The 144,179-nt window shown below is 39.9% G+C and overlaps 4 protein-coding genes and 2 long non-coding RNA genes across 11 annotated transcripts; 1 reads left to right on the forward strand and 5 right to left on the reverse strand.

Annotated features, from left to right (window-relative positions):
- Positions 1-6,617: 6,617 nt before the first annotated feature.
- On the reverse strand, positions 6,618-23,480 carry bloc1s3 (biogenesis of lysosomal organelles complex-1, subunit 3). 2 transcript variants are annotated; one of them, XM_086261426.1, is made up of 5 exons: positions 23,460-23,480; positions 10,348-10,451; positions 10,036-10,210; positions 9,665-9,765; positions 6,618-8,675 (listed from the first exon to the last, which is right to left on the reverse strand). In XM_086261426.1, the coding sequence occupies exons 2-5, from the start codon at positions 10,447-10,449 to the stop codon at positions 8,490-8,492; spliced, it is 564 nt and encodes a 187-aa protein (XP_086117552.1). In that variant the 5' UTR covers positions 10,450-10,451; positions 23,460-23,480; the 3' UTR covers positions 6,618-8,489. The 2 variants fall into 2 exon arrangements, with proteins under 2 accessions (XP_086117552.1, XP_086117551.1); XM_086261425.1 differs by lacking the exon at positions 23,460-23,480 and adding an exon at positions 10,567-10,640 and having other exon boundaries at positions 6,622-8,675.
- Positions 10,724-44,036, forward strand: trappc6bl (trafficking protein particle complex subunit 6B, like). 3 transcript variants are annotated; one of them, XR_015124668.1, is made up of 8 exons: positions 10,724-10,987; positions 11,268-11,365; positions 11,520-11,587; positions 11,668-11,785; positions 12,336-12,419; positions 12,578-12,671; positions 13,546-15,343; positions 42,269-44,036. XR_015124668.1 is itself a non-coding variant. In XM_086261428.1 (7 exons), exons 2-7 carry the CDS (start codon positions 11,270-11,272, stop codon positions 13,578-13,580), a joined length of 495 nt encoding a protein of 164 aa, XP_086117554.1. In that variant the 5' UTR covers positions 10,724-10,987; positions 11,268-11,269; the 3' UTR covers positions 13,581-16,233. The 3 variants fall into 3 exon arrangements, 1 of the variants encoding a protein (XP_086117554.1); XR_015124669.1 differs by lacking the exon at positions 42,269-44,036 and having other exon boundaries at positions 13,546-13,710; positions 15,257-16,233; XM_086261428.1 differs by lacking the exon at positions 42,269-44,036 and having other exon boundaries at positions 13,546-16,233.
- LOC147314474 (mRNA decay activator protein ZFP36L1) lies at positions 19,113-23,661 on the reverse strand. The gene is made up of 2 exons (XM_086261424.1): positions 23,460-23,661; positions 19,113-22,298 (listed from the first exon to the last, which is right to left on the reverse strand). The coding sequence occupies exons 1-2, from the start codon at positions 23,511-23,513 to the stop codon at positions 21,069-21,071; spliced, it is 1,284 nt and encodes a 427-aa protein (XP_086117550.1). The 5' UTR covers positions 23,514-23,661; the 3' UTR covers positions 19,113-21,068.
- A 3,392-nt stretch (positions 44,037-47,428) lies between the features above and the next one.
- On the reverse strand, positions 47,429-50,241 carry LOC147314475 (mRNA decay activator protein ZFP36L1). Its single transcript, XM_086261429.1, has 2 exons — positions 50,138-50,241; positions 47,429-49,674 (listed from the first exon to the last, which is right to left on the reverse strand). Exons 1-2 carry the CDS (start codon positions 50,168-50,170, stop codon positions 48,487-48,489), a joined length of 1,221 nt encoding a protein of 406 aa, XP_086117555.1. The 5' UTR covers positions 50,171-50,241; the 3' UTR covers positions 47,429-48,486.
- A 36,435-nt stretch (positions 50,242-86,676) lies between these two features.
- On the reverse strand, positions 86,677-98,001 carry LOC147314476 (uncharacterized). 3 transcript variants are annotated; one of them, XR_015124854.1, is made up of 7 exons: positions 97,881-98,001; positions 95,242-95,297; positions 95,049-95,165; positions 94,439-94,519; positions 87,292-87,444; positions 86,954-87,059; positions 86,677-86,863 (listed from the first exon to the last, which is right to left on the reverse strand). It is a non-coding gene; the product is annotated as an uncharacterized LOC147314476 (long non-coding RNA). The 3 variants fall into 3 exon arrangements; XR_015124855.1 differs by lacking the exon at positions 86,954-87,059; XR_015124853.1 differs by having other exon boundaries at positions 86,954-87,444.
- Positions 98,002-98,380: 379 nt separating this feature from the next.
- LOC147314477 (uncharacterized) lies at positions 98,381-99,433 on the reverse strand. Its single transcript, XR_015124627.1, has 3 exons — positions 99,391-99,433; positions 99,198-99,314; positions 98,381-98,668 (listed from the first exon to the last, which is right to left on the reverse strand). It is a non-coding gene; the product is annotated as an uncharacterized LOC147314477 (long non-coding RNA).
- Positions 99,434-144,179: the final 44,746 nt, after the last annotated feature.

The raw sequence follows: 144,179 nt of genomic DNA on the forward strand, positions 1-144,179 counted from the left end.
CCCGAAACTCTGGCTGATGGGACCCACACCCAGTTTCACACCTTGGCTCAGGCGATTAGAGGATCATCAGGGGGTCCTTTTGTCCCTCCGTGGGGGGAAACTCCCACTAGGTTTATATCTGGGACTCTCCACCATTTGACCTTAGAACTGAAGAAGCTTCTCGGATGAGAGGTGAAACGTCTTCAAGCAACTTAAAGAATTCCAGACGCTTTTCTTTGCAAGCTCCTTTGAGAACTGTAGGTTGCTGTGCTGGCAACAATCTCATGGACTTCTCTATCATAGTAGGGTTTCAACATGTTAATGTGGCACAGGCGAGTTTTCCTCCTGCGTTCTGGGGTACTGAGGACATAATTTGTTTCAGACACCTTCCTTACTATAACATATAGTCCCGCAAAACGGGCTGAAAGGGCAGAACCGAGAACCGGTAGAAACACTAAAACTTTGTCTCCAGTTTGAAAATGTCTTTTCACAGCCTTTCTGTCATACCATTTCTTCATGCTTGCCTGGGATGCACACAGGGCCTCTTTTGCTAATGAGGTAGCACGTTACCTGCGATCCCTACACGTCTTCACAAAATCTGCCACGTTAGTTTTTGGGACACCCCCGCTAAGGAACCTCTCTTTCAACACCTTTAGTGGGCACCGCACATCACGGCCAAACACAAGGGTAGCTGGGCTGAACCCCACGGACTCCTGCTTAGCATCGCATATCGCAAACACCACAAAGGGGACACCCTGATCCCAACTTCTGCCCGAGTCGTGGCAGTACTTTTTCAGCATGGCCTTAAGTGTTTGGTGCCAACGCTCACGTGCACCCTACAACTTTCAATTCAATTCAATTCAATTTTATTTATATAGCGCCAAATCACAACATAAGTCGCCTCAAGGCGCTTCATAGATACAGAGAAAAAAACCCCAACAATCATATGACCCCCTATGAGCAAGCACTTTGGCAACAGTGGGAAGGAAAAACTCCCTTTTAACAGGAAGAAACCTCCGGCAGAACCAGGCTCAGGGAGGGGCGGCAATCTGCTGCGACCGGTTGGGGTGAGAGAAGGAAGACAGGATAAAAGACATGCTGTGGAAGAGAGACAGAGGTTAATAACAGATATGATTCAATGCAGAGAGGTCTGTTAATACATAGTGAGTGAGAAAGGTGACTGGAAAGGAAAAACTCAATGCATCATGGGAATCCCCGGCAGCCTATGTCTATTGCAGCATAACTAAGGGAGGATTCAGGTCACCTGGTCCAGCCCTAACTATGCTTTAGCAAAAAGGAAAGTTTTAAGCCTAATCTTAAAAGTAGAGATAGTGTCTGTCTCCCGAATCCAAACTGGAAGCTGGTTCCACAGAAGAGGGGCCTGAAAACTGAAGGCTCTCCCTCCCATTCTACTTTTAAATACTCTAGGAACAACAAGTAGGCCTGCAGAGCGAGAGTGAAGTGCTCTAATAGGGCGATATGGTACTACAAGGTCGTCAAAGGAGCTTGCAAAGAAAAGCGTCTGGACTTCTTTAAGTTGCTTGAAGACGTTTCACCTCTCATCCGAGAAGCTTCTTCAGTTCTAAGGTCAAATGGTGGAGAGTCCCAGATATAAACCTAGTGGGAGTGACCCCCCACAGAGGGACAAAAGGACCCCCTGATGATCCTGGGAAGGGATCTCAAAACTGGATTATAGATGGCAGAGAGTTGGTGTCGTAAACCCCCGCCTCTGTTCAAAGATGGTCGCTCTCTGCCTCTATAGATGGTCAACTCTCTGCCATCTATAATCCAGTTTTGGATTATAATCTATAATCCAGTTTTGAGATCCCTTCCCAGACGCCTTAACGCCCACTCACATCCTGGGCCATCTGACCTCAGGAATTCGCATGATAAGGTGGGGCCAGGTTTCACAATGAACACACCCGAAACTCTGGCTGATTGGGACCCACGCCCAGTTTCCCACCTTGGCTCAGGCGATTAGAGGATCATCAGGGGGTCCTTTTGTCCCTCTGTGGGGGGTCACTCCCACTAGGTTTATATCTGGGACTCTCCACCATTTGACCTTAGAACTGAAGAAGCTTCTCGGATGAGAGGTGAAACGTCTTCAAGCAACTTAAAGAAGTCCAGACGCTTTTCTTTGCAAGCTCCTTTGACTACGATGACCTGGATGACTGAGAACCTTCACAGACGTACTACAAGGTCATTAAGATAAGATGGGGCCTGATTATTTAAGACCTTGTATGTGAGGAGCAGGATTTTGAATTCAATTCTGGATTTAACAGGAAGCCAATGAAGGGAAGCCAAAACAGGAGAAATGTGCTCTCTCTTTCTAGTCCCTGTCAGGACTCTTGCTGCAGCATTTTGGATTAGCTGAAGGCTTTTCAGTGAGTTTTTTGGACATCCTGATAATAATGAATTACAGTAGTCTAGCCTGGAAGTAATAAATGCATGAACTAGTTTTTCAGCGTCACTCTGAGACAGGATATTTCTAATTTTAGAGATGTTGCGCAAATGGAAGAAAGCAGTCTTACATATTTGTTTAATATGTGCATTGAAGGACATGTCCTGGTCAAAAATGACTCCAAGGTTCCTCACAGCGTTACTGGAGGCCAAGGTAATGCCATCCAGAGTAAGAATCTGATTAGATACCATATTTCTAAGCTTTTCAGGCCCGAGTACAATAACCTCAGTTTTATCTGAATTAAGAAGCAGAAAGTTAGCGGCCATCCAGGTCTTTATGTCTTTAAGACATTCCTGCAGTTTAACTAATTGGTGTGTGTTATCTGGCTTCATGGACAGATAGAGCTGGGTGTCATCTGCATAGCAGTGAAAATGTATGCTATGTCTTCTAATGATACTGCCTAAGGGAAGCATGTATAATGTAAACAGAATTGGTCCTAGCACTGAACCCTGTGGAACTCCATAATTAACCTCAGTGTGTGAAGAGGACTCTCCATTTACATGAACAAATTGGAGTCTATTAGATAGATATGATACAAACCACTGCAGTGCAGTACCTGTAATACCTACAGCATGTTCTAATCGCTCTAATAGGATATTATGGTCGACAGTATCGAATGCTGCACTAAGGTCTAGCAGGACAAGCACAGAGATGAGTCCACTGTCAGAGGCCATAAGAAGATAATTTGTAACCTTCACTAAAGCTGTTTCTGTGCTGTGATGAGCTCTGAAACCTGACTGAAACTCTTCAAATAAACCATTCCTCTGCAGATGATCTGTTAGCTGTTTGACAACTACTCTTTCAAGGATTTTTGATATGAAAGGAAGGTTGGAGATTGGCCTATAATTAGCTAAGACTGCTGGGTCTAGAGATGGCTTTTTGAGTAAAGGTTTAACTACAGCTAGCTTGAAGGCCTGTGGTACATAGTTGATTATTAGAGATAGGTTGATCATATTTAAGATCGAAGAATTAATTAATGGCAGGACTTCTTTGAGCAGTTTTGTAGGAATGGGGTCTAAAAGACACGTTGATGGCTTGGAGGAAGTAATTATTGAAGTTAACTCAGAAAGATCAATTAGAGAAAAAGAGTCTAACTTAACATCAATGGTACTAAGAGTAGCTGTAGATAATATTACATCTGTGGGATGATTACTGGTAATTTTTTCTCTAATGATAAACATTTTTTTTTTTTTACAACTCTGGGTGATAAGCACTGGACACAGAATGAGAAATGCCAAGGGAGATTAAAGTCAGTTTAAATGCTCGGGATAGAAGTTAGTTCCCTGGTCTGTTTGTACTGTTTTTGGGAGACCAAAGGTAGTAAAAAATTTGATTAGTGCCTTAGTAATGTTTGCAGTGGTGATCCTCCGCAGAGGAATTGCTTCAGGGAACCACGTGGATAAGCACATTATGGTCAATAAAAACTGATTACCTGCCCGTGTTCTTGGCAACGAACCAACACAATCGACCAAAACGTGTTCAAATGGCTCACCAACAGCAGGTATTGGACATAGTGGGGCGGGGGCACAGTTTGGTTTGCCCACTAGTTGACACGTGTGACAGGTATTACAATACCTTGCAACATCTGCCGGCCAGAAGAAGTGCTGCAGAATATGGTCATATGCTTTAGTTATCCCCAAATGTCCTGACCATGAATGATCATGGGCTAATTGTAGCACATGCTGACGCAAACTAGCCGGGACCACTATCTGTTGGACCACACTACAGTCCTCCCCTGGCTTTGAGGTCCACCTGCGCATTAACAATCCATCACAAACAAAAAATGTCTGCTTCCTGTCTCCTGTCGGACCATCACTCTCATCTACGGCAGCAAAACATTTGGCTAATGACAGGTCCTCTTTCTGAGCAATCATAAGGGCCTCCCGCGTGAGGAGCGGGGGGGCTGCGGGTTCAGGAGCAGGCTCAGCTACCTCTTGAGCCAGTTCCTTGGCATCAGGACCTGCCTCCTCCTCGGAGGGCATCACATCCTTTTCCAAAATAGAGCCAACCACCGACTCTGACAAGTCAACCACTTCTCCCTGCCGATGGGCGTGTGACCAGGTAAGAACACCTACAGGAAATACATCCGGGTGGTGCCGGCTTAAAGCATCTGACAAAGGCCTGAGGTCAGGAGTCTTCGTGACCTCTGGGGTAGGATAAACCTTCCCACCTGCAATGTCATTGCCCATTATAAAATCCATGCCATCAATCGGGAAGCAAGGACACACGGCCACAGGAAAAATATAAATGTGAAAGATGTAACAACTCTCAACATTTTTAGTCAAGTATTGTAAATTTGTTAAAGATTGATACGATAAAATAGAAGAAAAGTGCACATTGTCTACACAAAATAGCATGTTTATTAGGCATATTCAGTTTCTTTGTTGCCATACATTTATGGTTGGACTGCATTACTGTTAACCAGATCCAGATGATTAATTATTAATGCAAGTGTTCTCATGTCAGCACTCATCTGATTTCTATATACTTGCACATTTAAAGCATATGAATTTATTTAGGATTGATTTAAGTAAGAGCAGAATCAGTGACCAAACGTGCGACTGGTTAGATACTGTCTCTTGTGGTTGCATTTGGTTTAAGTAACAAGGCCTGAAGGAGTTAGACCACGACCCTAATTGACACCTCACCTCGGGTTGAAATACACCCCCAGTGGATCTTTATTTCAGAGGTTCATCAGCGGCAAAAACTGCTCGTGATGGCAATCTGCACTAGGCTGTGTATATCTGCTCCTTTCACCTTCATAGTTTAAGGTGCAAAATGAAGACCAGTGTACTAAGGAAGCAACGGCACTTAAAGAAGGGGATGTTTTCAAGCAACAGCAGCTGGTAGATTGAAACATCCCCAAAATATTGCATTTCTAAAGTGTTCTTAAACATTATTCATTCACGAATCCTCAGATAAAAAAAGCAGACTTATCTATCATACTCATACATGAATGCAAGTGAAATCTGTGATGTCACCATGAAATATTTGAGGCCCTTCACTCCCATGGTAACATTACCCAGTGGACACACACATCCACACACATCCACACACTCATGCAGCAGCAAGCCAACTTTACATGACCTGACACAGAAATAGTGGCAGAGCAGCTGAGCAGCTTCTTGGCCTTGTGTAGCAGTCTGTGATGCACGACGCACAAAACAAAACCAGAAAAACCAGCATCTCTTTATTCGCTCACATTACAAGACCTGTGGGTCCTCGGAGCCCTGGGAGAGGAGGATACAAGTGGCTTTAAATCTGAGAGCAACCGGTCGCGCACGCAGTCCTGCCAGTCGTCATCTCTGTGAACATTTGGATCTATTTGCTTTGGGAGTGGATTGTCATTGACGTCGAAGTAATTTTTATTGCTCTCTGAGGGATTCTGAAGCGTGAAAAATGGAGCCCGGTTTGGAGCCAAGGGGCGACAGAGGAAAGAGAACACCAGAAAGAAACACCAGAGAGGTAAAGTGCACAAAATTATGAGTATTTTATTTTCCCCAAAGGAAAGGTGACTTATGTTTATAAACTTTAAGAACAAAATATATTAAATAAATAAAAATTTTAACTCCTCAAGACTGTTTTTTTTTTTTAAGATATCACTTTTAAAAGACAGAGAAAGAAACTAAAGTGTGTGCTAATAGGCACCTGAGTGCAAATGACAGAATGTAATTGAATAGCTCATATGGGTCAAATAACTTACATGAGACATATTTATTATATTCAATACAAGTGGGACATAAAATGTGTACAGATACAAACCTACATGTGAACAAATCATAGATACAAAAAAAGAATATAATACTTCTTACTGCATGTCTAATAAAACAAACAAAAAAACTTAGATACAACTTTATCAAATGTAAAACTTTTCGGGACATGAAATGTGTCCAGATGTGGAGCTAATTACAAGGAACGGAATAGAACCGAATAGAAATGTTTTATTTGATCAGAGGTCTGGTTTGTGGCTGGTGTAATGCATGTGATAATGACGCCATCTGGTGGCTGATATATGTCACATCCAATAGAAATCTTGACTTTTCGTTGTGGGAGAAGAAGGTAAAATAAATACAGCTCAGCTCTATCAAAAATTTAACATCTTCCAAAATTAGTGCAGGAATTTAAAGTGTTACATTTTGGGTATAATTAAATCTAAGTCCAGACTTCTGAGGCAGAAGAGCTCCTACTCCTCCTTCAGGCTGATTCAACCTCGCTGCCATAATGAATGCTTCAGGAAATCATTCCTGCTGTTCTCTATAAATCTGTATAATAACTCTTTATTCTGATTGGTGAACAGCTGTCAAGCATCGGATCCCAAACATAATTTTGTATTATACCTTCATGGAGCTGTTTGTCATAGATTTATAGTGTACAAATTATTTATTATTCAATTTGCACTTCTCTCTTACACAGTGCTAGCTGTTTTTACTGTTTTTAAGTAACTTTATTTTTTCATTCTGCGTTTTTTACAACTGTTGTAAATATGTAAATTCCTGCGCTATCTCATAGTATAAGACCCTTACTGGTAGATTCTATTCTATAGATAGATGGCCTACAATCTGTCAAAAATAAGTCCAACATATCTCTTATTAATGATGATTGAGCCAGAGAGAACATCCCAAACACAAAGTAGAAGCTGCAATCGGTTTTTGGCAAAGTGACTTTTATATCTTTTATTTATCTGGGTAAAAAGTCTCTTTAAGATTAAAAGTGTTTTTTAAGAGAGATCTGGCCAAGAGGGCGGCTAAAGTTGTAACAAATATAACAAATATATCACAATTTTATAAGCATTTAAAAAAAAGGACTATATTAATGATAATGTGGGTACAATAATGCAGAGATAAAAAAAATACTTCCAAAACAGATCATTTGTTTATTATATATATATATAACCCCATTCATAAATCCTCTTCAATACAGTCAACTGACTAATAGCAGTAAATATATTAAACATAAAAACCCCACACATACCTGTGCTTTCCCTACTCTGTTTCCATTCTGCACAGCGGCGACTCACTTTACTGTACATCTCTGTCTTTCAGGTGTCGGACGATCTTGTATGTGCAAATCATCAGTCAGTAATGTGCAAGGTTGACCCTGATCACCTGCTCGGCCTTGTGGGCATTGTGGGCACAGTGCTCAACCTGCTGGTTGTGGTGTTAGTGTACATCTACACCCCTGTCTGATGCAACTACAAACACACCAAACAGAAGGATTTATAGCTCTTGCAAGAGTCCTGTCTTTTGATAATGTTTGTGTTACATTATTGATATTAAGGAGAATAATTTACTGGTAATCACTTATATAAAGCCGCAGCTGTAATTACAGAAGTTCAATTGCACAAAGTGACAGATGTTCCGCATATGATCTTTCTTTGCAAATTGCGTCTGCAATGTTACCACTTTATTTCCAGATTCATTAAGAATTGTAGAGAATTACACTGCAATTATTAGAAAATCAACAGGATCAAAGAACATTGCTTTTATACTGTATGGATGTTTCCTGCTTGTTTGATGTGGTTTTGTAAACTGAATTTTGCAAATAAATTTGTCTTTGCACACCAACAGAGCAGTATTCTGGTGTATATTTGCATGTATTTTTTGAAGCAAACATTCATTTTTTATATACACAGGAAGAAATAACCCAATTTTTTATTTATAGCTGCAAGCCTACTTCTTTGACCCATCACAGAGGACTGGCAAACAGCAGGGAAAGAACAGGATGTGCCTCATAAAAAAATCATCAAATAGTGACATAAAAACAGTGTTGGAGGGAACAAGTGGATCCTCTCCAGTTCTATGTAAAATATAAATCCAAGTGTAACTCTGCAAATCAAGAAATGACAGAACTATCGTAACTCCATTAACGAGGACGGCTAGCATTAGAACAGGTGTAGTGTGTGATTGTTAAATCCATGTATGTACACGTACTGCATTTTTTAGATAAAGAAGCCAGCGTGTTATTTTGTCCAGCTCACTCTGGTATTCGGAGAAAATATACCCATAACAATGATCAAACATCACAATATGTTTGTTTTGAAAGAAACAATTTAAGGTGCAGGAGCAGTAGAATTATTTAAATGATTAATGTTTATATCAGGCAATATCTGATAGCTGGTGATGATGTCAATCTTTTCAGAAACAGCCTTCAGGTCGTCCAGGATTAATCTGATGCTGTGGGACGCGTTGATGATGGCGCTCTGCGATGCATTCAGCTGTGATGTTGCACTGCGCACCTTTCACATAAAAAAAAGAAAAAGCCAGATAACTTAATATTCTGAATTTGCAGAATCTATGTAATCAGCGAGTTAACTACTAGTCAGACAAAATATTTACATCTGTTCTACTTTTTATCATTTGAAGTATCACTGTATTATCCACGGGAGACCGTCCTCTCTCCCTTTCTCTTCGCCCTACTTCACAGACATCTACTACCTTCAGAAATTTTCTGATAACTCTACAGTAGTAGGATGTATGGGTAATAGACGGCAATGAGGAAGAGTACAGAACTGAAGAACCTTGTGACGTCGTGTAAGCAAAACCATCTGCAACTTACCTTTGCAAACAACCCTATTCCCCTTCATAGGGTCTGTGCCGAAACAGTAGAGGATGACCAACACCACGGTGCTCACATTGTCAATTAATCGGACAGAAGCCATTTCTATTTTCTCAGACGATTGAGGCCCTTTAACATCTACTGGACAAAGCTCAGGATATTTTATAAGTCTGTGGTGGCCAGTGACATCCTCTATTCTGTGGTGTGATGCAGAGTTGGTTTGAGGGTAGCGGATAATGACGGACTCAGTAAATGGATCCACCAAGACAGTAATGTTCTGAGTGTGGAGACTCTCTGATACAGGTTTTAGAAAAAAACCAGGAGGGCAGGCCAAGTTAAAGTCAATAATGGACAGTCTTTTAGCACCCTCTACATATCGCGCTTGAAGAGTCACAGGAGCATGTTCAGTAAAATACACTTTTAAGCATTATGCACCACAGAACTCCATAGGAAGTCCTTTCAACTTGTGACCATCATCCTTCATAACTTTTCCTTATGAGATTTGGACTAGTTTCACTTCTAATGTCTTCTGTAAACTGTATATAGCATTATTTGATATTTGGAATATTTGAAAAATGAAGTTTTACTTGTTTTACTTGTCTAAATACATATCCCCGCGACCCTGAAAAGGATAAGCGGAAGCGAATGGATGGATAAATATCAACCTACCTCCCTGCTGGCACTGCCATAGACTTGTTGTAGTGTCTGTCCCACATCAGCATACAGTCGGCTGTTAGACTCCTGCAGCTTTTGTTGTAACAGGGTCTCACCTGAAAACAGAATTATGTGCTGAAGTTACTCAGAGCAAAACTAGATTGGTCTTTAAGTTCACTTTTAAATTTGTGACGAGACACTGTAAAGGCCCACTTCCAAATCCTCTCAAAACTGTCAAACACATCTCAGTGTTGTTAAAACAAAGCCGATACATATGAGACAACCTTGAAATTGTTAACTAGTAAGAAAAGACTAGTATGCATAGTCTTGGATTGGGTTGGCCGTACTTTCACACAATAAGCACTGGAGTTTTTATTCATCTTTACCGTGTGGCCTGTGTGAGGGGCTCGGTCTGTCTTCCACTATGGAGTGCATGTCAGGGTGGTCTCTAACTACAATTAGAGGAGGGAGGTCTCTCTTTAATATCTGAGCGCTGTCATGGGTCCCAGGAGCCTGCTCCGGGTCACCCTCGCTGTCCGTTTCAGACGCCTCCCCTGGAACCTGAAAGCATCCATAAAAAAGATACAAAAAATAAATTAAAATGTAGATTCATGGCTGAATCTAAATTTTAAGTCACTGGCTGAAGTGCATAAATCAATCTCAAAACCACGCATACAGGATAACGCATGCAGGACAACCTTGGCTCCGACCGAGGGAGTCAGAGAGGTGATGTAGACTTCATCATCGGAGTCTGTTTCAGACGCTTCGCCCTGGACCACTATCGGGTACCTGCCGGCCATGACTGCGAAAACATAAACAACATCTTACTTCAGGTTTATTCAGCTAGAAATAGCAATGCCATTAAATGTGTCTTATATAATGCAGACTTCATTGAAATGAAAATAAAAGTCACAAACCTTCCCTGAAAGACCAAAACACAAATCACATGAGCAACAAGGAAGTAGCAACGGACGTTTCATGCCTATTGGACATTCAAGACATGACGTTTCAGCCCAGAATAGGATGATAGCGCTCACGAGTCTGTTTGTACATCACACCGGCGTACGTCGAAAGTTAGCGCCGGCTGGTAATAGCTTTCGGAGAAGCTGGACGTTTGTTATTACATATTACACGAAAACAACTGTTTTGTTTTATTAATAACAATTTTATCACACAATTTTGGTTGTTGTGGCACATGAAATACATATGTTTTCTCCATGTTACCAGTTTTAGGTTAGAAACTCCTAACTCCGCGTGTGTACAACTTAAGGAATGAGCTGGCCGTTATATCGAGCGCCAACCAGGAAGCAGACTTCGTGCGCTACAGTCACTTTACAGGTACTGTCAATTTACAATTTCAGCTGGTTTAATTTAGATTAAAGAAATGTATGACATACGTTAATATGATACCTCCTTCTCCAGAACTTTCCATATACGGGAGTAATAAAAAATAGTTATTTTTAGCGTGGGGGGCAGTGTTAGTGAACCGTACTAGCTGTTTGGCGCTAACCATCTTAGCTTCCGTTAAGCTGCTGCTCGGTATTTTCATATTTATTGCTGGTTTTGTCTGTTGGAGCACATTTAAGCCATCGGACTGTCACTATTGTGTGTTCACCAGGGATGGCGGACGAGACTCTGTTTGAATTTCTCCACATGGAGATCGTGTCACATGTTTACAAGGAGCAGCAATCCAGCAAAGGAACCATGGACAACAAGGTGTGTTAAGGAGTTGCCTATAATGTCATGTAGTAAAACAATTTTTTCCGGTTTTAGAACACAGCTCCCCCTTATATTATAATATTGTGACGTCATGTTCACAGTTTTACATGATATACTGTTCAAATTAATCGCTTGCATTTTATCTTTTTAGGACAGAGCAGTCTGTGTTTCTGTCCTGGAAGGTATGGGCTTCAGAGTGGGACAAGGACTTATTGAGAGGTAAGTCACACATGTAAATGCTGAGTTAAGTGGAGTCTTCCTTTATAGTGAGTGTCTCATCACTTGTTTGCTCTTTCTAGGTTGACCAGGGACTCTCCCAGCTTTAAGGATGAATTGGATATAATGAAATTTATCTGTAAAGACTTCTGGACTAAGGTGTTTAGGAGACAGGTGGACAACCTCAGAACAAATCATCAGGTAAAATGTTACACCATGCAGTATGTTACTACCAAATTAGTAAGTAGGTTTTGTGTAGTGTTTGTTCAAGCTTCAGTTATATATCCTGTAACAGACGTTTTTGGCCTTCACAACAGGAAATTTGATCTCTTGTGAAACAGAGACTTTGCAATGCATCACTGTTTGTAGTGGATGATTACTGTGATGAAGAACATAAACGTCTCTAAAAGGTTTAGTGTCAAAGTTGACTTAAACGTGTCCTGTTGATTTTTCTTGTAAATAAACAAAAGCGCTTGAGAGTTAACAAAGGCCTTAGATGGATTTCTTTCTCTGAAAAATTCTGTATCTTTTACTTTCATGTCTATCCGCTATTGTTGCAACTTTAAAACCCTAAACATTGAACATTTTGTTACAGTGCAGTTTTCTGTTGGGTCCTTGTATTCATATGGATGTTAAATTGAACTCTTAAATCTTAGGAACCTTTCCCAGCAATCAGGAAATACAATCACATGTATTGCTGGTTAAAATGAGTTATCTTTTAATATAATGTCTTGTTTATTTTCCACACCAGGGGACCTATGTTCTGCAGGATAACAAGTTTAATTTGCTGACCCAGCTGTCCAATGGAAAGCAGTACCTTGATCAGGCTCCTAAGGTTAGAATAGTCACAGACACACTCATGTTCCTGCATTCCTAAAGACTACATATAGAACAAGTATCACTAGGTGCTTAAGGGTTTGTATTTTGGCATACAGCCAACAAAACCTGAATGTCATAATGCAATAGAGACTAATTTGTGCGTGTGTGTCTCAGTACCTTGCTTTTTCATGTGGTGTGGTGAGAGGAGCCCTATCTAATCTGGGTTTGGAGAGTGTGGTAACAGCTGAGGTCTCCGTCATGCCATCCTGTAAGTGCTTTGTGAAAACATAATTATTTTACTGTAAGGAAAAGTTAGTCAGACTAACATGCTTATTACCTTTCAGTCAACCATTGTTACTGTACTTGTGAGCTTCTGTTAGGTCTGGTTTAATTAGATTTATAATGTACACATAACTAGCAGTTCTAGTCTTGAGCTACCCCTCATTTCTTCATATTTTGCTTGGAAAATGGGAAATAGCTGCAGCAAAACCTGTGCAAACATACATGGAAATAAAGCGAAAACACAGTTTGTGCAGTAGCAAAGTCAAAGTTTGGTATGACCAACTCTTTTAGGCAAGCTTGCTTGTAACTTCTTTATGTAAGTAGTCTCCAGGAATAGTTCTCCAGGCTTCTTGAAAGACATTCAAAACTCAAGGGGGAGATACTACCAGCTGGTGATGTGTGAATTAAAAATGTTTATTTTTTATTTTTATTTTTTTATGTCAAACTGTGTTATTTTGAACACTTTTTTGTAGATTAAGCCAAAGAAACTGGATTAAATTGAGTTTTTACGACAGCCTGCTAGTAACAGAGTGTCGAATAATACAATTTCAAGTCTTTCCCAAGCTGTTATGTGTAGACACAACACAGATTCATCTGTTGAGTTAGGTGCTATTTTTATGCTTGAATGAGTCACAGGTCACTTTTAAGTAGCTTAACAAACAAAAAACATTCCTTTGTAAGATCTTGAGAAAACCCGGGGCAACTATATTGTGCAAGACAACTTCAAAAGATTACAAGAAAGTCTGTCTAATTGGAAGGAAAATATAAAGAAATGAGGAGTGGCTCAAGACTTTTGCATAGTCCTGTACCTTAAAGGACAGTACAGATGGATAATATTTTATGCATTTTTATCTTCTCAGGTAAGTTTCAGGTGGTCATCCAGAAGTTGCCCTAATCTTCTGCCCACATGGTGCCAAAAGAGAAAATAATGGTTCCTGTTTTCCCACTGATGAGTGAAGCCATAAAGCGAATCAAACATCCACAAAAGGGTCCAGCAGGACTGCTGACGTTCTGCTGACCACCAGGTACAACTGATTGGTAAAAACAGGTAGCCAGGGCTCAAATATAAATCCTTTTGGATACTGATTCTGGTTTTGAAGGTTTTTGCTTATTTTACATTCTCAACTCAAGTTATTTTTTTATCTGCTAAGCACTGGCTTCCAACTGAATACTATGAAGTTAAAGTGAATGTGTAGTTATTAACAGGATATGTATTCTTTGTAATGTGTTGCAGTGCTTAGTCTGAAAATTGGAAAAAGTTTAAAAAACAAAAATACTACAGGAGGACAATCCGCATAAGTCAAGAGAAAACATCTTTGTGGATGGCATTTAATGCAATCTTTTTCAGCATCCATTCCATTGGTGGCTAATGAACCTTTGCAAATCATTACATCTGGCTGATTGCATTCATTATTCAGTGCTTACTGTTCTTTACAGAAAAAGCTGTATCCAATTCCTGGTGCTTCGCTCTGGTTTTTAGTTTTGACTTCAGGAGAGAAGTCTTTCATGTAGTAGTGGGAATCACTTAGACTTTTTCTAAGGCAAAATGCAAATCTAGAATAATACACTGGTAGAAATATTTGAGTTTCTTCAAGTTATGTGAATGTAATACGTTTCTAGAACAATAATTTGTACAATTTTTCCAAGTGGAATGATACGAGCTTATTTGTTGTTCTATGTAGTGGTCTCACATTTAAGAGTGGAGTAGACTTGAATGTATTTCTATGTTATTTTTCATCATGATGGATGTGTTTTCTCTTGTTAGAGCATTGATATTTAAATGTGACATTTTTCCTGGAATTTAGTAAGTAAGCTGTAAAACATGTTGGGGTTTACAATGAAAGTTAATCATACAGTTGTCAGGCAGTTGGATAATATTTATTATTTATTCTTTTCCCCCCCCCCCCCGACTAAACCACTTTGTTGAATGGATTTAAAATGCTGTGACAAGAAAACAACAAAACAAGGTTTGTTAAACATAAAATGTAAGACCATAAAATGATCACTTCTCTGGGAAAGGCTGTTACTGTTGCTGCCACTAGGGGGACACATACAGCTGTTATCTGGTTGTTCAGTCTGATGTCACTAGCCGTGTCTGGGCCTAAACTCCGCTGCAGGTCCATATATCAAACGATCACTATGGCATTACTGAGAGTTGAAAAACTGTCTAAAGTCTTTCATCTTTAATAAATTGATCAGCGTTCTGCTCTACCAGGTGTAACAATTGAGTTTAACATCTAGGCATCCATAAAAATGGAATTTATGACATTTAACAGAGTTAAAGTTAGCAGGAAGTTAGCTCGCTAGCTTCTATCTAAATACAATATAGCATGTCCTGACTGCGGGGTTTTGGAAACAAATGAAAACGTACAGCTCTGCTATCACTTCCAACATAAATGAAAACAGAAAGCTAAAACAGCTGTGACGTTTGTAGGGTTACTGAAGTTTGGCTAGCTGGTATATAATGCTTTGCTACGTGACCGCTAGCGACTCAGCTATGTTAGCATAATATAAACAAGCTAACTTTTTTTCCACTCGATAAAAGTTAACGTGAGTGTTCTCGGTGGTCAGGAACAAATGTAATCGCATGGCAGGATGCTGTAAAAGGACCAAACTTCAGCCAGGAGAACAACTGAGATAATCCATCCACAATACGAGGTTAGTCATTCATATACTGCTGCATGGGCTGGGCTGTAGTTACATCCTAAGGTTTTAAAAACTGAGCTTAAATAAATGATTAGCGGTAATAAAAGCCGAGGGAGGTCAACAGTGATCACTGACTGTTTTAGGAGCTTTTTGAGATTATATAGAAGAAAATACATAACATTAAACATGTTAACAACACAAAAGCCATATTAAACGCAGACTACTTTAGGCCCGGAAGTAGGATTCGTCACGTCATCACTTAACAATCGGATTACAATATGTCTGATACTTTGAGTTTAGATTCACCATGTTGTTGAGGTATGTCCAGAATCTTGTTGTCCATTCTGTCTTTTTCAAGTAATTTCTTCAGATTTGGCTATGCAGACCCCCCCAAGTGTTGAGGTCATCACAGTTACTTTCATCAGTTCTTCAAATAACATTGGTGTAATTATTCCATGATACCTGACCCATACATAAATTTAGTTTTTTTTTTTCTTTTTTAATTTATGATAGAAAACATTTGAACATTTCCATTTAAGAAAAAAAAAAAAGACTTGAAGTTGACAATTACAGCTTATATCAAGGCTTTTTCATGTGAAAGGTAAAAGAAAAAGATAGGAAGTGGTTTTACTCTGCTCTACTTCTTAAGCATTAAGATTAGTCTATACTTTTAATAACAAAAAGATCAACCTTAACTTGAAGCCTTGTTTGCCTATACCTCCAAGGTTGGTCAAAACACAAGTTGGTACAGTTTTTGATATGGCACAACACTGACATTATTGCACATGTTGTGGTTTTCATCTGGTTCTGTTTCTGTCTCCAATCTAAGGAAAATACCTCCTGTTGTGTTCCAGTATTTCACTGCCTTTGGTGGGAAAACTTTACTCAATAAAGGTCTTTACATACAACTTTGTTTCCCTTCGGTGTGTCTGGCTCAAGCTTGGGCTTTCAGAGGTTGTAGTGTTGATTCTAATTTCCACAACTGTTCATACTGCTGTGACAGCAGTTATTATTCTGGAAAAACATCTGGTCTGATGAGTCTCAGTTTCTGCTGTAACATTTAGATGGTAGTGCTGGAATTTGGCATGAAAGCATGGATCCATCCTGCCTTGTATTATTGGTTCAGTATGTTTGTAGCGTAGTAATGTTGTTAAGATCTTTAAATCATCTTAAACTCAAATTGTACTCAAATGGCCTCCACATTGCCCAGATTTCAAACCAATAGAGCACCTTTGGGATGTGTTAGGACAAGAGATTTATGTAATGAATGTGCACATCTGCAGCAGCAGTGTGATGCTATCATGTCAACATGCAGTGAACTCTCTGGAATGTTTTCACCACCTTCCTGAATCTATGCTATTAAGAATTAAGGCTAACGGGGGTCTAACCCAGTACTAATAAGGTGTAACTAATGAGTTGGCCAGTGAGCGTATGTTCTTGACTCTCTTGTCTTTGGCACTTGTAACTGGGTTATCTTCTTATTTTGGAGGCCCTAAAGATAAGGGTACTTGAATGAGCTTAAAATTCCAAAAAATAAAAAGCTAAATAAGGTCACTGCTTATAAGTATGCTGCCTTTCGACCCTTGCTGTGCATCTTAGGTAATAGCAACCTGAGTGAAGGGCTGGACGTGAAAGAAAAAAAACAGACATTGAGTTAGATGTCTGCATAAATGTGTAGCATCTGCCTACTGCCCACTCTTTTGCCTATTTGTTGCAACTCATTAAACACTTAGTCCAAATACCATTTGGAAAGAAGGGGGGAGCAGAAGGATGGATTAGAGAAAAAAAAAGACTAGGAGGGGGTCGAATTGTAGAAAGTTGAAGGAGACAGAGAGTGGGCTTTAGGAAAATTAGATGGAGAGAGAATGAAGAGCCTCAACAGGAGGCTGAAGGGTGAAAAGTGGAAAGGAGAAGTTTATTAGAGGCTGAGGGAGGCAGAAAAGAGAAAGATGGAGGGGGCGTGATGATGAGGAGAGGAAAGAGTGAGCGTGAGAGAAGTACCTTGCGTCTGTACATAAATGCCTGAAACAATAAGGAGTGAGGGAATCTGAGACTGGCTCTCAGGACGGTGAGCAACAGCCGTTTTGTGCCGCGCCACACGGCTTGGCCTCCCTTCCTCCTGCTCTACCTCGCATCACAATGTCACCAAATGCGGTCACAAAGAAGAACGGTGAATGCGAGCGGAAGAAAAGGAGGGGGTGTGTTCATGGCTGGAGAAAAGAAAGGTGTTGGGGGGGGTGTGCAAGTTAAACCAGCATTCGTATTCCTAAACTGATGACTTGCTACAATTCAGCTACACTGTCCACACAAACCGACTGAAGTCTTTTGTTGTGTGAGAAGCTGCGAGAGAACCTGTTTCAGTTTATTTGAAATAAGTACAAGAAAACTAAAACATCACCAGCTGCAATTTAAAATCTGTGTTTAACTCCCTAAAATGTGTACTATGTATTGATTCAAAGTCAAATATGGTTCAAAGCAATCTAAGTAAGCTGTGTCACTTCCATGCGTCCACAAAGAAGTGTGAAGGTATTTTTTTCTGTTTTTATTATTATTATCATTACATCTCACAAACGCAAAAGGCCGCGTTTTACTTCATCTGAGAAACCTAAAAACATATGTTGCTGCTTTTAATCTGTATGATCTCACATGATGACACCCGCTTTCATCCTCTCATACTGCCCTCCCTTTATTTTCTTCATCTTCACTTTTCTTCTTCCCCTTTTATCACTTTTCTGTCGTCACACCAGCGCATTCAACTTCCTCCACTCAAGCATGGTATGAGTAAGACTCTCACAGCCATATGTTGACCTGCGGTGGACCTGAATACAGCCATCTGCCTGTCTTTCCTATGTCCCACAGGGCAACCGGGAGAATATCTATAGAACACAATGCCTACACACACACACAGCAGATGCATGCCTCTAAACCCTTCACGGCCACTAATCACTACCAGACAGCCGGCCCATCTCATGTTAAGTGACAAAATAATAGCCCTTGTGTGTGTGCATGACAGAGAGATTCCTTGAGTATCAGGGGTGAGTAGGCATCTTAAGCCCTGAAATCATATTTTAATTTTTTTAATCAAGCCTGCCTTTTTGTAAAGTGTTTTTGTCAGATTGTCTCATATCAGGAACTGTTGCATTGCACTCCAATTATACTGGTATAGAGGGGGCAGGAGGTGAAAAGGAAGGGAGATGTAAGTAACCACAAAGTGAGGGATGTGGGATGGAATCAGGGAAGGCAGAAAGGAAATAAGCAGAAACTGAAGATTGGTAAGATTAAACCCCAAACAAAAGACATCTCATCTTTACATGAAATTTTAGTGACACTGCTCCACACTCCCACATTCACACCCCACTGTCGTATTACCCTCGACCACAGTGGCCGGGACAGCCATGACTGCACTGCCAAACTCGCTTAAATCCATTTTGATTTGCAAATTTGCTGCCAGAAACACACTGCTGCACCTGAACTTCGAGGATGCGAGAGACCACAGTGCTTTCCTCATTTTTAACCCCGAGACTTCGCTTCAGACTCCAGCAGCCACTGAGTTTTTAAAATCCACAAGTATCACTTTTCCCTTTAAGAAGCGAAGGCTAAGCTTTGTAGGGAAAATAAAAAGCCAAGACTTTTCCTGGATTTCAAAGGCTCTCATCAGTATTGCTTTCACACTCTTCACCTTGAGACTGCATCACAGAATACTTCTTAATCCTGGAAGTATAGGGAATACTTGTGTAGTGTAAACTACTGCATGAATACTTTAAAGGTTAGCCATCTAGAGGAAATAAACTTGAGATGAGCTTCATGAATGAGGTTTAGAGCTCAAATGGAATTATTTTATTGTATAGATACGGTTAACCTCAACGGCACAGGTCACTGGGGAAATGTGATAAACGAAAAGCAGAAATGACAGTTCACTGGTTTCCTGCACCTAAAACCTTACATCCTGTGAGCCTTTTTGCCAACGCTACATTAACGCCAGCATAGCATATATTAAACCCCCCCTCCCTTTTAAACATCTGCATTATTCAATAAAAGCAGTTTGCACATCAAATGTTAAAATCTTCACTTTTTACCTGCAGGTGGCAAACAGAAGTCAAAGAAAGACAGTTAAAAAAAAAAAAAAAAACTCCTTTATTTCCAGTACAAAAAAGCAAAATATATTAAACTTGATGCAAGCATTAACAACTCAAAAGTCCTCTATAAATATGTTAAAAATAAATTAAAGAAATTAATTTACTAAAGATCATCTTTACCACTAAACAGGCCTTAAACACGCTGATGAAAAAGGTTTTTTTGTTTTTAAATAGACCAACTACATCATTAACACAAGAAAAAACAATAAACAGCCAAGTAACATTTTCTAAAACACTATGCACACATACCTCTAACCCTACAGTAGGCTGACTCTAGCTTCGTAAGGCAAAAAAAAAAAAAAAAAAGACCTGGGAGCATATTACGCATGCATGTGACCAGGATACTTTTCAGTCTTAACAACAAAGGCATCAACAGAAAAGAGAAAAAAAAAAAGATTAATACTGAATAACAGAGAGATGGAGTGACAGAGTGAGAGTCTCACTTTACAAAAACTTACTGGGAATGTTTGTGTTTGAGATAAAAAAAACAAACAAACAAAAACAACAAAGAAAACCCCGAACACTTCAGCACCACAAACGACAACTTCTCAGAAAATAGTCACCTGGCTTCAAGCTCTGACCTCATCATTTCATATCGAACTAATTGGCTAGCTCCCGGCATGGATATTCAGCGCCTGGTACCTTGTGCTTTCCCAACCGTGCAATATGAACCCATATGCGCCCAAGCTCTCCTGACTGAGTCACTTTTCACTCTGCTGCAGAGTGGTTTAAATTTGGCAAATTGACACTTGACTGCTTGAGGTTTGTCAATAATGCACGAGAACCCAAAAAGCATCTGCAGTAGCCGCAGAAACGCAACGCCTCCGCTCACACTAGCTTACTCTCCTGATATAAAAGAAGACTCTCACCCCATGCTCGCATCTCTCCAAACACAGCAGCAAATCTTGGTTCAACAACGTAACAAGACCTGGTAAATAACACTACAGGTATACATTGTTTAAAAACGTAACATTCAGATTCGAGGCCAGCGATCTAAACACAGCCCCCAGATGGTACAACCACAAGAGGGAAGGGCGAAAAACAAAAACACTACTTCACGAGCTTATAAACATTACATAAACAATACAGTGTACATTAGATGGAAGAACTCCTAAACATACCGTCACATCGTGTTTGTCCTACTGAAACGAACGAGCAACAAACAGATGTCTTTGGCTTTCTCACATTCTTTAGATCTGTCGCAGTATGCTGACAGGAGGAAATTAAATTCACACTGTGATTACAAAATTCTTTGTTGGACTTTGCCATCCTAGCATATCATTTTGATAAAGCTTCAAAAGGTTTTTAAGGACACCATTAAAACATCTGTTTTGAGATATACCGTTTTGGTGAATCCGCCACATACAAACTGGAGTTTTAGCATCACTGTGCCTTGTGCAAATGACAGTGGCGTGCAGTGTGACAGCGTGTTAGGTCACCCAGTCGTTTTTTCACACAGAATGCTAAAAATGTCTTAGTTGTCAGTCAGTGTGTGAGCGGGGAGTGTGCGTTTAAGGGTCTGTGTTCTTAAGTATGGCTACGTGCGCAGTGGATATTCTGCGTATGGATACTCATGTACACATGTTCCAGCAATCTGCAGCTTAAAGGCAGAACCCAGTGGCATCCTCAGGAAGAGAGAGCTGACTGAAAACTAACAGACGTTTGCCGTTAGCTTCGTTAATGCCACCAGATGATTCGGAGCCGCTCAGTGAACCAGCAGAGCTGATCCCATCCTGGTCCTGGTCTGAGAGAGAAGTGTGGGACAGGGATCTAACACCAAGTGGCCCTGAAAGGACCCCCGCAGCACTGGGACTCTGCTGTAAGGAAGGGGAGCTCGTTGGAGATAACCCACTCGGAGAATAGCCGGAGTCAGGGGAGGGCATGAATGGAGACCTGGGATCCGGACCCACGGGAGGATGGTGCTGCTGAGCGGGGGAGGCCTCAAAGGCAGAGTTCATTTCTAGAAAGGCATGGGAGAGAAGATCAGTAATGTCTGCGCAGGAAGGAGAAGAGGCCGTTGGTGGGCATGTGAATGAGGTGGTGGCAAGAGAAACATGAGGAGTGAGGGCAGACTGAAAGGCCTGGTGGGGAGCTGAGGGAAACCCAGAGAAGCTGAAACTCTGCCGGATAAGACGTGGCCGATGGGAGCGGGAGGAGGAGGTGGAGGGCAGCTGCTGAGGAAGGCTTGAGGAGGAAGAACGAGAGAATGAAAGTTTATTTTCTTCCTCGCTGTTGTGAACAAAGTGACAGCGGATCCCATAGGGGCAGAAGCCGATGGTATGAAACGTACGGCACAGCTCAGTTTTATATTTTGGATGTCTGTTTAGATCACGTAGCTCTTCTGGCCCATGGGCAAACTGGCACTTCCCCCCATACTTGCACAAGCCGTTCTCGGTGAAAGACCGACACAGTTCGGTTTTATAGCGCGACGACGAAGAGGAGGCAGACACAGACGAGGAGGAACTGGTGTTCAGTGTGGCGGAGCTGATGTCACTTTGGGAGGATTTTGTGCCTGTCACAGGCCAGCCTAGACTTGCTCTTGTTGCACCACTGGTCTCTACCATGCTGAGAGAGCGCTGGGAAAAGAAGCCTGGCTTCTCCCACTGCGTGGAATTACCAAGCTGGGAAAGTAGATCACTCTCTGATTGCTGTCCCCGTTGGTTGGAGGTCAGAAGTGCACTGTCCGAAGCATTAGCGGGCAGGCAAGACAGGGAGGAGAGGGAAAATGAAGTGTTTCGACATGGCTCGCCGATGTAACCTGGTGTTCTCATGGCCAGACTTAGGGATGGCACTGTTCTGTTCGGCTCCCTCAGATTGAGATTCAGTAAATGCTGTATTTAAAAAAAACAAAAAGTCCACATCATTAGCCTGTACAAGCTACTATTAGTATTCAGCAATTTTAAAACTTATACATTTGCTAACTAGTTTATGCCAGTTTATGTTAGACATTAATATATGTTTTTGTTATTACCACTAAACACTAAAGGTTACATCTTCTGCTCTATTTGCACATTTCTGTTAAATGTTTTCATTGGAAATATTTTGAGTCAGGTGCCCTGATAGATTCAAGCATCAAGAACCAAGTTTCGGGGGTGGGGAGGTACTGGGCATTTGTATACAAGTACATAAAAAGCACACTTTTTCAACTTGTGTCGTCAAAATAAATTTTTGACACATCGATCCATCCATATGCTTATTTTGTGCTGCATTGTACTGGCACGACAAATTCAGATATTTTAGATTCAAATCTGTAATACGTAGCGTCACCCCTCTTTCCGTTTGATTTTTGGATTCGTCCATCTAAACCTAAGGAACAAAAAAAAAGAAAACCTTCAAGACACGTTTTTTGCTCTGATAACTAAGACGAGCTATACAATGTTTCCATTCAGTGCACGGAATAAAATACGCAATGTTAACTTTAACAACAAACAAACAAAAGTATTACAAAACTTTTTTTCCCCACTTCGAGCAAGTTTAGGACCTCTACACTTCAACACAGCTCTAACTGGGGACTTTAGTCTGTTAGCCATGACTTTTGTGACTTAACTTGTTGGGGTTATGTGTATAAATAAGATGCTTTACTGGCGAACTGTCTATCGAAGAAGCTATTAGCACGAAAACAGCGACCTTTAATAATTAATGACGTTAATTAACCGGCGTTGAGAGAAAATCACAAACTAGGCTCGATAATGAAATCGATAATTTCATGGGCCCAAGTTGCGATGGACTACAACAACTTGCTTTCTGGCAACTTAACGTCTGGTCAGAGTTAAACTTTCAGGTTACAGAACAGTCAAAAGACAGACGAAGAGTCTTAAAAGAGAAAGCCTGACACATTTTATCCACTAAAGCAGACTCGAAAAGATAACATGGAGACCGCAAACTCCGTAACAGCGCAGCTAGCAGGCTAACACCCTCCTCCTCTCCCCGACCTAGCCAACTTTCGCTCTCCGCTAAACTTTCTTTTGCGCTCTTATGGGGGTTTGGTTTACCTTGCACATCATTTCTTCCAGCTCAGCAAACTGGTTCAGGGGATAAGATGGCATTTTGCTGAGCTATCAAAACCTTCGTCCGATCCCGTCTGCCCCTGCCGCGATAGACGTGGGCAACTCGCTGGCATGAGATGGTCAGAAGTTTCTAGTTATGTATGGGTGCTAAACAAGCCCAAGACCCGGACCACGTGTGGATTTAAAACCTAGCACCACTGTTGGCCACTCCCACGCCTCTGTGGATTCTGCAAAAAGTTGTTTTTCCACATCCTGCGGTTCTAAAGAAGGATGAGAATGAGGGATTATATGCAATAAATAAATAAATAAATACATTTATTGACTATAAGTTGAAAATTGATTATAAGATTGTATAATATGCATTATCTATCGCCTAGCTTCACTGATTTGGGTATTACACAATATATAGGCTAGATTTCTTAGTTTTGCGTATTTCATAGCTTTTTTTAATAGTTCTTTTTTTTTTAACTGCTCTTTCTTCTCTTCTCTTCTCTTCTCTTCTCTTCTCTTCTCTTCTCTTCTCTTCTCCATGTACCTCTGTCTTTCACTATCCCTCTTGTTCATTTCAGCAGACAGTCTGGGGTTATCACCACAATGAATGGGCATTCTGAGGATATTTACAACTGGGGGTCCAACCAAAAAGAAAATAAAAAAAGAATTTAAGAAATAGTAGGAAAGCTGTAGCTTGATGATCCGGGCATGACCACAAGCTTAGAAAGCTGTAAATAGATAGGCTATCCTACAAAAAACAAATGTTAATATTTAATTGGTTTAATAATTAAATCTGTTAATTGTGGAAAGTCTTTTTTGTACATTTTTTTTTCAAATGTTAGTAATTTACTAATTTGCTAACACTGTATTTTCCTTATAGTGAATATGTGGTTTTATGACATCTCTAGTTCATTGGTACACAAGGGCTGGCCTTTTGAGTTTACTTTGATCAGACAACTGTTACACCGTTCTCTTGAAATACTTGTTTTCAGTTGATGCATAGTAGGAAATGAAAATGCAGGCAGATGGTTTCTTTTGCAGATGTGCTGCTTCTGACTCATAACTAGAAAAGGCCATTTCAAAGACAAAACAAAGAAACAGAAAACTGAGGCACTAAATGTGGATAAGGAGAAAAGTGGAGACAGCCTAACCCTATGACACAGACAAGAAGGAACGAAGGCGTTGATTTCAAAGGTGAAGACAGATGTGTGAAAAATTCCACTGCAGAGCAGAGCCTTGAGATGATTAGTCCCACTCTCTCGCACACACACACACACACACACACACACACACACACACACACACACACACACACACACACACACACACACACACACACACACAAAACAACAGGTTTAGTCCCTTTACCTTTACAAAGACAGGGAGTCTAAACCTTACCTTAGACACTACAATCATAAATTCAAGCCCTTCTGTCAACAGTAAGACAAGTCAGTCCTCACAAAGACAAAACATCAAGAACACGCAAGCACAAACACATCTGCCAGGACTTCGGCTGTCACACCTCGTACCAATTTTGACTGCATTCATAAGCAAGCAAACTGTTGGCTGCAACCTTAGTGAGCTGCTTTCAGTTTCTTCTGCAACTGATTCTGATTAGGACTTTTAAGTTTACCTTAGAATAGGTTCATTTGTGGCATCAGTGAAAATTCTTGAGTTCATTTGTAAGTTTAAACAAGTGGTATTAACAACCCAATGATATCCAGCCCACATGAAATCCCTGCAGGACCAGAGGAACATCCTAAAAGGTTGACAAAAATGACTCAGTCTGCCTCAGAAGTTCTTGAGTCCAAGTTGTAGCTCTGAGTCCCTTTTGAAAGATGAGTTCAGCTGAGAACAAAGCCTGCCGAAAAGCTTTGTTTTGCTCCAGCCAAGTGGTCACCATTAAGTGTGTGTTTTTTGTGTGCGAACGTGTTTGTGTGTGTTTGACAGAGGATTTCAATCTATTCCACCCCCAGTGAGCTGTAATGGTACAGGCCCACTCTACAGTCTGAAGGTTGGGGGTTTACTCAACATAAGTAATAAACTGCACATTATTTGTGACTTTTCCTTTCCCGTAGAAAGCAAATGAATTGGCTGCTTTTGCACATAATTGCTATTAAACAGTATGATAATAAACTGTGTGTGTGCCCACACAGATTCTTAAATCTCACGTACCACATTGTAAGTAATATGTATGTCTTTCACCCTTCAAAAGTTGTAGATCGCTTTGCAATTTTTGGCAAATTCATAGCGATTTCTAGTTTTGTGATTCGGTGTAATTCTGAGTTATGTCCCTGCTTTTGTTGTGATGCTTTATTAGCAGATATTTTAGAAGTAATGTCCAAACATACATGGACAAGAGTATTGGTCCATACCTCTTAATCTTTGCATTCAGGTGTTTTCAGTGCCATTGCCATAGGGAAAGAATTGGTTATTATACAGAGTTCAATAAATCTGAGTGTAATACTGTAACAGGGTGCCAGCACTGCAAGTAGTCAGTTAATGAAATTTCTTCACCCATAGATATTCGTCCATCATCTTTAACTGGTTATTCCAAAGTGTGTTTGAACCACAGCAGAGTGCAGACCATGTAAAGTTACAGAACATGGTGTAAAAGCCACCAATGCTTTGCTTATTCAGTAACTACAGAGTGCCAAACTTCCTCTGGAGTTAACGTCAGCATAAAAACTGAGCCGGGGAACTTCATGCCATGGGCTTTCATGGCCAAGCAGATCCTATAGGTCGATTTGGCAACACTGTCATAACCACCAGACTGCTACCATTGCCAAATATTGTCTCCTGCCGCTATTGTCTCGGTGCACTTTGTCATCGCATGAACTAAAATCCTTTAACACATTAACAATATTTTTTAATTTGGGCTACTAAATTTGGCAAATCAAATATATGAGTGGTGACTCCTTCTTAAGGAAGCACCACTCACACATTTGATTTGGCAATTGTTTACACTGGATGGCCTTGCTGATTCAACCTCCAAGCGGTCCAGGGATCTTTTGCTTCCTAGGCGAATGTGTAAACTGCTACACTATAAATTTACCGCAACTTGCTGTGATGCTTTAAATTTATAAGATGCACAGTAAGGGCATGAAAATGAACTTTTAGATGCACAATGATTATAATGTGTATTGTCCCGGGATAAAACAAAACCAGTGCTAATGCAGCTGTGTGTCTTCAACAGAAAGTGACATTAGAAGTTGCTCTAATTAGTTCTACATCTTAAGAGGTGGGCACTGTGTGTGTGTTTTTACCTCCTCTGACACTGTAAACAACAAACCATTAGCACGATGTCAGCAACACAAGTTCCTTGAGGTAATTTGTTAATTTGGCAAACAAATGCTATAAGCTGGCTATTTGGTTAGCAAGTTCAGTTTACTTCTGTGAAGAAACTAAATCTTTGGGCTGAGTTGGGGATTACTGGCAGTGGGGGTTAAAGGAGAGGGGGAGGGGAGGAGAAAGGAGGTGAGAGATTTGAAAGGGAGTTCTTGCTTCTTGTTGAGTCCAGCTGGGCTGGAGGGCCTTTGGAGCACAATGAGCTCAATGAGCTGCAGAACCAACTAACAAACTAATGGCCTGCCCTCTGTGACTACAGCCATGCACACACACACAGTGTGGAAATAACAGAGCAAGGTGAATGTGTGGGATAGAAGGGCTGGGTAGGGGGAAAGAGATGGATGCAAGAGGGGGGAGAGGAGACGATGAAGGGGCAGGATTGGGGTTATTTAGAAGAAACAGGGGAAATGAGAGAGAGAGAAGGCAATAAAGGATGGAAAGTGGAGATTGTTTTGTCGAGGCTGGATCTGCAGCGAGGTTCATCCAGAGATTTGGGATTATTCCACCAGGTGCATAAAAATGTGCCACAGGATGCATTCTGTTGCTTGGTCACGTAATCTTTCAGCACTGGAGTAATTAGTCATCATGAAAGCTTGTGATTATTCAACATCTACTAGATATTAGAACAGGTTTCCAGAGGTTGTATTGCCTGAGATATTTGACTTTAGGCTATACTGCACGCCAAGTCTAATAAGATGTTTCCAGGGAAATGATGTAAAAACAATTCATGTTTTCTGATATATTTAACAAACCCCTTGATGATCAAACAATATTGGTTTTCAGTGAGTGGGAAGGACGTCTAAGAGCTGTCTGCGGGTTATAAGAACTGAATGGAAGGTTGAGTAGGAGGTAGATAGTAGAGCTGACTAATCCATAATTACAACATCACCATTGGATGTGAGTGGATTTCCTGATTAAAACAACTGCATTACACTGACGTCTGTGCGCATGCACTTTTGTGCTTGTGTGTGCTCCTACAACCTCTACACACTCGCACACTCAGCCTATTGAAAAACTCATGATTAAGTGAAGTCATTCCTCCACAGCCCCACACAGCCTCCTTCAGATAAGAGGCTACAACTACTAGTGGAAAAAAATAAAGGGAAGGGAGGAGGGGTTTGTAGACCTGATGAACATCTGCTCCCATTTTTCTCCCCCTTTTTCACCCCCACCCCACCTCGCCACCCTCCCATTTTCACAATGTAACCCCCTGCATCACTTGCTTGTGTGCGCGTGTTTGTGTGTGTGCATTTGTGATTGTGATTAGAGAGAGCCTTTTGGTTTGCGCACACACACACACACACACACACACACACACACACACACACACACACACACACACACACACACAGAATTACCACACAGTTGGGTTCTACTAAGAGGTCAAAGGTCAGAATCTAAACTTTGACCTCTGACATCACACCCTCCCTCTCTACCTCTCCCATCCGCTGGAATTCACTCATGTGCATACAATTAGGAAGCAAGAGTTAGGAAGCAAGAGAAGAAGGATGGAGAAAGTTTAGTAACAAGATAACAGCACACATGTCTGCACAAACAATGAGTGAGGGTGGAGAGTTCAGATGCAAGTTCTTTGAACTTCTTTGTTTTCAGGGAAAGTAGGAAGGAAAATTAGTCAGCTGTGTTTGTATTTGTATGTACACAAGCAGTACCACTAGCATACAAACTGAGGCATATCATGTGACAGAGGTCTGCAAACAGTGATGTCACAATCTTTGCCCTTTAACTGGTGCACTTTTCAGTGCATTGGGATTTACTAGTTCCAGGCAAAGGAACTTTTATAACCACAATACAATATTACATGTCAGATCTGACTCATGTTAATGTTTTTAACCGCAGTACTGTAGCTGCACTATACCTCCTGTCTCATTATAGTTTTCATTTGTTCTTACAGTTTTATTGTTATTTATTATTATTCCTGTTTTTGCCTTTTGATCTGTGTTGGTTGTCTTTAGAATGAGATCTAAAATGCTGTGTTAATTAATAATATTCAAGTTGTATGAAATAGCAAGACAGAGGTATCTGTGGTGATCTGTTGCACACTTAGTCTCACTCATTCCAAAGTAACTTAACATGAATTGATTTTACTATCACCTTAGTAGCATTAGCTGTGCGCCCTATTACATGTAGAATCTGTAAACTTGTGTGATGATCCCATTGTTTGGAAAGTTGCAGAGACAGGAGGGCAATTTGATATTTACCTACCATAAGCTTGCTGGTGTTTGCTGACGGCTGCAGAAGTAAAGAATAACTGCATACCAGTTATACCAGACTGATAACTGATATTACCCTCAATACTCGCACATTAAATCAGACTGATTATATGGGATGATAATACAAAAGGTCTCAAAAAATCTTTTTAATTATTATAATCTCAAGATTACACCTGTACTCTAATGTGATCCGTAAAGACTCCATACAATAGTGTAGCTTTGTTTTATATGATTTATTTGCCAGAAAAGAAACAAATGATGAAAGTTCGTAGGTTAAGCTATGCCCTTGTGACAGATTGTTCCAGTAACATGAATGAAAAAGTTGTGGAATCTTATATTTCGCAACAGGGTTAGAATTTGTTTATGCAGCTTCTTCTGCTATTTCACCAGAAGGGGGAGATGTTGCACTATTTCCAAGTTGGTGTTGGTGGACTGCAAACTGAGTGCATTAGATTACTTTGGCTAAATCAGTTTCGATATAGAGTATAGAACATGACTCATGTACAATCCATAAGCTGGCAGATGTTATTCCTTATATAATACTTGTTTAAAAGTCTGCATATACTATTTCAATGACTCAAACACGCAGTTTTCTGATAAACACAATGAAAAGGCCATAGCAGGAAACTAAGGCTGCTGAGTTCACACAGAGACTGACAGAAAGGGGAACTTGTACCTGGAAACCCTCCAGACATCAATGTGTGTATGGGTGTGTGTGCATGTGTGTGTGCATGTTACACAGCCCCTATGAACCCAAAGCAAAACAAACAGCTAAATCTTTGTTTCGATAACAGAGGGGTGGTTTATCACTCTGTGTATTTGTCGGTCTAATGTGTAACCAGAAGGAACAGCAGTGAGTTAAAATATGGGTCCATTCAGGAAGCAGTCTTGAGCAGCTTCTCATTTCTTATAATATTTTGCCTCCAAGGAGCCAGGGTTTCTTGTTTAGTTTTTTTCCCCCACAATGGTCTTGAGCAATAGCCAAGCATGAAGAAGAGACTGGGGTATGTTAAATGACACAAGAACTGGATTGAAAGTCTTTGGCAACAGGTCTTACAGATTAATGATTCAGAATCAGAAATTTTTGGTTCAAATTGTTGTTAATACGCACAGAGTAATTTAGAAAAGGGTACATTGGGAAGTGTCTACAGTCATCTATAAAAAACAGTCAAGGCTTTGTCATTGTTTGGGACTGCATTGCAGCGACTGGTGTTGACGATCAAAATTGATGGAATTATAAATGCAGAAACGTACTGTCAGAGTTTGATTCAGAATGCAGTACTGAGTCAAAGAGTCTGAATGGCAACAGCTTAATTTTTCAGCTTGACAAAGATCCCAAGCACACTGCCAATGCAGGAAAAGCATACCTGGATAGAAAAACACACAGTATTGAACAGCATTGGTCATCGATTGGCCTCCCTAGAGTCTGGACCTCAACATTATTGAAGCAGTGTGTGTGACAGAGAACAGAAGATAAGGCCCTCAACATCCAAAGACGAGCTTTAAGTGTCCTTCAAGAAGCGTGGAGAACTATTCCTGAAGACTTAAAGAAATTACAAGAAAGCTGCCTAAGAGAGTTCAGGCTGTGTTGAAGAAAAAAGATAGTGAAAATATTGAATTTGTACAAACTGTATTCCTGCCGTATCTCTATCTACAGGGTGGGCCATTTATATGGATACACCGTAATAACATGGGAATGGTTGGGGATATTAAAGTCCTGTTTGTGCCACATTCGTATATGTGAGGGGGCAAACTCCTCAAGATGGGTGGTGACCATGGTGGCCATTTAGAAATCGGCCATCAACTTTTGTTTTTTCAATAGGAAGAGGGCCATGTGACACATCAAACTTATTGCTAATGTCACAAGAAAAACAATGGTGTGCTTGGTTTCAACGTAATTTGATTCTTTCATGAGTTATTTACAAGTTTCTGACCACTTATAAAATGTGTTCAATGTGCTGCCCATTGTGTTGGATTGTCAATGCAACCCTCTTCTCCCACTCTTCACACACTGATAGCAACACCGTAGGAGAAATGCCAGCACAGGCATCCAGTATCCGTAGTTTCAGGTGCTGCACATCTCGTATCTTCACACCATAGACAATTGCCTTCAGATGACCCCAAAGATAAAAGTCTAAGGGGGTCAGATCGGGAGACCTTGTGGGCCTCCTCGTTGAGATGCTGCAGTAGCTGGAGTTTGTAAGGGTGCCATTTGTGAGTAGCTAATATCCGCCGAAGGGATGTTCGACTAATGCCACTCTCCAGCGACATGCGGCGAGTGCTACGCTGTGGGCGCTTGCTGAATGAAGCTAGGACAGCCACTGATGTTTCTTAATCAGTGACAGTTTTCTTGCGTCCACATTTAGGCAAATCCAACACTGAACCAGTTTCACGAAACTTAGCAAGCAGTTTGCTAACTGTACCATGGGAGATGGGTTGTCTCATAGGGTGTCTTGCATTGAAATCTGCTGCAATGACCCAGTTACTGCATTTACCAGATATCAACATGATTTCGATCCGCTCCTCACGTGTTAACCTCTTCGACATGTCAATGGCTGTGAACAAAGAGAAACTTGTAAATAACTCATGAAAGAATCAAATTACGCTGAAACCAAGCACACCATTGTTTTTCTTGTGACATTACCAATAAGTTTGATGTGTCACATGGCCCTCTTCTTATTGAAAAAACAAAGTTGTATCCAAGATGGCCGATTTCTAAATGCCCACCATGGTCACCACCCATCATGAGGAGTTTGCCCCCTCACATATACTAATGTGGCACAAACAGGACTTTAATATCACCAACCATTCCCATTTTAATATGGTGTATCCATATAAATGGCCCACCCTTTATGTTTGAATGTGTTTCAATAAATCCATGCACCCATGCCAAAGAAAAGAATAAATTAAGGGTGGCTGAAGACTTTTGCACAGTACTGTACAAGCAATGTCATCAAAGATGCGTCCTGAGCCCCCTGAGCGCAGCATCTAAAGCTCCAAATCTACTGACTTTCATCAGATCTTAGTGTAAGAAAGCCATTTTGATGAGACAAAAAAAAGTCAAACTAACATGAACATTGTGTGCTCGACACACAGAGAGGAAGGCGTGGGAGGCGGAAAGGACAGACAAAGGTGAGAAAAACATAAATAGAAAGCAGCAAAGAGAGATCTTCTCATGAAAGTTTTACCATAGGTAATTTCACAGAGTTTTGTCTATTTTTAAAATTCACCTGCATAAAAAAAAATATAGTGCCTTAACATTAATGATAAAAGACTAACAAATGTAACTTGAAAAGTTTGCTGCTCAAATCCTAATGTAGGCCTTAGTGGAAAAATACTTGTGTAAAGTAGCCTTTTCTGAACAATGTACTTTAGCTAAAACCTTAGAAAGGGATTTTGTTGTATGCAAAACACCACGCAGCTGCCAGACAGGAAGAAGACCACTAACGTAAAACAAGTACAGATTGATGTCAGGTGTTTGGGCAATGAAGCACAGCCAAGCCTAGAACGAGCGTCATAAGTGGTGAGAAGTTTTTATTTATTGAAGCTGTTTAAAGAGGAGGACAGATAAAAACACCACTCTGTTGCTAGCCTGCAATGTGAGGCGTTCTTGTTTGCAAAATTCCCTTGCTCTTTGGTTTACTGGTTTTGTGTCAGGACTGGTAAAGACGGGTGAAAAATAAACCCATGTCATCAATACTGGAGTTCTTGTGGCCACCAGAAGACAACGGGAATGTTCAGGGTTTGACGTGCTGTGGGGAAACAGTGTTCATTCCTGTTACATCGGCTTAGCAGAGGTCATGGCCGGAGTTTTTTCCAGGTTAAAATGCCCCCTCCATTCAACATAAACTTTCATTAAAACCATACAACAGTGGCTTTCTTTTGGTTTTACTTGCTATTTGTTTCAGTTTCAGACATGGCCTGATACAGGCACCAAGAATGCCCTTTTAGGGTAAGTAAAAAGATTGGTATGTGTGGTGTGCAAATTTTTGCTAATCAGAGTTGAACAGAACTGACTACTGGAAATAGAGTTTGAAAATGGGCCACAGCACTATACAATTCAAAACTTTATGTTACATCTAAATAGCATTATCGTCATAAGGCTAACTTTGTGTGTTTACACATAGTTGTGTGTGCTTTCCAGTGTTTGACCCAATGTAGACAGAAGTGGGGCAGCAGGTCTTCTGTTAGAATGTGTATTTATTACTCCCTCAGAGCAATTCAGCAGTGTTTTTTACTCCCGTTGCATTCCAGTCTCTTATTCACGTCAGCTGTGGGAGGTTGATGTGAATATATTGTAAGCCTTCTCCTTCTTCTTCTGTGCACCTAAAAGTGTGCCAAAAGATGATGAATACTCGTCTGTATATTCTCACACGTGTTCCCGTCCAACTGTATCCAGGCAACGGCTCATAATATTGATGAGCGTATTTGATCAGAGGCATATTGATGGATCTCAAGCCACATACCAGATGATGTCGTTCACCTTTTTTTTTTTTAACATTTATTTATAGGTTGGTATATCGTAAATTTGGTAGAAATACAGTCCTTTCTGAATGCACCTGCATGCATTCAGGTGTTATTTTCTTTTACTTCCACTTCCTTGTCCTGTCCATCTACTTCTTATTGCTATAAGAGTTGAGCTGTAACTGCATGTCTGCATGTATAATCCTTGTATGTGTTTTTTCGTGATGAGAAGAGTGTCTACCACACTGTTTCCTGTCATAACTTCCCCCTGTAGTTTCCATGTTTTGTACCAGACAGCAAGTCTTTTAATATGTCTTTGAATCATACAGATGATGTTACTTGTTGTTTCAGGATGTTTCAGTGTATTGCTGAAAGCATTTTTAGCATCTTATATGTATTCACATGTAGTTGCTGTACAGAATAAAATGTTTTCATAGTCTTACCTGGATTAATAAAGCAAATACTTGTATTATGATTCACTGATCACACATTTTCATATTCGTTATTCAAAAAATTATTAATCTTTATTAGTTCAGAGATAATTGTAATGGCCTCATCTTAAGCCTTGTTTGTATTTTCCACATCTATGAGTTTGCTCGGGTCTGCTAGGATTTGATTGAGATAAATTTCATTATCAGCTACTGTGAGAGAAGGTCTAGACCATTTGTGGAGAATTCACATTGCAGTCCACCAACTACGCGTGTGTCCCAGGTGGTGAACTTCAAGCAGACTTCAGAAATGTATAACAGGTACAAGCACTCGTTGGTTGGGTCTTCAGCTATCTGTATTTGTGTCTGCAACAGAGTATAATCAAGGCACTAGAGATTAGAGATTATATATCTGTCTTTGATCGAGAATTTTTATATAGCTTGTATTCTCTCAAAGATGGAGTAATGGAGCACTTGATATAATTTACAACTGCAATTCAATTGTTGTTGTATGGGTAGCCTTGAGCTGTTTCTGTGTGATGGTTTTCTTGCTGGTTTCCTAAAGTATTTAATATTGATTATGTGTTGCAAGTTTACATTACATTCTCACGTATAAGCAAAATAATCATCCACACTTGCAATTAGCATTGGTTTTGTCTCCTCTTTGCATTTAAGTTTTGGAACCAACAAAACCTGACCCCACCCGCAATACAAGGTGGGGTCAAAGGTCTTTGGTAGAACCCTCAGACTTTACATGAAAGATGGGCACAGATTCTCGGTCTTAAAAGTTAAGTACAGTGCCATAGACCTGCATTTTCTCTAATAGCCAACAAGGGGCCACAAAGCCTATGAGAAAATGACCCTGCTTCTCACTTACTTTCTGTCTTCAAAGCCGTGTCCACACAGGAAGCATTTTGCAGCAATGTGGTGACCAAAACAAGAGAATCACATGCAAGTTCAAATAAATACAGTTGAAATAACTGCAGACAGGACCCAATATGAAGTCACTGAAATGACTGCCAGTGAGCAGCGCAGAATACTGACTGACATATGAGCTAGCGGTAAATACATTACAGGGTTACCTAGGCAACTGAAGCCTGGAATGTCCACAAGAGACCAAAAGTCAACTTCAAAGTGATGAGCGATGGGAAATGACTTCCTGTGCGGACTCAGCTTTGGTAAACATTATCCTGTTTGTGATCTCAGTTGTTAGTGTTACGTGATATTGAATTCTGCACGATATTCACTTTATAAACTATGGTCCCATTAACAGTAAAATAGATAATTAAGACACAGTGTGAGCGTGGCTAACTTGTGATTGACAGGTCCCCACCATATGAGTACGCAGTGCTCTTGGTTTCTCATCAAAACCACATAAAGTCTGAAGCTTAAAAATTAGACTCCACAAACAAATGAGTGATATTATATTAGGTATGTTAACCAGCTTTTATTCACAGTCTATGAATGGGTCACTAAAACACTGAAACACAATGGAAGCCTTTTCAAAAGGCTGCTGTTTCTTTTCTATTTGCACCTAAAAGTTGCATCTCAGCATTACATAAAAATAGTAATCATGGATACATCAGCTCAAGGTGACTAGTATATGTGTGTGCTGGGTGTGCTGTGGTAGAGACATTAGGATGTCACTGCATCTTCTGGAAGAACTATTGAGAAAGAACATTGTTTTCTGTTACTGACCAGAGCCAGTTAGCATGTATTTGCACTGCTAGCTAAGCACTTGACGCAAAGCGTCATCTAGTCTCCTGCTTCCTCTTTTTGACAGCCGTCACCAAATTAAACATACCTCATGAAATTAGTCACTTCCCTAAAGTTTAACTCCATCTGTATGTCTGCATGTAACTTGTGCCTACTTCCCAATTTGAACAGTAGCAGTTAAAAACAAGACTTGGTCCACTCCCGTACCGGCATTTTTTTGCTGCATCAAGTCTGTAATTTTTTTAACCGTAGGATGGGAGGAGGCTGTGAGGAGAACTCTAATCTGTACACCTGAAAGCAGTAATTGTGAGACAAAGAGGTGCTAATTTTTGTTTTTCAACACAAGACATAATTATTATTGGGCTGATGAACTGTAATGAAGAAGAACACAGTTGTGTATAATTTTTATTATTGGACTTTACTTTGCATAAGTCACAGTTCAAACTAATCCTCCTTTTATTTTATGCCGGGTCTTGGTGCACTTTTACCTGATAATTTTCTTGTTAACTGCCTCTTATTAACACAAGGTTTATGCAACTTCTGGGTGGTGCTGTTGTGTCTGAGATGACCATATGAAGGCTATCAACTCTCAGTGACATCATACAGAGCCAAAATGAGAAAACAGTCTAAAGCAGTCTGAAGCCTGTGCTTTTGGGTTATAAGAATATGACTCCTTTGCTATGTTTAATATAAACATTAACCACTGCAGCAACGTGTACATAACAGAAAATCAGGAAAAGCATAATAAATCCCCTTTAGCTATATATGAATCAAATTGTGGCAATCTTATGACTGACAGTCCAAGCTTAGGTCAAAATGAGAACACTTGGGTCAGACACTCATAACACTCATCCTTTTGTGGTTTTCTTGCATAGATGTCCATTATGCACACTATTCATTTCTTTTGTTTCTTTCCTGTCTTTTTTCTTCCTCCTTTTCTCTCTTCTCTTTTTCCATGATGCTTATTTTTATAAGAAGGAATTCTGCTGGTCTCGGCACTGCTAGTGTCACCATGGTATGTATTCCTAGGAGGCCAGCCAAGCCTAAACACACATATGCAATATCCATTCCTTTCCTTTTAATAACCAAACTCCTCACACACAGCTAACACCCAGGGAAACACACACACGTGCACGCACATACACGCACACACCCACCTAGCTAACCACTCAATTTTCTGCCCACCTGTTTAAACATAGCAGTGTGTATATGTATATGTGCGTACGTGTGCAAGTGCTTCCTCATAAAGAGGCCTATTGTCCTCCTGGCTGTAATGTGTGCGCTGTGTCATGAATTGGCTCTGCATCCACAAAGACCACTGCTGATTTTAGCTTAAAACTAAAACATACGACCTAAAATAACACGGCCACTCACAAGAAGCAGCTGACCTTTAATGCTACTACCTCAGCATCGTGGCTTTAAGGGTCAGGATGTAAATCACAATGTTTTGTAAGTGAAAAATGAGAATACTACTTAGAAATGAGTTTACATTTTGAGGTTGTTATTACTACTATTATTATTATTTTAAACGAGAATATTTTATATATTTCTGTAATGCCGGTAAATGAGACCTGCGTTTTAATTTTAAACAAATCCTTTAAAAAGTCACATTATTTGATTCATGCATTCATTCATTATCTTCTTTTTATAGTTTTATTTTTCTAACCCCATCGAGTCAAACGCACAAACCCCTCTTTTATTGCTGTTTGTTGTTACAAAGTGGTAGAATTGTGATATGAACAATACTTTATTTGGATCCTTTGCTTCAGCACTAATGAATGAAAATTCTTCAGCCTGCTGAAGACAGCATTCTGAGAAAACAGACTAAAAAATGAACAGCCACAATAAGTCATTATGACTGTACAAAATCATCATCATGTCATCATGATTCTGTGCAGTTAGTATGGTGAACATGTTAGCAAAAGGTATTTTGTTTGGCCATCTGGCAGACACTTGGAAACACCTAACACCACCTGACAAACTGAATTTAATTTTAAACATTTCTTTTCTAACTATGCGTGATGGAGCAAAAGTCTTCCCTCACCCCTCACCAAAGAGGGTGGTGCTAAATCTTTGACTATTTATAAATGGAACTAAAAATAGTTATTTACAAAAAAGACTTCTGAAGTATAGTATTGACTAAATGTCAAAATGTTGTTGTAAGTGCAGTGTACTTGGCTGTGGTGAGTTGAGGGGGTGGGGGGTGGGGCATGTGAAGAAGGGCATCTGAAGCTGTGGTGGAAAAAATGTCATTGAGCAACCTTTTATTTATTGTACATAAAGCCACATGAATACCACCCTCTGCACAACTCATGCTACAGCAGCACTAAAGAAAACTGGCTGGACAATTGAATTTGCGAATCTGTTTCTTTGGATATGTCTTTTGTCCTTTTTAGGAGGAAGAAACCTCTTAAAAATGACACATAACTGTGTTCTTAAAAAGGAACCTCTTTCTAGTGCCCGTCAGTATAGTTGCTGTATCATTCTCAATGAACTGAAGGCTTTTCAGAGAGGTTTTTTTTAACATCCTGATAATAATGAATTACAATACACAATTCATTTCAGTTCAGTTGTATTTATATATTGTCAAATCATTACAAGAGTTGCCTCAAGGGTCTTACAAATAAAGGCCCTACAGTAGAGAAAAGACTCCTACAATCAAATGAGTTAGAGGGGGGAGACAGTAAAAAAAAAAAAAAGACAGACTGTGTAAGAGAGCCAGAGTGTAATAATAGCTAATGACTAAAAAAAGTGGCATATGAATACACAGAAAGTGTGAAAAGAGGTGAATGAGGAAGTGCACCATGGGAAACCCCAGCTAGGCCTATTGCAGTGTAACAAAGGGAGGGTTCAAAGTAGGATTGCAAGTAGAGGGTTTCTGTCTTAAAGAGACGTTAATATGATAAAAATATGGTCTCTCTCTCTGGTCCCTGTCAGTATTCTTGCTGTAGCATTCTGAATCAACTGAAGGGATTTCAGGGAGTTTTTAGAACAACCTGATAATTAATTACAATAGTCGACCTAGAAGTAATAAAAACACGAACTAGTTTGAGATCACAAACATTACTTTGAAACGGGATGTTTCTAATTTTAGAGATATTCAAAAAAGCAGTTCTACATATTTGTGTAATATGCACACTGAGTGAGATATCGTGGTCAAAAAGGACTCACAGTGTTCCTGGTTGCCAAGATAATGCTACCCTGAGTAAGTATCTTGTTACACCACATTTCTAAGATTTTTTGGGCCAGTCACCTCAGTTTTATCTGAATATAGAAATAGAAATTTAGTAGTCTTCCATGTCTTTATGTCTTTTCATAATTGGTAATTAGTTGGTGTATGTCATCTAGCTTCATGGATAAATAAAGCTGGGCATCATCTGCATAGCAATGAAAATGTATCCCAGACCTTGTAAGTGCGCATGCGCCATTAGCGTGCTGCCTGCTGTAGCCCTAATTTCCTTCGGGATTAATAAAGTATTCTGATTCTGATTAAAGAAAGTATGGATAATGTAAATAGAATTGGTCCCACCAGAGAGCCTTGTGAAACTTTATGATTAATGTTAGTGTGTGAAGAAGACTCCCCTTTTACATGAAGAAATTGGACTCTGTTAAATAGGTATGAATCAAACCACTGCACCACAGTGCTGTTTGTTTGTTATTCTGTGTCTCATGTGATGCTCAATGTTTCTTTTTAATTGCCCCCTTGGGAAACAATAAAGTGGCTTGTTCTAATTTCTGTACTAAAATATCATGGGAAGTTTAACAGTAAATACATAGAGATGAGACTGTCCAAGGCCATAAAAAGATCTTTTTTTAGCCTTCACTTGTGCACTTTCTTTACGGTGATGAATTCTGACTGAAATGCTTCAAATAAACCATTCCTCTGCAGATAATTAATTAGCTATTTTACAGCTACCCTTTTAAGAAATTTTGAGATAAAAGAAAGGTTGAACATTGGTCTATACAGTAATAATAATATTTATAGTTGCTGCGCATAATGGCATGCTAATGGGATGATTTTGAATGATTTTCTCTCTAATGGTGAAATTTTTATTTGTGGCTGGGTTCAATAAAACCCTGATTCTTTCTCAACCTGGCTACAGAGCTGAAAATAAACAAATAGTAAGAAGTCCTAGCTTTAAGGAGGGTAAATATACCACAAAAAAGTATTTTTCCAGGCTAAATGAAGGTTTTCTAAATTACTGACACCATAACTCATCCTATGAGTTATCTGCTTCAAGGTACACATTTGTGAGTTATATCAGGGAGTCAAACACATTTGACTCAAGGTTTTCTTTTTCAGAGAAGACACAGCAACCAGGCTTGTACACAGTGAGGATGTAAGCCTGTCTGTGAGTAGAGTTTAGGCAGCTTCTCTACACTGTGGTGGAGACCAGCTACCAATGCTTTGCAATGTGGTGGCACATGGCCCTGAAGGTAACAGTGGAGGAATTACATCTTTGAACTTACAGCACTTTTAGAAAGACATCTACTGTATTGAAATGTATTCCTCATTCCCATGCAGCTCATTAATTTAAAATGAATTGTTATTTAGATGTGATCAGACAAAAGAAATTCTACAGCTGTGTCACTGTACATGTTTGCTGTGTTTAGCCTTGTTGTAACAAATAATTCCCCATATTTTGGAATTAATAAAGGAGATCTCATCTTATAAAGCTGTAAAACAATAGGATCATCATAACATTTATAATGTCAATATATGCTAATAGGATTTATAACTGACTGTAACATGATATCCTTGATGGGACCCATTTTCAAACTTTAGCTACAAAAGTTGTTGGGGGTAATCAAATAAAAAAAACTTAGATTTATGCTATTTGAGCTGATTGTGTCTCTGCTCCTCTTTATTTGACAGAGGATACCTAAAATCACAAGCTGAAATACTTCTATATTATATTTACTAGTTGAAAACCCACAAAAATAAAAATGAAACTATATCTATTCTTTTGACTGTCAGAAAATTGTGGTTTAATTCAAGATGATTGCTATTTGGTACACCAGCTTTAAAGACTGGAATCTATTGTGAACTGTTGTTGGGTTAGAGATAAAAGTGCATCTTTTGCTCTGTTTGGGTTGATACATGACATTTTTAAGTCACTATTAGCCTTACTAGACTTAGCAAATGTGTTTTGTACACTGATTTAGCCTATAATGTATAATTATCATACTAATTCAAATACAAATCACTCACATGTGACATAAACTAGTCTAAAAGCAAAGTAAACCTCTTTTCAGCCAGTGTTTAAAGTGTTAAGCCATTTGGCCTTTCACATAGAAAGCTGTTTTTATCCTCATGTGCAGGTCACACATCTGTCCTTAATAAACTCACCGACTCAGTGATAATTTCTTTTCATACCATAATAAGAAAGAACATAAAAACAGGAAGTGTGAAGTCTAAAAGGAGAAGCACATACTGAGTGTGATCATGAACAGGAAGCGTGCAGAGAATATGTATGGGCTGGCCTGTTGTGAAAGATCTGCTTTAATAACACAAACAGATGTGAAACTGTCTGAAGGGACTTTCTTCTTATGCCCAACACCCCGATGCAACAGATCAGACCAGGCTACAGAGTCTATACAAGGGCTGACCGTTCTCACACAAGAATATAAACCTAACTAACTAAAATAGATTTATTACACTTACTCACATGTGCGTCATATTCTGGGCCCTGAAATCATGCTCAAACTGACAGCTGGTCCTCTGGGGTAGGGGGAAGGCATTCCAGGAGCAGCACACATGACTGACGAAGAAATGTGGAAAAATGGGAAGTGAAAACTCTGTATATGTATACATAAATAAAGAACAACAAACAAGCTCATTGAGACAAAGATTTTGTCTGATACGATACACAGACACACACACTCACACTTGTTTTCATATCTTAGTGAAGACATCTAATTGACATAATGCTGACAATCAGAAATGAATGCATAACCCTAACCCTTCCATCTAAAGGCGCGCTTGTGTCAAAGTCAGCTGAAATGATTTGTGTAAGCAAGGTTTATTTGTGCACTGTTCATGACTTGATGGACCAGTTCTGTTTAACTTCTGTATAAATCATATCCATGGAGATGGCCACCTTCCAGGTTGTTATTCTGGGTTTTCATTCTTGTGACACAACCCAAAGTAGCCATTTCTGCTTTTCAGATCATTTTGTACAAACTCATCTAGATTCACTTCTTGTTCTATGAAATAGAAAAGTTTCATAGGTTAGGATCACAACAAGTATTTTTGCTGGATGAAAAACCATTTCTTTTACCACTCCTAAACTAGAAAAAAATGATAGGGATCCATAGATATTTCTGCATTAAATTTCGAATAACACTTCACTAATCAGTCAATTTTCCTTTGAGACCTTGTTGAGTGAGATTTTCAAGACACATTCAAGAATGAATAAATAAATGCTCTTCCTGTAAATTGTAAATTGAATATGTTGGATGCCTTTAGGGCTAAATCAAACCGGCTGGTGAAAGTAAAACTTGAGAGAGGAAGAGGGGAGTGAAAAGAAAAGAGAAGTGGCTGTGAGGGCTGTGAAGGGAGAGTTCAGGGAATTTTTCTGCCTTACCAACTCCTCTCCCCCTTCTTCCCTTACAGTCTCCACCCCCTGTTCCCTCTGTCTGCGTCAAAGGATTGAAGACAGAAGAGTAGAGAGCAGGAGGAGGGGTGGATTGAGGTCTTTAGCAGAGGAATGTAGCAGTGAGAGAGAAGATGGCTATAAAAGGACAACACTTCCTGCACTGCTGTGATGTCACTACTAAGATATTTCCTCCTTCCTTTGCCTCCAAATCTGACATACGGATGCTGCTATTTCACCTTAATTTCTCTGAATTTCTCCAGTTCTCCTTCCTGCTAAATTCCAAACTATGGAGTTTGGATTTGTTAGAATTATTTTCCAAAACTAACATAAGCAGGAATGTTTATTTTACATGCAATGTGAGCAAATTAATTCCTATGCACGAGGCCTGGGAATGTACATTTAGTCTACAATTTCACATCCATGGTTCATAAACTATACTATATTTTGTTTTCTTGGCACACACATCTGGATCTGTCATTTAAACATTAATTTACCAAGTAATTGGTTGTGCTCTTTAAGTACATAAGAGCTTCATTATTTTCTTTGTTATGGATTTGGTGAGCTGGATAAATTTTTTTAAAGCTCATTAGTATTTCAGAAAAGTGACAGTGATGATTGAGGGAAATAAACATGTAATTAGGTCTTTGTAAATAAAGTCTTGTAATCATTGTGGGCTATTTAAATTGGCAGCGTATTGAACTTTAGATTATAATGAGTTTTTAATAATATGTGAAGCTAGTTGTGCTCAGCATTCATCTATGTAAAGAGTCAGGCTGTGATTTTTAAAAAGCACATCATCGACATAGCAGCTCATGCACCTTCCTGAATACGACTAACTACATTTGAAATTACTAGATGCTTTTTTTCAGTGCTTTTTCAAGTCTTTGGTGTTCCAGATGACTTCTACCTAGTATTGCACTATTTTAATCTATTTAATCTTTTCAGGTCTCCCCCTTCAAATTGCACGTGAAAGTGAATCATAGCGATGATTCAACAAAGGTTGACTCCTCACGCTTCTGTGCAAGGATCAGCACCACTGTGAGCACAGGATGTTTAACAGTAGAGGGCAGTAATATAGCATTAAAGTGGACTGAAATATTGTTCAACAATACAAGTAGGATAACAAAATGTGTGACCTTGTCTATATAGATTTTGATAAACCAGCTATTTTACTGTATGTTTCTGGTGAACTTCAGTTGCTTCAATATTATTGCTTCAACGATTAAATGCTGGAAACTATAAGGGGGAGTGCCTTTAAAAACATCAAATAAGTGTTTTTAAAGTGTTTTAATGCACGTTAACCCCTTCGGGCTTTATCTTTTCCAAGAAGGAAAAAACAAGGCAGTGTTTAGTGACCTCGTTGGTAAAGTAGAAGTTACATAACGTACTCCGTCACGCTCTGAATGGTTGACGAAGGCTTGAGGTTGAAATATTACTCAACTACAATGCTTAATCTGCATGTTGTGACAGACAGATAGGGAGGGAAGAGGCCGTTTTTTTCAAAGCTATTAGTAAATTACAATCATACTCAACTTGAGTTTACTTACTGAAACATGCAGAGACTCATACTAGCATACTAGCAATTACTATATATGTGTCACAGTGAGCTTTATATATTTACTAGGTATGTGTGGTTTTTTTTATTTTTATTTTTATTTTTTTTAAAGGGATGCCAAATGCTGTCATTTTTCTGTAAAGCAAATTTACCTTGCCTTTGAGTATAAATAAAGTTACCTTGAACCTTGAACATTTTGATGGTAGAAATTTTACTTCATTTTATTTCCAGACAGTTTGGTCAAAAAGGATTTGATTGCCAAAGGTTGCAAAGTTCCTACCAAACTGGTTGAAGTTGAAAACAGGCTACTGAAAGAGCCTCTTTAATACATGTAATAAAAGCAAATTCAAGTTCTTTTAGTTTTACAACTTTAGTCCCTGAAGTTTCACCTTGAACTGAAGTTAACTATTAAAATGATTTATAAAGCTCATACTGAGTGATACCTTTGGAACCAAGTTTTTGTATCATTGACTTTACTATCAGTCTGCTTGTGTTTATGATGAGAATGAAAGGCTGTTTTGACCTTTTGAAACTATTGCTCAAGTGTCTTGGGATACGATTATCTCAGTTATGGTTTTACCTTTAGACTGTATTGCATACAATTGCTTTGATAGACCTTGCTTCAGTGTGTATGTGTGTGTGTGTCTGTGTGTTCCTCTATGCATGCGTACGTGCCTTACGTGTATAGTGCTCAGAATCAGGTGACTTGGGTAAGGTCAGTTTTGACAGTAACAGCCATGGTTGATCAATAACTATTTCACAGAAAGCAGTGGTTATGTTAGCCGTGTGTGTGTTGCAGTTCAAATGACTGTAACAGGCTTAAAGACATCGTGAAACGAAGAGTCAAACAAACACAGAAGAAATAATTGAACGGATTAATTACTATGACTTAAAATGCTTCCAGGAAAAGTACACTTCGCTGCACATGTGAGCTATTAGAAATTACTTAACCACAATGGCCAGCTTCTCTGTATTTTCATATATTTTCACAGAAAATTATGTTAATAATAAATTAAACAGTTTTTTCGTCTTCATTATTTGGTCTCATAAGAACACGTTAATGGACTTTAACCAGTCTGGCCTTATAGAACAGGCTGTGAAATTGTGAGCACACAAACACCCACTCATTCCTGCTTTTTTGGCTTACTGTTTACACTTTGTGGTCATTGTCCATCACCATAGCAACACATCCTGCTATTGATCAGAAGGGGAACAAAGTTGGAAGGCACAAGGCTATGAGGTTCACTTGGAGTCTGAAATCCAGCCCTTAAAGAATCTAAAGAATTGACAAAAAAATGGAGCTTCAGTCATAAATTAGATTTTATTGTTTGAACATAAAGGGTGTGGGTTAGGATCATAGCAGAGCTATCTTAGGGATAGGTGTGCCATACGTTTTTCACTCATGATTTCCTAAGGTTGCGGTGTTTTGTTCAGATTAGTGAAGTTTGCAAATGTGGATGAAGTTTACTCACTTTTATTCAGGAAATGTCAACACAAGCAACGCATCTGTCACTCTGTTAATATTGGGAGTATCATGTGTATCGACACTATATAACCACATGACACCGTGATGTGGTTACATGTAACTCTGGTTACTAAATGATCTTGGTTATTTGTAGTATGTAGGAGACGGACAGCAAACAAGTTGCCTAAACTCTTTTTATTATAGCTTTTCAAGTCATTCGAGTGTCACTATCATATAATCCTGTGGCTGGGATAAACATGTATGGTCACCACAAACAAACCTCACCAGAATTTTTGTGGAAGCAGATGGAGAGCAATGACAGTGTTACCAGTAATACGAGTTAGTAGGAAGAAGTGTCTCCAAAACTGATTTCTTAAGCTCTTAACTTGGAGGGGGAATTGAACCATCCCACATTTCTTGGAAATCCTGATTCAAAAGATCTCAAATCAAATGGGAAAAATTCCCACATCGTATTTATCTCAACAAGCTGCAAAACTGTAATCAGATACATCAATGATTTGTTGTTTTTATTGTCCTAATCTCGTTAATGTGTCGGACAATTTCACACTTATCTCCCACAAGTGCTTCTTCTGTGTGTGTTCTCAGATATTCTGGGTGTTACTGTAAGGAGGACTTTTATTATTCCAGATCCCAATCTTGCTAGACAGTGTACACTTCTTTGACAGTATGAGGGCGGGGGCAGTTTGCGCAACAGTCTCAAGGGGAATGTAACATGGAAATTGCAACAGAGTGTTTTAACAAACGCCTCCTTAACTCGTAAATGCGCCTTACAGAAAGTGACGACAGAAAAAAGATCATTTTTTTTCTTCCATGAGATTTCCCACTGCTCAGTTTTCGATAAATGCTTTTTTGATATGTAAAAAGCAATTCTCCATTTGCTTTGAACAGTTACACTAAAAGCAATACCCTAATATCCAAAATTCAATTTAATGCACTGCTGCAAAGAGCTGCCAAAACATTGCAGGTTTTACCTGGAAATAAAAAGCTGCGTGATAGTGCGTATAAACACGGTAATCTAAATACCTGACTGTATACACAACAAAGATGTATGGCACAAAACAGAATCGGGAGAGAAAAAGTGGAGGACAAAAGGTCAAGGTTCCATATTCAGGAGACTAGTTATTATTTAGCTGTAATGCAGCAGAATGTATATTTAAGTATAACATGTATAGGCTTTAGCGCATTCAAAATCTCGATCTCATTTCAAATAATGTAGAAAAAAATCCTCAAAAAGTATTTGTGATTCGGGTTCAGAGGTTCAGCAGATTACTGGAAAGGTGAATTTCCCTCCATTTCTTAAAATCTGGTGCTACTGAAAACACAGGATTTCCTACCAACACACGTAGAAGTCAAAGTAGTGGTGTTTTAACCTCTGGGTGGTCTTGGGTCGATTTGTGCCATTTTTCATTGTTCGTATACACGCCATTCGCACTGTGTTGAATGGAATATAGCGAAAGTCTGCAAAAAAAAGTTTGGTCACATTTACTATTAAAATTCCAGTATGACTTCCGGAAATTAGCTTCAGTGGCTAAGCTACAGACAAACTTACACTATTGGTCTTAGTGGTCGATTTGTGCCCCATTGAAACCCATTATAAACGCTATTTTTCACTGCAGATTAATTACGGTTAAAGGGATCGTGATCGTTCCACCTTCAGTCTTTGTGGGGAGCTTGCCAGCAGCTGGCCGCCTGGGGGGCTTTTTATGCTCCTGCGAAAAAAAAATAAAAGTGGATCGAAATACATGTTGGTGCTAACCCTAACCCTAACCCTTAAAACAACGAAACTATAATTAAAACTTTGTATGAATATTTCAGGGAGAAGTAGTTTTAACAGACTGGCTAATTTAAAGTGGAAAAAAATATTAATATATAATCTTTTTATAGCACTTTTTATGGCGTGGTTGATTTGTGGCTCTAAGACCAATAGTGTATGCATTTTTCTAGGACCCCCCAGAGGTTAATAATGGTTGCTTCCATTTAAGGGGAAGCCCAGCTCCAATGTGTCTAACTGAAACACTTAACAGAACTAGGCCTTCATCGGTACACATCTTCTTTCCTTGCTGTAACTACAGGAAGTTCCTGAACTCCGCATGTGAATGCATAAGCTGTAAATAACACGAGTCCAAAACATCAGCGTACAATCATTTCTTTATTGAGAATTTTTTTTTAAAATGTATTTTTCTTATTTTCAGGCAATCAAAAATATAAGATTATCTTTTCTACTTTGCTTTTTCTCACATTTGCATTTCACAAACAGTGAAGTTTTTTTTCCATAAATAAAGTACAAAATACAATTTTCTCTAAATGCAAATAAATATCATAATAAATATATCAGTTTAAGTTAAACAACACAAGGTAACCAATACCCAAAAGGAATACTGCGGTGTTCCCTGAACCAGGCTGTCAAACACAAGGGGGGAAATAAAAGATAGTGTGCAATTTACAAAGTAGCAAATATTACAGAATGTTTTACAGAATCAAATGTTATTAAGTGTATATATTCAGATTTGAATTCACTGACATACCTTATTTGTATTAGAGCACTTTGATCTTTGTGCATTCTGCAAGTTGTATTTGCTTCCACGTCTACAAAACGACAGACACACACATACACTCTCACATGCATATTCTGTACAAGGCCCACACGCGCACACACGTCCACACACAGACAGAGTGAAGAACGAAGCTTTGGTTGAATGCTACTGAGAGATTTGACAGGTTCTCCCTTTAGAATTAGCTGTAAAGTGCATATCACAGACACATGTCAGGTCTCACTGGTAAAGGCTACTGAATCAAACATACTGTTTGTGGCACAGAGCATAAATAGCCTATTAGGTAGGGAAAATATTCAAGGCACAGGAATCACTGATTATCACCAAAGCTATTTTGATCACTACCAACATTCACCGGTAATGTCAAGACCTGCAGATGAGTTAATTTTGACGGAAGACCGCATATATAGGTCTTATAAGCTACATGTTATGTATAAAAATAGATTGATAACATTTGGGTACTTAAATCATCTCAGTATGTGTAGTTAGTCTAAGATGAGCTCAACTTTACACACATAAATTAAGAACTTTAAGTGTTATTGTCGACTTGTTCTGAACCGTTCTGGTGCTGATGAAAGTCCAGATAGACAGAAAAGTTAAAAAGAAAGTCATTTATCTTTTGTTATTTCCCTTTGGATCCATTTAGTCAGACAGGGATAGGCGTTCAAACACAGTGAGCCTCTTGGTGGCTGAGCCATCAAAGGTCGGAGACTCGGTTCCACTGGAACTGCTGCTGCTGTAGGACTCCTCCAGGGAGTCCTCAGAGGAGAAACGCTGCAGTGAAGGCTTTACGAATGTTCCAGCAGCTGGAAACAGCATACTGCTGTCCTGGTGCTGCCCGTCCTTCACGTTGGTGAAGACACTGCTGTTGTTGCTACTGAAATTATTTCCATGACCACACACGCAACGTGAGACCTGTGGCTCCAAGATGAGAGGAATGTTATGGATGTCTCCAGCGCTCATACGGGTTTGCTGGCTGCCAAACGGGAATGCTGCTGCCTCACGCTGCACAGAGTCAAACACTGGGGAGAGAAGGTCAGCAGGAGGTGGAGAAACAGAGGGAGCACGGCTGAAACCCTGGTTAGGATCACCGAAGACCGAGGCGAATGATGGAGGGGAGGAGCTGCGAGAAGAGCCCAGAAACCCAGCGAAGCTGACACTCTGGCGGAGCTGGTGCCGTGGATTGTGAACACTGGGTGTTGTGGTAGTTTGCTGCCGCTGGAATTTGGCAGACAGTAACGGACCATCGCTGATTTTCTCCTCATGGATGAAGTGGCAGCGTGAACCATAGGGGCAGTAGCCAAAGTTATAGAAGGTTCTGCAGGGCTCTGTCTTGTATTTGGGGTGGCGGTACAGTCCTCTTAGTTCTGCCTCACCATGGGCAAACTGGCATTTGCTGCCATACTTGCAGCTGCCAGTCTCCTGGAAGCCACGGCACAGCTCAGTTTTGTAACGGTTAGAGGACACCATTGGTGGGGTCTGGGCAGAAACAGTAGATGAGGGAGGGAAGCCTGGTGGGGGAGGCACAGTAGTAGCAGTAGGGCCTGAGGGAAACAGCTCTGAGTTCTTCAGCTGTCCAAACGAAGAGAGAAGGCTGCTGCTGGATTCAGTTAGACTCATGGAGCGATCGGGACGGAAAGGTAGCTGTTTCTTTGTGGAGACAGGGGCCGGGCCCCAGATGGTTGGCCAGAGAGAGCTGCCAGTGTCGTCATTATTAACATGCTCAGTGCTCATGTTGAGGCTCAGAGAGCCAGGAGGGGAAGGGGTGAAAAAGGGGGCAGACCGATGGCTCTGCCCTGAGACTTCGTTCAAGGCCAGGTTGATCAAGTTCTGTAACAGACAGAGGAGACTGTTAGAATCCAAAACAATATATGTCTAATATTAATGAAATGCTGAACATTTTCAAAGTCTTTCTATAAAGCTTTATTTAGGATATTGGGTTACATAAATGCCAAACAAATAATAACAACAACAATAACAATAATGTAGCCAAATTAAATTGAGATTAACTGAAATAATATAAATGAATAAAATCATAGTTTGTGATTTTCCATTAGTTTACTGATACAGGAAGATTAAACTAGGGCACACAACCAACTGAGCAGCTGACCGTCTTAGTCACCTCATTATGTCTTAAATCACAAAGTGAGGAGACCCTCTGTCATTTCAAAAGGTGTTCGCATCAAAACACCTTTTCAAAGTGTTACAGTCAGAGCGCCTAAGCCACGCCACCCACCAACTAGAAAAAGGGTTTTTCAAAACAAAAACAAAACACTGAAGTAGTTTGACTCACCTTTGTTAAGATATCGTCGAGCATTTCGGACATCCTTTTGGCAACAAGTTAAGGACTCGGGTCTGAACTCCAGTTGACTGTTGGATATATGTCCAGTCTTAAAAGTTAATGGTCGAGCCTCTCCTTTTAAGTCTATTTAAAAGCCCCTCCTATACTGGGAGGAGTTTCCATTCCCCCTTCCGGGATGACGCTGCTGCTGCCTCAAGTTTCATATGAGCTAAGAGATGGGCGGGACTTAAACGGTAGAAGAGAGAGAGAGAGGAAGAGAAGAAAGAAAACAGTGTATTTTTAACTAGTTGCGTGAAATGTGTCAGTTTCGTAGGCAAGGGGGCCTATTTACATAGCTCTCATACCCACTCCAAACCTAGAACGGCGCACACTTGTTTTGCTGTTTTTGCTCTTATTCTGTACCAATTAGTGTGAATGATTTTTAACCGCACAAACTCTGTGATACTTTTTAAAACCCAAAGCGCTCAATGTAAAGTGGCAAGGAAGGCTGTTTATTTAAGATGAATACACTGACTCCTTTCATCTCAAAGTACAGGCACATCTGTTCTATAGTCTGTAGTAGTTAATAGATAGTAATAAACATATGCAGCCATATACTCATATATGACTAATGCCCAGCTTTCTGGAAGTGCCATCAATCATCTCTGATCAAATCCCGTGTCGCCTCTACACTATATCTTTTGCTCACATTACGTTACATATACATCACTGTGCTTTCTTGTTTACCAGAATACATGCAGACATTTCCCCATCTGTGGTCTGGTTTCTGCTGTGCACCAGAGCTCCAGCAGAGTCTAACCATTACCAGAACACAGACAATAGAAGCATTGATTACAGATGAAAGAAACCAATAGTGGTCTCTTATTGGTAGTAGAATGTGGTGAATAACTCCTTCACGTCATGTGTAGCCACACGTTTTTAAAGCTGTTTTAATGCAAGGTTTGCACACATACCCCACTTTGGATGGCCCACAGTGGAAATGAAGCTGACACATAAACTTCACAAACAAAACAAAAGTAATTACCAGAAGCATATTGTTATTAGTGTTTAACCATTTTTTCTTTCCACAGTGAGCATTGCGTTAGCTATGTTTTTCTGTCTTTCTCACAGGCATTAAAAACATGTTACATTAACACTTAACTTGTTTATAATATTCTGGGGTGATTTTTTTTTTTTGTATAGTACGACTGTAGAAACACTCTGTGATTCACACATTGCATGGATCGGTTTCACACAGTGTCAAGTGTGAACAATAAATGTTCATATAGTCTGTACCCTGACACATGAAGCAGAAGATTTCAAGCCCTTTTTCATTTGCATTTTGCTGATTAAGACTGTGATAAAATATAAATATCACATGTCTCTTGGTCTAGTTGAGTCAATTCAACCACAGCCATGGTGAAGACCGTTAACAGACGATGACCACTAACACTGTCTACAAGGAGAGTAATCTACAGAGGGTTATTGGTGAAATGGCTGCCTGTTCACGGAGCGTAGTATCAAAAGCTATTGATGGAAATTTGACTTGAAGGGAAGAGTATGATAGGAAAAGGTGCACAAGCAACAGGGATGATTGCATACAGAAGATTATCAAGAAAAGTCAACTCAAGAACTTTGGAGAGCTTCACAGGAAGTGGAGCCACCACAAGAGCTGTCACGTTCCTGATATCTTAGAAATCCCCCATAGTGGGCTATCATAAGGCAGAAGATGAGACTCCCTCACCCTCCAAATCCACCTCAAAATAAAAAAAAAATTAACAAGAGCTGGAGGCCACTGTCAAAGCAACCTGGGCTTTAGTTACAGCTCAGCACTGCTACAAGCTTCAACACATTGGTAATTTTTAATAAAGGCGCCCCAGTTAAGCACTGAGTGCATAAGTGAACACACTATCACGTGCATCTCTAATGCTCGTTTTTGGGGTTTTTTTAGACGCACTTGTACATCATTTCACACATGTCAGTAAATCTAATAGCTTCTTATTTTTCTGCGAAACTGCTACGCTGTTATCAGCCAAATGAAACACCAGATTTTTTTTGTCGCTACTGCTGCGTCATCAAGTCACATGAGTCATATTTAGTCTAGTAAATGATGGCAAATATATTCTGATCACAGTTGTGAAACAGTAGAAAAGTCACAGTAAACAGAAGGTGGGTGCCGTGAGAAGAGCCACAAGGATTTTTAAAAAAAACCCAACAACTTTGCATTGTAAATCAAAAGTATTCAAACACTTTGGTAAAATTAACAGACTAAGCAAATCCTTCACTCCAAATCAAACGTAGCTCCCAACTGAAATTAAAGAGTTTTGCTTAAACAGGGGAATTATTAATGCATAAAGGGTAAGACTGGATTAACCTTGCAAAAGATATCTTCACATACAACATAAGTCTAGTAAATTAAACCAAAGCAGAAAATGAAAATACAGAAGTACATTGCTAGTAAATTAAGAGCGTGATTAAAGTTCCCACTTCTGTTTCAAGAAACACTGAGCCATAGCCAACCATAGAGTTTCGTTACAAGTTACCGCCAGAACACTTGGATGCTCTTCTTGCTCTCACTGTACTTTCTTAAGTGTACTCCCTCACAACAGCTCTCTGTATATGTTTTTGAGCCTAAGTTTTCTCACTGTTAAATGCATAATGTTTGAGTTTTTTAAGTTACTGAGATGAGTTGCTTTTATTTTGGTTTTAAATCATTCTTGGGTACCATGTTGTATAAATGTGCAAGAGGGTTTGGTGAGAATCGCAATCTATATCATGTACACAACTCACAGGCCTCACCTGCACGCCGACACTAACAGTGCAACTCAAGCCAAACGAGCCTCTCATGTTCAGCTATTAATAACTGCAGCTACATATAAATAACCCCGCTGCATTTGATACAAAAAAGTCTGTCAAGAGGGCATGCAACAATTGTTCCCATCTTTGCTGAAAAATTTAGTTCGTCAGCAGGCAAGTAAGCGGGCACAGACATGAGGGATGCAAAATACCAGCACTGACATCTTGTATATGTATATCTTTCCTTTGTTTGTATGTCTAAGTGTGGGTTACCTTACTCTACTGGTTTCTAATGAAAGTCTTCCCGGTTGCATAGATTTTCTCTTTAACAGGGAGTGTCACGTAGAGTTATATTCAGAAAAAATGCTGATGGTGCTTTCCAGGTTCTTGTTGTGTTTTTTCTTTCCTTGGTGACTAAGAGAGTCTGTGCCCAATGCCAAGTTTTCCACTAGGATGATTTTAGTGACACACCAGCAGACTTGAGGTCTTGTAACATGTTAGAACATGATCGCACATTTAATTCAAAGGAAATTGTCCCTATGAGGCAGGAAACTGTGGGAAAATTGTAATATGAGAAATGAAGACAATACTTTGTAAGATTGGGACTAATCCACAGAAAAATAAGTTAAGTACCAATGAGATTTTGAGTGCTCATGAGGTTTATTTAAACATCGAGTAATGCCAGTAGGTCATTTTCCACAGGTAAAAAGCCCAGACTTGAAAGCAAACATTCAATATATGTGGGGAGAAAATCCACCATGCAATGCAAATATGCATATTTGTATTATTCCCGTATCCCCTAATATAAATTTATTATGAAATGGAAAATCTTTACAATATGATTTTTATCTTTTTATTTGTTGCCTTATGAAAGGAATGTGCTGCAGTATGAATTTTATGCAGTTCTGTACCCACATCAGCTCTTAATTCTTTAGCTTTGCCGGTCACTTAGATGTACAGATGGGTCATTAACTAAAACAGGCCTGTGTTTACCCTTTTAACCATCCCCTATACGATTGGCTTTTACATTAACCCGCCTTTGCAAAATAGATCACTCTTTAAAGATATATAGAAAGTCTCCTGGGGGAATTTTAGATAATGTTATCCCTGCAGCTTAGTGGGTGATAATTTATAGCCTAATTACAGAGCTGGTGAGAAAATTTTCAATCTTGAAAATATCTCTAGCTGGCAAAAATATACTAGAATAGTAAATACACAAAAAAAAAGAAAAAAAAGAAAGAATAGTAAATACACCCAAACATGCTGTATTTTATTCCTCAAGGTTCATTATTCAAGAAACAACATAGAGGAGGGAAACTGGAGGGAACTTTTTAGGTGTTTGACTCACCACGGATGGCTGTGAACTGCCAAGTCATCATCATGTGGTTCAAGATGACTGGCAGGTGAGGTCAACATATATGGGAACACCCAACCTGCTATGGTTTCCATACTGCCTCTGTGTACTTATTTGCATAGAAGCTTCTCCGGCTTTATCTCTTTAGCCTTTCATTTCCTCTGTCCCTCTGTCTTAGGTCAAGTTGTAAGTAAAGCCACCGATAAATACGCTCTGGCCAGCTTGTCTCTCTAATAAGAGATACTTTGCAAATATTTAATCATGCCCTCCATAACATTGCTATGGTGACATGCCAAACATTGCACGCCTAAATGGGCACAGGTTCAGCAGTTACTTAGCGACAGCTGTGGAGCAGGTTTGCAAAGCTAATATGGCTGACACAGAAATATGATGAAGCCAAGCTGCTCCTGATTCTAAATTTAATAGCTGATTCATCACGGTGAAAGGCCACGGAGGGAATTGCGAACGAAGAGGAGAAATAGGAGCATTAGAAGGGAGGGGGGAAGGGATTTTAGCTGCTGACATTATGATGAGGGAAAGTACCTGTCTCCCCAAATGAATCCCAGACGCACTGTTTTTCCATCTTTATCTATGTAACAATTATGGATTCTTCTGTGTGGGGTGCACCGGAAGTGCACTGACCACACAGTACCACAGTGTACTGAGAATATGCAAAGACGTGTTAAAATGAGGATCATTTGACTTAACAAAAGTGGTCTTTATAAGAACTGAAAGAACAAAAGGTCCTGACTAATGTCAGACTATAGATGCTGATTTAGAGCTGAGGAGGTAAACAGCGTGGTGCATGAAAATCATTTAAAATCTCCAGAACACTGTAAACAATGAACAACAACTTTTAACATAAGAGTTTCCCAATCACTTAGTCACACTGCGAAAACCTGTTTAGTCTCGCCTGCTTTCGATTCTAGTCCTAGCAGGTTTTATTTTTTGCTTTCATTGTGCAAACGCAGGTGTATTGACTTCTATTATTGTTTTTTTTAATTGACATTCATTTTTAATAACTTAATTGTGTACTTTAGTGTATATTTATTGTTGACTTTTATGTATAATGTGTATTTTGTATTTTGCATAGCTTGTACTGAGGTTGTTTTCAATATGCTAAATATGCTACATTAAAAAAGTATATATATACATCTCTCTCTCTCTCAAATTTAATGAAACTGTTCATGTTTTTCATGGGATTATCTTCATATTTATTTAATTAACCATTTATAATTATTTATTTGCCAAAGGTCAGAAAAAAACAAGTGCTAAATGCACTAAAGAACCAGATTTTTACCAAAGTGATACCCTATATCAAGAGAGATTGCAAAAAAAAAAAATTAAGAACAATAAATATTAAATGGATAAAAAACCCAGGCAATTCTATGGAGCTCTTATGGATGACAAAATTTTCCAGAGATTCCCTCATAATCTTTACTCTGGGTTTGGGCTTAGTGTCACTTAGCAGTGCCACAGAGACAACGTGTAATGGATACAAAATTTTCAGTTTAGGGAGTCTCAGTGAATGAGAATATAGCTGAAGGCCACATGCAGAAATGTTCCCATAAAGCAAAAGTGTGAGGTCGTTACCTGGAATTATGTGTGAAGGCATGCAGTTTGACACGGCAGACCAGTAATGTAGTAAATGTTGACTGTAGCGTGTGACGTCATCACTCATGAGTCATCTGCCAATATGTTTTACATCTTTCAAAATGTAAGTGCTACTTTTTGTTAGAGTTTGAGATTTATGGATTCAAACAACTGTGGTGTTTGTGCTTGTTTTGGTGCTGCTTTACGGTTCTTGTACCCTTAGTGAGGCGAGGTTTCTATGTGTGTGATTTTGTTTTGTTTTTTTCTTGTTTGTTTGTATTTTTTTAAAAGACAGTCTTGTCTGGCAGCTTTACAATCAGAATCATGATCTGAATTGACTGATGTGCCAAACATAATTGGTTTTGCCAGATAATTCTATAGGGTCCTTTTGTTAGTGTTTTTCTTTTTTAGTCTTATTTATTTATTTATTCATTCATTATGCTTCACAGGTGACTGTTAATAATACATTTCTACAAACAACAAAGTGTTAAATTCCACAGTGATGTCGTACTGTACCAGTGTATGACTTAAACTGTGAATATAACAAAGCAAGTAACAAGTAAAGCCTAAACCATGAAATCTTCTGAAACTCAATTGTTTGTAAAAAAAAAAAGAAAAGAAAAAAAAAGCATGTATGACTTTTAATTTAATGTATTTAGTTTGAGTTTTGCAATTCATTAAAAAAAAATCTATTGTGTTATTTTATTAGTTTTTTTTTGAGAGAAAAATAAAGTCTTACTGATTAAGTAAGGGTCTCAGAAACTTGTGAATCTAATATGAAACACTTGTAAATTTAGGAACCATACTTCACATTAAACAAACACAGTACATTAAATTTAGGTAAGTTAGGTACTACTCTGAGGATGACTAAAGCCATCTGTTCAAAATCCCCACATTTTGTAACAACTGCAGGCGTATGTGTCTGTTCGGTTCATATGCTGCCGTATGCTACAAGTAATTACCAGTAATCTGGGGGTCAAAATAGATGATGACTCATCACAATGATTTGCGTATGTGTCATCCGTGTGAGACAACAAACAGACTGTCATTTGTTAGACTTTCTGCCGTGTTTTTCTTTCTCAATTATTGAAACTATTTTCAATCATGTTCCAGTGCTTTTAGCTTCAGTTTCTTTTTTACTACGTCTGAGCTGGAGACTGGTGTGAATAATCTTTTTCTACAAAAGATTTCAAAAGTCGGTGTCAAAACTAATTTACACTAAATCAATTTATGCAGCTATATGAAGATTTATCATACAGAAAATGAACAGCTTGTTACAAATGTAACGTTTATGGTACCTTTCCCCTAAATTAACAGTACTGATAATTATCAAAATCTTTTTTTTTCATGTTTCTGTAATGGCTAATCCACCACTATATCCAAAATCTTTAATCAAATGTTTTTGCTAAAAGATAATTATAATTTTTATCCATTAGTTTTCAAATTTAGTTTTTTACAAAAAAGCAGAAAACTAGTAGACCACATTATTTTTTGATTAAGATGCCAAGTTACAGTTATTCACTTGCAATCCTGAACAGAAAAAATTGTTTTAGTGGTTGCATGTTATGCTTAATTAATTACTGATTTCTGAAATTACAGTGTGCCTGTTCAATTTGGATATAAAAATATGAATTCTGTTTGTTATTTTATTAATTAATGGCAATATAATTGTTTGTGTGTTATCTTGTTTTCATGACAATTCGTCTACTAAATTTGTTATGTTCTATACAAATAACCTATAATAATACAAATCCCAGTTTCACATTATTAAATTCCATTATTAAAACTGCACAGGTGAACAAATACAGAGCTATGAAATTATATCTTTCAAGACAAAACAAAGTTTTATACTTAGACTTTAGTTAGATGGAAAAATAGACAAAAGGGACATAAGATGTAAACAAGGTAAAGGTTTATCATGTGACACAGATCAGCATGAGGCTGGACTGGTCAAACCTGCTTCTGCAGATTGTTTTTCAATGGTAGGTTAAGGTGTAATGCAGATAAACAACATAACATGCAACAAGTCCGACTGTACCAAAAGGTTCCTTTAAAGGCGTCTATTTTTTGTGTTAATGTAAAAAAGTGAAAACTGTGTTGTGAACTACAACATTGTTCAGGAATAAGACAGGCCTATACAGTAATATCTCTACACCTGACAAAAAAAAGAAAAAGAAAAAAAAAGTAATAAAACATAAACCAAACTAAATCAGATCAAACCACCATCATTGTAGCTTTAAGTCCATAACATTAGGTTTTGGTTTTTCATCCTAATGATGGCCTCCTTCTCTTTGTACCTAATACTGATAATTCTTGCAAAAATTATTCCGACAACAAGTTCAAAACTTCCCAGCTTTTTTATCTACTTAATTGCTCATTAAATAATAGGCTTATGTTAAAGCCATTGAATTAAAGCTAAAAGTCTGGACTTTACATCTTGATTGTTTTTTGTTGATTTAAAATGATGTTGTTGTTCAGTGAAGAAGTAAAACTGCAAATAAATATTTAATTGTCCCAAAGCTTATGGGGCTAACTATAGATGTAAAATCAGTCCTATCAACAAGCAGGTTTTAGTTGTTTATTATTGATTGATTCTGATTATTTTCAGTGGCTCCTTGAGTAGTGGCGCACAAAGGTCACCTGTCACAAAATTTGCTTGGGCAACACCAACTCTGACTCAGGATACTTAAAGTTAACAGGGTCAGGCAGCCGGGACTGTGCAGGACTTGCCTACTTTGGTCGCTGAGCTATAGTCAGCACCAGGTCAGCCTACGGGGAATCCCTGGGTGGGGCAGTCTGTGAGAAGGCCTTGGGTGGACCATTGTATAGAGAGGCTTGGGTGTCACAAAAAATGGCGTGATCACATGCCAGGTGGTGGTAAACAGCATAACCAAGTGCTATGCTTCCTCTTTGAGGTTGACAGTGGAGGAACAGAGAAAAACTGGCTCCTTACCACCTGAGAACATGTCAGTCAAACAGGAAGCTGGAAAGGACAAAGTAAGGAGTGATCGAACTTGTGAACATATGGCGTCAGGGGGGTAGGCAGACTCTCGGTCAAATGTTTGTAATTTTCTTTACACCTGAGACTGGAAGAGTTGTAGATGTTTGTCCAATACACCCATCATGGACAAAAGGTCCATTGATAGAGTCTAAAATACCTGGTCACCTCTTTCCCTAGCTCCCTGGATAAGATGGCTGTGTCTGCTAGGCCTATTCGTAGTCGGAGCATATTGTCAGTGAGAGTAGAATTAGTACCCAATTAGGACACACTCAAGAGGCAGGCAGGGCAAACAATGAATAAACAATCATTAGAAGAAGAGGGGTCAAACAATCCAAATATGCATAACAGAATACAACACAAGGACAGGACTATTTATACACATAGAAACACTAAAGGGTAATCATGAGAATAGGAAACACCTGAATGGCAAGACACACCTGAAAAGAATAAAGACAACAATGCAGAAACTAGACAAAAGACATAGAAGACAACCACCTATCACAGACTAACATGCTGAAACGTGACACTGAAGGGCATGGGGAAAGGCTAGGAAAGTAACAAACTCACAGGTCATGACATTGCCTAACGAGAAAAAGAATTCCAGTTTGTTTTGGGAGGAGACACAAATCTCTCGGGGGTTGTCTGGAAGGACATTCAGTGTAAAAAAACAAAAGAAGAAAAGAAAAAGAAATCTGTCAAAACAAATACATAGAGTTACCTGATGTGGGGGAACACTTCTGAATAAATGGGGAGCCAAAAGTAGCTTTCTTTACATATGATTATTTACAGAGTTTATATTCTTGACATCATAGAATTGCGAATGCAACCAAACTTTATTTTTGTTTTCAGCTAGAACTTAGAAGTTATTTATTGGCCTTCTGTTGCCTTTGGGCAGTAAGAGCTTGTGGTTTCTTGTAAAAGAGTGAAATCTGGATGATGTGTGCCTTAGTATGTGTGTGTGTGTGTGTGTGTGTGTGTGTGTGTGTGTGTGTGTGTGTGTGTGTGTGTGCGTGTGTGTGTGTGTGTGTGCGTGTGTGTGCTTGTGGAGGCTTCTGGTCTGTTTTCTCCACTGAGTTATACATTTCTCATGCACATCTCAAACACATTTCTTTCTTGGTGTGAAGTTTTTCCCCTCACGAATAGTCACTTTGCAAAAAAGAAAAACCAGCTTTATGTCTCAATCCTTCAAACTGAATGCGAGTGATTGAGAATCCAGTTTTGCTGTGGAACTGATTTAATCTTATCTGAAGGCCCATTTAAACTTTTGTTTTATTATGAGCACACAGCAAAGAGTTAAAAAAAACGCCTAATTGACTTTTGCAAGACCAGTCATGTGGAAGAAGCGGAGATTTTGTGATGAGTTCCTTGCTGTTCCTGTCAAGTTGGCAAGTAAAACGAGAAAAAAGGGGAGTATCTCGTGACATTTAACTACTTGTGCAAGACAAAAAAGATCTGAGTTATGTTGCAATATGGGTAGTCATACTATAGTTGTTTGGAATGCTTTGGGTCTCTTGAACAACATGTACTTTTTTGTGTACCCATACTAATGCTCTGATTTAATCACCTGTTATTTAGCATCCAGTTTGTTTTGTTTTTTTAGGTAGCCCAAGTAATCTGACAATGTTAGCTACTTATAGAAAAAAACCTTTGAGTGCAATATATGCTTCAATTTCTCTGCTGTGCACGCATATTTTTATTTATTCATTTTATTTAGGCTTGACTTCAGTCTCACTCTGTTTTTTGAGTCTGACTCCAACTCATCTGAACAAAATCCTGTTGCCTTAAGTCCCACAAGCTTGTTTAGCTCACAGCTATTATAAAGAAATGAAAAAAGTAACCTTAAAGTGACAAATTCTAGAAACCCAAGGAGGCAGTTGATAGAGTTTAATCTAAAAGTGTTGTTATGGGTATTTAAACTATTTTATTTTTGGATTTTGTTTGTTGTTAATGTGTGATGTGGTTTCCGGTGTTTGTGTGAACAAGAACGTGCTGAGATTTAACAGGAAATGGGACACCATGGCTGAGATTCCAGTTGCGATTTACTACTTCTGGTCAGAGTTCATGTTGTGTCATTGTCATTAGTGAATAAAACAGGATTCCTGTAATCAGGTGGTGTTAGCAGCAAGGGAAATCTGACAAGCACTGATATCTTGTCCTAGTTTTATGGCCTGGACTGCTAAGCAACACACCCAAGATATCTTTCTGTTATCCTGCTTCATTTACCCTGATGCGGGAAATTGGGCTAGTTGGCCACACAAACACAGTTGTCAGCTTGATTAGTCTGGCTGCTGTTTCCCAGTCTAACTACCCCTTTCATATTTTCATGAAACAATAGTATAGCATTTAAAGTGCTGTATGAATGCACATATACTTTAGGCTCTAAAGTCAGTAAGACTAAAAATATTAATAAAGTAATTTGAAGCCAGGAAGGAAAGTTGGTAAAAATGCCAGCTGTGTAACTTAACAGAGTCAGTATCACAGCTTTGTCATTAAGACATGGGAGAGGCTGAGCTATTACAACTGAGTACTCCATCATGTTTGGATGTGTGTGGGATAATGTTAGCTTCATTATTTCAGCTGCAGTCCCAGTGGTGTTAAAAACAAACAGAAAAAAAACTTTATTGTAATATATTGCAAAGTAAATAAAAACCAAAATTCAAACAAAGGCTAAGCTTACATAAAAATCTCACAGGTCACCAAGTACAAATAAGTGTCCTGTTTTAGGATCCTATATTAATGCTTACACAGCAGCAAGTGTTTCAAAAATACTTGAAGTTAAAAGAAAGAAAAATCAAGGAACAAGACAATGTATTTTATTAGGGTCATCAGAGAGCGATAAAGACTTTAGACACTTTTATGGTCCAATGGATCTTCCAGGAATGGCATTTCTTTCACCAAATTAATTACTGGGGATTTATACTATCTACTTCTTATCTGCAAACCCCTCTGAAACACTACAGCGTAACCTACCTATGATGGATCCACACAGGAACTGTGACTGACCTGTTCAGCCCCGACTTTTCCTCCTGTGCATTTGTACTACTTTTTCATTGATAATTTTTCAATGTATCATGAGTATAAGGACTCAGTCAGCAACTATCAGAATGGACAAGAGGGTATGTACAATAAGTAAAAATACTTGAGGGGCAAATGTGTTTGTCAATGAAAATAACCGACCACACCAAGGAGTGAGGACCCAGGAAGGAAAGAAGTCTCCATATTTGCTCGCCTGTTTCTATTCACCACATCTGAAACGCAGTGCCAGCTGCACAACACGACCACACAATAATTAAGACATAATGGACCAGCACAAACGTAAATGCCGGCAACAACATTGACCATTCACACAGGCTACATCATAGGCTCTGCAAAGAGTCCCTGCAGAAGTGTAAATCTGGCCTAGAGGGTGATTTTCTGTCTGTTGATCTCTTCTCTTGAATGTAACTTGTTCGCCCTAAGTTACTGTAATATGGTAAGAAAACCCAGAGTTAACCCTGAAATGAGCCCACATCCTGATCCTTATCACAGGCCTCTGGAAAAAACTGGGGGCACATGGGACATGCAGTTTGAGACCCTATTCAGCATGAGAAATTGTGTGTTTCTACAGATTACAGCAGTAGGGACGCTAAAATAACACTATACTGGCAATGCAACGCTTATATGACATATTGCACATTAAATTGTCAAGTTTGTAATCTAATTTAAAAGGGGAAATTTATTAACTCATTTTTCTGAGCTCTGAAGTTACATTCTTGACTTTTGTTTGCCAGAGTTATTGATCTCTGGGACTGACGACAGAGCTAATCTAACTGTTTCAATGTAATGTGTGTCTCAATCAAGTTCAATGACACATAAAACATACATGCTAACAGTAAAGCTGGCTGTATTTCATTAGAAATACTGCCTCAGAACACTGATATAGTAAGTGCTTAATCAGCAAGTTAGTGACCTAACCCATTTGTGTGTATATGCAGGATACTCTTAGCTCAAGGTCACCAGTGTGTGTTGTTAGGAGATATTTGATATGTTATGACTCAGTGCAACGGTGTTTTCCGACTGGACTGTGGCTGCCATCCAGGATTCATCTTGGACGAAGCCGAGCTCCATGTGTTCACTATTCACGCAACCAAGTTTAGCTGCAAATACTCAACAGATGGTTTTGGGGTTTTTATTTATTCTCCATTTATTCAGGGACTGCTTAATTTGGGTTGTTTATAAGGCCATTCTATGTCTAAGTGCTGCTGACAACAAAACATACTTCTTATCCTGCAAAGAAAACAAAATGAGCAAAACTGTTGCAGAGAAAGTGGTGAAAAATGTCTGATAATAGCTGCGAGATTCCAGTGAAAAGTCATACATTAACCTTTGTGCAGAACTATTGTAACTAGTTAGAAAATGCTTTCCCAAGTGAGCTTGTTTGTTTTTCAGTCCAGAAACAGCAGAGGACAATGAGTGAGTATGAAGTAAAAGCTTTACCATGGAAGTCATTGAGCTGATTATTGATTAACTCACCTGTCACATCTTTTAGTTTTGGAAAATGTTGAACATTACAGCTGGGTTGTATTTAACAGAAACAAAAAAAAAAAAGATAGTTTATACCTTCCCCCCCTTTTTAATTCATTCTTTCCTTTGCCTGTTTTGGCAGGAGCATGCACTGCTCATTGAAGCACTTATTAAATTCTCTGGAATTCTGCTGTTTCCCCTAAAACTTCACTCGCCTCCATTTCCCTTCCCACTTTTCCAAGGGATCAGCACTCTTCCTCCTCACACGGAAACAGGGCCAGGCTTAAGTGAGGCCAAAGAATGAGGGGGGCGGGATAGACGGGAAGCCACGTAGGAAAATGAAACAAAATGTTCTGAATAGCACGCTGAAGCAACTGCCAGGAAATGAGCCAGGCTTAGTGGTGAAACTGCCCCAAAAAGTTTATAAACTGCCCGAAAGTTAATGAAAAACATCCCTAAAAACTCAAGGAAATTATAACTTTTATACTTAGATCTCAGGAGGATAAAAAAAAAAGCTCTTTTCTAAAAAGAGAGAAAAAGAAAGAGACCTGAAGAAAAGGGGAGAAAAACACAAAACAACCAATCCACCGGTAAAGCTGTAAGCAGAAAGTATTTGAGATGACCTTTCTCCAGTTCCTCTCTCATGTTACTTCTCTCTTGCAGAAAAACACATGAGCATATGTGTCATGTAGTTCCTTTTTTATGTTTTCATAAAGCACACTAATGCAAGTCAAGCTAATTTGTTTTATGCCACTGTATATGCTGCACTTTGCATTATTACTTTAACATACTGTATACATGTACAGGCTTTGAATAAATGCCTTGTCATTATAATTTAATGCAAAAAAAAGTTTCACTGAACTGAATTTAAATGATGGATATATGTTATAAACTAAATGATCCTTTTGTTCTTAACAAAGCACGCTGCTGTGAAGCTTAAGGGGTAAAGAAAGAGTCTTAAAGTTTCATGTAATGAACTTTAAGATGAACTCATTAAGTCTTGGCAGATTGAAGAACTGTGCTCATGGCACCCATAAGAGTAAAGATGAGCCCTAGGAAAAAAAAAATACCACAATTATTATTACTTTGTTATGCCATGCCATCTGCCTAGAAGAAACAAAGTTGTATGAGCACATAAAAAAAGTACCACCCTAGTACCGACATGCTCCCCATGAAAGGTAGACTTATTAAATTATTAAAGTCATATATTTGACCTCAGGATTCATCGTAACTCTCACGCTATTCAAGTAACAGCATGAACATTTGTACCTTTTCCCTGACATCTTTTACGTTTGTGTCTTTGATGTTGTTCCACTGTCTTTCATCACTCGGTCCTGTGTGACTACATGCCAGGCTTAGCTGATAAAACTCCTTATATCTGTAAGTCCTATTCGCTGTTACTGGCCCTACCTTTCTAACCGTATGCCGTAGCAGTATCTCACCCTGTGCTTGCTCACTAACACTGGGTCCCTCCTGTTTCTTTAAAAGGAAAAGTATGTTCCTGGCTGAACTGCAGGAACAACACAGAGAAAGAGGGAGACATCAGAAGCAGGGAAGTGAGGAGTTTTACAGATGTTTCTCAGATATAATTGTACTATTCTGCAAGAACTGACACAAAGGATCACAATGCTGTCCATTTCACTTTTCACAAGTTGCACAAAAAGCTTGTCTCCCTACTTTTTTCAGGTTTTGTTTTGGTCCTATTTCCCTTTTTTGGTCAATTGAAAACACCTTTTTGCACTATGTCAAAAAAAGGTTTATGGTTTACACATTATGGCACTTCTTCCTCTTATTTACGTGGGACAATGATAATATATATTTTTTGAAAATAAGCAGTTATGTTTGGTATTGCACTTTGCAGTGCTAGTCTTTTGCTGGCAATTTGTTAAACCTCACATCTTTTGGGAACAGTATTTGCACAACTTAAGTTTTATAAAGAAGCAACTGTGTGAAATGCAGTAAGATAAAGAATATGTGGCATAGCTGAGAGGCATTTGAGGACTACATAAATATGTCTCCAGCTACAACTTGTCTGTCCTCTGCTCAGCTCTCCAGCTCTCTTTTTTTCTCTCACATACACTTTGTATTTCCCACTACACCACCACTGACACACGCGAATACACACACACTCTGTGAATTTGAAGGACTCTCTTGTTGGGTCTGTGAAACAGTGTAAAAATGTAATGGGAAAGTAGTGTGTGTGAGCCTGTGTCATGTTTCACATAATGGTTAAAAACACAACATCATGTTTATGTGTCACATTCCAGATTGCCTCTATAAATGAAAAAGAAGTAAACTCACATTCTGGGATGTTTAATGCACCAATATCTGCTCAACTTCCCCAAAAACATTTCAGCATTTTAAGCACAGAAACACAGTCTCATTATAAAAAACGGGCAGTCCAACAACATGAGTAAGAATCTGTTCTAAATGATGTTCCTGGTTAAGTAATGGTTTGATATATGGAAGTGCATCGAGTGGTAAGTAGGTTTAAAATGTGTATCAGCATCATAAAAAATGTGTTAACTGACTAAGAACATGAAATGTTGCTTTTTATTTCGTTAAGAACCCACCATATTGTTCGGTCTAGTGTTATTCATTTGCTTCCCTTCTAAAAGACTCAGAATGAGTCATTATATGTGACTGCTGAGCTCATGCTCAGTCAACAAGTTTTTAAGTTTGTCCGATCTGCCAGGTAACACACTCTGTCATCTGTCAATTGTTGCTTGTGTGTAAAATCCCAGATAGCACACATTCATGCACAGAATATGCAACATCACATGCAACATTGACTACTTTGTTTGTTGGTGACAGCTGATTTTTTTTATGTCTTCTTGTGGATTTATTTTGTAGCTCTATGAATTACACAAGAAAGCTATGCTGTTGAGAAAAGGGGAGGACTGGGCATCAGCCCTCCCTGAGAAACAATATTTATGAGTAAAATCAGGTCATCTTCTGTGGGCTTCGCCCAGTAAGTCATTAAGACATCAAAACCTTCTTTGTGACGCTAACTGGGTCATGTTTGATTTAAACACCTACACACACACTCTCTTAACTAGTCACGTAAAAGAGTCAAAAGTAAAAGAAACTTGGAATACAGTGGAAATTTTCTACAATGAGCAGAAAATATCTACATTGCGGTCTATCACTGCCGTGAAATGAGTTACACACGCAATGCAAACGTGATAAAATCAAGTTACATAATATATGATTAAAAAGCATACAGAAGTTGTAGAGCAAATAAAATGCATTAAAGAAATTGTCTAAAATGTGAATAAAAATGCTTCACCACATTAATACAGCAAGAAAGTGAAAACACGCATCTGTCTGTATGTTTTTTATGCATGTGTGCGAAGCCTGGAAATAAGTTTAAGGTGTGGTCAGACATTGCTTAAGAAGGTGAGGCCTTTATGACATCAGCAGGTGAAACCAGTTTTCTGTTGGTATCAGGAAATGATGCAGCCACCTTTCTGTGTTTGTGTATGTGGTTAAAGTGAGAAAACAATCATTTTTTCTCCACGCAGGCCTGTGGCTTAAAACAAGAAATTTACTAACTGTTATTTTTCATACATATGCATGGCTAAAAAAAGTAAAACTTAAGTTATTTAAGATAACATTTGTGACCCTCGATTCAGTATGAACTACCATATAGCTGTGTGGTGGCTTTGACTGGTTTTTATGTTGTTCAGACCATATTATATAATGAACTCTGAGTCACTGACTTGTTTGTAGGACAGACAGCACATGCATGCCTACACCGTGGGAGTAAGCGAGAGTGTGTACTGGCCTAAAAGACACCGAAGATACACAAATACATACACACACATGCACACATGCAAAGTTGGTGAGTCAGGCAGGAATGTGAGAGCTATGCGGGTTTGAGCAAAGTTCAGTGTGCAGCTGTTGGGACCCTTCATGTTGGTACTTGAAAATCTTACAGACGTCTCTCAGACGTCAAACTTAAAGTCAAAAACGTGTTCAGATGTTCCAAATCCTGTCTGGAAGGAGTTACCTTACAATCGCCTGACATTTGCTTCACTGTTACTAAAGTATACAGAGTTCACACATAGATGCAATATAGTAAAACATTTGAATATGGTGGAAAAAAATAAAATATACCAAAACACAAGTACTGCAAAATAATGTAATATGATACAGTGAATGACTGAAAATGCATATACAGACTTTCCCAAATTTGATCAAAATAGATTTTTAGACATCAATATTTCTAAAGTTGTCATATTTCATCCATAATATAGTTAAATTAAAAAGATATATATATATATATATATATATATATAGGATTATGACACACACAGATGCTTCCATTAATAAAATAATAACTATTAAGTCAAGCAGAATCAAAGGCTCCTCCCAAAACTGTGCCACTATGACGCTGTTATAACAGTCATTGGGAGCTTGTTTGTGGGTCTGAGGTTTGAGACCTTGACTGGTGTCTTCTCCAGTGCAGCAGTCGAGTAAATTCATGTGTGCAGTTACTGACACTTCATTACAGAAGACACACATTCTTTTTAAGAAACTGATAAAATATTTATAGCTAATGAACACTGCCCCTTTTCCCATCAAACATTGTGCTTTATTTGGATTATTCTGAATCCTGAGCTCAGACTAAAATTAGCTTTTCATAGTCAAAATCTTGGAATTGCAGATGAAGCTAGACTGAATTTTTTTTTACTTTTAGCCTGTATACAAGGCATAGTGTACATGTGGCATGCTGATGTGACATGGAGGGCAGCATGCTTTTAAGTCCTCTGGAACTCTGTTCAGTAATCATGACATCATAAACCGAGATTTCCACTTTGGCTTTCTTTTTTCATATCAGAAAAAACAGTGCGGCATCGAAGATTTATTCTGTTAGCCACTTTTATTCTCTTTTGAAGTCAACACAAGATGCCAGGAAATTACAGAGAAGTTTCCAGGTCTGACAATACATTTGTTTCCCACTACTTCACAGTTCATTTCCCCCTTGTTTTGATGCGGAGTACTCAGTATACTATCTCAAACCACACTGACACAGGCTCACATGACAAGGTACCATCAAAGAACTAAGTAGAGTGACTCATAACCACATTCTCTTGATTTTAGTCTGCATCACATGACTCTGAGCTTCTCACATATTGTACCACTTACGGTATATGCATATAGTCAAATTACTGTATGTTTACTGTATGTTCCTACACTTACTGTATATGTTGTGCTACAGTTGTTTAGAGTCTTTGTTAAGGGGTAAACATATCATGACGCATACAGAAAGAAAAAAAGAGTCCCTTTGGAACATAAAACAGGTAGAGCACCTGGGTTTTACGCTTCACTTTTCCTCTAATTTATGACAATCAAAACATAAAAAATAACAGGTTTGTAAGAGATGATCGTGGGTGATCAAATATCACCTTGTTTTGCTAATGTATCTGTCTTTGTATTAACAAAATGCATTTTTGGTCCATATTATACTAAGGTTCTTGTCATGAATGCTATTCTTGCCTTTGGGACAATCACACCAAGCTAGCAAAGGCTTTGTGTACAGAGACAGAAGCTACAGCAATTTATTTCAGAAAGGAACAAAGATAATTCATAAAGGGAACATTTTTGAACTATGTTTCATGCCAAGTTTTCTCTTTGGGAGTCCTGTAAGAGAGCACCTTTACTGTAGATGCACAATACCTTTAGCTTTTACTGGCAAAGCATGACCTCCACCTGAAAAAGAAGAGCATGGCACTTTTTTTTGCACTCTGTTGATTTAGCCCTCTTCTTGTTATGCACGTCATACAGTCAGTGTAGCATAACTGACTCTCACCTGACAGGGCAAGGTTTACCGTGTTTAATACACACCCATTCCCGCTATTAGTCGAATCATCTGGCAGAAAGGTGTAAAAAAACACGCTTACGGAAATCAAAGTGTGTTACAGTAGGAAATCTAATACATATTCACATCATCATTCCCACATGACCACACACAAGTGGAAAAGCTGGCTGCAGATTTTATTACATGGAGCAAGAAAGATTAGAGTGATACCATTCGCAGTAATGTTAAGTCATAATGATTCTGTTTAATCCTGCACTAAAAAAACATGTGAACTTTTTTCCATGATGGAAACAATCTACTCATAAACATGTTTATTGCCAATGATGTAATAGGTCCTGCAGTCAAAATCTATTCACCGTCTATATACCTGTATCCTGAGATTTTCTCATTGCTTTCTCATACCGTACTGTATTTGGGATGGCCAAACATTTGTTCATAAACCACATAAAAGCTACATTTTTAGTTTATTTTTCATATTGTGAATATTGCAAAAAGCACATTAATCAGCAACATCTTACTTTTTGGTGTAGTGTTTAGTGATAAAGGCCATATGCTTGATTAAAATCACAAATAATATTAGTTCAAGAAATTTTACAATTTTACATTTGTTTTATTTCTTTTGGATTTTTGTGTTGGATTTGGGAGTGTGCTTCAAATCATTGTTCTGTTGAAGGTCTTACTTCCAGTTGAGACGGCCCACATTATCTTCAAACACCTTTTGATATGCAGAATTAATGACTGCGTGCTGCCCAATTCCCTGAAGCAGCGAAGCATGGCATCACTCAGGTCAAATTTGTGCAATCTCTTCATGAATGTATACTCACGCCCTTCAGCACATTACACACTACCATGATTAGAAATCCTGTGATTAAGTGTGGGGTTTTTGGGTGCTTCATGTGGCATAAAAAAAAAACCACTTTTGAAACTATGCCACTTACAGATCCCCTTTTTTTCTCAACCTTATGTATTATACATGATGGAGGTTTTTTTTTCCCTTCAGGATAAATAAATAAATATATATATATGTTTTCTAGAAGTTTACAATTGCATTTACTTTTCTTTCGTTCAGTGTAAAGACTTCTAGCTACTTTTTATGGACTGGTAAAACATATGAAACCCATTCATAAAGAACTGTTCTAGTCTTACTGACAATTAAAAGCGGTTTACACTATAAGCCACATCCAGACTTTTCCGAGGTCAAAATCAGCATTGGAAGAGCTGGGAGGGGAAAACCTGCTCTACTTCTAGAACCACAGCTGTCATCACATTTCCAGTTACAGACACTTCAGCAGTGGGCCAAAGGATTACTAATCATCTTGTTTCAATGTTCAGCCCTGAGGTTTCAAATGTAATTGTAATTAATTCTTTGATAGCTAGTGATTGTATACATTTAATGAGGAAGTAACGTGCTAGTCACTGCTGACTAAAAATACTTAAATTCTGCAAGCAACTGACACACTTCGACCACTAAATGCTATTGGGTCAATGACCTAGTAATCAGAATGTGTAGCTGAGTCACCAAACATCAGACGTTATGCATGGAAGACTGCAGTTCATGTCCCATTTCCAGCCGGCACTGAAAAACCATGCAACACCATGGCTCACAGTGCGATTTTAGAGATATACATGTACTCTTACTGTTGCTTCTATTACTATAGTACAATTTTTATAATAATAGAATAATTTCAAGATTATATTTTTGTATGGACTGTATATGTCAGCACTCCAAGGGTGTGGTCATACAAGTAATGGAATGCAGACTGTGCACTGTTTAGCACTTTCTGAACACTGAAATTTTATTCTCCCACTGCCAAGTCTTGTCACCAGAGCCCTGTCATACAGCACTTACTGTAAGCCAATAATTGTTGGTGTTACATTTCTTTCACTACCTTCTACATTCTTACCACCTACCCTCAGGTTTCTCACGTAAAGCGCTTTGAGTGCTCAGAAGAGTGGAAAAGCGCTATATAAGAACTAGTCCATTTACCATTTACCATTTACCACGAGGCCCTGGCATACACAAGTTTTTAAAAAAATGTTACTGCAAATGGAAATTTTGTTAAGCAGGAGCTTCCTCGTGCCATTTATTTTTGTACCTGTTTTTCTTTTGCTAATTCTGCTTATCAAAAAAGTTTGTAAGTGTGAATCCACAAAAAGAACAGTTTTGTAATCAAAGAGCAGAACTGCTTGCTTTGCTGGAAGCATTGTTAAAGGCTAACTTCCTCTTGGGTCTTCATTTTTAGCTGCGGGTCAGGGTCACGTTGTCAGTGTGTGTGCATCTCTTTGTGTGTAAGTGTGCGTTTTTAGATATTATGTTTAGGAAACTGGAAAAATGGGAGCAAAACTGACAAATGGAAACAGTGAATTGCGTACTGCTAAATTTTATTTAGACTGATTTTCTTTTGTTGAGTTATTGAAGTTCTGGCTTCAGCTATGCCTTGAACCTCTCTATTAGTCTCCATCGCTACTTGAAGCCTTAACATTAATTTGCACTTCAGTACAAAATTTGATGAGTTCATCCAAACTAAGTTGTACAGTTTCCTCCCACCGTCCAAAGCCATCTCTGTTTGGCATCCTGTCCAAGTCGTAGAAGCGAAAGAAAATGTATGGATGATGTAATCACAGATTTACTTGAAAAAAAGATTAGTATAAATAACAACTTCTACATTCACAAAAAAGATCAGTAATGGAGTTCCACAGGGTTCTGTACTAAGACGCAGACTGCTCTGCATTATTTCCTTTGTCATCTTTTATTACAAATATTTTTAGAGAACTTAAATTGAGAAAATCAGAATTCTGCAAGCATTCTCATTACTATGTCGAAGACAATAATGTATACCTGTAATTTGTTCTATCTAAAGGAACAATAACATCATTATAATGACATGCACATGCATGCAACTGTGTTCATTTGCGTGTGTGTGTGTGATGTGGGGGATGGGGTGGGGTGGGGGAGGGGGCAATTGCTGCTATGCTTATCTTGGAGGGGTAACTTTAAAGCACGTAGCACTTTTGGCTCCATGTCAATGACTGATAACCCTGGGTCTACAGATGTATTGTGTATGGAAGATGTGATTTCAGACATGTCCTATTCATGAGAGACATGAGGTTTAAGAAATCAGAAATTTGACAGGTGATAGATTTTTAAATATAAAAAATACAGTTTAGATGAAATGTCAGAAAGGTTCAGCTCACAAGTGTGAAGGGATTTGACACACTGACTGGATCAGCTTGATAACAATAGAATCAAGTGAACAGTGTATATGTGCATATGTAATATTTATAGTGCACAGATAACAGATAATATTATAATTTTGCCTTTATCTCTTTTCTCTGTTAGTTTTATTTATAATTACCTGGATAATGTACATTAAGTTGTGCTTATGGTAAGAGTCGGATACTTGTACCTTGTTATCAACTACACAGAGCATATTTAGGACTTTTTGCTGTGGATTAAGCTCTGCTCATGTGGTCACACTTCCCTTTTAGTGCTTATGTGAGCATGTGATTACAGGTAATTTTGTGTTATCATATCATCGTGTCATCTGTTTCCTCTTATATGAGTGTGCATACGCTAGTCCGTATATCATTTATTTAGTTATTTGGCTATGAAATGTCAAATAATCATGTGTGTGTGCGTGCGTGTGCGTGTGGAACTGTTTTGTTTGTTCCTGTTTATCTCAAAGTTTTGTGTTTACTGTATGTCTGTTTTTTGCAACATTGAGTAGGTTTTTATTACCCCAGTGGAGAATGTGCAGTACATTTTGGCTGATGTCAGATCCTCTGCTGCCCCAGTTTTCTTCTGTGTGGGTGAAGTTCATCGGTTTATTGCTTCTGTCCATGTTAAATTGTTTTATGGTCCTTAAAGCCAGACACACGTCTCAGAAAGCCTGAGTCATTATTTATGACAGTCTGAAGTCTGAAGAACCTAACGTACCTATGTATTTCTTTTCATAGCAGTAAAGAAGTCGTAGTTTGAGAATGAGTAGTTTGCATATTTTAAATTTTAGAAAGCATTTTTAGTCGAATATACTTCATGAAGACCATTCAGTTACAATCTGGTCTCTGTTGATTATTTACTAGCATTGCGTAAATGCTTAAACACAGATACAGTAGTTTCGTGTTCTTCCTCCTGACTTTGAAGTCAAAGTGTAATTGATTAGATAAAAGTTCTTAGCCACAGAATCCAAAGTACATGTACAAAAAACAAGATTTTAAATCGGATTATAAGATGTGATCAGAGAAAACATTCAACATACAACTCTTTGTGGGAGTCATTCCGATAGTTCTTAAGCACTCCTGTACTGAATTAATGATTTGACCACTGGAGTTTGTTGCTGATGACTGAAGACTGAAGATTATCGATGTTTTAGCTTTTCTTGGTTTTATTATGACATATCATATTGAAAGCATACAGTCATATATGTGGTGAGAATTTAACAGACCTACTGTGATTCTGTTGTTTCGCTCTGAATAGTCTGCCTCATATTCAAACTGTTGACTCTACACGTTTCGGTACACGTGTAATGACTGGCTTAAGGAGTGTCACTGAACACTGAATCATTCTATGTAAATGGCCTTTTTACATTTTGTGTTGTTAACCATTAGCTGACAGTTTACTTTTGATCTATTTGTACACTTTTAATTGTTGTGAAAGCTTTGCTATTGCACTAACATTATGCCTACTGAAGTCATGAATTACTAATTAAAAACACAGTGCTTGGTGGATGGTTGTTTCATATATCTATTGTTAGCCTGTAATGGTCTTTTGGGTGTTAACTGACGCACAATTTGTGTTCACACACATACATATGCATGCATATACATGTGGAAATGTGTTGATTTGCATGCAGAATATCTACATACTGTATTATAGGAGTATTACAGTATGGAATAGGAGTATTGGTACATAACAGTTATCCTTTGCTTAGTTGCTCACTGACTCAAGATAATCCCCGCAAAAACCCATCAGTTAGACACTATATAGAGATTAACCCCTCTGCTAAAATACTCTGTGGTTTCACAGGATGTGCAATAGCAACGTGCGACTCTAAAGATGTGTCAAGGGCTTGTAGGTGGTTTTCCACCGTTCATACATACTGGACCCATAAACAACTATAGACATGACCACGCAGAAGAGGTGGGCAGTGGCGTTCCATTGCAAAAGCTGAAATTGTGGGTGCCCCTGGATGGTCAAAGGTGCAAGTTCAAGCTTTGCTAAACATAAACAGCTACTAGTTTCAATACATTTAGTGGGTTCTTTCTTTATATGGCATCAAATCTGTCTTGCTGTGTCTTTTAATGACTGTTTTTTTTGTCCATGGATGAATGATTGAAATGAATTTTTAAGATTTATGCCTATTAAACACCCTATTGTAAAAGCATAGCATTTTTATTTCACAGCAATAATATCAAAACTCAATCTACAAAAGCAGAACTATGCATATATGACGCCGTCATGTTGCCTAGCAACCACACAGAAGCAGGCTAAACCTGTTTTTAGCCTTTGTGTACCTACAACACCTTATGAAAGCATCTTCCTTTTCTTACAGTAACATCTTCTTTATATCCACAAATCTGAATTTTACATGCCTAGCAACCAACTCTCACTATGCTCAAACTACCTATTTTTTCATATAAACAACATCTACGACCTGTATTCTTTCCACTTTTCTAACTGAGATCAAGTATATCAGTTTTCCAACAGTATAAACAGGCTAAACAATACTGTATCATGGGCATGTACTAGTAGATTTAAATGACTTCAGCAGTGGCCATTGTTGTCCCCTGTTCATACAAGCAAATGAGGTTCACAAAAGCTTCTAGCTGCATGTTGTGTTTCAGGTTGTGATGCTAGCAACATGACTTATAAAGAGGAATGGAAACAGTATTAAAGTAATGATGTTCCCATTGTAATAATGTTCTTTGATCAAGTTCAAAGAGACCTTCATGAAGAATGTGTCTTTGAACCTGTCTGTATTCATTATATACTACAGAATAATATAATATTCTAGAAATGATTGACTTTCTAATAATACTAAAGCAAACTAAAAGCAAAGTAAAGATATCAGTTTCTCAAAGACACTAGGAGATATATTTTATCCAAACAGATGACAAATGTTTTGTTTTTGTCATTTCATTTTTCTGGAGTTACTTTTGGAGTCACTAGAATAACTCAGGAAGGTTAAGCAAAGAGGCCTGCTAAGCAGAAGTAAGTTTTTCTTTGCTCATTAGCAGAGGACAAGAGGGGGTAGGTGTGATACTGTATAGTACACTGTGTAACGAGCAGTCCTTTGATTTCATTTGAATAGCATTCCTCTCCCCAAGTGGAACTTCTCCTACGTACCAAGGGGCCTCACTTCCTTTTCTGAAAGCCTTTCCATTTCCTCTCTACTGAGGTGGAGTTCTACTTCAAAAGCAAAGTACACTTGTCTACCTACCCAAAACACTTTGTATGCAATGAGAACAGTTCCAGCTTGTGTTTTATAACCGGCAGACAGACAACCACAGTGTGTTTTTGTCATGTGCCAAATGTCATTAACTTTAGTGGTTGAAAAGATTGGTTGGTTGGTTTTGTTATGAAGAGATATTTTTCCTAGTGTTCACTAGTAACAGTAATTCACTTATATGTTTTCCTATTCCTAAAGAAATGCAAGAAAAAACAAAACAAAAACAAAACAAAGCTTAAAGTTCCCAACAGACATGGTTATTGGTCTTTTTTTTAGTTTAGGCAGGTTTAAATTTTACATTAGAGGAAGCTAAAGTAAATTAAGCCTGACCTGAGATGGCGTATCATCTTTTACACAAACTTAATTTATAGATATGGAAACTGTGATGCGCACTGAACGGAAATTTTTTTTATGGTAGGCAGTCAGAGGAGTTTGGGCAATGGTTGCTCAGCCACAACAGTTGTACAGACTTTGTTGGCCAAACCTGTGTGGAGGTCATGTGATGCCAAGCAGAAATACACAACAAAAACAAACTTACTGCATGTGGTGAACATGGCATGGAAAGTAACACATTGTTGAAGGAAGAGCAGATCATAAAGCAGAAGTTCAGAAACTTCTGACATTTGTCCCATTCAAAAATGTTTTCCTATCAGCCTACAGTTGTGTCTGTTGCTTATCTGTTTTCCACTAGGTCTAAAATAGCTTTAAAAGACATGGGTAATGATGTCAGTGCTGAATCTGAATTCTTTGTTCTTTCATATTGATTTAACATTTACACTTATTTAATAACCTGAGAAACATGTACACACTGAAACTGAATGCACTCTCCAAACTAATGAATGATCACTGCTATGAGTGTTTTGCACAATATTAAGAAAGCAGAGAGTAAAGTGAAAATACAAAAAACAACATTCCTCAAAAAAATAAACGTGAATCAAAAGTCACAAAAGTGTTTTTATTGTTGCCAGTAATTGTAGTCTGGGAAAGGTGTGTAGATACTTCCAGTAAATGGGAGAACTTCCCTCTTTTCACTTCATGTCTGTTTGCTAATATGGTGCTGCCACCTCCTGCCAAGAGTCGGGAAAGCAGATTCATAAGCAGATCACCACATTTTCCTAAAACTCTAAAATACCTAGTCATGGCACAAACGCAAACACCACCAGAAGTGAAAGTTCTGGTGGTGTTTGCATAAATGATGAAAAATGTAATTTCAGAGCTTGCAGCGGTGAACCGTGTGCCGAGGTGCACTTTGAATGGTAGCATGTGTTTGAGTTGGAAATAGAGGTCACTCTGCCCAGTCTAGTGTTTGCGCAGGAGCTAATATGAACTGCACGTTCCTGTTAATGTGTAAACAGAAAACGTCTTCGTTATGTGCTTGTTTTTCTTTTCATGTAAACCCATGCTGTGTGACACAAGTTCACATGTGAAGGAAAACAAGATGGAAATGGAATTCAGTGACACATCAAACTGCAGATGTTCATCTCATTCTCCTCTGTGATGCATATTGTTGCCATGAGGTTTTTACAGCTCTGTTTCAAGCTAACCGTGAATAATGTCAGCAAATATAATTTGAACTGACACCTTGAAGTCATGTGGACTTTGATCAGAGATAGCATCTCTGGGCGTGAAGCTGAACAGACTTAGCCTTTAGTTTGCTGTCAGAAAATCTAATGGGTTAATCAGCTACTTTGTTAAGGGTGTCCCCACAAAACACAGCTCACATACTGTATTTGTTATGTTATCCTCTTTTCTTTGCCTCAGCTTGTAAGTGAGCAGACAAAGGTATTATTACCCAGGACCATTTTGGGAAATCAAGGCGTGTTATTTCACACACACACACACACACACACACACACACACACACACACACACACACACACACACACACACACACACGATTAAAAGCTCATACTGTTGTAGTGAGTGGAATGACGACTGAAGTGCAGGCAGGGAAGTTTACCCTGAAAGTGAGGCCTTTATTCTGGCTGAGAAGGAACGAAACAGCAAACCAGGAACACTTGGAGATGCAAGAACCGGTAAACAGATCCACGACTAGAACAACAGGAATGTAACAGACGCTCTGACGAAGGACAAAGGGAGACTGACACAATATCCACCTAAGGGTGATTAGAAGAAGTGGAGACACATGGGAATCTAGCTGAGCAAACTAGACATAAAACGTCAGGGAAAACAAAACTGAACACAATGCACAAGGACAACCAAAAGAAAACGGGAAACACAACAAAGAGATAAAAAGCGCGGGACAACAAGAGGGAGACACGATGAGCGGACACAGGGGTCCTAACACATGCACTAAAGATACGGTATATACACACCCTTACATGTATACCAGTATCCAGGAACACACGGCTTGAAACCGCAAGTTTAGTTTCCTATAAACTGGCTCTATTCAGGTCAGTAGAAAGACACCCCCCCCCCCCCCCCCCCCCCCACACACACACACACACACACACACAGGTTTTCAGAGTGATCAAGTATACATGAAAAAGTGACCACAAAACAACCACCAGTACAAGGGTGTTTTCTTGCATCTGACTGGGACATCGTCAACGTATCAGCGCGGTTCAATAAGGCAGATATGGTTGAAAAGATTTTCTGAATCAGGTTTTTTTTTAAGGTGTTCACTTCCATATGGTTTCAAGCAGGATTAGGAAACAACAAATCTTCTAATTTAGCTGGCAAAGGTAATCCATCACTGTAACTGGACTGCTGTCAGTTGTGATTTATGAAGTTGCATCATAACAGTCTCATTTATATACAGAAACAAGAGGTCTTTTTCCTTTTCTCTGCTTCTCTCTCTGTTTTTTTTTCCTGTTGGAAAATGAAACTTATCTGCCAGGACCTCAAATTTTCTGTTCTGGCCTTTTTGTCCAAGTAGAGGCTGTGCTGTTCCTCTATAACCTAAGAGAAATGAAACAGAAAAATTTAGAGTGAAAAATAATTTGCGAAAGATCCAGGAAAAGCCTTCAAAAGCTTCAGCCGACCTGATGAGCTGAGCATGGTTTTTTTTTTAAGTTTTAAAGTGCTACAACCCCAAAAGTGTGGTTTTATATGTGTGCATCAGCATTAATCTCGTTAAAATAACGAGCTAACTGCACTAATGCGTTGACGCTGTGCAGCAAGTGTCCTTGTGCTAACTCGCTAACGGAGATTTGCCGCATTAATGTGGTTATGGCGTTAACGTCATTTTAACGAGATTAACGGTGACAGCACTAATATGTATGTTGTATATACAGAAGCCTGGTCATACAGGGCTTTATAAATAATTTATAAACTTTCAAAAAATAAATTCTAAATTTCACCAGAACACAGTGAAGGGAAGCAAGGCGAAGGATGATGGTCAACTTTAAGCAAATTATGCAACAATGAAGAAAAGGTGAAGAGCTAGAAATTCTTTTTTTGCTTGCTTTTAGTGCAAATAACCATATGCAGGGAATTTAGACAAGAAATCTATTCTTATACTTAAATGAAGAAGTTTAAAGAAAGTGCTGGGTCAGATTCCTGCTAAGTCTTAACTAAATGTCTTATATCTCTTATATTACGACTCACAATAAATCCCACTGTTAAAACCCTGGAACCTTAGCTACAGCACTCAGAGGAATTAAGTAGACACTGGGAGAAAGCAAGGAATGAATGGAGAGTCTTGAATATGTAGGAATTTCCCTTTTAAGTAACAGGGTCCCAGACATCGATAACAACACCCACCAAATTGTCTCTGTTACCTTGGTATTCACTTTAATATTCATTTAAAGGTCCAGGCAAACAGTAATTCTGTTATTATGCTTTTCTCATTGAGACAAGTAGCAATTTAGATGTGAAGCTATTCAGACAGCACGAAAACCAAGTGGCTGTCTTACACCTGCAATGAGGGCAACCTGAGAGTTTGTGTTTGGATTTGCAATTAGCTCCCCACATAAAGGTTTTTAAAGGCAAATGTGTTTCCCCACGTTGGGGAAGTGAATCACTGCAGCAACGCGCACGTCTGTGTTCTGACCTTCTTAGCAAAACTGAAACTTGTCATGCTGCGTTGCAGGTGTCTACGTGCATGCGCCTCTGTGGGCGTGCACTTTTCCGTGTTACATTCTACCTACTCGCTTTGCCCTTGCTAGTGTCTCTTCAAGACTTTGAATGTTGGCGGTATGTTTATATATGCCGGGGGGCATAGGAAGGTGTCTCACTCCACTATTTTGTGAGTACCACCCTTTACCGAACAAACACGCAAACACGCTAATGCAGATCTGAGAACGTATGAATCAGATGTGAGCGATGGACTTACATAACCTCCTCACCACACGTTCACATTTGAACCATTACACAATTTCACAAGTGTCCTCTATAAACATCCAGGAACCCACTGGAAAAATCCCAGAGCTGCTCTCTGTTGTCAGACAGTCAGACAACATAGGCCAAGTACACACAGTACATGTAGGTGTAAAGTGAGAAGTGTCTGAGTGTGTCAAAGTGTGCACTTTGTGAGGACATAAATCAATAGGGTGCATTAAACCTTAGCTAGCCCAATCCTATCCTATCATAACTGTCTAAACTTAACAGTAATTACCTAATTACTAACACCAACATTTAACAGGTCATTGAAGTGCTGTGCAAAACAAGAGCTCGCCAAAATAAAAGCCACTCAATTTTCCAGACCTCTTATTGTCTAAAAAGGGAATCAGGAGCCCAAAATAATTGCACATGTTCAGAAAGCTGTATGTTATGAATGGTTTGTGCCACTGTGATTCACCAAATATCCCAGTATAGCTTGTTTTCTCTTCTTTCCTAAACTGTTAACAGAGGTAACAGAGTTATGGTCATTTAAAAAAGGCTTGTAAAATAGGGCTGCTGTCAGGCTCACGCTGAATAAACGGTTAAAATAAGAAAAAGTGCAGTTCTAACAGTGCATCTACGGTTTTTCTATCTATTATTTAATAATGAATGGGGTGGTCTAATCAGTAAGAAAAGGTACAAAGCCCATGAAAATACACTTGAAATCCATCTGCCCTCCTTCACATTTTCCAAAGCTTCCCAGTGGGTCTTTGTTGGCTACTGGGCCTTCTGTTTGACACCTCCGGTTTAAAGCTTAAATTACTTCCAACATGGACACATGTACATATGCATGGGTGTCAGTAATCACAGGATTTAAATTCACCTTGCACTGTCAAATATTTACCAGCTGTATTATCAGGGAGAAACTGAGGACCTTGTTAATAAAACTTTTAATCTTCTGATCCTTAATTTCTTGTTTCTAGCCATGTCGCTGCTATCTACATGCAGGCAAGCATCAGGCTCTGTCCATAGGGTATCAAGTGCTAGAAGGAGCACCCCAGATGGCTAATTATTTCAACTGCAGATTAAGCACAACTAGAACTGGCACCATTAGACACCATTAGGTAATACCAGATATACATAATTGTTTGAAATAATGGAATAAATTAACGTGGCCCTCTCCATCCACCAAATCCCTCTGTGTTTTGTCCTTGTGCTGTCACCGACAATCATGAAGTGCACATCCAGACTTCTCTGTAAGAGGTTATTAGTGAGATAACCATATATATAATCCAGGATTAAGAAAAAAAGTAGTTATATTGTAGTTGTATTACCTACAGCAGCAGCGTGAATGACCCCAAAGCAAGACAGTCACGCATGACTAGACCTATTAATTATTCCCAATGAAGCTTGCTTTAATATTCTGCTAAAGCTCAAAGTCAGTATTTGCTGTAGTGATCTTTTAATCTCTATTGTCCATATGGATTGTTTTCATAACTACATAGACTATAGAATATGAGCAACAGAGCCAGTGGTTTTTATTATGTAATTATTATGTTGTGTGTCTTCAGGCATCACAGAACTTTTCTTGGGCTACACTGTGTACATCTTCTTCTGAGGTATTTAGAGAACCAACGCACCCAAATTAATCTACAAAAAAGCCTTTTTTAATGTAAACCTCTGCTGCTAGATATGCCTATACAGCTAGGGGAACCGGGCAGAATACCCTGATCTTGCCAGTGGGCAAAAATCCAATTCTGTGATTTAGATTACTGGCTTTAAGTTTTTATAGTATGAATACTAAAGGCCAAAAGAAGTTTGGAAAGTGTAAATCTCCTAGAGCTTGTGGAAATCCTCTGCACCTTCTAAGTGTAAAATTTCCTGTAATAATAAATGGCCTGTATTTGTGTAGCGCTTTACTAGTCCCTATGGACCCCAAAGCGCTTTATACATACAGTCATCCACCCATTCACACACTGGTGATGGCAGCTACGTTGTAGCCACAGCCACCCTGGGGCGCACTGACAGAGGCGAGGCTGCTGGACACTGGTGCCACCGGGCCCTCTGACCACCACCAGTAGGCAACAGGTGAAGTGTCTTGCCCAAGGACACAACGACCGAGACTGTCCAAGCCGGGGCTCGAACCGGCAACCTTCCGATTACAAGGCGAACTCCCAACTCTTGAGCCACGATCTCCATTGAATAAGCAAAGACAAAAAGTGAAAAATGGATGGATGGATAGAAGGAAGCTATCTGATGCTAAATTGTGATCATTCCCACTTAAACACAATCCAAACCGAATATCTGTGTTGAAAATGCTGGAAAATCATATAATGTAATGTAAAGTGTGAGCACGTGTAGTCCCCTATTCTCTGATGTTAACTACTCAACAAATTCCCACAATAAATAATCACATTTGCTTTGATTACTCTGTTTACTGAGGCATATTCACAGCATCGTTCAGCAGACTCTACTCCAGACACATCAATTGTAACTTGCAGGAGTTCACTTCAGCAAAAGAGATCCCAGGAGAATTTGAACCTAAGTAGCAGGATCTTCGAAAGATTTAATAAATAAATTCATCAGGAGAAACCAGACGTTTTATTAGTTCAGTTGCACAGAAGGAAAATGTGTGCTAAGGGCCAAAACCAATGCGCTTGGAGCCGTTCAGCTCATTAACGAGATGCTTCGATATCCGAGTCTTACAGTGAATAGTAATAAAAACAGTTTTTTGTACAACAAAAACATATACGCTTGCAAATGCAAGTAAATTGTCGCTCTATAATGACAAGCAGTAAGTAAGTAACATATACTTACACCTTTTATAGCCACTTTGTTACAAATAGAATAAAGTGAAATCAGTAAAAGTAACAACGACACTAAATGATGGAGAGAAAAAAACGATTATGCCTTTGAGGAACGTTTTTCACAGGTTTTAGCTGCACCTGCTTATAAAAGAGCTCAGTTCAGTTTAATTTCACAGATTGTGCCTCAGTTGCCCTTTCTGTTAAGTTGCCCTTTAGGTTGAGCTTAGGTTGAGGTGTAGCGTTAAGTGGCTGATGCATGGATATTTCCTGGCAGTACCCGCTCCTTGCGTAGGAACATTTTTCTCTCTCTCTTTTTGCATGAAAAGAAATGGATATTAGGTCACTTAAGTCAATATTTACATGGAATCAAAAACATATATTAAAAAAGAAGTGACATTTTTGATGGCAGTGTTAAAGTTAGCTGTTTTATAAGAAACTTTGAAGCATTGTTTGCTGCCAGCACCCACTTTGCAGTTTATGTGTGTTTGTGGACTGAGTATCAAGACAATCAAGAAGAAAGCACCACTGCTGAGCTTTAAAGACACATTTAGACTAAGCTACATAAAAGAAGAAGTGAGAAAAGGTCTTTATCCCTCAACCTTTTTTTCTTTTATCAGAGGGCAGTAGGGGTTTTCCAGTTGACTTCAGTACACAGCACAACTGCATTTTATGAATCAACCTCCTTATAACATTACAAGAAGTGCCATAGAGATGTTATTCAGGACTTTTTCTTTGCCTAACTTGCCAGTCATTTGCAGTTTACAGGGGTGCCATTCTGTATAACAGCAATCCCAACACGTGCTTCAGGAAGCTGCCGGTTTACTGCCATCCACCCTCAGCCTCAAGACCAGCTTCACATCTACATCCTTTCTCCCTACTGAAATCATGCCAGCATAAACCTTTGAAACCCTTCTTTCAGTGCTTTTACTGACCTCTGCTGCCATGTGGGAGGCCACAGGGAGAATGGGCCATAAATGTACTTTCCCAGCTCATTGAAAAAGAACAACCAGTAGCTCATAAAGTAACATTTTATTACATAATATCGCCTAGGACTTTTCTTTATGCTACATTAAAACTCAAAATTGTGAATCTCTAATGCTTAACATGGATAGACACAAAGGCACAAAAACATGTTTTCTGCTATATTTTGAGACTCGACTGAGTTTTGCTTTAATAAAATGGCTTTTTCTGACTGGAGGTAAATACTTCCAAATACACACTAGCTGTTTATTCTACTACACTTGTCTCTTAGACAATAATACACATTAGTGCATGTAAGATGACATTATCAGTATAGAAACCAGGTAGATGTCACCAAGATGACCTGGTGAGGTTTAAACTGAGTATTAAAATGGGTAAGAAAGGTGATTTAAGTGATTCTTAAGGCGGCAGGGTTGCTGGTGCCACACAGGCTTGTCCGAGTATTTCAGAACTTGTGGATCTGCTGGGAGTCTTCCCACACAACCGTCTCTGGGTTTTACAGAGAATTCTCATAAAAGAGAAAACATCCAGTGAACGGCAGTTCTGAAATGCCTTGCTGATGGCCAAGGTTAGAGGAGAATGGCTAAACTGCTCTGAGCTGATAAGAAGGCAACAGCAACTCAAATAACTACTCATTACAAGTGTAGCATGGGAAATTAGGTGGCATGTGGGACAAAATAAGCAGGGTTCTTGTAGCCCTAATGCAGAAAAAGACACAGATTTGCATGGAAATGAATGACTTAACATGTTCCTCATTTGCTACAATTCAGTTGTTTTGGCAAAACACAAACAACTCAAAAATATGACAGAAAAAAATTTACACAAGAAAAAAGATGTTAAACCACAACCCTGTCAAATGACAATGAAACGGTTGGTGCATAATTTGTATTGTTGCATTTCGTTACAGTTATAACAAACCATTTGAATACTCTGGAGATTGCAGGGGGTCTCTATGCCTTAGATAATAACATAGCTTCAAATAAATACAAAATCTTGTTCAAATAGCAACAGGTAATTTCTTAAAAAGTATTTATATAAGTATATGTCAGCATATTATACCAGCCCAACATTGTCTCACATTGAGGCTCAGCCCAAAACAAATGTGGACGCAACAATAGACCAAGATGCACTTGGCACAATCACAGTGCTGCCACCTTGTGACCAAAGTCTATAAGATCAGATGAACCTGTGGCGGCACAGCTGTATCTTATGCCACTCAATTCAGAAGCAATTTAAAATCAATTTTTGCCATGTTCAAATGAAATCAACAATGAGCACATTTACTTGCACCCCAGCATCCCGAGACAAATAGTTATTTGACACAAGTGAGAAGCTACATAATGAATTTAAGTTCAGTGTTAATCACCCAGATAAAGAAGGCATGCAGAAAAGCATCTGTGAACACACAACATGTTAAGCCTTGAAGCAGATGTGCTACAGCAGCAGAAGACCACACTCCTAGCTAAAAACAGTAAATTGAGGCAGATAGTCTCACAAAAAATTGGACAAGGGTGTCTTTGTCCTGGAAATCAATAGAAACTGCTACACATTTAAACAATATCCCATGTAAACATACAAAATAATCCAAAAATGTTGTTTTCTGCTCTATCAGCAATAGCATCAATATAACAGAAGGGTTTGGGGTTTATTTGTTATACGTTCCCATGTGTGAAAAAACCTGACTGCAAATGTGCCAACGTTATGTGTGCACAAATACTTTAAGTGCCTGTGAGTGTGGGTAGGTATTAACTCACATCTGTGAGTATGCTGATGTGTCTCCTATACTTAAGTTTGTTTAGACCTGGCTGCTTGTGTGAGCGTCCTTATACTGATGACAGCGCATGTGTGGGCAACTAGGTTATCTCCATAGACTGCAGCATATATCTATTTTAGGTTCTCAAGATGATAAGAGTATGCTACCATTACAGTTAATATGATTTGTATATAAATGCATCACTGTATATATGTGCATGGGTCTGAGGAATTGTGTCTGTGTCAAGGGAGGAACTGTAATAAAGCGTGTGAATGTGTTCTAGGCTCTTTAAAATTAGCATTAAGAAAAAAAACAGTAACAAAGCAAATGAGTCGAATGAACGAGAATGAAAATATACACATCAGGTCAAGTATAAGATGCTAATGTCGTGAGATAAAAGTGGTATAGTAGAGAGGAAAGCACACTGGGCTGTCAAATGCTCAATCTAGCAAACAATCTACAGACAAGGAGGCAATCATTGCTCCGGTGTTTGTCCCAGCAGTGTACCTAATACCTCAGCTGCAGGACTTATATGAGGGAGGAATTTCACAGGCTTGTATACAGCATTGGCATTATGTTGTAACAAGGTACTATGGAGCACAGGTATTTTAAACAATGACAGACATCGATCGTTTTTACTTTTTTTTAAATTTATTTTTGACAGGACAGAGGAGTGACAGGAGGGTGGAGCATCTGCAGTAATACTGTCCTTGTCTTCTAACCCTAGTCCGCGGTTGGACAGATAGATTGGTAAGACATGGTCGCTAAGTTGCTCTGTGTCCATTTGTGTAAGAGTACTTAGAAGCGATGTTGCAGGCAAACACTATTATCAGTAATGGCAGAATATTGTTTTACTCACTTAACTTAACCTCTGATATTTCCAGACAGCACAAGTTTATATTTTTTAATTTTCTTTTACATATAATCCTTTTAACTGTGATTTTTGAACAATGTTTCATGGCTGAAATAAAAAAAACAAGAACAAAAGATGCAGAGTGCTTTCCCAATTCACATTGTTTTTGTTTGAGGTGCTCTTTGAAAGAGCTGTATTCAATCAGTTAAAAATGCGTTGGTTCTCATTGTGAGGTCATACCTAACCTTTGTCATGATTGATTACCAAATGGGACTCAAACGCAGACCCAGATGCCAGCCAGTGTTTCACAGTATTTATTAAACACAGGTGCTTCACTGAATTACAAACACGCAAAAGGACGATTTTCTGGAAAACAGTTTATGAGAAGGTAAGTGCCACTAATGGGTTTAAAAGATGGAGAGTGGGCAGGCAGGTGGGTATCTAACACAGTTTAAATCCTTTTCTTCCTAATAGATGATGAGTGAAGGATCCAGAGAAGATGAGTGATCCAATTCAACCATGGCAGGTCCAGAGAGGGGACTGGAGGCGGAGTAAGAGAGGAGGCAAAGTAAGATCAATGAAAAAAGAGACATTAGCGAGAAAGAACATTAAACCTGAGCCGGACATTACCACTATGGCAGATGAAAGATCCAGAGCTTAAGTATGCAAAAGGCTAGATGAGGTAATGACCAACAGGTGCGTAACAGGATGTGTAGCCAGCGGCTGATTGGGAGCCCTGGGCACAATATGCAAATAACTGGGAACTCGTTCATGTGAGAAGAAAAGAGAAAGTGGGAGAGCGACAAGAGGAAGATTGGAGAGATTTGGCTGGAGACTGCTAGACCATGACATCCTCAGAGAGTTAAGAGTCATATTTTAATTGTAAATAATTCAAACTGTAATAAAACTAAAAAAAAAAAAAAAGTATATATAGCTTAAAACAGCTGTCCCATTTAAAAACAACCTACCTTTGAAGTGAAATTGGGTTTTTCACTACCCTGCCTGTGGGAAGGGGCGTGCTCTTGATGACACACTAAAATATTGTTGCTTCGGGGCCTTTCACGAGCTTCGCTGACACAATGCTGCCAGCCATCCTTTAACACCCGGCACTTGCACGCAGGCTGTAGCAAATTAAAATAGCAGTTGGAGTGGTTATTGATGGATGGGGTGATTGATATTGTAATTTTCAGAGTGGTTACAAAAACATTTCACACCTCACTGACCATACAGGCCTTAATTAGTATGCACCATCAGCTTGAATAAACTCACAAGGCATCACTCCCAACACTGAACCAGACATCCAGAGGTAACACATAGACAGTGTCATATGCTTTGAATGCTTTAAGCTATCATCCTTTTTATGTACGTTTTCCCTGTTGAACAATGAAGCAAAGGCAAGGTTCAGTCCTATCAGGCTAAGTCTTATAAGCTAATGAAAGACGACAGTTGTTGAACAGCTGTAACAGCATAGTTGCATAACGAAACTGAATGGGCCATCCATCCATCCATCCATCCATCCATTGTCTCTTCTCCAATTCAGGGACATGAGGTGACTGGATCCAATCCCAGCTGCTATAGGATGAAAGGCAGAATACATGCTGGACAGGATGACAGCCTATTGTAAGGCTACATCAAAACAATCATCCACACTAACACCCAGTTTTGAGGTCGTTACTCAAAAAAAGTATTGTATTACACATTACTTACCACCTTTCTTGATTGTAATGCAGTACCAAATAGGGAACCCAAACATTATGTGTTGATATAGCATTTAAATATTTGTATAGTATGTGAAAAGCACTACATAACTAAACTTTACTTACCTGACTTACAATCACAGGCAGAACACATGAACTCTACCCAGAAAGGCCCCAGTTAGCTGTCAGATTCAAACCTTTCACCTTTTTGGTGTCAGAAAACATTGTTATCCACCGCATCACTGTGTTGTATCATGAATAGATCATAACAACAAAAATCATTTAAAAGACATCAAATTTCATGTCGGTGCAAGTAACACATATCTGCAGAAATGTAATGATGGCTCATTTATATTGATTTGTATATCCTCCTTCTCCACACATTTCAATGAAAAGTACTCCAGCAAAACCTTCTCACATTAAATTCAGCAAAGCATTCCTGGGTAGATTATTCATTTAAATGAATAAGTGTTATGAGTCAAACCACATTCGTGCTCTGCTTGCCCAGAATTCTGTGAATCTACCACCTGATCCTGCAGGTTTGCACTCTACAACATCTATCAAATCAGATGTAGCCTCTGCAGGCACTCTGCAGGGCTCAAAGTCACAGCATCTCTGGCTCAGTTTCCCCAAAGTAAGCTTTCTGAAACACTTCCTTGAGCTCCCCTGAACTTATCCCAAACAGTGCAGCCTGTCTTGTTTCTCCTTGTCCCAAATTCCTTCACGTTAGCGCTGTAAGATACTCCTCCTAGCTCCCTGTAGCTGCACTTACTTCTTTTAAAATCCCTGGTGCTGGCACACATGGCAGGGGAAAGGATCTGCAGCTCCATACCTTCAGGCTGTGGTTAAGGCAGACAAATGAGTCCATGTTCTGAATTTTTTTTCACGACTGACTGCTTGACTCCAATTTCTATGCACCGTACTGGCCATCACTACACCAGACCCCAAATTCATGTAGTGAAATATTCTTTCTGCACCAGAGTCACTTCATATATTCTAATACATTCACCCTCCACTACTACACAGATTTTCCCCCCCAAACCTGCCTCTTATACAAGATCCTCATTTTTGGTAACCGCAAGTATAAAACCCTTGGGGCTGACATTCCCTTATATTACATATCTTTGTTATTTTTGGTATCGAAGATAACTGTCAGCTGGTGAATAATGTTGGAATTAGTAACCTGATCTTGTGCTAACACATGCAATAATTGCTTAACCTTAAATGAATAGTTAGCCAACAAAAGTACCATTAACCTTCATATACCTGACAGTAAGACAGCTGGGCCTGCTGCTCACTTAATGAGCTATGTCTTATAACTCACAGAGAGCCGTTTCAGCTGAATGCTGCTGAGGCAGCCTGTGGAGTAGGTTGGCGGAAACATAAAACCTTGTATTTGTAATCACTGCTCTTGTTAATAGTAGCAAAGCATTAGCTTAAAAGGGAAATGCTAACATTTGATTCACTTGTTTTGTGGTTTTAGAGTTCGGCGAGAAGTCAAAGAAATCTTTGAGCTTTTGGTCACCTCAATCACTAAAGCACTGTAGGGGAAAGGATCTGCAGCTCATGTATGGCAACATTTTCAGGATGCGATACCCTCCAACCCAAACTGCTGTCTTGCAAAATCTAGAGAGGCATGCTGTTTTCTTTAAAAAAAAAAAAGTCTTAAAAAAAACCAAAGAAACATTTAATTAACAGATGAAGGACAGATCAAAACATATACCTATCCCAGTGTCCAATAAAAAAGCTGTTGCATAAACACACAGAAAGCACCATCACTCAAATAGTAACAAAATAGATATACCACAAAAAACAATCAAAAACTTCCTGTTAAAGGTCCTTGTCTCTGGCATGTGCCAAGTCCACTTTTGACCACTTCAACCAGGGGTGTGCAATTAATTTTTCTACGATGCCACATGGGAAACAGAATTGTTGTGAAGGGCCACACCAGTAAGCCTGCCTCAGTGTTTATTTTATCTCTTCATAAACTGAGACTGATTTAGACTATACACACTGGAAGCACACTTCATTGACTGATTGATGGATTTTTAGTGTTCACAAGGTTGGACATGCATGGTGAGACTGTAAAAGTGAGTTCTAATGACCTTTGGTGTCTGGGGAACATCCAATGGAAGCATCTTGAACTGTCATGCTTGACATCATGTGACAGCACAGAGCATAGTGAGAGAGCACACATGTTTTTGGCCACACCAACACAATCTTTGCTCACCAGCCGGGCCACTCACCAGACATGCCTCCCTGCAACTCCATCTGCTACCAAAAAACAAAATAAACTTGAAGAATCACTGTTTTGACACACTGGAGGAGATCCAGCATGAATCACAAGTATAAGAGGACATAACAGGATCTCTATAGAAGGATCTAAAAACAGCAGCAGCAGTGAAAATGGTCAAGAGGAGCACAAGAACTTAGTTTTGAATGTGAGTTTGGCCATATTTAATCAGGTGTGTTTTTTTTATAGTCCCAATGTTATAGTCCCAATGTAAAAATAAATCATGCGTTGTGTTAGTTTAGGCAGCGCACAAATTTAAGCTGTCCCTCATCTGATCTAGTGCACATGCACAGATAAACTCCAGGTGGTGCTCATGCACCTACACTTTTAGCCTCTTGCTTGAAAAGCACTCCCATTTTTTAAATTTCCATTTCATAATTTTATACTTTAAATTTAAATTTGGTCCCAGTCCCCTTAAAAGTTTTTAGATCCCAGGAAAATGGTCTTTATAATTCTTTTAGACTGTACACACCCTGGCTTCTCTGTTGTCACAGTCAGCTGCACATGCCATTTAAATGCATGTGTAGAAACAGTGAATGAGGAACAGTGTCACATTACTGGTTATGGTCAGATAACAATAGCGTTTAACCTTCATCGTCCATGTTTGTCACTGGTATGACATTTTTGTACTATTACATGTCAGTACAGCCAGCCAAACACCAGCTACAATACTTAATGAAAAGCAAACTCTGAACTCTGTTAGACCCTCTGTCTGACAGCAGAAAGAATTAAGTGATCATTAGTGTATGCAAATATGTTTTTAGTCCTCGAACTATTAGTCATACATGTCAAATTCTTTTTTTTTTTTTTTTTGCCTGTCCCGTTTGGCTCTTTTGCCATCAGAATTATTGTCTAAAGGCGAAGAAAGATGCCCAACGGATTTACTTACCAAATGGACCATCCCAGCCTTGCCGTAATGGTCCATTTGATTCACATTTTATTGTTTATTTTATTTTTTATTTTCACTTGCTAGATACAGGACAGACTTGAATGAGGAAAAGAAAAGGGAGAAAGGAAGAGGAAAAAAAACAGTGGAGAAGAGGGACGGGGGATAAAGGGCAAAAAAACAAAAACCAACTAAATAAGCAGACAAAAATACATATATCAATCACCTGGATCACCTGTTGAGAAAGAAAAAAGAAAACAAGCATTTAACAAGGGATAAACAACATCATGATGATTTATGTGAATATAACAGTAAATACTAAATATTGAATATTATTGTGCAGCATGTAAGATCGACAGCGCACACTGTGCTTTGAGGTAGGAGCCAAAAAGGGTGTCGTTTGTGTGTGTGTGAGCACCCGTGTGTACACCTGTGAGCATGAACGTGCTTGTATTTAAAAGGTTCCTACATGTAATGATCTGATAGAGGGTGTGGGGGGGCACAGCACCATCCATCAGGGCATGAAGCAGGTATGAAGAAGATCAAAACTCCAGACATCCAGAGGCCCCCAGAACACAAGAGACCAAGGAAGATCAACAGAGGGGCCACTGTCCCAGAAAGAGCTGAGGAGAGCCCCAGATGAGGGCTCACTCAGCAGCCGCAGAGCAGAAGCCAGGGGGGGTTGCAGTGATGTGCCCGTGAGCTCCGCCGGCAGCCAGCTGTGCCAGAGTGACCGAGCCCCAGGCCGAGAGGCCGAGGGCACCCCACCCCAGAAGTGGCCCGAGCGAGCCCCAGGCTCCAGGCCCCGATAAGCAGCCACCAAGGAGTGAGCCACTGTGTACCTGGACGCACTGATGTCTGAGGGCGTCTGCCACTGGCAGGGGAAGTGGTGGGGGAGATAGGCCTCCATACCTTGGAGGGCCTGAGATGTCTCCAGAGAGGTGGCATCTGATACCCGACCTGACATATGGACACAGACATACAGGCACACACAGATACAAACATCCATTCCCACCCTCATGCTCTCATATGCACTTACTCAACACTCACCGAACGCGGAGACAGACACAAAGAGACACTATACACACAATCACACTCCCCAAGTGTACTCTAAGCCCCGGGTCTAGGTACCCTTGCCCTTGGAGGGGGGAACTGCACCCAGACCCAGGTGGTGTTACCCTTTTCCCTGCGGTGGGGAGATGCAGACCGCCCGACTCCGCAGCAGCAGGGAGGCCCCACATTCCAGACCCCAGTCAGATGGCCAACTCCTCCTCCCAGGCCCCTTACTCCAGCAGGCCGCAGAGAAGACATACATGTCAAATTCTACAAAATGTCCGTAAATTTTTCAAATTTTTAACCACTTTTGTTTCCTATGGGCTTAATCTGAAATCTTTTGGATTATTATGAACTTGCGAGCATATGCTTTTCTGGATGAAACCAAAGTGCATGCATCCAGTCGCAGTGCGTGCGTGCCACAAAGATGAGCTTTCTCTCAGAATGAACTGTTCAGTACAAGTGAGATGAAAGAGTATGTCAAAGCTTGTGTGTCAGACATGGCCAGCAGCATGTCGTTTGTGTGAGCGTGTGTGTTTGTGTGTGTTTGTGTGAGTCTGACCTGCAGCAGAGAAAAAAAACACCCCAAAAAACAACAAAGATGATGGAGTCATTTTGTGATGTCCCGGTGAGGTAATTTTAACACCAACTGACTGAAATATTTACCAAACATTCTTAGAGAAGATACAAGTGCAAATGTTACCCATGAGGTCCGCTCAAAGCATCAGTCACTTTGTTATCAATATTATTTACTTTTTTTAACATTATACAGCATTTAATACAGATCCCCTATAGCTGGGAGGATGGATGGATGGATGGAACCCCCTAATTATTAAGCACAATATTGATTTTGAATTTGCCACTTGCATCACATCATCTGCACCCCTAAAATGTCTGCTAAGTTTCCAGTTTACGTCATTGAGGTGTGCCTGGAGCAGAAAGCAACACCGCGCGCTTTGGATTGAAAAATGTTTTCAGACAAGCAAACATCTGCTGCAGCTGATAGAAAAATCATCAAATTTTGTGCAGAAGAATCAATGCTTGCATACAGATATAAGAGCGAGCAGGTGAAGAGGATGCCGCTGCAACTTTCATGTGTTCTGTATGTCGTATGTCAGATGGCATGTAGTGAAGTAATATGTTCATATTCATCAGGATATCACAGAATCAGTGCTTAACCCTTCCAGCTTGTTAATCTAAGATTCATTAGCTCATTAGTCATTACAAACAGATAATTATGTACAGCCTGACTTATCTTTGGTGCTGCTGGTAGCTGAAAAATCTCCAATTAAATTACTTTTTAATCAGAGAGACAACATATGTCTATCAATACAGAATATAGAAAATATGAAATGTATAAAAGCATGCCAATACAGCATGTTTTATGTTTTGGAGTTCAATATTATTAATGATTTAGGACACCACTTAAAGATAGATCACCTCTGAAATGGTTAAGGAATTCATCACAACGGATGCTACTGATAGTACTGAGGTTAATTGTTGGCATTAGCTTTGGGAGGAGAAGAAGAGGAACAGACCTATTTGATTCAGAAATCAAAGGCTGTATTGCTGTGGTTCATCTTTCAAACACTAGATGACAGTAATAGATTTCAGAGAATATAGGGAGGAAGCACCAGCAATCGGGAAAGAAGGGGGTAGAAGGGTAAAAGGAGAGGAATTTAGTAAAGCAGAGGTGAAAGGGACAGAAGAAGTAAAACTTTCATATAGGGGACAGAAAGAGGAATGAAAAAGGAGAGGAGATGAATGAGAGGAGTGGACTGAAGAGACTGTAAATAAAAGGAGACATAAAAGAGATGGATACAGAGCCAAGGACCCTAGGAGGGAAAGCGCTTAAAAAGCAGAGAGACGGGAGCATGAAACAACATCAGAAACACTGGGGGGGGGGGGGGTGACAACCGTCTGTTTGGGATGTAAAGGAAAGGAGATGAAGACTTTGAGGGGAAAAAAACCTAGATAGACAAGAAGCAGATTAGGAGATAAACGGATGCAGACAGAGAGATGAGTGGATATGCATCGTGAAGGCAGAGATAGAAGAGATATCCGATTGGAAAGTGTGTCTGTAATATCTTGAATCAGATTCTGGGTGTCCTGCTGTCATCTTAAAAAAAAAATACAAAAACAAATTAACTTCAGATCTCTGCTGATGGTTTTATCTGATCTCTTACTTTTTTCCTTCCATTTCTGTCCCTCTATTGCTGCCTCTCTCTCATTTTCTTTGTTAACCTTCCATCTTCTCTCTTCCTCTCCTACAACATGGTTTTAAGGGAATTTACATTAATTCCTGAAAATTTGAAATCAAAGTTGCAATAACAAGCTTTGAAAATGAAAAAAAGGGCTTTGCAGCATCCTTCAGAGGTTGGAGGACCCACAATGTGGGATTATATTGCCAGAATATAATCCCACATTGTAACAGCCATCTAATGCTCTGGAGTGGCAGCAACTGAAGCTGACACTTGAATGCTTTGTCATTGCTTTAACACATTGTGACATGTAATGCAATGCTTGGGGTTGTGTCCAGCTCAAGTTTGCCACCGCTAGAAGATGTGAAGGATGCAATGACATGAATGAAATTTGTATTGTTTGAACAGTCTGCTGGCAATATGCACGCTGTTAAACTTTATCAAGTGAACTGGAGCTGCTAAGCAAATCTGAATTGCTTTCCTGTCTGCTGATTTTATGAGGGCATCTTTATGCACCAAGTCTAACAACGGGGGCGATACCACATGTATATCTGCCCATTAAATATGAAGCAGTCAAGGGGAGGGGTATACTCACAGCCAATTCAGGTCACGCTGAGATTCATCACTACACGGAGAGTTTTGAATGAACTCGGAGGTTTATTGTTAAAGCCACGTGTCATTTTGAGTTGTCCGTGGTTCATGATGACACCATCTGTAACACAAACATGCTCTAATGGAAAGCACTATTGGAGTCAGAACAAAATTGTGTGCTGTGATGTGGACCTTACACTTGAGGCTGACTGCTCCCTGCACTGATATTCAATGATCTGTCCAAGCGTTATTGCTGAAATGTGACAGACAACCAGGAAGGGTTATACTTCCTTTAGCAATCCTGAAAGCCTATAAAAACTTTAAAAGCAATTTGGCGCTGTTGAAAAGAGATGCTATGTTGTAGATACTAAACTGTAACTGCAGGTGAATCCTTGTCAGTCTTTTCACTAGTGTAAGCCAGTATGCTGGTGAAGTGCGGGTGTTTTTTCCTGGAGCTATGTTATCAGAGTTATGAAGGTGAAATCACCCATCACATCTGTTTTGTTAAATAATGGTGATGTGCCTGTGCACACAACCTAGAATAAAATTCCAGCATCCTGAAGCCAACTGGCTTCACATCTGCTGTCAGCGCTCATCAGACTTGCATTGAGTTAACACTAGACTGCAGCTCTGTATAACTTCAAGCATCCCAACAGGTAATGTTAAACCCTGGTGATCACTCATCTTGCCAGGAAAGGGCTGATGGGACTACTGACCCCACTGATAGTAATCTGACACCTCTGCTGTCCATCAAACAGTGTGTTGAAACAAAGCTGTATCCTGGCATAGCCTGGATCTCAGATGCTAGACAAAAGAGGACACTCTGGCATACTTTTTAGACACACACACACACACAGATATAAAATGTCAAAAATAATTAAAGCTTATTACATGTAAACACCAATCGCCTCTGTTCAAAGATCGGACAAGACTCAACTGTGCATCTGGATTTAAAGGATAAAGGTTCCTCTTTCAAGGATGCCATTTGGACAGAGAACACAGATGGTGTAAAAGAGGCATCAAAGAGGTCATCTGTGTCCACTCTAAACAACCAGCTTTGGACAGAGGGGGCGGGTTATGATGCTAGTGGTTTGTCACCTACAATGCAGTTTTGAGATCCCTTCCCAGGTGCCTCAACCCCAATTCACATCCTTCGTCAGGTGACCTTAACCGGTCACATGATAGGGTAAGGCAAGGTCTCACAATGATTCTGCCTTAAACCTCTGGTGATAATGACCCAAAGTGACCCAAGCCACACTTTGGCTCATGTGATGAGTCACATGATTAATAGTGTGTCAACAACCCTCATATGGGATAACCCACGCTAGGGTTTAAATACCTGGGACTCTCCACCATTTGGTTTTAGAACTGAAGAGGCTACTTAAATGGGGAAACATCTTCAAGAAAGTCCTGTGCTTTTCTCTCCAGAGTCATTAGACCAACAGTAATATGCTTTAAGAGGCTTTCCTTGATCTTTTTTACATTGAATCCCTAAATAAGAAACATTAATGTTTTTCCACATTCATTTTCACGTCTTACAACTTGGTTTCTGAAATAATCTTCTCACAACAATGAGTCTTATTAATCTCGTTATCAGTGACTAAATTTAAAAAGAGAAAGTTGTGTAAGTTGTCACAGGCGTAGAGGGTCAGTGCCTCCCTGGCAACCTCATCCCTATTTTGCATGAAATATACTAACTTGTCTGCAAACACTGACTAACAAGCCAAAGTAGTGAAACTTTGAAAAAATGCAACACCTATCATTCACTAAGACCATTCATCCTCAAAATAAAAGCTGAGCCTTATTAAAAAAGTGCAGCTTTTACTTTGAAGGTGAAAAGGCTTCATTATCCGGTTGTTCAGTCTGACGTCACTAGCCGTGTCTGGGTCTAAACTCCGCTGCAGGTCCATATATCAAACGATCACTATGGCATTACTGAGAGTTGAAAAACTGTCTAAAGTCTTTCATCTTTAATAAAATGATCAGCGTTCTGCTCTACCAGGTGTAACAATTGAGTTTAACATCCAGGCATCCATGAAAACGGAATTTATGACATTTAACGGAGTTAGAAGTTAGCAGGGAGTTAGCTCGCTAGCTTCTATCTAAATACAATATAGCATGTCCTGACTGCGGGGTTTTGGAAACAAATTAAAACGTACAGCTCTGTTATCACTTCCAACATAAACGAAGACAGAAAACTAAACAGCAGTGACGCTTGTAGGGTTACTGAAGTTGGGCTAGCTGGTATATAATGATGTGCTACGTGACCGCTAGCGACACAGCTATGTTAGCATAATATAAACAAGCTAACTTTTTCTCGGTGGTCAGGAACAAATGTAATCGCATGGCAGGATGCTGTAAAAGGACCAAACTTCAGCCAGGAGAACAACTGAGATAATCCATCCACAATACGAGGTTAGTCATTCATATACTGCTGCATGGGCTGGGCTGTAGCTACATCCTAAGGTTTTAAAAACTGAGCTTAAATAAATGATTAGTGGTAATAAAAGCCGAGGGAGGTCAACAGGGATCACTGACTGTTTTAGGAGCTTTTTGAGATCAAATAGAAGAAAATACATAACATTAAACATGTTAACAACACAAAAGCCATATTAAACGCAGACTACTTTAGACCCGGAAGTAGGATTCGTCACGTCATCACTGAACAACCGGATTGGTTTGCATTGCATTCTTCACAAGTAGGAGGAGGGCATCTGCAGGCAAGTTGACATTTACTATAAAAACTACATCTGCCCTTGACAACCTACTAATGACCAAAGGAATTTTTTGGCAAACCACATATTTGTGAGGAGTGTAACCTCTTTTAACCACTTACCAGCTGGGGGGATGCATATATTTACCATTAGTAACCGGTCGTTACCAAGGGGTTACTGGCTGGTCTCTAGGTCTGTATGACCGGAGCTTAGCAATGAATTTTACAGCAACTGCCATCAACCTCCAGCAACTACTTAGAAATGATTTTCCCTAGTGATGGGTGGTGATTCCTCATTAGGTGTCACAGGCTGGGTCTCTGACCCAGCGCTCTGAGTTCATTTTTGTATTTGTCTCATTTTGATATGTGATTAGTTTTTGTGTCATTTCCTATCTAGCTTTAGTTTAAGCTGTTATTTATTATTGTTCCCTTGGTTTTCTATGTTTTGGGTTCTTGTATTATTCATCACGTATTAGGTCTGTTAAGTTTGTGTTGTTATGTCTAGTTTTAGTGTTTCCTGTTTTATTCTGACAGTGTCATGTGTTTTTTGGGGGTGACAACCGTCTGTTTGGGATGTAAAGGAAAGGAGATGAAGACTTTGAGGGGAAAAAAACCTAGATAGACAAGAAGCAGATTAGGAGATAAACGGATGCAGACAGAGAGATGAGTGGATATGCATCGTGAAGGCAGAGATAGAAGAGATATCCGATTGGAAAGTGTGTCTGTAATATCTTGAATCAGATTCTGGGTGTCCTGCTGTCATCTTAAAAAAAAAATACAAAAACAAATTAACTTCAGATCTCTGCTGATGGTTTTATCTGATCTCTTACTTTTTTCCTTCCATTTCTGTCCCTCTATTGCTGCCTCTCTCTCATTTTCTTTGTTAACCTTCCATCTTCTCTCTTCCTCTCCTACAACATGGTTTTAAGGGAATTTACATTAATTCCTGAAAATTTGAAATCAAAGTTGCAATAACAAGCTTTGAAAATGAAAAAAAGGGCTTTGCAGCATCCTTCAGAGGTTGGAGGACCCACAATGTGGGATTATATTGCCAGAATATAATCCCACATTGTAACAGCCATCTAATGCTCTGGAGTGGCAGCAACTGAAGCTGACACTTGAATGCTTTGTCATTGCTTTAACACATTGTGACATGTAATGCAATGCTTGGGGTTGTGTCCAGCTCAAGTTTGCCACCGCTAGAAGATGTGAAGGATGCAATGACATGAATGAAATTTGTATTGTTTGAACAGTCTGCTGGCAATATGCACGCTGTTAAACTTTATCAAGTGAACTGGAGCTGCTAAGCAAATCTGAATTGCTTTCCTGTCTGCTGATTTTATGAGGGCATCTTTATGCACCAAGTCTAACAACGGGGGCGATACCACATGTATATCTGCCCATTAAATATGAAGCAGTCTAGGGGAGGGGTATACTCACAGCCAATTCAGGTCACGCTGAGATTCATCACTACACGGAGAGTTTTGAATGAACTCGGAGGTTTATTGTTAAAGCCACGTGTCATTTTGAGTTGTCCGTGGTTCATGATGACACCATCTGTAACACAAACATGCTCTAATGGAAAGCACTATTGGAGTCAGAACAAAATTGTGTGCTGTGATGTGGACCTTACACTTGAGGCTGACTGCTCCCTGCACTGATATTCAATGATCTGTCCAAGCGTTATTGCTGAAATGTGACAGACAACCAGGAAGGGTTATACTTCCTTTAGCAATCCTGAAAGCCTATAAAAACTTTAAAAGCAATTTGGCGCTGTTGAAAAGAGATGCTATGTTGTAGATACTAAACTGTAACTGCAGGTGAATCCTTGTCAGTCTTTTCACTAGTGTAAGCCAGTATGCTGGTGAAGTGCGGGTGTTTTTTCCTGGAGCTATGTTATCAGAGTTATGAAGGTGAAATCACCCATCACATCTGTTTTGTTAAATAATGGTGATGTGCCTGTGCACACAACCTATTAAGTTTGTGTTGTTATGTCTAGTTTTAGTGTTTCCTGTTTTATTCTGACAGTGTCATGTGTTTTTTGTTCATTGTATTTAGCTTTCCTCCTCCTGGTCCTGTCATTGTCGGGTCGTCTGTTTTTCCCACCTCAGTCATAGTCATAGTCTTTGTCATAGTATGTCATAGTTTTTGTTTCTTAGTGGGTTTTTTTTGTCAGTTTGCTTTAGGTTCCTGGTTAACCCCTGCCGTCATCTAATAAAGGATCACTTTTCTGTTTAAACTTACAACTCCTCGTCTTCATCTGCTTTTGGGTCCTGTTTCCATACACATCGGCGCACCCCGCCGTGACATTAGGTCTGTGTGAAATAGGCCTAACAATGGCCTTTCCATCACTTCTAGTATCAGGCATCATATCAAAATGAAACCTTTTGGAGTCAAAGATCATTTCATGGGGAGTAAGAAAGAGAGACAGAGAAAGAGAACAAGACTGACTTTGTTTAGCTCACTACTTAGAGATACATTTAAGCCTATTTCTAGTTTCATAACTAAGCGGTTTCATAATTAATTTGTCATTGCAGTGGAAAATTGCTATGGGATGGTGTTAGTGAGATGAGAGACAGGAAGCTGAACTGAACCGAATGCACTACTGGGAAGTGTGTGCCATCCTTTTGTTGAGAATCTGATCTGACACTGTATCCTGCACAGTAATTCATATCAATAGGTGCACAGAACACCAGATGAAAACATAATCATTCATTATAAATTAAAATTAATTAATAAATGAAATATCCAGCAGATGTCCTGATCAACGATATTACAGGCAATATTGACAATAGATAAAATCATGACATTTTAATTAGACTTCATAAAGAGAATGTGTTATGTAACTGTTGGCATTTAATTCCATTCATTTGTCAGAATCGCTTGGTTGGCTCTTGTTCTGCTGATTAGTAGCCAGATGTCAGGAAGTTGAGAATGTCACTATTATAATAATGGTTGCAATTCTGCGCTCTGCATTATGTTTATTAATGCATTAATGTGTTAAATCAATGATTGGTGTAACTGCACTGATATTCTTTATGGAATTGTAGACAAAGATGACTTTAAGTTCAGGTACTACATCATCTAGATGTGCAAAATGTGTAAAAGTCCTGAGCCACAGGTCATTTCTTTATAAATTAAAGAATAAATCATGCAACATTAATCTTGCAGTGATTTATTGAAACATGTGGAAACAGTCACAAGGCAAAACAAATTTTGTAGAATTCTAAGAAGACAGTGGAATTCTGTGGAATTCTGTGGAAGCAAGAGAAACAATGTGCTTCTTGTCCTGGTCGTGGAAAACAGGAGTGTGTATTGGAGTTTGTCTACAGTCTACATGTGTGGACTTGGAGAAGGCTTTCAACTGTGTTTCTCCCAGTTGTCGTGTGGGGGTGGTTTAGGGAGAGGGAGATTACATCTGCCAATGGAGTAACACTTCGGGGTTCCCCTCAGATAAGCTGAAGGACGTGGCAGGCAAGAGGAAGGTCCGGGCTTCTCTATTTTGGCTGCCAGTTAAGTGGAAGAAAATGGATAAATGAAGATTGAAATTAATGATTAATTCAACCAAGCCTGGACTCTCTTGGGCAAACGTTCTTGAAATTTCTTTAAGTAGTCTACAGGAATAGTTTTCCAGCTCTCCAGGCCTTACAAAGCTTATGAAAATGTTGTCATTAAGACACTTTCCCCATGGTGGATCAAAATCTGACAGTGTTTTTCACAATTATATCAATTTTGACAATGAGGATTTGAACCAAAAATCTCATATTTTGATTCATCACTCCATAAGCCACCTATCAACAGAAACCATTTCTTGTGGTCTTCCATGAATCCATCTACGGAGCTTTGCTGAATTAAAAACAAAAATGTTTTTTTGATTCTTAAGGACTTCACTTTTTTTTTCTTCAGGCCGATTTTTAAACCCAGCCCTATGACAACATGTGTTGACAGGTTGTTTCTGGCCTTTCACAACTGTGTTATAAACCTAACCTATTTGCCTGAAGCATGTCTAGGCCATAATTAATCATGTGGCTATGGCACTGAATGTTGAGTGACCATCATTACGTGGTCATTGACTGTCATGTAACGTGGAGTGGGTAAAGAATCAGAAGCAATATGTTCACAAAATGCTCCTCTTATACTATAACATAAATTAACATGGCATAGTGAGTCTGCACCTCCCACACAACAACATCGGTTTCCTTTGGGGGCAGATTTAATGGCAGAGCCACTTCTTGCATCTATTTATCATCAGGAAATAATCCTGAGCGAGTTGCTTTAAAAACTAATTTTATGGGTTACTTTTATCGGTAACTTTATAACTCAGATCAATTTCAGTGATGCCTTTTGATAATTTATTCTTCCCAATCAAGCTATGCTGTATGCCGTAGGTAGCAAAAATTACCAAAAGTTATTTGAGGACAGGTAGCTGCGTGAGTATGCATTAATAATCTATCTACTTATATGTCCTGCCATATGCCTCAAAGTGTGTTTGCATTGTTCATTTATCCTCTTTCTTGTCATGGTTGTATATAATGTTGTTGTGAATAAGTTGTAGGCTGTGCACACTAGAGTCTGAATGTGTGTGTGTGTGTGTGCACGTGAGTGATGACTCTTTCACAAATGAATTATGTGGCAGCACAGTGATCTGGAAGGCACACATGCACACTTGCCCACAACCTACACATTTCCACTTTAGGGCTCACATCAACTTTAAATTACAACTGTAAAAGTAATTCTTAATTTTATTTTTTTTAACAGAAATGTGGGAATACTTATGTAAATTTATGCAGACTCAGATGCTTTTCTTTCAAAGCCAGTGATTATGGAACTCGCTCGTCAAGTAAGTTGTTGAAAAAGGAAATAAAAGTAAAGGTTAAATCATAAAGCTACATGTTTTTCCCCCTGTGACAGCAGTGATTTATCCAACTCTGTGGCTTTCAACCTCTCTGACAGCATCCATCTATTTCCATTTCAATCATTCTGATGCACTGGCAGAGCCATTATGCCTATCAAGTCATCTAGTATTAGTTTAGACACACACACACCTACACACACACATACACAAACACACACTCAAACAAACTTCCATTATAGATTAATATTTTTGGCGAGAGAAGAAAATATATGCTGTTACACAGAAGTTGCCAGGGGTTTGAAAAAAAATCTATTAAAACTGAGAAAACTCTGCTTTAGCATCTAGTACTTCTTTTCTATTTTTCATTTTTGTCACATCCCATGAAAAGCTCCCAAGACCCACAACCTCTGCGATGAGCTTACATTTGTAGAAAATATAGCAAAACTGGTGTAAAGAGAGTGAAGTCCGGCTTGTTTTATCTGCCAGATTGAGGTATTTGTTGGTAATACTGTGTATGGTTGTCAGTTTCAGGGTCCCACCAGGTTGCTACCCATTTTCCATGAAGCCCAATGGGGGAAAATACTGCATCAGGGCTGAATCCAGCCTCCAGGCTCCGCATTCAGAGTTTTAAGTCTATTTTTCAAAACAGGAACATATTAAAATAAATCACAATCATCCATCAAGTCCAACCTGTCATAACCAGTGCAAGAGCTAATTTACTAAGGACTCTAAAGCAAGACCCAGATTTACGCACAGTGCTCAGTTTAACAAGGTTTATTGTCACACAAACTAGAAAATGAATGAGAGGTTTAGTGCAGCGCAGGAGTTCACTGGTGGGAATGGGTTCACAGCTCTGGGGCAAGCATCTGTCAGAAAGAGAAAGGTGGTTAGCTGTTGAAGCCAGAGATGTGCAGGAGTTGTTGTCTCAATTAAATTTGTATCCCCTGCAAGATCAGGCTTGGAAAGCAGCAGTAGGGAGGTCAGCCAGTTGGGAGTTTTCTGGAAGCTCAGGTGATGGTGGAATGTGCAAAGGCAGGTGAATGAAAGTAAGTAAATGCATATCCTTTCTTTGATGGAGTGGAGCAGTTCCAGTTTGCAGGTGAGTACTGAACAGTGTTGGTCAAGTTACTTGAAAAAAGTAACTTGACCAACCCCAAAAAAGTAATCTTTTAACTTTATGCATCAAGCAAAAATTTAATTATATGCAACATTCACTGACTTGAATAAATTAGTTTAACATTTAAACCTATTTTCTGCACATTCCAGCACATAAAATAAAATATTTTTTGTGTTTACACTCACTCTTTCAAATAGATGCAAGTAAAACACAGCAGAAAATAAATAAAGTCAAAGGCTCAGCGGTCCTGTTGCTCTATTTTCACCTGTAAAGCAGGACTGCGGTAGGCGGAGGTTTACCCTGGTGCAGGTGTGCCGTGGTCAGTTGAAGAATCCGCGAGTTTCTCTGTGAGTTTCCCATTACGTCGTTGCGCACTCGGTGCTTGCTTGGAAGTTTAGGGGTTTTTTTCGCTGTAAAAAGAAGTTTTCTTCCCACGCACAACGGAAGCTAACGCAGTAACGCAGCGTTCCTACGGGAAAGTAACGGTAATCTAATTACCGATTTTGCAATAGTAATCCCTTACTTTACTCGTTACTTGAAAAAAGTAATCAGATTACAGTAATGAGTTACTTGTAACGCGTTACTGCCCATCTCTGGTACTGAACATGAGAGGATTAAACAGTGGAAACTGTGATGTATAACTTTTAAGTGCTCTTTACATTTTCTTCACATTCATTCAATACAGAGAAATCATTTGGAAGAATTAAAAAAATATTTATTGTGACACAGAAATGAATTAATCTATCTGGTGATTAGACTCTAATGACCTGTGATGGCAGAAGAGAATCCACGGGACGATAGGATTTAGGACAGGACCCTCTGAAGATGCAGGCTGAGGAGTGACTCGGGTGAGAGATGTGGAGGAGGTGGGTTGCACGAATGAGATTCTGAAAGGGAAAGTGACAGAGGAGCATGGCGACATAAATCACGCAGAGTGGAGGCTGATTGGCTTTAAGAAGACAGGCAAGAAGATGATTGGACCAGAGTAATAATGGGGGATTGAACTTGACAGTCTGCGAAAGTGGAAGTAATGTAAATAATAGACTAGCAACTGAACACCCGGGAAAACAGGCAGATGAATGATTACAGAACTTCATCATTGAACTTGCGCATAAGGTTCATTATGTTGGTTCAACTGATAGCAATGTTCATTTTTAGCACAGGCTAAAATATATAAATAATAGGTTTGAAGGTTAATAACCAAAATACTGGAAAGATTGTACAGATGTACTTTGTGTTCAGAGCTAATTAGCATGGTAACATGCTAAATTAAGATGCATATATCAATCTATTTGCTTAATCTCTATTCCTGCTAGGGTTGCTGGGTGGCTGGAACCTATCCCAGTGAGAGCTGGTTAAAAACCTGGCAGACCCTCACAAGACCAACACAGAGAGACACACTGATAACGACATCATTTAGAATCAAAATGAACCTAACATGGATGATTTCCTGCAGCGGGCACAGGGTAACATGCAAACTCTGCAACTAAATGAAGAACTTATCCGAAACACTGTAAATTAGTAAGCAGGCGTTACTATTAACATAATGAATCATTCCCCTCAAAAAAGCTTTGCTGAACTATATGGTGTATTTCTCAGCCATCTAATCCAGCGGAACAGAAATATTTCCCTCGAGTCTATTTGTTAGGCTCCGAGTCCTGTCAAAACATGGCTGACCTTCAACTTAATGTTGCTTCTTTAATATCGGTTCCTCTACTTTTTATATAGACAAAGCAGCATTTTATTGTATGTCGGCAGGATGTTGGCCTCCCTACTGTTTCATGAGTAGATCTTCTAATTACAGACAATGAAAAGAAACAAACCCAAACACATTTTTGTTAAATATTTGTTTTGTAATTTTGCATCTGTACACCATGACATGTAGTACCACATGTTCATAGGCTCAAGTATTTTGGTGATGATGGAGATGTCCTGAGCCCATAGACATCACCAAATCCCATGCTTCCTCCCTCGAGATGCTCTGCCAGGATGTTACTGCAGCCAGCCTCAAATGTTGCTTGCAGCTGCTTTGAAAAACAAAAAAATATCTGTCATCTCATGGATCTAATTATATTAATATATTATTAAATGTTATTATTAGAATTCTAACTAAATATTGCCGTATACTTATTCAGATCAGAATCACAATTTCAAGAGTTTTTAACTCCAAGATAAGAACTTGGTTTAGCTAACCTTTGTATTTTATTTTTGTCTGAAAATATGAAAAACTATGTTTGTTTGCTGGTTCTGTTTTAACTATATCTGGGATTATAGACATATATGTGCGTGCTCAGTATATTTCCATTATTTTATGACATGTTAAGTTAGTTTTAAGTTGCTCAATTTCAGATGCGACGTGTCATATCACACATTTAATAAGGATTTGGTTAAAATGTTAGATACTGTATATTACTTGCACATTTAACATCATATATACAAAAAACAATATTTATATACATATTTCCATGTATTTAGCAGGTTCAGTCCTACTGAGAATCTGTAAGAGACACACTGAATTTATTGACGTCTATGATTTTTTCCTTTTAACACTGTAAAAGTGCCTTCAACAAGATGATTTCGAGGTGGGAATTATTCAATTGGTGGGATAAATAAAGCTGAAATGAATAATAAACACACCTCTCAGTGTTTGCATTGTATTCCTCTCTATTTAAATGCCTGTCTGTGTTTCATTGGTGGTATTTATGCTTGTACCTAACCCTTTCTGTGGGTGGTTGGCACTACAAGAAACCAAGAAATAAAAGAAAAATAGCTATCCGCAGATTGTACACTACGTGGGTAATCGGCTCTGACAACTGTCCTGGTGTGGGTTTTTCATAGAAATGAAATGAATGGATCTTTACGGCAGGACAAAAGCCATGTTGAGAAATAGAGGGACAGAGACAGAGCCAAAGAAAAGCAGCATTTAGAAAGCAAGGGGCTTTTTTTGGGAGAAAATCCAAGTGAGGATGGAAGGCAAGATAGAGTGAGGGGAAGGGAAAGAGAGGCAATCTGAAAGAAGGGCAGATTAGATGACAACACAAAAAAGAGACAAAACCCCAAACAAAAAGACTGACAAAGACAGATACATGTGCAAAGTGCATGCTTTTGTGTAGGAGTATGCTCAGCAACATGTGTTTATGTAATACAGGATGGGTCCCTCGGCATACAATATTGTTCACAAGGCTTTGTAGACATGCCTGTATTTGTCTGTAAGTAAAGTTGTGAAGTGCGAGTGCCTGATGTTTTGTCTTTTGTCTTTCCCTGCCACTGCTGAATGTTACCTCTCCGCTTCAAGGACAGTGACAGAAAGAAATGGAAGAAACAAAGCACAAAGACAGAACTTGTCCACTGCTTTCACTGCATTTATTTTTACTCTGACTGCCTTCTGACTCACATTTTCCACAACGACTTCAAATAAAGGAAAACAATAACTTTTTGAAATGAAAATGTAATTTTCCCCTCCCTCTTCTCCTCCCTATTATACCTGTGTAATACAGGTCTTGTCGTTTTCAGGTGGGCTTGTCTCTATCCATGTCTGTCTCTCCCTTATTCTCTGTTTGATTCTGTTGTTTTTCTCTTATTCTAATGTAACAGTTGGCACTTTTTCTCTCTTTCTTTTATTCTTCAACCCCAACCTTCAGTTCCTCTCCACCCTTCCTTCTTTGTTGCCTTCATCAGTTCTCCTGACAGCTCCCTGCAGTTTGTTCTTCTTCCATCCCTATCCTATTTCTGCTTCTGTGTGATGCTCTCAAAGGCCTTTCCCTCTCAGCACAGAGTTTCTTCTCAATCCTTCTCTTTAATGTCTAATTCAAGAAATTATTTAGAAATTAAACGCAACACCAGCAGTCATGATTGCACTGACACTGTATCCAGTATTTAAAAGTAATTTGTCTCTTTTATCAGCTACCTTATCTTCTCTCTTCTCTCATAATTATCGTAATCTTTTTTGGCTGCCTTCTAGGACCCCCTCCTTTCCAACAAGATATGCATGAATAAATCTTGATCAGGCCAATCCCAGAGCGTTCTCACTCCCGAGGCGTAACATGTCGACGTTTTGTCACGTCCCGCGGCGTTCCTGAGGAACGCGAAAGGAGACCTTCGGCGTTCTTATGGTACGCGGTGGGTTATGGCTGGAATCCAGTGCAATGACGCTCCCGCGGTAATAGACGTTCCAGCCCTGTATTCCAGCCCTAAACCTAACCTTATCCCTAGCCCTAACCATAACCTTATTCCAGACCGTAACCAGGACTTTAATGATGTTAAATAGCGTGTTTCTAAGCGATTTGAAGAAAAAGAGCGAACATGTGTAGGTTCAGTCCAGACGGTTCTCATATTTCCTCTTTTTCCGAGGTCGTCATTTAGGAACGTGGTGGGTAGCCGAAAACGTAATATGGTGACGATTTGTCACCTAGCGTAAAATGTTACGCTTTGGGAGTGAGAACGGGTTGCCAATCCACATGTTATCCTTATCCTTGTCCACATTTCCACATCAGTAAACAAATCTACATCACTCATCCCGTGCTCACACACACCTTTGAAATATTCATGCCTATGTCAATAACTCCAAGGACACATTCAGTTAAGTTGCATCAACTCTATAATTTATGACCCAGCACTGCAAGGTTTTCACCTGTCATCCCGATTTGCCAGTGAAATGCCTCTTCTGCTGCACCGCATGTCACGCTGCCATGCATGAACAAAGACACGCAGCAACAAAGACAGCCCACTTCCTTCAGCCTGGCTGATGAGTTGTTTGTGTGATGCCCCCCTGCTGCCAAGAAACATGTGTGCCTGCCTCAGTGATTGCAAATGGCACAGCCACACCTAAATAAACCCAAGTTGAAAAACCAGACCTTAAATGACAGTCACCAATGAGCTGGCTTTTTTGTGTGCGGATCAATAGTCCAAATTTCAAATAACATAAATGAACAGCATTGTGTTGTCAGTGGAGTGTTCAATATGTTAAGTTGGTGTGAAATTTTAAGCTAAACAAAAATGGAGAAGATTCGTGTGGGTAATCGAGAGGATATTATTTGAAATTCTCTGAAAATCAGAATCATAATTTGGCTATTACAAAGTTCATGGTGTATTAACAGATCTGTTAAGTGATCTTGCTACCTTAACACAAAAATTGTAATGTCAGACTATGAAAATATGGCTTTTGATTTATGATTACAAGGATTGACAAGATAGATTAAATATGACATTGCATGCACAGGCAGAAAGAAATTCTTACTTGCTGTGGAAAATACAAGGTTCATTTCCCCCCAGCAGTGCCTCTGGCTCAGTGGGTATACAGCCCTTCCTTAAAAAATGCAAGGGGCTGTGAGAATGATGGTGCACCGTTTCAGGTAGTGAAATTAGGGTTAGGTCTGAGTGCCATGTATGAGTTTTAAGATTTATTAGACACCAGAACAGTGCACAGTATTCAATTTGGTTTAGTAGTTTAAAGTACCACGAGACAAGATTGTTCAAAATTTTTGTTTTACTCTATAACCCTACAAATGTGATAATTCTATTTGGTGAATGCTGAACAAGGTCCGTGTTGCATCAGCACAGAGAGAGACAGTCCTGGTGTCTGTCTGACCTCATTTGAGATCATCTGAGCCTTAACTTTTGGTGTCAAAGAGGCTGACATCCCTAAGATCTCATTTACCTGGGAGTGTCTATATGAGTGACTTAATAGCTAGCTACGAAATTACAGCATTCAGAAATAATTCATATACATGTGATAAGCGGAAGCGAATGGATGGATGGATGGATGGAATGTTGCTTAGTAAATAATACTCTCACCTCATCTTTCTCTCTTGACAAGAGAGACAGGTGTTGGTCACCCTTACATGGACAGCATGTCTCAAACCGATGCCAAAAGTGTTCAGTGGGATTGAGGTCAAGACTACAGGCAGCACATTCCATCCACTCCACTCCCAAATTCTGGAGGTAGTCTCCGATAAACCCCACTCTGTGGGGGTGAGCGGTATCAACTTAGATAATAGATGTTAAGTCTAATTGTTGAATGTTGTCATTATGTTCTTAAATTTGAAAAGTCTCAGTTCAATCTATAGGATCTCTGAGCACCTCTCCAGCCACTCTGTGCTGGGGGAGGTTTTATTGCAGATACATCCTATCTGAAAGATCTGTTTCTTGTGATATTGCTTCCTGCTTTTATGATCCTTTTGGTCAGCAGGAGGTCACACAAACGCACCCCCATGACACACACACACACATTCTCACATTCTCACACACACACACACACACACACACACACACACACACACACACACACACACACACACACACACACACACACACACACACGTTGTTGCACATGCATACAGGTGCTTACACATACACACACATAGTGCCCTGTCTTTGTAACCAAGGGGGGTCTTACGAGGGGAGGTGCTTTTGCTGTGAAAAAAAAGCAGCTACCCTATCAGTGCAGCAATCAGCATAGCATTCTCTGTGTGTTCGCCACACTTCCACTCTATGATCCAATGGCAGTAGGCAGAATCTAGACTTACTGTTAAACATAACATTTCCTCCTTCAGATTCCAGTGAACATGTTGCCAGCACCAGTGCAAACTGACCTGATGGTGAAGGACAGTCACAGTCCCTAGTGGAAGACCTCTGATTGGCTGTGTGTAGTCTGTTCAGGATTGTCTGGGGATAGAGCCGTTGACCATATAAAACCTTGACTGCAGACTGCTTACACTTCCTAAGGGTTTACAGGGTTAGGGCTAGGTCTTCTTGTGGTGTTGTCTTCTTGGGATGCCCACTTCACAGCCTGTCTCTGAGACTCCCGATTTTATCAAACATGACCTTTAATTTGAAAATGGCACTAGGCCTAACTAGGAATTATACCCCAACTGGTTTTGCAGAACACCAGCTTAAAGTTGCCCTATAGCACGGGCACTATCCAGTTCAGTCAACAATGGCTTGCTTGGAGCAGACACCATTTAGGATCTAGACTATAGGTGGCTAAAGTGCATTTTCCTTCAAATGTGGCACAATAAAGGGGAAATAAGCAGGCTTTCCAACAGTTAAGATTTACTGTGAGGAACCATTGTTAAAGAAACAAAAAAGAAATCAAAGAAATAACTGACCAAACACAGATTTCCTTACATATTGTCCTAAGTTTAGTTAAATCCAAATGGAATATAAATTGTTAACCTTAATATCCCGTTTTTCCATTTTCTATAAAACAGCTTTGTTCCATTTGCAGTGCCCCAGTTGCTTCACATTTGGTGTTCACACTCATCCAGTCTAATTGTGGCACAAGAGGAGCTTGGTCTTTTATAGCATAGTAGACTAAGGAAGATGAAACTGGTGATCAAGGAGCCCAAAGAGTTCAATTTGACGACTGAGTTTGTTTCCATGGTACCTGATAAATAGAAAGCTAATGCCATCATTTTGCCAGCACTTAACATAAAATTACTTTATCTACAGTACGACTTGCTTATACTTATTACAAGCATAACTGTCTTAGTTTCCTGGAAGCATTCAGAGCATGTTATTTCTGCGCAGGAAGCTCTATGTAAAAACCAGGGAGATAATAGGTTTGTGCAAAGTCTACCAAATGTATTTTCTTTGGTTCATGATGAAAAATTTAGTTTGTGACTCACTAGTATTATCAGCAACTCTCTTTCAAATAAACCAGGGAACTAAGAAGGTATTTACTGATATTATTAAAATGTAAAACCAGGATTTGAACTCAGAAATTTATTACAAGACTGACGCTGATAACAGCTTTTACACTCAAATGAGACTTTTGCCAATTACTTCTCAATAAAGCTATGTACTACATTGGTGAGGCCTGGAAGTTTTGGAAGAGAATAATCTTCTTCTTTTTATTTAGCTATAGGAGATATTATTCATTATGACAAACTGCTTTGCCTCTGGCCAGATGAATTAAATTCTTAAGTAACAGAATTGTGAGGTATTTGCCTTTAACTGAAGCTACTTAAGCTCCAGTTTGCTATTTATCTTCACTCAGCTCGCTCAGCCTCTCTCCTGGGCTCTCTGCGGCTGCTGTCAGGTTATACAGTAAATCGTGACTGTAGTTTTAAATCCTCGCAATGGTCCCTGCAGCAAACAGCGGAGTGAAACAAGCAGACTGCAGTGTATGTGGAATCCACATCAACTTCCCCTCAAAACCTGTGTGATGGAGCGGAAGCAGCTTTGTTCAGCAATCGCTACCCTTATCAGAGCAGCAAAATCAACAAAAAGCAATCCGCACTGCACAGAATTACGGTCTCGAATTTTCACGCGGCCACTAGAGGCTGCTTAATGTCAAAATGTAACTGTTGGTTGTAATAGCAGCGTCCACAAATGACAAATCCATCTGTAACTGAAACACATGCCACTGAGCGTTCCTTGTTTGTGTTCTCTTTAAGTGGCTTTGACTCTAGCTGTCCCCATTAAACTGTTATACTGTGTACTAAATGTATGATTAATGGTAATGACTATTCTAGTTATGAGGATTTGGTCTTGTATAACCATAATAAAGTGCTTGTTCAAGCCAAGTCATTCCATTACTGTAGCAGTCAACCCCAGGGCTCAGTCCTCCCACCTAATTCAGAGGTTTTGGAGGCCATATTTAAAATAGAGACCCTTAAAATGTGGCTGAAAAATGCAAGCCCTTCCCTTGAATTTAGAAACAGATGTGTTCTGCAATGACTCCTGTGTTTTGCTACTTGCATTTGTTTTTTTTCCTCTTTCAAGCATCTATGTTTTTTTCTTTCTAAATGTGCTGTTAAATTGTTTACGCTGTTTTCTCAGTTCACCCTTGCTTTATCTTTTTATGTGTGCTTTTATAAGGTAAGACTGGAATGGCCTCTCAGGAGCTCATTACTATACTCTCAGGATCCACCAAATTACTATGCACGCGCTGTAGTTCAGACAATGTTTTGATCTTTCGTGTTGTAAAACATCAATCTCTGCAAAATGTTTACCTTCAAGTGGCCACCGGTCACAAGTAAATACTGTAACGATGGTTAAGTGTTATTGTACAGTGACATGTTGGTGATCTCTGCACACTGTTGTTGTTCCTTTAAGATTCATGTTTGGTGCCTCCCTCTTCCCGCTCCTCCACAACCACCCACACATGCAGGGCCTTGGAGTGGGGGTATGTCACCAGGGTGCAGAGGAGGCTACCCCCCCCCCCCCCCCCCCGTCCCCTTCTGGCTGCCTCTGCCTCAATTTTATCCCACAACTTAGACATTCACATTATTCACACTCTCATTACACATACATATAGGATCTTGGGGGTGGGCACAATCACGGAGTCCAAATCACCATCAGGGTGTATACCTCACCCCTGACGTCGTTGCCCACCTCTCAATTTTAAATACACTTAGTCATTGAGGGTTAGCAGGAGGGACTATGCGCTTACCTGCTGCTCCTTGGCAGGTAGCTCCATGCCCTCCTGGGTTTTAATTGCACCTTAGAACACATATGCATCAACACTACAATGAGCGGGTGGAGGGAGGTTTGGAGTCTTCTCCCACCCCCATTCTCTGCGGCCTGCTGGAGCGGGAGGGCTAGTAGGAGGAGTTGGCCGTCCGACTGCGGTCTGGGGTGTGGGGCCTCCCTGCTGCTGCGGAGTCGGGGTGGTCTGCCTCTCCCCACCGCAGGGAAAAGGGTAACACCACCTGGGTCTGGGTGCAATTCCCCCCTCCAGGGGCAAGGGTACCTAGACCCGGTTTGTAGAGTACGCTTGGGGAGTGTGATTGTGTGTACAGCGTCTCTTTATGTCTGTCTCCACGTTGGTTGAGTGTGGAGTGAGTGCATATGAGAGCATGAGGGTGGGAATGGATGTTTGTGTCTGTGTGTGCCTGTATGTCTGTGTCTATATGTCAGGTTGGGTATCAGACGCCACCTCTCTGGGGACACCTCAGGCCCTCCAAGGTTTGGAGGCCTATCTCCACCCACCACCACTTCCCCTGCCGGTGGCGGACTCCCTCAGGTGTCGGTGTGTTGGTGGTTCTTTGTGTCTGGGGGTGGGCGTCCGGGTGCACACCGGCTCACTCCTTGGCGGCCGCTTGTCGGGGCCTGGGGCCTGGGGCTCGCTCGGGCCCCTTTGGAGGTGGGGTGCCCCCGGCCTCTCGGCCTAGGGCTCGGTCACTCAGGCGCAGCTGGGGGCCGGCGGAGCTCACGGGCGCGTCACTGCAACTCCCCCTGACTTCTGCTCCGCGGCTGCTGGGCGAGCCCTCATCTGGGACTCTCCTCAGCTCTTACTGGAACAGTGGCGCGGCTGCCCCTCTGTTGGTCTTCCATGGTCTCTTGTGTTCTGGGGGCCTCTGGATGTCTGGAGTTTTGATCTCCTCCATACCCGCTTCACACCCTGGAGGACGGGGCTGTGGCCCCCCCACACTCCCTAGCAGATCATTACACGGAGAAACCTTTGGAATGCAAGCATGCTGATCCACACAGGTATGCACACATGGGTATTCACAGACGCGGACTAAAGCTTTCTTGGCTGCTGCCTCAAAGCACACTGTGCGCTGTCTATCTTGCGTGCTGCACAATATCGTTTATTACTTAGTAAATACTGATATCTATGACTAGCTAGTTTATTGTGATGGTGCTTTGTTTTCTCTATTATTATGTTGCTCTTTGTTGTTTGCTGTCTCCTCTGTTTGTTTTTGTTTGTTTGTTTGTTTGTTTTTTCTCCATACAGGTGACCCAGGAGTTTTTTTTTTTTTTCTCTCTCTTCCCCCCCCTTCTCACCGTCTCTTCTCCCCTTTGGTTTTCTTTCTTTCTCTCCCCCCCTCTCTCTCATTCATTCCCCCTGTCCTATTTATTTAAAAAAAAAAAAAAAAAAAAAAATGACAAAGGATGAACTGAAGCTCTGCCATCACGTAATGTCGCATACTGCTGTTTCTGATGTCATTTAAAAAAAAAAAAAAAAAAAAAAAAAAAAAAGATTCATGTTTGGTTGTGGTACAGGAAGGGGAGGGGGGACCTGGTTGTTTTTGTGTGTGTGTGCCAGGCTGGAGAGAGGGGTTATACGAGGGCGCTCTCCCCGGAGTTAGCAACCCGCTTGCTTATGTGCCGAATAAACGGACAAACTGAGACCCAACCGTCTGGTTCTTGTGAATGTTACATTGGTGTCAGAAGTGAAGAAAGAAAAAAGAACCCCAGAACGCCCGACACCCTGTTGCTGGCGACGCTTGCCGTTACGAGACGAGGATGTTGCCGGGCAAGATTAAGAAGGAGACGGAGGAGAGGGACGTTCGTCCGCGCTCGCCCGCCCATGGAGTGAGGGAAACGGCGCTGCGGCTGTCTGCCGAGGCTGGATTTTCTCCAGGTTTGACTAGGCTCGGGAACTGTTCGCACAGCGGCCGCGATTCCGGCGGGAAGGAGTCGACCTCGCTTGGCGCGCCGTCACGTGATCTAAACAAACATGGCGGCGCCCAGCAAGCTGCAGCGAATATAAAAACGCCTAAGTTCAGCGGCAAGACGCCATGGGAAGTGTTTATCGCACAGTTCGAGCTGTTAGCTGTCGCAGCTGGCTGGTCTGAGGAACATAAAGCTCTCCAATTGGCTTTGTGCCTGTGTGAGGATGCAGCTGCATGCCTGCTGCTGCTGACCGAGGAGCAGAGGGGAGATTATAATGCTCTGGTCGGAGCACTTCAGAGGCGCTTCGGGCAGTATAACCAACCAGTGCTGCTGAGGTCGGAGTTCCACAACAGACGCAGATTGCCAGGCGAGCCCCTCCGCATTTTGGCCCATGAAATCGAGTGCCTTTGCCGGAGGGCGTATGACAGCATGCCACCATCAGTGCAAGCGGAGTTAGCTCGGGACCAGTTCCTGCAGGCCCTGAGCCCTAAAGAGCTCCGTATGCAAACTCAGCTTGCTCGGCCGGCCACACTCAGTGCAGCCCTGGAGCTAGCGTTGGAGAGGGAGATGCTTGCAGGATCCTCTGGGGGCGCTGATGACGCACACGTGGTGAGGGCTGTGTCAGCACCTGTGGAACAGATGGAGACGCCAGCGGGCTTGTGCAGTTTGGTGCAGGCGGCTTCGCTGCAGTCGCCTTCCCCTCGGGCTGGCCCACACCGCCGACCACAAAGCTGCTGGGGATGTGGACAACCCGGACACCTCATCAGGCAGTGCCCCAAGCTTGCAGCGGTTCAGGGAAATGCCCACGGGCCCGTGTAGGCGGGAGTACACGGGCCTGGGAGAACGACATCCCCACGCCACCACCACCTCCACCCGGTGCGGCCATCGCTGTGGGATGGACCCAGGTTGGCGGCTTTTGCCATGTTCCAGTGACGATCGCGGGGGTGTCCTGTACGGCCCTGCTGGACACGGGGTCCAATGCAACGCTGGTCCGACCCGATATTGTCCCAACCGGAGCTGCTGTGCAACCGACTAATGTGCAACTTAAGACTGTGACCGGTGATCTGGCCCCAATGAGAGGGAGGGGAGTGTTCCAGTTCAAGGTGGGGGACCTCGGTGTGTCTTATGCTGCCTGGGTGGCTGACGTGCAGGACGCCTGCATCCTTGGGCTGGATTTTTTACGAGCCATTGGCGGTGTACTGGACTTAGGCAAAGGCTTCCTCGTAATCCCTGATGGGAAGAAGGTGCCGCTTATTCCTCCCCCGGTCTGCACAGCATCTGCCGCGGCGTCCACCTCCACCGCAGAGACCCCTGCAGACCCGCCAGCAGAACAGCAGGAGGAGGAGGAGGAGAGGCTCTTAGCAGTGAGGAGTATCTGGTCAAAGAACTGTGAGGGGCTGACTCCACAGCAGCAAGAGAGTCTATGGCAGGTACTAAAAGAGTTTAGTGACATTTTTGCCCTGAAAGAAAGTGATGTTGGCTTGACACACTTGGTAGAGCACGTCATTGAGACCGGGGATGCCCAGCCTATTAAAGTGCGCCCACGCCGCCTGCCCCTGGCTCATCAGGAGGCTGCGGACAGAGAGTTGTGTGAAATGATGAAGGCGGGCATCATAGAGCCATCTGATAGCCCGTGGGCCTCCGCGGTGGTGATGGTGCCTAAGAAAAAAAGTCCTAGGATGCGTTTCTGTGTGGACTACAGACCACTCAACAAAGTGACTAAGAAGGACTCTTACCCCCTTCCCAGGATTGATGAGTCTCTCGACTTAGTAGCCGGGTCCTCCTGGTTCTCCACCCTGGACCTGCGGAGTGGCTACTGGCAGGTGCCACTGTCCCCGGAATCCAGACCGAAGACAGCCTTCTGCACTAACAGGGGACTATGGCAGTTCAAAGTCCTGAGCTTTGGTCTTTGCAACGCTCCTGCGACCTTCGAGAGGCTTATGGACAGTGTGCTGGCTGGCGTCCCACGGCAACGGTGTCTGGTTTACCTGGATGACCTTCTAGTGCACGGGAGCTCCTTTGATGCTGCCCTGGATGCCCTGAGACAAGTGTTGGAGAGGGTGGCGGCTGCAGGCCTGAAGCTGCACCCCGACAAGTGCCACTTCATGAGGAGGGAGGTGGAGTTTCTGGGCCACAAGCTGGGTCGTGAGGGCATCAGCACGTTGGAGGAAAAAATCCACACCATTACCGAGTGGCCCACACCAGCAGACCAGAAACAGCTCAAAAGCTTCCTAGGACTGGCGTCTTATTACAGGAGGTTTGTGAAGGGCTTTTCCTCCATAGCCGCACCACTCTTCCACCTGCTGCAGAAGGACCGTGACTTCATCTGGACCCGGGACTGTCAGCAGGCGTTCGACACCCTCCGCAGATCGCTGACAGAGTCCCCAGTCCTTGCCCCCCCTGACCCCGCCCTGCCTTTTGTCCTGGACACTGACGCAAGTAATGTGGGGCTGGGAGCGGTGTTGTCGCAGGTTGGGCCGGAAGGGGAGAAGGTGGTGGCGTACTTCAGCCGGGTCCTGAACAGGAGTGAGCGGCGCTACTGTGTCACACGACGAGAGCTGTTGGCTGTGGTGGCGGGGGTGAGACACTTTAAGTACTACCTGTGCGGCACAGCATTTGTTATCAGAACTGATCATGCTGCCCTTCAGTGGCTGATGTCTTTCAGGGAGCCAGAGGGACAGGTGGCTCGCTGGCTGGAGGAGCTCCAAGCCTTCAATTTCACTGTGGAGCACAGAGCAGGGACGCACCATTTTAACGCAGACGCCCTCTCTCACCGCCCATGTGCTGCAGCTGGCTGCCGTTACTGTGAGAAGCGAGAGGAAATAGAGCGGGAACTCACGACAATAGACGGAGCAGCACAGCTCGCCTGCAGGGCTCTTCTGGTGGTGGATGCAGCGGAGTGGAGGGCATGGCAGGAACAAGACACGGACCTGCTGCCGGTCCTGCAGTGGCTGGAGAAGGGGGAGCAACCCCTTTGGGATGAGGTCACTGGGTTTTCCATCTGTACCAGGGGGCTATGGGCCAAGTTTGCAGCTCTCAGGCTGAAGGAGGGGGTGTTGGAGCGTGCCTGGAAGGATCCTGCCACGGGGGAGGAGAGGTGGCAGGTTGTGGTGCCAAGGTCGCTGAGGTCAGCTGTGCTGGAAGCCTGCCATGGGAGCACTGGCTCCGGCCACTTTGGGGTCTCCAAGACTCTCCGCCGCCTCCGCCAGGGCTATTACTGGGGTCAACAGCGGAGGGACGTGGAGGACTTTTGCCGCAGCTGTGATGCATGTTCCTCACACAAAGGGCCACAGGACCAGTCCCGGGCTCAGCTTCAGCAGCAACCAGCAGGAGCCCCAATGGAGCGAGTAGCTGTGGACGTCATGGGCCCATTTCCTCGCACAGACAGAGGAAACCGCTATGTTCTTGTGGCAATGGACTATTTTACCAAGTGGCCGGAAGTGGCCGGGAGAGAGCTGAGAACTCCTGCAGAGTTGGCTTTTGGGAAGCCCCCGGACGCGCCAGAGGCACCACCGGGCCGGGACTACGCAAGGAAGCTGCAGGACCGGCTGGATTCTGCACATTCCTACGCCCGAGAGCAGCTGGCGAAGGCAGGCCTGCGCCAAAAGAGGAATTATGACATCACCACTAAGGGGAGGCACTTCCATGCTGGGGAGCTGGTGTGGGTCTACAGCCCAAAGAGGAAGAAGGGACGGTGTCCTAAACTGGATAGCAGCTGGGTGGGGCCTTGCAGCGTCCTAGAGCGAGTAGGGGAGGTTGTTTACAGGGTGCAGTTGCCTCCTAGGGGGAGGATAGTAGCGCTGCACAGAGACCGGATGGCCCCCTACAGAGGGCAGTCCCTCCCCTCCTTTCCAGAGGGACGTGTACAGAGTGTCCGTGACCCTGCTCAGAGGGACCCCCGACCGGGGCTGCGTTCCCCTCCCTCGGACTCTCCACCCCAAAGCCCCGAAGCTCCGCGTCCACCTCAGGGGCTCAGGAGGTCAAGGAGGGAACGTAGGCTACCACCCCGCCTCAGAGACTGTGTCGTTCCCTCGGGGACGAGGAACTTATTGCTGGGGGGGCAGTGTAACGATGGTTAAGTGTTATTTTACAGTGACATGTTGGTGATCTCTGCACACTGTTGTTGTTCCTTTAAGATTCATGTTTGGTTGTGGTACAGGAAGGGGAGGGGGGACCTGGTTGTTTTTGTGTGTGTGCCAGGCTGGAGAGAGGGGTTGTACAAGGGCGCTCTCCCCGGAGTTAGCAACCCGCTTGCTTATGTGCCGAATAAACGGACAAACTGAGACCCAACCGTCTGGTTCTTGTGAATGTTACAATACATTTCAATTCCACTTGAATTGGATCATTGAAAAAAAAAGTGTAAGTTAAATAACAGAAACCAGCCGTAAACCCTTCTGATTTTTTTGAAGGACTTTCCATTAGCTTGGTAAACAATTTGCCCGAGCTGTCTTTCATGTCTGAACAAAGTGGCTGATCTCTTACGTATAGCACTTCCTTGACTTTTAAGCTGATATTTCCAAATTTGTCTGCACCTGCTAATAAAGTCAGACTTGACAAAGGCCGCAGAAACATGCAGTTTGATTTGGTTTTATCTTAGATGTAAGTCATCCGAGGACAAGGCAGAGGTCTGGCCTTCAGGGGCTCTGAAAGATATTTACACATTACAACGTGACACATAAATATCTGGGTGTTCGGTGAAGAATGAGTAAGAGGTGAAACACGAACGATTCATTATTTAAAAACTCATGGATAATTATAGCTTGTGAAAAACTTGCAGTCATTACTTACATTTTCTCATTATACATGTAGTATTAATGAATACTAGACATCTCCCTGTCTGCTCCGTGGTAAGTCGTCATCAGTTCACATCCTTATTATTTTGGATTTCTTTATTTCGTTGGCATTATTGTGCATGGTACTATGAAGTCTCACCTACTCGTATTCTATCACCTGAATAATGGATTCCCTGAATCTGAATCTGGCTTGAGCAGAGCTGTCAGTGCATATCGAATGAAAAAGAAAATCTTTTACTTTATCTTTATCTCCATACTCTTTCATTTCTAGGTATTTGTACATAGCGTGTCACTGATAAATGCAACTTTTGAACATCACCGTTTTTCAAAGTGTGCAGCAGCAGTCACCTACAGCAGTCCTGGACAGCCGAACGTATGACAAACAACTCTTATTCAAACAGACACAAGAGGAGGTGTCATGCATTTAGAGTTTCTCCTTCGAGGTACAAACTCACAGCCTCTGGATTAATAACACAAACAGCCAAACATGCAGTTTGGCTGTGAGTAAGGAGCGTGTAGCTGCATATACACCCAGACTTACAGTGGCATTTCATCTAGATAACACATGCTTCTGATATACAACATATGGAACATGGGCCTTAGAATTTCAGGGAAACCATAGCAACCACTGATTAAAGAAACTGTGTGCTTAACTGAGCAGCTGTTTTCCTGCAATCCAGTGCCCTGTCAAATATTGAATATGATAAGCCACTGACTTTCCAGCCCAAAAATATGGTAATGTGGCAAAAAATAAATAAATAAATCAAATTAATTAATTAATTTTTCTTACTGGTGTGCCGCCCATCGGCAAGGACATATCTTCAGACTATCTTCCTCCAGACCAAGCTGTTGTGGTATTAAATTAGTTTTATTTTATTTTTCTGCAGTGTTGAATTTATGATCAGATGGGGAGTCCGATTTGATTCATAGATTCGCAAAAAGAAAACAATATAAATTATCTTTGATATGGAGCTTAGATGATATAAATTGTCTTTTATGCAGATGCACAGACAAAACTAAGCATATGTGGCAGGAGAACGGGTTATGGAAATGAATCCAAAGTAATCTAAGCAATGTGGCAGCCTCCCAGCTATGGTTTGAATTGAGTCTATCTGTCATATTTTAAGGACACTCATTGCTAGAAATGCAGATTTATTTAAAGCTTTTATTTTTTGTAAATGACTACATGTGTAGAATATTTAATAAAGTTTTTAAGCTATGAAGTAATTTCAGGATTTCTTCCTAGCAGCGGGTGCAGGCTGTTGGAAGCCATTAAGAAACCACATTAGATCACACAGATTTTTAACAGGCAATCAGGAGTGACAGCGAGGGTGCTGCCGTTAGAGGTGGTGTATTGACATCGTGGCTGTTTTTACTGCTGTTATAGTGGCTTCATATAACTTGAATTCTCTTTTTCTTTCTGCTGTATTTTATGTTATGCAGGAGCATAATGCTTATCATTCACGTTCTTCTTTTTTTCTTGTTTTTTTTTCTATTGTAATTATGTCTTGATCCATGCTCAATCATCCATATGAGGAACTCCAAAAAGTTGATTCTGTCCATCTGGACGCAGATAAACAGAATCAACTTCTTGGGATATTCTATTGATGAATTTTAAACAGCCTACACAAAACTATTCAAGGACCGCAAGACGTAGTTTGGAATATATTATAAGGTGTGCTAAATCACAATACCAACTCAATGCATTTGGTTAGAATGATCAATAAAATCTTAATTTAGATTTTTGTTTCTACAGCGCTGAGATAAGGAAGGATTAAAACAGAAAATATATATAGTTGCTGGTCATTCTGTGGGGACTAATCTCTGTGTTTGTGCCTTCTAAATCTGTCTGTATTGACTAAATACAGGATGTGCTGACAAAGCAATGAATTTTGGCTTTGCTTTCTTGTCTCGGGGAGATGATATCATGGTGATATATGGTAGAAGTAAGATTGAAGCAAACTGCAACCTCTGGCTGTTCACCAGTATTTGTTTTAGGAAGCCAACAAATGAGGATCTCTTTTAAAAAGGCATTTTTAATATGCTTTAATCTTTATGTTAGGTAAACTTTGGAATCTTAGCAGTAATGTTCAGGTGTTTGTGACATTTCACTTAAAGTCAGGTTGTTTGTTATACATAAATAAATGCATAAATAAAGAGCTGTGTAAAATCATAAAACCTGATGTTCTGCATAGTATTAGAAGCATTTGTTTATTACTCATGTTATATATCATTGGTAATTAATTTTATTCCAAATATAAAAAAAGCAGTGCAAATATTTTGGTCTAATAATAGTAATAGTAATAAGAAGAAACATGACTCTACTGTGCAAACTTTGTGTGTGAGATTTTGCTGTCTAGAGAAGCTTACAGCATCTTTTAATTTCTGGATGAAATTGCAAATAATTCACCAGGAATATCGTAGTAAAAGTGCACAATTCTCCTGCGACCTCTTGAGTAATCATGTGGAAAGGAAAGCGCTATAAAATACCCTAGAAAAAAAATGCTCAAAGAGAGATATAGGGGATATTTTTTGTTGAGATAAAATCAGTGTACACGGAGGGTTCCAATTCAGTGGGGAGACGGGACGTGCAGCAGTTCAGAGATGAGTTTTTAAACCCCCAAACTAAAGATGCAGAGCTGCTGCACTGACTACAGAATGAGAGAGACTCTGAAAATTAGTTTTTTTCAAGGTGGAGAAATGTTGCATAAACGCATTTGATGCAACCCCCCACCACCACCCCCCCCACACACACATGCACACAAAAAAAGAAAAAAACAATTTGAAAATGCACAAAATTGCCCATTTGCTGTTCTATAGCGAAGACACATCATTTACATGAAGTACAATGCAAATGTTGATATACACTTTGACAACCCTATGTTCTGGCAGCTTGTGGGACCTGGTTATTGAAACAAAGTAAACCGTGGTGCACAGCCTTTTTCAGATTTGAAGGATGCTTTGAAGGGGTTTTCTTTTTTTGGTGAGATTAAAATGTTGAATAATTACACACAATGTGTGGGCTACCTTTTCTAATGAAGTCCTACATAATATTAGGGAAAGCAAAATAGCTAATTAGGTATTTTGTGCTGAAGGAAGTGAAACTATGTTCTCATTTAATTACATGCAGGAAGTAAATTATTTTGGTTGCACCAAAACACGTGTGCTTTTTTGAGTACTTGTTGCTTTAATACTTTTCACCACCATCACAGTAGTCACATTGCCTCAGTATGATGTTTAAAAACATCTTGACAGCACAACCACAGAATGGAACGATAATCTGCACACTGGGAGCAATGTACAATGCAAGCGCAGAGTGGTTAAACCATTAAGCTCGGAGGTATGGAAAACAGGGTAGCATGATGTTTTGATACTAACTCAGTCCCAACAGTGATTTCAAATGTGTGCTGAAATATGAAAGTGGCAATTAATGTACTAAATAAATGAAAGCAGAACTCCAGAGATTTTACACATCAGGGTTTGTTTTGATTTTGGGGGAGCGGTACCAATGCATGTGAACACAGCTGCCTAAAGCTGTGTTCACATGCAAAAATTTGCAAAAATTTTGTGTATTTCCAACTGTTTGGTGAATGGTTGCTGTAGGTTACTCACTGTTGCAAAGAAGTTACTGCACCAAATACCTCCTTGTGATTATTTTGGTCACTAGAAGATTGCAGCGGTTGCTTGTAGGTTGCATGGAAGGTGACAATTTGTTTGCAAACACTCGCTAGCTGCACACATGTTACACAAATGGGAAATGTAGAATGTACAGTTTACATTGCATTCTCACAGTTTCACTGTGCAGACAAGTCGTGCCTGGTGTCAATCAACACAAACTTCCTAACTGGTTGCTGAAATCGCATTCTTCAGATGGTTGTCCCCGACTTGACTCTAGGCCAGTATAACCGGGGCCTTAACCAGTACAAGCAAAACACATCATCAACCAAAATTTTAAATGTGTTGCAATATGCAACTTAAAAGGTTTGTAATAAGCTCAAAGTAACCAAAAACAAAGAGCAACCAAACAGATAGACAGGTATATATAGCAAAGTAATAAATAAGCAACTCACTTTTTCTGCTGAAAAGACATCTGTCGCTAAGCTCAAAGTAGATTCCTGGTAGGAATATAAAGTAGTTACATAAACATTTAATCACAGTGATTATAGATGTCATCGACTCTTTCATCACTGAAAAAAAAGAGCTACAATACTTTTTTTTTGCTATGTATGCATCCAAATGAGGAGTATCTTCAAGGAGTCTTCAAGATGTCATTTTTCCCTAGTTGAAAGGTGAGATTAAGAAAAGCTTTTTACATATTTAAAGATAATTATAATGAGAAGAGTTACTATGGAGATGTACCTGCTTAAAACAGAACTAGCATTGGGGTTAAGCCTAAAGTTAGTTCACTAACTCATTAATTCTGCCTCGTGAGACTCTTGATGAATGTAATTTTGAAACCTTTACTCTGAGGATCTGCTATAAAAAAGCTAAATAAATATTATTTTAAAAACAATTCAGTCTCTCTTTTTTACATTTATGTTGTCAAGTACATCATGGCAGAATTGCTGTAAGTAAGTAGATTATTATTATGCTTGGAATCAAACCCAAATCCATATTACTCATGATCAGATAACAGTTAGCAGATTCACCTCCTTAGTTGATTACATATTATTACTATGCATTAACACAATACAGTTATACCCATTAGTTATACTGCAGACTGCCTAAATGTCCAGAAGGATAATGCATGAGATTAAAAATAAAAAAGTAGTTTAGATTCATAAACCTAACCAGCAGCATCTGAATTACATCCGTCCACCCATGCATTATCTTGTGTTTATCCATTTCAGCTTTGTGATAGAGCTGGAGCTTAAAGTCCTCACTCAAAACCCAATTTACAAAAATAGAAAACAGAAAATGAACTGCAATTTTTGGAATAAATGCCCAGCAAAATGCTACTACCAACTCCATCGCAGTCAAATGGAGACACTCTCATTAGTTATTCAAACATATCAAAAACATTTAATGTTATGATTAAGGGGTGGCTGTAGCTCAGGTGGCAGAGCAGGTCAGCCACTAATCAGAAGGTCGGTGGTTCGATCCCAGGCTGCATCCTGGCTGCATGCCAAATATCCTTGGGCAAGATGCTAACCCCGTGTTTGCCTACTGGTGGTGGTCAGAGGGCCCGGTGGCGCCTGTGTCCGGCAGCCTCGCCTCTGTCAGTGCGCCCCAGGGCAGCTGTGGCTGCAATGTAGCTTGCTATCGCCAGTGTGTGAATGGGTGAATGACTGAATGTAGTGTTAAGCGCTTTGGGGTCCTATGGACTAGAAAAGCGCTATACAAATGCAGGCCATGATCATTTAATAATTGGGGCTATAATTCATCACGAACAGCTGCTATTTTTTTTCGCCTTCTTCTTTATGCTAATATTGACAAAGTAGATGTTCTAACGAAATCAGCTTACCAGTCAAATATTTTGTTTGTGTTATGAAGGGGCTTGTTACCCCCCGCCCCAGTCAACACTTCATTTTTAAGTGGGGCGTAACTATGCAGTTAATTGAATGTTTGTGCTGCGGGATTTATCACACCGGACATTTACTTTATGCTCAGCTTCAAAGACAAGATGAATTTTCCCTGGAGTGGCAAACAGATTTTTAATATCACATAGCTGACAATTACATCCTGTGTTTTCTTGTTTGTGTGTGTATTTTGTTCTTCATTTTATCCTTATACTTAAGTTTTGCAGTCTAATTGGTAACACACCCTGAAAGTTAGAAAGCCACATACAAATTATCCAACTGCCAACCAAGGTTGCTAATGTCTACTAGTTGGTAAACGATATATTTCTATACATTTGTATTTATTTGGGTTTTTGTTTTGCTGGCAGTTCTTCTCATTGCCAGAAATCAGCAGTTGTTCAGTTGGGAATACTGAGAAGGTAGTAAAATGTTTTGTGCTGCTTCAGATCAACAAACTCATCTGTCATAGCTAATTGTTTTGACACGTCTCTGCAGATTTCCAGGAAAAACAGGATATTAAATGCAATGTTTTCCTTCCAACTTGTTTTATCTGATCAGCATCTCGAAACATGATGAACAAAATGGAAAAAGAAAATGAGGCAAATCGAAAGACAAAGAACCAAGTGGCTGAAGAGATTTGAGTGAAACAGAAAAGTTTATCTATTTTTTGCAACATGTGTGTGTTTTTTAAACACATTTTTTCATCTTGAAAGATTTTGTCCCTGAATAAAAAGCAATATTGCAGTCTTGGTTCAAACTAAAAATACAAGAACATTTAGTCAAATAAAGACAAACAGCTTCACCAAACTCTGTAATATAAGAGATACAACCCTGCATCATGTTATGATTTATAAATTATACAGAATGCATGTCAGTGCTTCAATTAAAAATGTTCACCCATCCATTATTGTAAGGATCAGACACATAGAAGGCACAGACATCTTTTTTGCCAGTACAATGTAAGTGTAAACAAACAGAGTCTGTGTGCTGACATTTAACAAATGGCCTGACATGAAGTCTTAATGATATTTTTTCATCTGTTCTTGGGTCAGTATGTAAACTCTTCCCTGTACAGACAGCCAGCTAACCAGGCAAACAGACAAACAGCAACTATCAAAGAGACCTAAAGACAACAGAAAGCTTTCAAGGACCGTTTGAAGCCAGACCACTTCCAGACCTTTCGATACTACACCAATGCATGGATTTTTTGAACAGGTGAATTATGTGATAAATTGCTTTTTCTTTATGCCACAAGCTGGATATGTAATGAATTGTGAGAATTGAGCAAACTTTATTTAAGTCTTAGATTTTCTTTCTAATGAATATATTCAGCTTGAATCAGTTAAACAGAACATGAGCAGAGAAAAAAAGAAAAGAAAAAAGAAAAGGCGTGGAGGGTGACTTTGCCTCTAAACAGGAAAACGAGTAGGAAAGGGGTTAAAGTAGGGGAACCCTAGAATCAGTTGTAGTGGCTCAAGGTGGGTAAAGAATCATAACTCACAATAATTTTTATTATGAGTGGCACATTTTCTTAATATACATGCAGTGATCTGTGCTGCTATGCTGCTGTGAGGTTTACTGATACTGATTCTGGATTTACCCAACTGAATTCAACAAGAGGTCATGGGATGTCCTGACTGGTTTCCATCCTCTGCACTGACAGGATATTGTTTATACTGTCTATACTACAAGGTATAAAGTCTGTATGAAGGTGGGATTCAGTGAACGAATCTCATCAGGTTAAACTGATGTCTGTTATACTTGATTAACCTAACTCTGACCATGAGCACCACAGCCACCTTGCACCAGTCAGACACTATTCTTTACTTTAAATCCACAGTACAGCAGAGTGTTTTCATGCAACCTTTAAATAACACAGTTAGTCTACCTCAGTTTATTTGTCAATACTTTTCACGGTATGATAAAACATAATGTCACATGTAAAGACCAAACTTATCAAATACCTGGCTGTGGTTCTGACCTGAATTGGGGCTTTGGTAGATCTTGGGTGTTTTTTCTGCATGCTCACTGCTCCTTGGTAGTTACGGGGCTAGCTTGGGGGCTTGGCGTTATGAGGGTGCTGCACCTGGGGTTCTGGCTGGCCCTGGGCTGCTCGGGTCATGGCTGCTGTTTTGCCAGGGTTGTGGGTTGGCACATGCACTGGTGCTTGGCCCTGGCTTAGGGGCTTTCAGTGCATTGATTGAAGGTGGGGGGGGGGTCCTTTCCTCCCCATCCCTAATTATATGTACTTCTCCTTGCCAAACTCCCTGCCAGTGGTTGAACACTAGAGTGTGTGCTAGGCTTGTTCCTGTCGTCTCCCTGGCTTTGTCCCCCTGCTGGAGGATGGGGTGTCCCAAGGTTTTTAGTCTCTGGGCCCGGAGCTTAGTCTGCTCTGGTATTGCCGGCTGCCGCTGGAGCCTGTGTGCTCATTGCTACAGCCCCCTGGGGCTTCTGCACTGTGGCTGCTGGGTGGCTGGGCCGCAGTTGTCCCTGCGGTGGTCCTCCTGGTGCTCTCGTGACTTGAGTGCCCACTGGATGATTGAGGCCCAGGTCTCCACCATGGCTGCTTCATATCCTGGGGGGTGGGGCTGTGGCTCCCCATACCCACTATTCGACACTGCATGCAAAAACCTTATGAACACAAGTGCACTCATGCACACATGTCTGGAGGCAGGTACCCACAGACACGCACAATATTGTTATTGTAAATTTAGTACTGTGTGATGTTCAGTAACATTGTCATTGTTATTTTTGCACATGTTGGTTGATCTTACCCATATGGAAAAGATATATATAAATCTTATAAAGTTTGTATCTGTCTTGTGTGAAACTTGTATGAAAAGCATACAAGAGTTAAAACAGATATAAGATCCCTTGAAAAATTATATAATGAAACTTGTATGTTTTGGATACTTACTAAAACAATATATGAAAGTAATGAGAAAGTGGCCACTTTCATGAGTAAATCATATAAGTTTTTACTATTCCTTTTCCATGGGTAACCTCTGACTATGACACATGGTTTCGCTTCTTTTTATGTGACATTGCCAAGTGATTGATACACAAACAATATGGGAATAAACTATGAGCAAAAAACCCTAAAACTTTTACAGTTCCGCCTCTGTAAAACACCACAATGGATTTTACATCAAACCACCAAGATGTGATTAAATTCACACTTTCAACTTTAATTCATGGAATTTTTTTTAATTAACTGTTCACGAATTACATTCATTTTTATAGTTTTCAGAGGCTCAAAAGAAATTGGAGAATTGACCAACAAGCGGTTTCATGGCCACCAGCACCCACTAACTCATAAACCCAAAACAAATTAAGCAGACAGAAGATGATTCAAGTGTTGAATTCGCATTTGGTAGCTGTTCAGTAGAACTCTCAATGTAATGTAGTTCCAACGAGATGTCAGTGTGTAAGTGAGGGAGACCATCGTTAGTTTGAAAAATTTTCAGACTAACTAGTTGGTACAATCTGGTACATTCTTAAAATAAGAAACAATCGGGCCTGCTCAGTCACATCCCAAGGCCTGAAAGACCATGGAAGTGCTGTCATGAACTTAATCAAGAGGCTCCTTTATAAATGGAAATACAGAGGGTGTACAACAAGATCCAGCAAGGCCAAAATAAACTTTGTCATTAAACATCTAAAAGATGCTGCACAGCTCTAGAGAAAAAATATCTTTGGACAGAAAAAAAAAACAAGATTAAATTATACTGGAATGATGGGTAAAGAGAAGGAATGAAAGAAGCTCTGCACACCACATAATCTATGCTATGTCATGGACATGTGTGGCTGTTTTTTGATGACTGTTGATAGAAGTAGCAAGGCAGAACTGTACAGGGCTATACTCTGCTCAGATTCAGACAAATAGTAAGAAACTGTGTGGTGCTTCACGGTGCAAGAAAACAAACAAAACTGTTTTATTGTCCAAAACGTATTGACCTACATGTATATACTTTATTGAAATGTCTTTCTTCTTTGTCCTTCTGGTAAATTTTCCCTACAGTTTTGTTCTTTTTGCCCTCTGTACAGTGTGCTGTTCTTACACATTCACAACACAGTGTCTGTGGATCTCTCTGGTGTCTCACCCACACATATCAATTTGCCTCTGTGCCTTGCTCCTTTCTGTTGTCTCTCATCCCTTCTCACTCAGACTTCCCTCTGGTGACGGCTTGGTTTTCATTCAGTCATCTTGTGCTCCTGGCATTTGTTGTGTCAAAGTGTTGTGAACTTGAGGCCTCTGGCTCTCTTTTCCCCACGTCCACTCCTTGTGCAACCCTTTTGATTCTGTTATTCTCACCCTGAATTTTCTCTGCTCTCACTTGTTGTATCATCTCATATCAGCTTTGCTTTTTCTAGTATTGCTCTGTCCTGGATCCATTCCTCTCAACGTAACTCCTGTCTCCTTGATCTTCTTTTCTCTGCTTCACAACACGAAATATAAGAAGCATAGCTCAAACACAGATTGTCGTGTCAAGGGACTACAGAGTTTAAATGTATGTTTTTGTGTGTGTAGGTGTCAGCGGCAGAGTATTTTTAGTTATTTATTGCTGATACATGTAGTAAACAAGTCTGGAAATAGCACTTGTCAGATATGAGGCAGTATCACATGCCATTACATTGAGTGTAATATTTCAAAATAAATAAAAAGACATTTAAGGAAGCACAAATTAAAAATAAGTTGATTTTGATTTATTACTGGGAACTATTGGCACTTTTTCTCCCTGGCAAAATCTTTGTAGTTAGAAGATGTTATGTTGGAAGCCTAATAATACACAGCTGTCTCTGTCTTAGAAGTCAAACTTCATCTGTTTATGGCACAAATAATAATAATAATAATAATAAATTTTATTTATGAGCGCCTTTCAAGTCACCCAAGGACACTTTACAATAGGATAAAACACTTAGTAAAACAATGGCAGAATAAGAACAATAAAATAAAGCACAAGATAAAATGAACAAACAGTGGATTCACAGTGAATATGCAGATTTGAACAGATGAGTTTTGAGTTGGGATTTAAACTGGGGGAGAGAACCAATATTTCTTATTTCAGGGGGCAGAGAGTTCCACAGCCTGGGAGCAGAGCAGCTGAAAGCTCTGCTTCCCATGGTGGTGAGGCGGAAGGAAGGTACAGTAAGCTGGATAGAAGAAGAAGAACGAAGTGAACGGGCAGAACAAGTGGTGGTTAACAGGTCAGAAAGGTAAGAAGGAGCGAGGTTATGAATGGCCTTGAAGGTGAGCAGAAGAAGAACAGGTCAGTTTTATACCGTGCAGTAACAGAATACACTGGCATACATGTATTTTTTGTAGTGCTAAAAAAGATAATATAATTCACACTGTGTGCAAACAAAGGTAGTACATGAAGCTACAGGTGAAAGTAGAAAAGTGTCATTGTATGAACAAAAACTTGGACATGTCCAGATATGTCGGGGTTCTGGGGACAGCAGTTTAAAGAAACATTTCCAGACTTCCCTTTCCCCAGTCACCACCTTTAGCTCCTTTGGGGGAAATCCAAGGCCTTCCAAGGAAAGCCAAGAGAAATAATATCCTCAGTAGGGCTGCCACAAACGATTATTTTGATAGTCGACTAGTCACCAATTATTTTTGCGATTAGTCGACTAATCAGATCATGCATCCATTGGACGTAAAACGTACAGCTTATTGCACCAGCAGCATCTGCTCTTATATAACTATCATTAGCTTACAGCTTTAAGTGTTTCAGGTATGTGCTAACTAAAAATAAAGACAAGATGATAGTTTATTAAATTTTATTGAAATTTGCAGATTGTTTCGGTGAAGTTTAATAAACTCCTTGCTATCTAAAATATAACAGGACACCGGAGTATATTCTCCAGCATCTCACACTTCTGATAATCAGCTGTCTGCTTGACGTTTATTCAGCTGTGTAAAAACTATAACTTTAATCTCAGCCAAACCGATTTACTCAGGAACAAATAAAACACTAAAAAAAGCCAAACAATAACATTTTAAGTTATCTAAGTGACTTATATATCATGTTTAACCTGAGTAGCGAAAGACGGCGGTGGGTTTGAAAACGATTAGCCGGGAGTCCGGTGTTCTCACGGCTCTAGTGAGCGTTAAACCCCGGCTAGCTATCGAGCTAGTGGGTAACAGACGTCTCCGAAAACGTCGGAGCGCTTTTGAAAATATGCGGTGTCTTGATAAACTGAGCAGATATTTGAGGTTTCCACAGCTACATTCTCGCCTAAAAATATGTTAAGCGTTTATTTTGTGACCCAGAAAGCATAATAAGAGTAACATTAAAACTAACTAGCTGCCACCATTGTTGGAAACTGAGCTGGGCTGCGCTATGAATTCTGGGACACAGCTTCTTCTTCTTCGGGGTTTAACGGCAGCTGGCATCCTTGTACATGCAGTGCTGCCATCTTCTGTTTCAGTCCGTTATTACACTCTTAAATCCTACTACTTATTCCTGCGTCTTTTGTGATCTTACAAAGCTTCAAACGACGCGTCGAATATTAAATCAGTCGTCGACGATTTTGATAGTCGACATAATCATGACTAGTCGACTAATCGTGGCAGCCCTAATCCTCAGCATGCCCCGGTGTGCCTTTGGGTCGCCTCCCAGTTTGATGTGGTCGAAACACCTATTCAAGGAGTCATCCACGAGGCATCCAAGCCAAACATTTGAACAACCTCAACTATAGCTCTTTTAATTTAATCTGAAGCTATCCCAGATGACTCAGGTCTGCACCTTATTTTTAAGAGGAAAGCCAGGCACCCTTCAAAGAAATTGAATTTCTTCCATTTGAATCCACAATGTTATACTTTCTGTCACTACCCACAGCTCTAGGATATAGGATATAGATATATATATATATATATATAGGATATAGGATATAGGTTTGGTACAACATCTGTATCACTGCAGAAAATACCCCAATCTGTCTGTAAATTTCCATCCCTGCCCCACTCGTGAATAAGACCACCTCAGCTCAGCATCTCCACTTACGGCAGAAGTTCATTTACAACCCAGAGTGGGCACTACACACCTTCTCAGTTTATAAATTAGGCACAAAATGCTGTCTATTGCTTGTGTTCCTGAATATACTACTAACGTAATCACTTGTTCATGTTAGCAATCACAAATGTTTAAGTAATGCATTTAAATTACTTATCAAAGCATGTATGTTTGTCTTGAAAAAGTGGAAGTTCAGTGTGGCAAACATTGTTTTTAAACTTAAACCATGATTCTTTTGTAAACCTAACTTGAAGTGCCTAACACCAACAAGCCCTCTGTAGTGCCTAAACCTAACCAAGTTGTTTCCAAGGTGTAAACTTAATCAAGTTATTGTTAATGCCTAAACTTAAACACACAACATATTAGGTAATTAATAATGTGAGAAGTAGTTATAACATCTATAACATGCAAATGATGCATGAGTTAAACTTGGGTTTCTAGCATGAGAAGCAAGCTGACTCTATAAAAGTTAAGTACAGAGTCAGCAATGAAGGTCAAAACCCACTGGGAATGGCTCTAACTTATTTCCAGTATAGTGAACCAAGCTCCCACATCAACAATACAAAATACTCTGAATGTAGCCCCCATAGTTTAGCCTAAAGGATGAAGTTCATGAAACACTTGGTTGGACAAACTCCAACACACCTTTGAATATCTGTGAAAGGGTAAGGAGCTGTGCAGTGCTCAGTTTAAGATTCAGTTAAGGAGTGGACTGGCCTCTCCTCTACCCAGGTGTAGACTGTCACAGTGAGTTTGTTGCTCTTAAAGTTGGAACACATCTATTTCCACCTCCTTGTAAAGAGCCTAAAGCCAGTTTCAGTAGCCAGGAACTATCAAAGCCTCTTACATTATATGTTGTAGGGGGTATTCTGACCTTCATAGGGTTTGTCAAGCCAAATTGGTCCTTTCTGAAGATCCAGACTGTGATTCCAAATTATGTTAGCAATAAGGATTCAGGAAATCGACCCTGGAGTCATGGAGTCGGGCCTGAGGGAAGGGCTTGTCATTTTGAGGATCACCATAAGCAGCAAGATTTGACACTCTTCATGTAGTCTTATCATGGTCACACTGTATTCTTCATAAATCCATCCATTAATCAACAAACTCTCCTTTCTTGTTTTACTAGGTCTGGTGGAAAACGTATCACTCATACGACATGCATTACAAACTTTTATTGATTACTTTTAGGTGACTCAGGATTCCTGCCTGTTTGCACTACATTTTTTCAGGGTCTTGGCAAATGGGTTTGTTTAGATACAATACATAGGACACTAAAGTATTATTACAATTACATGTTAAGGACCTATGTACTTAAATAGAAAACGTTTATCATTTAAAATTACTGATCGCTTACATTTTTAGTCAATTCAGCAGCACTTGTGTGTTCACTATAACCATCAACACAAGAAGCTACTTTTCAGCTGCTCCCTTATTCACAAGAGGTCGCCACAGCAGGGAGCTTCGCATTCTTGATTCGGCAGAGTTTTTACACCGGATGGCCTTCCTGACGCAACCCTAAAGGGATTTGTTTCTCCTCCTGGGATCAAACTATGGAGCCACTCGCAACCATCAACACAAGAAAACAATTTTTCTGTGTCTGAAGAGGATGTGCCTTCCCAGTACAATCATTTCTGTTTTGGCTGATGGTGTGGGTCAAACCCTCCTCGCCTGTGTTCAATTGCTTTATCTGGAACTGAGTGTAAGAGGGAGAGGTGGTACCACACTACTCTGCCGACCGTTTCCGTCACCGTGATGATTCTTAAGGGCTTTACACGTTTTTTGCACATTATATTTCATGTGCCGTTCACATAGAACACATTCAGTTTTTCCAGATCAAGCTCAGTTTTTATGATTTTTCACATGTGAATGAACAGATTGGTCAAAGACACACAGCTCGCTGACATTATTCCGCTGCCTCCTCAGATGTGGTTCTGCCAACAGGAGGAGCTCTGCCAACAAAAGCTTAAACTGCCCCACGGACATCCTGAAATATGTACGAAAGCAGCCGTAATACAGCTTCAACTCCTGGATTAAACCATAAATTTCTCTCTGCTTTTCTTGAGAATTGGATGAACCCAGACTCTCAATCTCCTCCTTTTCTCGTTAAGAAACATCAGGACAAGTTTAATTTTTTTCATGTTTTGCAAAAACCCAACACTTTGTGGGCTTGAACATAAGACAGTTCAAGAATCCTCTTACCCACAATCTGGTCATAAATCAAGCTTCCTTGCTTCTCCTCCTCATCACCTGGACCTCCAGACATCTGCGACTCACACTTAGCCCGCCTGCCCGCTCTCCACCTGGTTCCCGTGGATACCCACCTGCTGACCCAGTACACCTTCCATGTTCTGCCTCGCCACATTCTCAAGTAAGACTCAATTTGTTTCAGGTTATGCACCAACTAACTATATTCATTCCCTGGGCAACAAATTAACTCTCATTCTTTCCTCTGGCAGAGCTCCTGTGATCCCTCACGCGTTGAAGTGGTTCTGGTTCCCCAGCTGTAAACCCTTATTTGGTCATTTTCTTTCCAATAAATCTCTCTTAGTTAAAAGACTCTGCATTTCGAATGTATCCAAACAGCCCAGCATTATGACAGCACAAGCACAAAATTTCAATAGTAGAAGACAGTTACTGTTGTCTATCAGTTAAAATCAACACCAAATAAACAAGGTAAATATGTTAAAAGAAAATCTTCTAAAGTGAGCATGCAAAGCAGTCAATTCACCCTGTAATACTACTGTAGCCCAGATCAAAATTATGAGTTAAAGAATAAGCACAACGTCAGTTCCAAATCAGTTAGCGTACTGTGTAAAATGTGCACAAAGAGTGCATTGATTGACAAATCCCATATCCTATTCAAAGAAGAACATAGAAAACCAGAGACATTTAACAATTTCTTATATATTTTAGTATGACATGAAAAAAATAGCATATTTTGAATTTATTGGCGGCAACAGGTTTTTTAAAAAAAATTGAGAGGGGCAACAAAAAGCTGGAAAAGTAAGTGGCAATAAAAAGAAACAACTGGAGGAACATTTTGTAACCAATTAGGTTATGTAGAAATAGGTAATTAAAGGCGGAGTTTTTAGAACTAAAGATCAGCAGAGGTTTACCAATCTACAAAAAAATGCATCTATTTCTGAGCATAAAATGGTGAAGATTTTGAATATCTCATCATTCACAGTACATAATATCAAAAAAAAAAACCCATTCTTAGAATCTGGAGAAAACTCTGTGCACAAAGAATAATTCTGACAATCAGTATAGGATGCCCTCAGGCAGTACCGTGTTAAGAACAAGCATGTTTCTGTCATGGTAATCCCTGCATGTAGGAACACATCCAAAAGTGGTCACTGTGTGACCACAAATGCAGTTTAAAGCTCTATCATGCAAAGAAGAAGCCATGCATGAACATTTCCCTGGAAAACTGCCATCTTCTCTGGGCCAAAGCTCATTTAAAATAGATTGGGACAAAATGGAAAACTGTTCTGTGGTCAGACAAATCAAAATTTAAAATTCTTTTTTGGAAAACATATACACAGCATCCTCTGGACTGAAGAGAAATTGCTACTTGCACATTGGGAAAGGCACCATCGGTGCTGAAAGGACTGATGGTGAGCAACATATACGCCCATTCAGCCGACGTCTTTTTCAGGGAAGGCATGTCATATTCCATCAAGACGATGCTAAACCACATTTTGCATCTACAGCACGGCTTTGTAGTTAAAGAGTCCATGTGCTGAACTTGCCTGCCTACAATACAGATCTTTCAGTTACTGAAAACATTTGGCTCGTCATTACAAAAACAACAACAACCAAAAAAAAAAAAAGTCCAGCCGCTGGTTTCCACATTTCCCAGATGTTTTGGGGCTGTTCTTAAAAGAAGAGAGGATGCTTCACAGTGGAAAACATGTTCCTGTCACATGCTGCTGCCGTCAAATGCCAAAATAACCTACGTTTTTTTCATAAGATGGTACATTTACTAAAAACAACATGGATTTTTAAAAATTGAAATTTTTGTAAATCTGCATTCTGTTTTTATTTTTATTTTACACAGTGTGCGAACTGTATAAGAACCGGGTTTGTAGAAGACGTGCTGGCTAGACTGCGCATTTTTCTTTTATGCAGTCTGTTATTAAAACCGGAAGGTCTTGGTCAGTCACCACTGGCGAGCAGGATTAACCAGACAGTACGCCAGCTGGGGTTCATTTCTAGCCTCGCATGGATTCCTGGCTTCTTGCCATGCTTCCTTAAACACTTACATTTTCAAATAGCACACTCTAAATAACATGTGAAATTCCAGTAGTTTTTGCAAATATTATATCATCTAATCATAACTTCTTTTTTTGTTTTTTTTAATGCAGTTATACTATTGATAGGAATGCAGCCTTCTGTAACTATGTGTAATGCTGCTATTTTGAGAAGGTCTAGCAACTAATCAGTAGCTGAGTTTGTGTAACTTGGCTCCATGAATTAAAGGTTTTACCTTTTGTTCTGTCCTTCCTTACACCCTATTGTTTCTCTGACTCTTACAGAAGCACTCTTATGTTGTCCTTCTTTTTGTGTGTGTCTCAGGCCTTAGTTTATTATCATTATCTCTCTTCATCACTCTTTTTTTCTTTCTTATTGGTGTCTACTTCTGTTTCTCTCTCTCCGTTTACCCCCTTTAGCTAAATCCCGATGCCAGAAAGTATTTGTGTGGTCTGATTTGTGTGTAAGTATGCAAGTGAAAGCGTACTTGCGTACTGACACACAAGTACGCTTAGTATGCGTGCTTGCATACTATGCGTACTTGTGTGTCAGTAAGCAAGTACGCATAGTATGCAAGTACGCAAGTACGCATAGTATGCAAGTACATAGTATGCGTACTTGCATACTATGTAGTTTACATACTTATAACGCAGGGTCTGACCCGATTCAACCAAACACATCAGAGCCTCTTTATAAATTCCCACAGGTGTATATGAGCATTATGTACATTACTATGCTTGGGGGCTTGCAAGTTAGTGTCCATGCTAACATGCACATTTGTCCTTTTGTATTCAAGCATAACAACCATCATAATCACAGGTGTGTGTCTTTGTGTGTGTGTGTGTGTGTGTGTGTATCTGTCAGTGTGTGTGCACTTAAGCCAGCAGGTCACCTGCAGGTGCAGTCTATTCAATTTAGCAGGTTTAGGCGAAAACCAGGTTACCAGTCAGACATTGTTTAGTCAACACACATCACATAGCAAAAAATGCACACACCATGATGCTAACAGTAGCTGGAGGAAAATGACATTGTTATGAGGCGTTAGCGCAATATTTTGCCATTTGAATCAATGGCAATTTGAATCAGTTCCTTCTATCAAAAACCTTTTTTGCAGCTGCAATGGTGGCTCATGATTTTTTTTCCCACAATGTCCTCTAGTCTGGCATTTTAACCAGTCATCAAGCAGCCATAATGGCTGCAACTGTTTGTCCATTGTTAGCACACCCAAGGTTTTTCAAACCAGATGAAGTCAGTTATTCTGCTTTGATTTTGTTCAGGTGTTTGTCTGACAAGTCAGAGCATAAAAAAACAACAAAAGCACAAAATATAAATATGAAACAGGTTAATTCTGTGGACAGTTTTTGGACTTGAAAAATGCATCTCAGTAGGCTCTTCTTTTAGATCTTAAAAGGCTGCTTTAAGTGACTCCCCCTCCCCAGTTGAGCCGAGCTCGGAACAAATGCCAAGCAAAATATGCTTATGATTGGATTTGTATGTTTGCAACTGTGCTTTTCGTGTACAAGAAGGTGATGTAATCCGAGGAAGTTGTGGGTGTCTGTGTGTGTAGGCATCCACTACTTCAGCAAAGCAACACAAAAAAGTGTGTTCACACTGTTTATGTTTGGAACCGTTTAGTCAAGCTCTTGAGCCCTTTCTCTTTGAGTTTGGTTCAATTGGAGGGTGAGAGAAAAACCCACAGGAACACTGAACACCCACTGCAGAGGCCACATGAAAATGTGAGGCTCAATCCTTTATAAGGTGAACTCACTTTGATTTATGACACACATCTGAGGTCCACCTGTGGGATGAAATGCAATTTACATTTCTTTTTCTTGCACAAACTGAACAGAATAAAGTCATGATACAAGAAGCTCATTACAAGTTCATGCAAATTGAATCTGTGTTTATTCTCTTCTAAGCCATAATAGTTTACATTATCTCACAAATTAGTATAGAAAGTTCTGGTAGCTCGGCAACCAAACAAAAATTCATTCTTTCTTTTTTGTATATAAAATATTCTTTATTCAAACCATACACAGCTGCACTACAATACGATAGATAAGTCAGCAGGTTTCTCATTACTAATGCATATCAGACATTAGTAGTTGAAATTTTAAAGATACGTGGTTCTAAAAGTCTAAAAGTGAACTTGTCAAAACAATTCATGTTTTTTTATTTTAGAGTTAAATTTTTTAGTCACGTTCATCAGTATTTTATGGCAGAGAGAGGAAAAATAGTACCAGAGTGACTGGGTGGGGCTATAAACGGACAGCAAAATCAAATATGCAAAGAAATGGATAGAAACGAGTAGTAGAGGAAGAGAAAAATGTTAAGTGTAGCTTCTCTCTTTCACGTGTTGCACTGTTTTCTCCAGAAAATCCAGAGAGAGGGCATATAGCTTGCTTTTAGATTAATGAATCAGCATCCAAATCCCCCGGGAAAAGCGCTACAAAAACAATTTGACAATTATTTTTCTCCTCCCCTGTACCTTTTAATAGAAGCAAACGCACACACACATATTTTTGACTATATTTTTAAAGGAAGAATTGTTCTTCATACTTTCATATTTTTGACATACTGTCATATGTCTGTTAAATCCACATAAGCAGGTTACTGTGAGGAGTAATACAGGATGTTGGAAAATATGTAGACACTGAAATAACATTATATAACATTATAACATTAGTGTTTCTCTCTGCCAATTCTCTTATAAATTCCATTTCCTCTTATTTAACTTAGAATAAGCAATGAGAGTTTCTCACTGTAAATACTGTCATAGGTGCTGCAAAGTATTTTTAATTGGCTGCACCGATCCTTCATGCGCAAACAATTTGACATTCTTTTTCACCTTTCCTGCTAACTCTCTTGTTTTTCAATAGCGTCCCCTATTGTAATCGTGGGAGTGCAAGCAATGCACAAGACAAAGTAGGAGATTAAACAAATATCAAACCTCTTATATTTTCTTTTTTTCTTTAATGCTAACATTGATCTCAAGTACCTGTATCTTTTTCTTTGTATCGCTATCTCTCGTTCACTTTTTCTCCAAACTCTCAGTATAATCGGAAAAGTTGAAGCACGCAATCCAAGAGAAAGTAAAAATGTATTCTGTTCCCAGTGGTTCTGTGAAGCTGCCGGGATGCCTTTCACATGTTAAAAAGGAGTCCTGATTTTGAGCTGCTTTTGCACACATCAGTTGCAGTCTCATCATCATCTCACTGTCTTCTCTTTTGTTTTGTTTTCAATTTGGTTTTATTCATCTCATTATTAAATACAGTAAATGATGTTCTCTATAAGTCAGTTTGATTGGCACCATGCAAAAATAACTGTCAGTCAAGAGCTGGTTGTCTTGGTAGTGGTTCTTAAACTCAACTCTTCTATAAAGAAAATGAGCTGCAAATAGAGAACTCCAAATCACATGTTTAGAGCGAATTACTTCAGACCAGATGTAAACTTTCACCTTCTTCTTTCTTTTCTTCTCTGTAAGCATCTGCTTTGTTTCTTCACTTTATCTCCTGCTATTTAAACATGCAGTTAATTACTTGCAAAACTGCAAAATGGATGCAGGCTAAACATGTGCTTCATATTTTTTCTTTTTTTTTTTAGCATATTCTGAACTTTTACTTCAGTGAGCACTGCTTTTTGGCATTGGTGGCTGCTATTAGTCAGGGTTAGCAAAGCTTTAAAGCAGATCTATTATTGTTCGACTCAGACATAAATAAACAGACATAAATAAACTCTCATTCAATGTAGAATGTAATCAAAAAATAGGAAAGTCTGATTTTTAGGCCACTCAAGCCTACTATCAGCATAATGCTAGGCTAAATATTGTATAATGTTAGCTTATAGCTGTTGTTGCTGTTTAGCTGGCTTGTTGTCAACTGTCTGCAGGTGGGAAGTCTAATTTGCTGACAGTAAGTGTTTGTATCCAGGATAAATAAGCATGTTTATGCAGGTTTTCGTGTGTTAGAGCCTTCACTTCAGTTCAGGAGTCGCAGCTTAGGGTGAGGAGGAAGAGAATGAGATTTTATCCAGATACCTGTCACGTTCACTTTTTGGTGAAGAGGACCCCTTCTCATAAAATAAAAAAAAGGCATGATCCATCATATCTTGAGTCTGAAGGTGCAGACACAAATCAAAATTTGCCTCCTCAGTAAGGAAGATCACTATTGGCTGTCCTAAAAGTCACTAGAAGTGGCTACATGATGTCATCGCCTAATTTGCATAATTGGTCATGCTTATGTAATTGTAGCCTACGCTGTAGGAGAGAGAAATAACATCGTGGAAGAGACATAAAGTGAGTAAAAACATCTTAAATGCATTTAGAATATAAATATATATAAATATAAATTTCTTTTAGCAATTATTTTTTTCAACGTCACAATTCCAACCCTCCTCCTTCATCCAGGCTTGGCACCGACAAAAGTGCCTCGAATAGGCACTCTGGCTGAGTTACTTTTTTGTGTGTGTGTTTTTAAGTAGTTTTAAACCTTGTGATCCACAAAAAGTATCAGTAAAAAAAGAACTGACTGCGTTACAGTCAGGGTGGGAGCAGCGGCTTTGCTCATGCACGATTCATTTGCAATTTGGATGCATAGAGGTCAACATTTCCTTCTCTGACAGCAGCTGGGGGCGACTGCTGTGTGAAGACTATCCGCACCTCGCCCATGTGTGCCCATGGCAGCAACTGCTTGTTGAGAGTAAGAGTGAAACGTGCTTTCATATCAAAAAGTCATCATAAGTCTCCAATAACACCAGCAAAAGTTGCCAGATTTGTCGCTAGTCACTTTTTAGAAAAAAAAAGTTGCTAAGGGGGTCTGAAAACCCGCTAAATATAGCGACAAAGTTGCTAAGTTGGCAACACTGGTCTCTAGCCACATACATAAAACGCAATTAGAAACAGATATCGCTGTCACATTATTAACAATGGTGGGATAACACGGCAGCTTCAACAAACTGGAACCTACTCTAGGTTTATAAAAAATGTGTTGGAAAATTACACAGTGATTATTGTATATTTATGAGAATTCATGTTAACGCCTTATTTTGAGACACCAATTGCAAGTGTCCTAGTTTGTAAGTTGACCACTGATCATTGGTTAATAGTTAAATGTTTCAAAATAATAAAAAAAAGTTGTTTTTTTTGCTGTAATAGATTTGATAAAATGCTAACAAACTGCATGGGGAAAGAATGTGTGATTGGTATTGTAGATGCAAGGTGAAGTAGTACATTTTTAGGTACTTTACCACCTCTGTGATGTTATTATATAGTCGGTTATTTAATGGACCCCCTGCAGAGTCATTTGTAATTCTTTTGTTGAGGATAATGCATGCACTGCTGATATTTGACTGTTGTCTTCTGACATCCTCTGATATTTTTGTTATATTGTCTTCACACTTGAGGTGAGTACAGATAAGCTTAGAATGCAAGCGTTTATACACCTACACATGCTGGGTTGAATGTGTTCTCTGTTTTCAGTCGATTTAGTGAGGCTTATGTGTCTCTGCAAATGGAAATGGACGTCAGTATGTGGTAAAATTCATTTTAGAGGATCTTACCCATGTGGCAAGATGAATACAGCTGGCAGCTGGCTCAGGCAATGGGATTATCAACAGTGAAAACATCTTGTTGTACGTAATGGGCTATAAGGGATAAGCATCATGAAAAAATAAAAAGCATAAGCAAACCTCTAATGACCAAGAAGATTTTTTTGTTCTTCTTTACGTAAAATGCTGATGAAGGCATTAGAATATAATTTGCTATATATACACATCTGTACACCACATTGTAATTTAACTGGACCACATGCAACAGTCACCAACATGTTCAAAACTAGAATAAAACTAAACTATTAGATGAGTGAATAATCGCTGTTGGTGTGTTATTTTAGAGAACACAGACAAAGAAAATGTGAGTTACAGTGAAACTAACTACTCTGTTCGCTCCATGGGTAAACTCCTATACAGTTTAGTTCCAACCAACTCTGATTATTTATATCTTGGTTATAAAGGAGAAACAAACAGAATAATCACAGCAGTCTATTATATCCAAAACAAACCTACACTGCTACTAATAACTGTTGCCATGAATTAACGCGTGTGTGACACAATGATACAAAAAAGGTCCACGAGCAGCATACGTCTCCCATAACACAGGTGTGCACCAGTTAGTGACCATCTGGGAACCACAAAGTCACTAAGGGAAAATGTACACTGTCCAACCACTTACAAGTGCTGTGAAATTGATTGCTAAAGTCGCAGTCAGGCTGGCCAAGAGATCGGTAACTGACCCCCCCTCTGGTAAACTGCTGGTCATTACACATAATTTGTGTATTCCGCTACCAGTTGGGGAGACGTTTCTGACATTTCTGAATGCTGCTGGCAGTCACTAGAGTAGCACCCTGAAAACCTTCTTGTGATTGCTTTGGTTGCTAACAGGTTCCTGTGGTTGTCTGTAATTTGCATAGCTGCAAACATTAGAAGAGAGTTTTGGTACAGCATCCTCTTTGTGACTAACCTGACATCAACCAGCAGCCACCTGCAAATAGTCAGCAAATACGTATTTGCCTCCTGACCATTACTAACTCATCTGTCTGATTGTTTGATTGCCACTTTACACAGCATTAACAGGGTGCTTCAAAATAAATGATGATCCCAATAATAAACATCAAAATTTAAACATCAAAATTTACCCATAAGGCTTTGTGAATCTTTTCATGGAAGGCAGAAATGACATGAAAGGCAGTCTAACTTAGCTTGCTGCTGATATTTTAACATCACACACACTGACTCAAAGCCAGGTCTCAGACAGACGAATAAAACTCCTTGCATGCATAAACATAGCTGCTGAGCTATAGAAACATATTGTGAAGATGCCATTTTACTTCTGGCATCTACTTAACACATTATTGCATTTGCACATTCTGTCACTACATCCTCTCTGCATGTCTATGCATATTTATTGCATTATTATTTTAAGCAACTCTGGCACAAACTGCTGATGAAACTGTGTGTGTTTCTGCTTGTGTTACAGCTCCATACTGTGTGTTCCTTCCCAGCAAACTCATGAGAATAGCCTCTATACCCCGAGCAGTGATGTCACTGTCTCAATGGATCCTTTGGGTCTCTTACGCAACATGTACACATGCAGGCTGTGTTTGCTTTTTTGGTAGCTGAAACCTTTTTAAGTGATTTGTTAAAATTTCAGGATCAGGGCATTGTGTCAGATGTTACTACTATTACTGTAGTCATGTGGAACTTTAAAATTCAAATTTTGAATAAAAGGAAAAAAGTAAAATAAAGAGAATGAAACTATACATACAAATTAAAAGTAAATCTTTATGTTTTGATCTGGAGCAATAGTTCTTCAGGCTTTTTCACTAAATTTCTCTCCAGTCCTTGTATCTGGCCATTTTCTAAGCAATATCTTTTTGGTTAAATCATTTAACACTTATCTATAAATCATTGAGGCGTAAAGTTTCTTTAGTGTAAGCGCCTAAAAAACTATCTACAGCAAAACTTCAGC

The sequence above is a fragment of the Aulonocara sp. 'chitande type north' Nkhata Bay genome, linkage group LG14 (assembly GCF_057382095.1).
Source record: "Aulonocara sp. 'chitande type north' Nkhata Bay isolate Kocher_YH1m ecotype deep benthic linkage group LG14, A_spYH_male_GT1.1, whole genome shotgun sequence".
Classification (NCBI taxonomy): domain Eukaryota; kingdom Metazoa; phylum Chordata; class Actinopteri; order Cichliformes; family Cichlidae; genus Aulonocara; species Aulonocara sp. 'chitande type north' Nkhata Bay.

Excerpts from the sequence above, each read along its gene's own strand:
- bloc1s3 (XM_086261426.1), bottom strand. The coding sequence starts at position 10,449 with ATGGCCGGCAGGTACCCGATAGTGGTCCAGGGCGAAGCGTCTGAAACA. Across the intron at positions 10,211-10,347 it reads CTCCCTCGGTCGGAGCCAAG|GTTCCAGGGGAGGCGTCTGA; the intron begins GTTGTCCTGCAT and ends GGATGCTTTCAG. Across the intron at positions 8,676-9,664 it reads ATGGCAGTGCCAGCAGGGAG|GTGCGCAGTGCAACATCACA; the intron begins GTAGGTTGATAT and ends TTTATGTGAAAG.
- trappc6bl (XM_086261428.1), top strand. The coding sequence starts at position 11,270 with ATGGCGGACGAGACTCTGTTTGAATTTCTCCACATGGAGATCGTGTCA. Across the intron at positions 11,588-11,667 it reads GGACAAGGACTTATTGAGAG|GTTGACCAGGGACTCTCCCA; the intron begins GTAAGTCACACA and ends TGCTCTTTCTAG. Across the intron at positions 11,786-12,335 it reads ACCTCAGAACAAATCATCAG|GGGACCTATGTTCTGCAGGA; the intron begins GTAAAATGTTAC and ends TTTCCACACCAG.
- LOC147314474 (XM_086261424.1), bottom strand. The coding sequence starts at position 23,513 with ATGCCATCTTATCCCCTGAACCAGTTTGCTGAGCTGGAAGAAATGATG. Across the intron at positions 22,299-23,459 it reads TGGAAGAAATGATGTGCAAG|CATTTACTGAATCTCAATCT; the intron begins GTAAACCAAACC and ends TTTTAAATACAG.
- LOC147314475 (XM_086261429.1), bottom strand. The coding sequence starts at position 50,170 with ATGTCCGAAATGCTCGACGATATCTTAACAAAG. Across the intron at positions 49,675-50,137 it reads TCGACGATATCTTAACAAAG|AACTTGATCAACCTGGCCTT; the intron begins GTGAGTCAAACT and ends TGTCTGTTACAG.